At 40.8% G+C, this 144,179-nt stretch overlaps 2 protein-coding genes and 1 long non-coding RNA gene across 4 annotated transcripts; 1 reads left to right on the top strand and 2 right to left on the bottom strand.

Moving 5' to 3' along the window:
- Positions 1-11,649: 11,649 nt before the first annotated feature.
- LOC101788389 (histone H1.8-like) lies at positions 11,650-12,626 on the bottom strand. The gene has a single exon (XM_063227110.1). The coding sequence runs from the start codon at positions 12,624-12,626 to the stop codon at positions 11,745-11,747; it is 882 nt and encodes a 293-aa protein (XP_063083180.1). The 3' UTR covers positions 11,650-11,744.
- Positions 12,627-35,557: 22,931 nt separating this feature from the next.
- Acsl3 (acyl-CoA synthetase long chain family member 3) lies at positions 35,558-92,839 on the bottom strand. 2 transcript variants are annotated; one of them, XM_005001029.4, is made up of 16 exons: positions 92,650-92,799; positions 85,095-85,182; positions 65,291-65,706; positions 56,678-56,855; positions 55,204-55,313; positions 54,107-54,245; positions 52,012-52,162; positions 50,325-50,448; positions 49,831-49,902; positions 48,800-48,939; positions 46,891-47,063; positions 45,133-45,207; positions 43,937-44,128; positions 41,387-41,501; positions 39,807-39,964; positions 35,558-36,290 (listed from the first exon to the last, which is right to left on the bottom strand). In XM_005001029.4, exons 3-16 carry the CDS (start codon positions 65,666-65,668, stop codon positions 36,133-36,135), a joined length of 2,163 nt encoding a protein of 720 aa, XP_005001086.1. In that variant the 5' UTR covers positions 65,669-65,706; positions 85,095-85,182; positions 92,650-92,799; the 3' UTR covers positions 35,558-36,132. The 2 variants fall into 2 exon arrangements, with proteins under 2 accessions (XP_005001086.1, XP_003464034.1); XM_003463986.5 differs by lacking the exon at positions 85,095-85,182 and having other exon boundaries at positions 92,650-92,839.
- A 294-nt stretch (positions 92,840-93,133) lies between these two features.
- Positions 93,134-98,245, top strand: LOC134470824 (uncharacterized). The gene is made up of 2 exons (XR_010039978.1): positions 93,134-93,235; positions 98,017-98,245. It is a non-coding gene; the product is annotated as an uncharacterized LOC134470824 (long non-coding RNA).
- Positions 98,246-144,179: the final 45,934 nt, after the last annotated feature.

Genomic DNA, 144,179 nt, shown 5'->3' with positions numbered 1-144,179 from the left:
GGCCATTTAAAAAACTTGCTGGAAAAGCTTTGAGTCACTACAGAAGGAAACCCGAATGCCACATCCAGGTTGCACTGTCAGAGTTCCCTGGGGACTCACGCACCACGCCCTTCAGAGACACCTACTGATGTTCTCTTGCTGTCTGGAGGTGCAGCGTTCACCACCTCCAGCCAGTCATCTGGGTGAACTTCATGGTTCTATGCCCAAGACAGACAAGAAAAGGGCTGAGCAAAGTGTAAGCAACACTGTCGGACACTGACAACTATGGAAAGACATGTTCCCTTTAGGAAGAATGAGAACCTGACTGGGTTCAGGTTTAATAGTGTGCTGAGTCCATGCTTCAGGAAAGTCTCCAGCACAGGGCTTCTCCAGTGCATCTGGGACACATTGCTTGATAAAAAGCTTCCACTGCCTGCTCTTAACTTCTACAGCACTTCGGTGAAAACTTTTTTTTGCACTGTGCTCATTTTGGGTACTTCTTTACTCCATATTGGGTCATAATCATCCTGAACATCAAACAGCAACACCTGTTGTAGACATGCCCTCTGCAGTGGCTGTACACAGATGGTGCTTACTATCTGCACCAGGTACAGCCTGAAGCCTAGGCTGGAGACTACGCTGAGCCCCTCTTTAGGGTGAAGTCCTCTTGCACCACAGTGCACTGTGTAGTGCTCCAGGCATTCTACTTCTCTGAGAGATATAAAGATAGATTGCTTAACATTCAAGAAGCCATTGTAAAGGAACAGAAACAAGATGAGGAAAGGAGCCCTGTGGCAATAAATTGTGGATAGCACAGGCTGGAGCCTGAGTACCAAAAGAGGAGGGCAAGGTCGCCTCACTCTCAGGCCTCATTAATGGAAATAACCTGTACAGGGAGGTAAGGTTTTTAAACAGATTTAGAAAGTTTCCTGAGCGATCGGGAAAGCACTGGTGGCAGTCTGAGGTTTTCAAAACACACAGAGCAAGCCCTCCGAGAGCAGCTCAGTGACAGTTAGGACAGTGTAGATCATGGAGCTTCTCTCCTCTTTGGCAACCATGAGTCACACGTGCTAATTAAGAAATCAGGCACATGTCAGAAGCTCCATGTTACGGACTAGGCTAGATAGAGCCTTTGGTGGCGGTGACTAATAACGTTGGTGTGTTCCACATTTAATCTTTAGCTTGACTTCTGGGGAGATTAGATGATGAACAGGAAGACAGGTCATTTCATTTTTCGATGATGCTTCCAGACTCGAGCAAGCTTCTTAATCCCTTGGGGCCTCTGTTTTATTCATCTGCATAATGGTGATAGGAGTACCCACCTCATCTGGTTGTTGAGAAAAGTAAATTAGATAAAGCATAAAAGAGGCTCCACGTAGACCAGAAGTAGTACAAATATTCTCATTATTTGTATCAACCTCTGCAAAGGCTAACCATAACTGTGTCAACTTGATTGGCTTGAGACCCACTCAAGGGATTAATGAAGCACATTCCTAGGTGGGTCATGGAGTTTCTTCCTCTTCTTAGACCTGGATGGGTGTCTTGGTTACTTTTCTCTTGTAGTTGAGATAAAGTACCTGCTGCCCAAAATGAAAGAAGGAAAGGTTTATTTAGCTTACAGTTTGGGGAGGTTTCGATCCATATTCTGGGTGGCGTGACTGAGGGGCAGCAGTTCATGGCAGCCACAAGCAACAAGAGCAAATAGGGCAAAAGGGAAAACCTTCTTTCCCTCCCTTGTATTGTATACCGATCCACCCCTTGGTGGGTGCAGCACTCACACTGCCTATTCCAGCGCTAGGCAATGAACCAGTCACAAATGCTAGACTCAGCTGCCTTTGAGAAGCCTACCCCCCTTGACTGCGTCAGCCTTTGGGGGGACATTTAAACAAGCCATACCAGTGGAACTCTTTCATTTCCATTAAAATTGGGCAAATAATTTCCTTATGGCAGTAAGGCATCCAACAAGAGTCAGAATGATCCAGGGAACCAGTGCTGGATGCACTGAGTTTACCGGACATGAACCGACCCACAGTCTGTGTAGGAGGGGCCCGTGGTTTTGAACATCCCTGAGATGGTGATGGGCACCCCAGCTTTGAAAACCCCTGGAATAGGTCATTTCCATACCCATTCTCAGGGTCTGCATCTGCACGTCATGCTTGTTGATGAAGGCTTCTCCTCCTCACTGGCCATTGGGAAGCAAAGTCCAAGAAGACCAAAGGTAGAAGCGGGGGCAGGCGCCATCGTTTCCGCTCAGCCAGGGTTTCTCTGCTCTTCTGCCGCCAAGGCCTCTCCTTCCTTTCAAAGTCTTGGTGTTTCCAGAATAACTCCTCCTCTCAAAGGAGAATCCAGCAAAACCTCTTACTGAGCCCATGGAGCAGCTGCTTAAAAAGTATGCATTTCGACTCTGGAGAACATGGCGGACAGACAACAGCAACTACTGAACGCTCTCTAAAGGCTCGGCTCAGAGGCCAGGAATGATGCGGACTAAGGAGATACGAACCAGTAGAGATATGCTCTGCTGACTCAGGAACGAACTGGGCTGAGAGAATCCAACTTGGAATACAGTCCTGGCGCTAAAATAGGAACAGAAAAATCTCGGTGTGGAGGCTCGACTCCGCGCCATTGGAAACCGCGGCTTGGATTTCCCGCCGCGCGGCGGCTGGCTGCCTCCACAGCGGCTCAGCAAGGAGAGACGCGACCGCCGAGCTCTGGGAACGGGCGTCTGGGAACGGTCTCGGAAACGCGACGGGCAGGAAGGAAGGCTGACTGGTGGCGAGGTGAGCGAGGAACTGACTCCCTACCGCAGTCTGACTCCAGTGGAGGATTTTCTGGGCGCGGGCAGTCCTGTAAGAGCAGGGCGCGGTGGCAACTGCAGCCGCGCATTTCCCTCTCGGACGGGATTGGTGAAAGGTGCCTGGCCGGAGGGACGCTGCTCGCGGACTCCCTAGGCTGGCCTAGCCCAGATCCCAGAGCCTGACGGTGGCCCGGAGGAGCGACCGACTTCCGCGTAGGCTGCCTCCTCCGCAACTCCCTGGGGCGCAGCGGTGAGCTGGAACAACTAGCCAGCGCAATTCGATCAAGCTGTAGCTGACAGGCAGGGAAGCCGGGCCTCCTGTGTAAGATTACATTTTATAAGGAACAGAAAATATGGGGAAGGAAAGCAACAAAAAAGGCTCCTCGACCCCCAATCCTGAGAATCAGGCAATAATGGACACTGTACCAATATACATTAAGCGCCATTTAGAGAGCCTCATAGACCAATTCAGGAATGAAGTTATCAATGACCTGAAGCTAGAAGTATGCAGAATAGTTAGAGAAATGCTAAGCACCACCCAGGAAAAAGCAGATGGTGGAGTGGAAGAACAGAAAAAGAGGGGAGAATTGCTTGATGGAGAAAACAGAGAAAGCATTGAGTATGTGAAGCAGGTGCAAAGGGACTATCAAGAAATCAAGAAGTATACCCAAGACTGGCATAACAGCTTGAAAGAAACTAAGGACAGACTATCTGAATTGGAGGGCAGACTTGAAACATGGGAGAATGAAATGAAAAACTTCTTAAAAATAACAAAGAAACACACAGCAATAATACAAAGACAAGAAGATGATAAGAGGAGCCATAACTTAAGGATTAAGAACATAAAAGAAGAAGTAGGGACACAAACAAGTGAACTACAAAAGCTACTCACAGAAATAATCCAGGAGAATTTTCCTAATTTAGCAAAAGGTAAAGATACTCAAATGTATGAGGCATACAGGACCCCAGCTACCTACAACCCTAACAGAGAAACACCCAGGCATATAATAATAAAAATTCCAGAAATTCAATACAAGAACAGAATATTAAAAGCTGTAAGAGACAAGAAACAGATCACTTACAAGGGAAGACCCATCAAAATTACAGCAGATTTCTCTTCACAAACCATCAAATCACGAAGAGCATGGGGAGAAATAATTCAAGCTTTGAAAGATAATAATCTACAGCCAAGATTGAGATATCCTGCACAACTGTCCCTGGAAATTGATGGAAAAACGAGGTGCTTCCAAGATAAAGAGGAACTGGGGGAATTTGCAACCACCAATCCAACCCTACAGAAAGTATTGCAGGATATTCTAAAAAAAGAAAAATACAAAGAACCCAGAAATAGGGGCGGGGAGGCCACAACGAATAGAGCAGAGACCAAAACGAAGAAGACAAACTGACAGCTACTGACAGAAAAAGAGCTCAACAGAAATGAGACAGAGAAGATTGGATGATAGGAACAGCTTTTTTTGGAGAAAATGACATCTTAATAGGTAATGCTGATTTAGTACCATCTTGTTTTGAAGTCTCATCTAGCTTTTGTTCTTCTGTCTCCAATGGTCTAAACAGGTTGTATCTTATTGGATTTTACTATGTACAATAGTATAAGAAAAAACCTTTTAAAGACAAGGAGATTATACAGAGACCATTGTTCATTTTCTGTTAGTCGATTCTAAATACTCTATAATGCTGTTATTCTCTTAAATGGATTTACATTGTTTTGATATACTTAATGCTACAGTATATGAAGTTGTACTCAAGGACTTCAGGGAGGGAGTCAATATGGTAACTATTTTTGGGTCAGGATTAGCTGGTGGTGAAACACTATTCTGCTTAAATGGTTATGTTTTGATCTGCCCTGTTTCGCTGTTATGCCCTCTTTTTTTCTCAATCTCCACTCCATTATTTACTTTTTTATTTTTACCCATTTAATTACAGGGAAAAATATAGCAGGATATAATATAGTAACCCACTTTGACTTTCTATTATCTCAATTTGAAACCCTGTATTACTCTCACCATCTTGTTTTTGACTGAGGTTCCTATATTCTGTTTTGCTGGATAGTATCAGGTTCGAAAGTTTAGGCATCAGCTGAGAAGATAATGAGATTCATTATAACGCCCATTCTCGTTGACTTTTATCTACTTTTGAAGACCTACAATGTCTCCAATGTTTTGGTTTTGTCGGTCTTATTCTACGGTTTTGTTCAATTGTATTACAACTAATGATATAGGCAATTCTATTAGAAATAGCGGGAGGCATTAGGGTAACCATTGTTGATCACCTTGTATTATGTTTTTATATTATCTATTATGTCCACCCTTTTGACTTGACCGATTCTGTTCTGTTATGTCACATTTGGTTTTACTCTCTTCCAAAAAAGCAACAAGAACCGTGGGAGCAATGAAACCCAAAATGTGTAATAGTCACTGTACAAAAGAGAGGAAAAGAAAGTGCTCTAAACTATATAACTGCATGTATATTTAAAAGTATAAGATAGAAAATGATATCACAGAGTTTTATTGGATCATTGAACAGAACTGTTTGCAGTATCATTGGTGGAATGTCCACTCTACAAGCTTTAATTTTGTGACTTGAACAATTATTTCTAAGATGGCAATATGTAATCCATTAACTAGTGATTTCCTACTGCGCATTTTTTTATTCTGTAAATCTGTATAACTTGTACCCCTTCACTGTTTTTTTTTCTTTCTTTTCTTTTCTCCTTAAATAAAAATTAAAAAAAAAAAGTATGCATTTCAATTGTGTGAGGGTGAGTGTGTGTGTGTGTGTGTGTGTGTGTGTGTTAAAGAGGAAAGGTTTTTTAAAATCAAATTTAAGCAAGGCAATAAATTTTTATATTCCAATAGTGGAAAAACAATCTGACCTTGTATTTAGGAACTAGGAGAAACGTACTTCTCATTTTTCATTTTAGAAAGATGCCAGGGGCCAGGAGGTGGGAGAGGTGAGGAGCACAGGGCACAGTTTTTCATTTTTAATCAGAGATGTTTAGTGGTGTAACTTGCATTGTTATGCCTGAACCTCTGTAAATTATATTTGAAAAAATATAAACCTCCAGTCTTCCTCCAGGAAGAAGAACGTCATGGAAACCATACCTGTGCCTAAAGCAGGAGATCCTGACAATGATAGGGCAGCTCCCTGGCTCCAGAGGGGGACATTGGTCTCCACACAGAGATGTTTATCAAGTGTCACAGACTTTCCTCTGGCAGCCACTGCTTTTCCTCGATATTCGACCCAACTTCAGGGTGTCTGCCTCTGCCCTCTAAAGAAGACAGAGGCCTAGGAGAAGTCCCCCTTCCCCAGAAGGGCAGCAAGCACCTTCTGGGGACATCTTTGGTCATCACAGTCTGGGAGGGAGCTCTCCTGGCATCTGCCGGGCAGAAAGCAAGGAATCACTAAGCCTCCCTCACTGCCCAGGACAGGACAAGAGAGCGAGGCCACAGACATCAGCTGTGCTTAGAAACACGGGCGGGCTGGGCTGGGGGGGAGCTTATGTGATAGCGGAAGGGGAAGGGGACTACACCCCGGGAAGGGGAGGGTGGAGATGATCAAGCATGTGACATGCAGGCCTGAAAATGTCACGAAGAAGCCAATGACTCTCTTCAGTTAGCGTGCTAGTTAGTAATCATGATTTTCAGAAAAGAAAGTTTCCACAAATGCTTCAGCTAGGATGAAAGGGAAGGAGGGAGAGAGAGATGAGAGAGAGGGAACCGCAGCCCAGCGGCCTGGGCGCTGGCCTTTCAGCTGCAGTTGGACATCACTCACCCGTCCTGCTCCCTGGCCTTTTCTTCCAGACGCCACACGTGAGGGCTCAGGCGCTCAGGCGCTCAGCTGGTCCCCTCTCTATCACTTCCGCTGTGGCCTCCTCTGCTGCCCCTGTTGGGGCACACGTTCTGCATCTGGGCCTGAATATCACCTCTTCTCTGCCTGTTCTCACTCCTGACAGCGCCCCTTCATTCCCCGTTGCCCATCTGCATCCCCACATGTGATTTCTGGGTTCAGAGATCCACACTCCCCCACTGGGCCATCTCAAAGGTATCTGTACTATATCTGTACAAATCAAAATTGAGCTCTCAACATTTCCCCCCCAAACCAGCCCCTTCTCCTCATCTCAGACCACTGCAATTCTGTGTGCTAAGCAGCCCCGCAGTCACCCCGACTGGGGCCCAGTCGCCCTCCCAAGCACTCGTTCAGTCTACCATCCAATCTACCGACACAAGCCTGACCATATCGCTCTACTTCCGCCATCATGATCCTGGCCCCGGCCACCCCCTCTCCTGGCACCTGGCTGTCATCTCCCAGCTGGTCCCCTGCTCCTGCCTTCCTGCCTTTCTCAACAAAGAAGCCGGTGACCCTTAAGCGTAAATCAGCTCTTGCCAGGTCTTTCTGGAGAATCCTCAATGGCTTCCACTCATTCCGCAGCAAAAGCCAGTCCTCGCCAACCCCTCCAAGTTTTGTGTGATCCACCTATGACAAACTCCCAGCTCTCCTGGGACAGTACCTCTGGGACACACCTCCTGCTGTCTCCAGGGGCCACACTGGCCTCCTGCTCTTCCCCGGGTCAACCAGGCACGTCCCTACCAAGAGACCTTTGCCCCTGCCATCCCCTTTGCAGAGACTGTCTCCCCCAATCCTCATGGCCCACCCCATCAACTATTCCTGCAGTGCCACTATGCCAGGGAGGTCTCCTGTGACCAGGCTATTTAAAATCACAACTCTCTGACTCCTCTGGCCAATTTATTTTTTTTTTTTTTTTTTTTTTTTTGGTCTTTTTCGTTTTTATCGGTACCAAGGATCGAACTCACGACGGCCTGCTTGCAAGGCAGGCGCTTATGCCGCTGAGCTAAATCCCCAGCCCCTCCTCTGGCCAATTTAAATAGTTCCCCAGTGCTTAGCACCATCTGCCACCATAGTTAGCTCTCCTATCTAATTTGCAGACTGCTTCTCCCAATAGGAGGCAAGCTCTCTAAGGGCTGGGACTGCTTTGTTGACTGCTGTTGTCGTTCATTTTTTTTTACTGAGACCCAGTGTTTGTACATCTGGATGGTGTACACTATAGGAATTCGATGCATGTACTCGGTGTATTATAATCAAATCAGGGTAATAGGCATTTGTATCTCTTCAAACACAGATCATTTTTTCGTGCTGGGAATTCCGTATTCTTCCTGTCACTTTACTACGGGTTTCACAGCGTGCATTTTCGTGCTGTGGAAATGGCCCGTATGATGAACAGCCAACTTCACAGTCAGACTTACGAGTGCTCCAGGATCCTGGGCCCCTCTCCTGCCCTGCACCTGCCCGGGTCTCTGCCCACTGACACTGGGCTCTAGTATGGCCCAGGCAATGCACAGAGAGCTTTGGGAAATATTTATCATTCTATTCAGTTTATTAGGAATTCAGTTGTTAATGGAACATGCAATCAAAAATGTTTAAACTTTTATTCGATTAGTGTATGCTGGCAGCACGGCCCTCGGGAGAGTTAGACCTGCACAGAGCCCCCCACTCCTTTTCATCCCTTCTCCTCCTCTTCCTCCGCCTCTTGGTCCCTTCTTTCCTTTTGCAGAAGAGCCATGTCCCTGTTTGCTGACACCGTATATTATTCTGCTCTAATTTATTGATACTTTGATTTTCTCATATTTGAGGTGATGGTCTGATTTATTTCGCTTCACACTGTGGACTCGAGATGCATCCATTTCAACCAGGATGTTTCCGCGGCGGAGACGCCTTCCCCACCGGCGCCCCAACGTCTTGCTCACTCAGAGCCCCAGGAGCTACGGACGCGCGCGGAGCTTCTGCACCATCTCGTGGACACACCGGGAACTGCAGCCGCTTCTAGGTACCGAGGTCTCCTCTGCCCAGAGTGGTCTGTTTCCTCCTCTTGTCCGTCCTCAACCTCTCAAACGCTCCTGGGCTGCGACTGTTTCAGGTTGGTGACTCTCATAGCTTCGTCATGACACAAACAAAAAGCCTGTCCTGCAGGCCCAGCAGGTCCTGACTCACTCCTCCCACTCTGTCTGTCTGTCTGTCTGTCTGTCTGTGGCTGCCTCAGCCTTGTTTTCATCCAGGCCGGCGCCCAGTGGGGAACCCTGTTGGCGGGCCTGATCTTCAGTACCCAACAGTGCTCCCCACAAGGCAACGTGGGAAGCCAGTCGGCCCCCAGCCTCCGTGCCCAGATGACCATCAGCCTGCAGGCAGGTACTAAGGGCAGGTGAGAGGCCGCCGTCCCCTGGGGCAGGGCGGTAGCCGTGGAGGAGCAGGCCTGTCAGGAAGAAAAGCCAGGGGCTCAAATTTGGCCCTCCAGATTTGCAGATCGCTGCCCACCAGGACTGCATACCCGCTGTGCACCCCACGGATCCTGCCCATTTGGGCTGAAGAGAGGAAAGGATGGGATCTTTTTTCATTTGTAAAAAGTCTATACTGCAAGTTCAGTTAACCTACAAAGTGATTCAGTACCACTAAAGACCCTCAAAGGACATCGCATACAGGCTGCCAGTGCTGCTGGGGACAGACTGGAGACCGAGGAGGAGGCAGTTAGCACGGGGATTGTTTAAAAGGACCAAGCACTTCTGAGATGTGAGAAAACTCTTAACCATGTTAGCCAAGATCGTTTGCTTTTGTAATAACTACTGTAAAACAGAAGAACCAGCGTGCGGTCTTAAGTACATTTAAACTTTAAGCCAGGGTCTGAATTGCCATCCAGAGGGGAAAAGAAGAGTCTAGACATAACAAGAGCTACTTAAGGAAAGCACTATCTTGCCACTTTCCGTACTTGTCTGAACTGAATAAACTCCCTTTGAAGGCCTTGGGCTCACCCTCCTGCCTATCATGTCATTTCCTAGCAATCGGGGTGTTGATCTTGTAGAGAAGAGTTTGGGGGTTCCTCAAAATACTGAGCCCATAATTACCATAGGAACCAACAACTGTAGGCGCACCAGGGTATGGACAGAGGGGACCAGAGCAGGAGCAAGAGCACATGTTCGCGGTGAAGGAAGGGAAGATGTCCCTCAACTTGGGAAACCCTGAAAGTTGCAGAGGAAGCAGCTACTTTCCCTAGGAAACCAAAACAAGCAGCAACTAGAGGGAAGGAATCATAAAATACCCAAGTTATTTATTTATTTTTCTCTGAGAAACAGGGACACATCTTTGAAGAAAAGTTAGAATATGAATCTCTCCATGCACGGTACTTACTGTGTTTTCTTATCTCTTCCAAATCCTGTGCTAATGCCTAGCCAGGACTGAAACTATAAAAGGTCGTGAAAAGAAGATGCAAATGAATCCCCAGGTGGGTGAGTGAGTCTATAAAGAATCATGTTTGTGGAGAGAGAGAAAAATGGGAAACACAGAGAAAATGATGGAGCTTAAATGTGAATGCTAACTCAGTAGATAAATATGCAAAAGTACCTTCCACACAGAAGATAATGGGTGTGAGTTCTCCCCCATTCCACACTGGAATCCAGCTGTGCATTTTGTAAAAGGTAGTCCTTGAAACGCAAAACTATATTGATTTGAAGAGTTAATTCAATAAACAATGTAGAAACCAGGGATTCCAGGTCTGAACGGACAATTGGATCTGTGTATTTAACTCTTCTCCCACCATTAAAATGCCAACAAAAATATTTAAAAAGCGAGACGCCAGCCTTCTCCTGTGGCACCATTTGTGGACTGCAGACTGCGGGGGAGGAGGATAAGAAGTCAATAAGAAGCTAAGATCTCCTGTGAGTTGGAGCCATGTGCAAGTTGAGTGGGAAAGAGCCAGATGCCAGGCCCTTCAGGCACGTGGGCAGGGAGACAAGGAGAGCCAACATCCCCTCCCTCCTCCATTAGTAACCGGCTAGCCCAGAGAAACATAGGTTGTGATAATAGCTAATGAGACAAAATACAGTTTAATACCTGTGGTGTTTAGGGTTTCATTGGCTTTGCAGAGCTAAAGTCAGGAGTCTAATCATATATTAAAAGGATAAAAATACGCAGTGTAGCATCTATGGGGGTCTCCTTCTGAAGGTGGTCGCCATTGTTAACTCCACATTATCTTGTTTTGAAATCCTATATCATTCTCATTGTTTTGCTGGGTTGGGTTTTATTCTGTTTTATCTTACTTAATTAAATCTGATGGCATGGGCAGCTGTTTCAAAAATAACAAAATATATTATGGTAGCCATTTTGGATTTGCTATTATTTTGTTTGGAAGTCGTATATTACATTCATTGTTTTGCTTTTATCGGTTCTATTTTGACCTGTTTTGTTTAATTTTACTATGTCTGAAGGTATGGACAGCTATTTTGAAGACAACAAGAGGCATTATAGTAGCCATTGTTGATTTCCTGTTAGCTGTTTTGAAATCCTGAGTCGTCACTTACAGACTTGCACTGCTCTGTCCCATGACTTCCTCCGAACACCTGGACGCCAGGCATCACCCACCCCTCCTTTCTGTTTAATCTAATCATCATAGGTGTTATGGTTTGTGTCTGGGTGGCCCCCCAAACCTCATGCAGTCATAGAGGCAGTTGAGCTAGCATTTGTGATTGGTGTGTTGTCTGCACAGAGATTGGCAATGTGAGTGCTGCACCCACCAAGAGTGGAGCTGGCACACAGTGGAGGAAGGAAGGAGGTGCGCTTCATTCTTTTGCCTTTTTTGCTGTTGTCACTTGCAGCCACCATGAACAGCTACCCCTCAGCCACACCACTCCGCCTCAGAGCCAGCTGAGTATAGACTGAGATCTCCAAAAACTGTGAGCTAAATAAACCTTTGCTCGCTTCACTTTGGGGTTTTTTTGGGTTTTTTTTTTTTTTTTTGATACATCAGTGTCTTTATTGATAACTAGGTCATGATTTGAGAAATAAGTTAGGGTTAAATAAGTAGTGCAACAATTTGGAGGAATAAAAACTCCAGCCCAGCCACCCACAGTCCCACCAGCCTATAGCTACTGAGCTCTGAGCACAATAACTATGAGCTCTTGACCAGTGGCCTGGGGTTCTTGGGGCCCCCAGCCTTCCTGGCTGGAGATAGAGCCCTGGTCCTGGGGGCCCCAGCCTTGGAAGCAGTGGCGACTTTGGGAGCAGCAGTGGCTTTGGGTCCAGGCCCCGGGGCGGCCTTCACTGCGGGTTTTGTACCCTTCAGGGAGGCAGCACATTTTCCAGCCTTGGAGGCTGCAGTTGAAGTTTTCCCAGGGGCTCCTGTGTCTTCTTGCCTGCTCCTGCTGCCTGGGACCTTGGGCTTCCTGCCAAGCTTGTGGACAGTTGAGGAAGCCCCAGCTGACTTTGGGGAGTCCTTCTTGGCTACAACCTGCTGTGGCCCAGTGCCTTTCGCCTTGCAGCCTCCCTGAGGGGCTGCCTCTAGGGCTTTGGCCTGTTTGCGGGGAGCTCTTGATTCGCATGGTTCTGTAATCTTTTTCTTGCTGGAGCCAGCAGGCCCTGTCCGAGTACTTTTCCTGCTGCACTGCGGCTTCTTCTGACGCTTGGGGACAAGCTTGAAGCTGCCAGTGGCACCCCTGGCCTTGGGGTTGATGGGCCTGGTAAGGAGGCCACGGCGCATGCCTGTGGCAAGGGCCTGCATCAGTAGGTACTTGAAGCGGGTGACATCGACTGTGGGGTACTTGTGCAGGATGTAGAGCTTGATGACTGCCACTGAGGTGCCCCGGCGCTGTTCCCCTGCCTGTAGGGCCTCTAGCACCATGCGCAGCACTGTGGGGTGGTGACGGGTCACCATGACCCTGTTTGAGGTCGGGCCTGGCTTTCCATACTCGGGGGGCTCTGCTGGCCCTGCTGTGGAAGAGGAGGAAGAGGAAGAGGAGGAAGAAGAGTAACTGGTGATGCTCCCAGGAGCCATCTGAAGGACACTTATGAATGACCACCTCCGCTGTTCACATACCGCTTGCTTCACTTTGGGCAGCAGGTATTTTGTCTCAACAATGAGAGAAAAGTAACCAAGACAAGAGGGTTCTCACTGAGACAAATCTAAAGGTCCACTGGAAACATCTCCACCTGCTGGCATTTAGGCTCCCCAAATATCCCAGAGGCAAGGCCATCTAGCCCACCGGTCCTGTCCACGTGTGTGAAGTTTATTGCTTCACACTTCAACCTCACTGGACAACAAGAATGGTCAGTCACTGCAGCCTAGAGACATTTTTTTAAAGTGACTCCAGTCAATATAAAGTAAATAATAGAACTCAAGAAAAGAAATCTCTAATAAGCAATTACACTTTTAAAAAAAAGCAGATGATGCTATACCAAGAGGAAAAATAACAGAGAACAAAAAAGAGGCCATTAGAAATTTTTAAATGACTTCTACTTTATGTTTTCTACTTTAAAGGTAGAAAACTTATTACAAGTGTTAGAAACTAAAATCCAAATGAGCCAAAAAATAGGTGCAGAAAAACAAGAAAGAAAGCAATAAGAGACTGAGAAGACCAGTTCATGGTTCCACCCAGACACAGAAAAAAGAGAAGAGGAAAGGAGAAGAGATGGCAGAAAGGGAAGGCAGGGCAGGGAGGGCAAGACAGGGCAGGGCAAGACAGGACGGGAGAGAGAAACTATAAAAGACACAAAGCAAACCAGAGCTGAGAGGTAGAACAGATTACTGAAGTCTCAGGTCATAAGGAATGTTGGTACAAAGGAGGAGAATCTTTAACCCAGCCTTAAAGGATGTGTGGGATTTTCACAGGGCAAACCTCTCCTGGTACACAGCCCAGCAAACAAGGATTCAGACCAACAAAGGGCATGATTGCCAGTCATGGACGCTGCATGGGCTCAGGTTCAGAAGGCCGGTCTCTGGAGACCCTTACACTGCGCCTCAGGAGTCCTCTCAGCCGTCTCCCAGCTCCCACTTCCAGCTCAGGACCCTCAACCTGGGAGAGAAGAATCGTGATAGCGCATCAAGTGTCCCACAGCAGACGCAGCCAGGGTAGACGTCACATCCACGATGTGCTCCGAGGCTCTCACCTCGCTGAGCCTGAGCCTCCTAGGAGGAAAAAGAAGTCTGTGACTAGAAGGGTAAATTGAGGGTAGAATTTTGGAGGCCTCTGATATTAGGTGAAATTGGACCGACACCTCTGAAATCATGAGCCACAATCAAACTTCCTCTGTCAAATTGTGGATGTCCGGTGTTTTGTCACAGCAGTTGGACCGTGACTAACCGTGGGGATTCTGGGTCTCAGTGGGCAGCAGTGGAAGCCACACATGTTTCAGTGGGGCCCAGGGCAGCACGCAAGAGCTCTTCCATTCTGCTCTTCTAACCATAATACACACCCTAGGAAGGGTAGCTGGGTATCGTCTGGTCTGCCCTTTTGCCGTATTTTGTGTGCCTCCTTCTTGTTCCCTGTACTTTTGATTCTAATGTCCAACACTTGCAGTGCCTCTTCAGAAAATGACTGGGGGCTCCTGGAGGATGTGAGGGGTCGCACCCAGATGCAGGGTACAGAAGGTGTGGTCTCTCTGCTCCCCTGTAATTAGGGGATTACAGGAATCCCCTAATTAGTAGCAGGCTATAGCTACTGCCATGGCTATAGCTTGGGCTTCTTTACAGTAGGACTTAGGCTCCAGGGTCCTCTGCGGCACCCAGTGGAAGTTTCTGTCTGTGGACTTCACCTTCCTCTGCCTCTGCTTCTATCACCATTTCCAGAGACAGCACTCAAGTGACCATATGTCACTCGAGATGACCCACAGCAGCACCTCAAGGCCAACTCCTCGGGACCCCAACCTGACACAGCAGAGAAAGAGACGAGAGCAGGCATGCAGCCCAAGGAAAAAGGAAGAGATGTGATGTGACGCTGCCCCTCCTCCTTAGGGACACTGGCCTCCTCAGGACCTAACCCGTGCTGCAGCCTTCCAGGGAAATTTGAGGTGTGGTCCTGCTCTAGGAAGATCTGGAGGAACCCATCCCCTAAGGGCTCCTCTAGACCAACCTACTTTGAGAGACTTCCTGTCCCAGATTTTAAAAGCTGGAAGAGGGAAGCTTCCAAGTTGGGAACCCAGTTAGACCTTTGCTCCCAGTAAGCTACATTGGTCTCCAAATTTCCTAAAACACTTGAAGGCAAAAGAAAGCTTCTTTTTAAAATTCTCTTGTTGCAGTTAAGGAAGGAGAGGCTCAGCTTACATTACAATCTAATTAAATTAAATCCCTCTGAAGCTGATGCATGCTTCAGACAGGAAGTCGGTGGAGGTGTCCCAAAACCAAGCTACATGCTCCTCACCCTGAGAAATACACATCTTTTTATACTCTAGAGTAATTGAGTTAAGAGGCAGATCCTGGGTTTCCCTGTTTCGTGGGAAACAATATTGTTCTCCCTGGTGAATATATTTTCCAATAAGCCTCATGAGTTCATCCACTGTTCAGAAAGCTCCTCCCACCAGTGACATTCTGCTGAGCTGTTGTCGTGGTCCTTGGGAAGCCTGTGCCATTTTATTGCTCATATCTGTGTCATATATTAGCTGGAGCAACCTTCACCATAGTGGGACTGATTTATATTTCTGTGACGTAAAGATCAGAAACAGGATATTGCTGGAGATTTCAATGTAAAGCTGGGGAAATGCCATTTTCCATCTTTGGCTCAATAAATATTTATGGTGCCTATGACACAAAGGGGAGGCATGAAAACTAAAAATAGACCTGGCCAGTGTGTTAGTTGGAGACCTGTAAAGAACAGAAGCAAGGCTATGAAGAGAGAAATCTATGGTGCAGTTTACTAGGGGAAGTGGCTCACAGGATTATGAGAAGTTTCATGACAGGCGGTCTACAGTTTGGAGACTCCGGGGTGATAATAATGTGATTCGGTCCAAGTTTAAAAGCCTGAGTCTTGGGAAGTGGAGAGCTGGTAAAGGTCCTGGAGTCCAAAGACCAGCAAGGCAGAAGAAACCACTGTGCCCAGCCCCGAGGACAGATAGCGATTCACCTTCTCTGTTCATCCAGGACTCTTGGTCCTTTGAAGGTAGTCTGGAGATCCTGGTCACACTGAGCGCAGGTGACCTCGCCCATGGTGATCCCCCCCCCGGGAACACTCATGCAGACACCCTGGGAGTCCTGCTTTTCCAGGGGTCTACTTACTCCCTAATGCAGTCCAGTTGACACCTAAGAGTAACCAGCATACCTGGGACCATGAGCGAAAGACACTGGGCGAAAAGCAACTTGCAGAATTGTAACTGGTTAGTGCTGTGGGTAGGGAAAGATGCTGAGATTGCGGCAGGAAAAGCAAGAGTCTGATGTCATCAGGGAGCCCAGAGAAGCTTCCCTGAGAAAGTGACAGTTGAGCCGCCGTCTGAAGGAGAAGCAGTTGGTGAAGAAGCTATGGCTGAGAGCTTCCCAGACACACAGATTAGTGAAGACGGCCTGGAAAGAGGCCACTGCAGAAAGTCCTGGAGCACAGACAGGGGACAGACCAGGCAGCGGGGCAGATCAGGAGGCAGCTCAGACAGCAAGAAAAGAGCGACTGGGCTGCGAACATAGCTCAGCGGCACAAGTACCCTCCTGGCAAGTGCGAGGTCCTGAGTTCCATTCCCAGTAGTGACTGAATTCTTCCTATATGCCATTGAAGGTCATAAAAAGTTTGTCAGAGAAGTCAATTAATCATAAAATGGGGAGGTTCTGTTTCTAGCTATGTACTGAAGAGAAATGAAAATGTATCTACACACAAAGATTTATACATGACTGTTTTAGAGGTGCATTGCTCCTAACAGCCAGAAAGAAGTAGCAGCCCAGATGTCTACCAAGTGACAAATGGACAAACAAAATGCGGTCTACTCACACAATGCAATATTTTTCAGCCAATAAAAGAGAACGAGGTGCTAATTAATACATGCCGCAGTGGAACAGACTGGAAACCACAGTGTAAACAGCCAGTCACTGAAGACTGTATATGGATTATATTGGTGTGACATGTCCAGAACAGGCAACTGTACAAAGAGAAAGTAGATTCGTGACCGCTGAGGGCTGGGGAGAGGGGACAGGAATTGAGTGCTAATGGGCACAGGCCTCTCTGAGGGGGTGAAGGAAACAGTCTTAAAATTAGATTGTAGTGTGTTTGCACAACTCTTACTATGCTAAAAGGCATGAATTTTATGCTTTAAATGAGTGAATTATATTTCAAAGAAATTGTTTTTCAAAAAGCATAATTAAATTTGTGTTTTGGAAAGATTGCCCTGGCAGTACTGTGGGAAAAAGAAATAAGAATATAAAAATGAACGCAGAAAGGCCAAAGAGGAGGTGGTTTGGACGATGGCGGTAGCTGATGAGGGATTGGACCACTGAGGTGCTGGGGGAAGTGGAGAAGAGTGCAGAAAATGAGGAGGAGAGAGTAGTGGGCCCCTGGGGACTCTGGGCATCAGGCAGGGGAGGGCCCCATGTGGACCGTCACACACAGCAGGGGGATGGGAGACTGCAGGCGGCACCCTGTGGGGGTGGGGGTGTCATCTCCTGCAAGCAGAGGTGGAGGCTCGGGCGGAACCTGAAGGGCTCGCACCGTTCAGTGCCCACTTCAGGAGGCCCAAATCACACAGGAAAAGCTCAAGAAGGCCGAGAAAGCCACCTCACCAGAGCAAAGTGGCACCTTCAGAAACGCAAGCCCACAGCGTCAAATGCACTGCAAGGTCAGGAAGACAGAGCCCAGCTGGGTGGTGCTCATGCTCACACAGTGCCTTGAGGCCCTGCGGCTCCCTGCCAGGATAGAGCCAGCAGCCACGCTGTCGTGGGCTGCAGAGTGAGTCAGGTTTGCTTTTGTCTCCAGATATGGTGCTTCACACCTGTAATCACAGCAGTCGGAAGGCTGAGGCAGGAGGATCACCTCAAATTAAAGGCCAACATGGTTATATAGTGAGTTCAAGGCCAGCCGGAACTACAGAGCAGGATCCTGTCTCAAAACAACTGTCCTGTTCTTTGGTCATCTACTTACATCCTGTCCATCATCAATAAATATTTATTGAAAGGTTACTGCCCTAGTATAAATCACTGGGCATTATGGCAGTGGTCTAACAGGACAGAAGACCAAAATGATGGCCACTTTCTCCTCCTTCCCCTTCAGCCCTGATTACAACTTCCTCTTTCCTTTCCAAGAGAATTCCAATCAGTTCTCATGGTTGTCAATCCCAACCAAGTTCTGCTTCCGGTGGGTCAGAGGTCATATACCCCCTCAGCCCCCCTCTGCTTCCGGCAGAGGAGAAAAGCCCAACTTCCCCCACAAATCCTCAACAAAGGCGTTCTCTACATCCTCAATAAAGACGTTCTTTTTTCTTTTTGCTTCTTTACTGCACTGAAAAGCCTTAACATTTGTTGATTGATTTCTATGTCTAGGGTGCTGTTTTTCATCCTAGGGCTATGGAGAAATTTAAGATGCCAGTCTCAGACTTTGAGAGATTTTAGACTCAAATGACAGATTATAGGCACCGATTATTCTTGTCTCGTGGCTTGTTCATGAAGTCATATTCAAGTAAATGCAGTCTAAGGGCCAAACGATGGATTAAAACACTGTACATCTTCACTTCTTTAGAAAAGATCATGAATAAAGATGGAAATGCATTTCTATTGCACATAAAAATCACACCAATCTTGCCTCCTCTCTTCTGCTCTCTCTCTACCTTCCATGTGCCTACCACTTGCTTCCTTAAATTCTCTCTCCTCTTCTCCCCAGATTCTCAGTCCAGCACCACCTGGGGGCCTTCCCTTCCTTTCTCTGCTACCTTTAGTGCTGACTCTCTTTTGGCTGCTTGTGCATTTTTAGTTCCTCTGTCTTATCCATTAATTTAATCGCCACCACAAAAACTTTGAGTGGAATGCATGTGTACAATTCCAACTTCAAATTAATAAAACAGAATGTGTTTAAAAAAAAAAAAAAAAAAAAAAAACCTTGGGAACTGGATCATCAACCAAGAGTCCTTCCCCACTGCAACCAAAGTAAGGTGGTGATCTGCTTTGGGCATAACATGAGTGTCCCTCAAAGGCCCTATCAAAAACTTTGTCCCCACAGCGGTGGTTTGGGGGATACTGTGGTCCCTTTAAGAGCTAGCACCTAGTGGGAGGTCTTCATGTCCTTTGGGGTGTGCCCTCAAAGAGAATTGTGGGAGCCCAGTCTCTATCCCAGTTTTTCTCTGTTTCCTAGCTCAGAATACACTCCCTCAAACACTCCTGCCATGATGTGCTACCCTCAGCAGAGGCCCAGACCCATGATATAGTTTACATCTGGATGCCCCCAGCAAAGTCTCATGCACTCATAGGTAGGGCTTTGGGGAGACGATTGGGTCCCGGGGGTATCATTCTCATCAGTGGATTTACAGCTAAGCATGATGACATGATGTTGGGAAGTGGAGCCTGAATGGAGAAGGAGGAACTCGAAGGCATGGCCTGGGAGGGCCTCTCATTCCCCCTCCTCCTTGATCTCTCTCTTTCTACGCCCTGCTGCCCCGTCTTGGAGCCAGCTATGGACTGAAACCTCTATAAACTGTGAGCTAAAGGAACCTTTCCCTCTAGAGTGTGAATGTAGGTATTATGTCTCAACAGTGGGAAAGTAACTAAGATGCTTGGGGATGAACCTATATAAGTACAAGCTGAATAGATCATTTTTCTTTCATAGTTGCCTCTGGTATTTCATGGTAGTCATGCAAAGCTGATTAATAAAAGCAATCATTTAAAAAATTGATCATTGTAAATAACTACATAACAAGTCATTATTATCCTTGCTAGAGATACTAATGAGTTTGAATTGGTGGCAAAGAGGTAAATGTGGCACTCTTTGCCTGGACGCCAGCACTGTGGACACGGTGTCAGGAGTTTCCCACCAGTTTCTTCAGGTCGCCACCTGCCTAGCTGAGGTCTGCCTGCATCTTGCACTCCTGTGAGCTCCAGCATCAGTGTGACCCCAAACAGGACAGCAAACACAAGTTTCTGAGCCCATCCGAGGTAACCTCCACAGTCACGACATCTGCTCTGCCGACCACCACCCCTACCCTACAAACCTGTGAACACCACAAAAGCGGTTTTTCCCATTTTGGAGTCTTGTTAATACTACTTGCTACGCATAAAATGTAAAGAAGCAAGTAAGAGCTACCATTCTGATAATTCCAGTTCATAATTGTAGCATGGTGAGCAACACTGCCGTGGGTTCTGTGCCTACCATACTGCTCCAGTGCCAGCCAATGCAACAGCTAAAACCACAGCTCCACCTTCCCTTCCTTCCACCACAGCTACCCCAGTAGGTACAGCTAATACCACTCTGCCTCCAACTCAGGACCTATGTGGAAATCTACCTTGATACAGCCAGTTTCATTGAGGAACTGTCCTTGTCTTGGGTATACAGGCCGTAGTTTTCTTTCTCTATAAATTCTGCATATCTAAAGAACGAAATTACCATACTCTGTAAATGAACATATTAAGTTAACAAGGACTGACTTCCGGGAGAACATGGCGGACAGATAACAGCAACTACCGGAGGCTCTCTGAAAGACTCGGCTCAGAAGCCAGGAATGGTGCGGACTAAGGAGACATAAGCAGGTGGAGATATGCTCTGCTGACTCAGGAATGAACTGGGCTGAGAGAAACCAACTTGGAATGCAGTCCTGGTGCTAAAACAGGAACAGAAAAGCCTCGGTGTGGAGCTGGACCCCGCGCCACTGTAAGCCGCTATTTGGGTTTCCCGCCGCGCAGCGGCTGGCTGCCTTTACAGTGGCTCAGCAAGGAGAGAGACATGCAGAAGCTCTGAGAACAGCAATCTGCGAACGGCAGGGAGGCGTGCACTGACTTATGGTGAGGTGAGTGAGAGAAACTGACACTCTACCACAGTTTGACTCCAGCAGAGGACTTTCTGGGCCCGAGCAGTCCTGCGGGAGCAGGGCGCGGTGGCGACTCCAGCCACACATCCCCCTCTCGGGCGGGATTGGTGAAAAGTGCCTGGCCTGCGTGACGCTGCCGGCGGACCTGGTAGGCTGTCCCAACCCAGATCCCAGAGCCTGATGGTGGCCGGGAGGGGAGACGCGTAGGCTGCCCGGTCCGTAACTCCCTGGTGCACAGCGGTGAGCGGGAACACCTAACTGGAGCAATTCGATCAGGCTATGGCTGACTGGGAGAGAAGCTGGGCCTCTTGTATAAGCTTGCATATATAAGGAACAGAGAAGAAGAGGCAGCATGGGAAGAGGCAGCAACAAGAAAGGCTCCTCGGCCCCCAATTCTGAGAAACAGGCAATAGCAGACACCGCACCAATATACATAAGGCACCATATAGAGAGCCTCATAGACCAATTCAGGAATGAAGTTATCAACGACCTGAAGCTAGAAGTATGCAGAATAGTTAGAGAAATGCTAAGTACCACCCAAGAAAAAACAGGCGGTGGAATGGAAGAACAGAAAAAAAGGGGAGAATTGTTTGATGGAGAAAACAGAGAAACCATAGAATACGTGAAGCAGGTTCAAAGGGACTACCAAGATACCAAGAAGTCTATAGAAGACTGGCATAACAGCTTGAAAGAAACTAAGGACAGACTATCTGAACTGGAGGGCAGACTTGTAATATGGGAGAATGAAATGAAAAACTTCTTAAAAATAACAAAGAAACAAACAGCAATAATACAAAGACAAGAAGATGATAAGAGGATCCATAACTTAAGGATTAAGAACATAAAAGAAGAAGTAGGGACACAAACAAGTGAACTACAAAAGCTACTCACAGAAATAATCCAGGAGAATTTTCCTAATTTAGCAAAAGGTAAAGATACTCAGATGTATGAGGCATACAGGACCCCAGCTACCTACAACCCAAACAGACCAACACCCAGGCATATAATAATAAAAATTCCAGAAATTCAATACAAGAACAGAATATTAAAAGCTGTCAGAGATAAGAAACAGACCACTTACAAGGGAACACCCATCAGAATTACAGCAGATTTCTCGGCACAAACCATCAAATCACGAAGAGCATGGGGGGAAATAATTCAAGCTTTGAAAGATAATAATCTCCAGCCAAGATTGAGATATCCTGCACAACTGTCCCTGGAAATTGATGGAAAAACAAGGTGCTTCCAGGATAAAGAGGAACTGGGGGAATTTGCAACCACCAATTCAACTCTACAGAGAGTATTGCAGGATATTCTAAAAAAAGAAAAATACAAAGAATCCAGAAATAATGGCGGGGAGGCCACAACGAATGGAGCAGAGAACAAAATGAAGAAGACAAACTGACAGCTACTGACAGAAAAAGAGCTCAACAGAAATGAGGCAGAGAAGATTGGATGATAGGAATAGCTATTTTGGAGAAAATGACATCTTAATAGGTAATACTGATTTAGTATCATCTTGTTTTGAAGTCTCATCTAGCTTTTGTCCTTCTGTCTCCAATGGTCTAAATAGGTTGTATCTTACTGGATTTTATTATGTACGATAGTATAAGCAAAAACCTTGTAAAGACAAGGAGATTATACAGAAACCATTATTCATTTTCTGTTAGTCAATTCTAAATACTCTGTAATGCTGTCATTCTCTTGAATGGTTTTACATCGTTTTGATATACTTAATGCTACAGTATACGAAGTTGTACTCAAGGATTTCAAAAAAAGACAATATAGTAACTACTTTTAGGTTAGAATTATCTGGTGGTGAAACACTATTCTGCTTAAATGGTTATGTTTTGATCTGCGCTGTTTCGTTGTTATGCCCTCTTTTATCTCAATCTCCACTCCATTATTTACTTTTTTATCTTTATCCTTTTAATTAAAGGAAAAAAATAGCAGGATATATTATAGTAACCCACTTTGACTTTTCATTACTTTGATTTAAAGCCCTGTATTACTCTCACCATCTGGTTTTTAACTGATGTTCCCCTATTCTGTTTTGCTGGATAGTATCAGGTTCGAAAGTTTAGGCATCAGCTGTGAAGATAATGAGATTCATTATGACGCCCATTCTTGTTGACTTTTATCTACTTTTGAAGACCTACAATGTCTCCAATGTTTTGGTTTTGTTGGTTTTATTCTTTACTGTTTTGTTCAATTGTATTATAACTAACGATATAGGCAATTCTATTAGAGATAGCGGGAGGCATTATAGTAACCATTGTTGATCACCTTGTATTATGTTTTTACATTATCTATTATGTCCACCCTTTTGACTTGACCGATTCTGTTCTGTTATGTCACATTTGGTTTTACTCTCTTCCAAAAAAGTAATAAGAACCGTGGGAGCAATGAAACCCAAAATGTGTAATAGTCATGGTACAAAAGAGAGGAAAAGAAAGTGCTCCAAACTATATAACTGCATGTATATTTAAGTGTATAAGATAGAAAATGATATCACAGAGTTTTATTGGATCAATGAACAGAACTGTTTGCAGTATCGTTGATGGAATGTCCACTTTACAAGCTTTAATTTTGTGACTTGAACAATTATTTCTAAGATGACAATATGTAATCCATTAACTAGTGATTTCCTACTGTTCATTTTTTTTCTGTAAATCTGTATAACTTGTACCCTTTCCCTGCTTTTTTTTTTCCTTTTCTCCTTAAATAAAATTAAAAAAAAAAAAAAAAAGTTAACAAGGACTGACAACTCATTTGTGTAACTCACTGAAACCAAAATAGTATCTTTCAAGAAGTCCCACATGGAAGATGCTATTCCAGGATCTTTAAACTTACAAAGGATGCATAGGATATTTTGGAGCAATGCCTCTGAATACAAATCAGTTAAACCATTTTGCTCAAAAGAATACTGATAAAATATTCTACATGAAAAAAAGAAGTAATGAGAAAATAAATGACAGTATATTAAATAGTAGGTGAGTTATAGAGACAACTTAAGTATTATATTAATTTAGAAAGGAAAATGAATTCTCAAGAGAAAAGATAAAACTTTTTTCCATTTAAAATTGCTTTTAATTATATGTGTTTTATGGTACAATGTGACAAACCATTGTACATGTACAGTGTGCAGGGATCAAATCAAGGTCATTAGCATTTACATTTCCTTTAATAGTATTTATCACTTTTTTGTACTGGGAATCTTAAACTCTTCTGGTTCCTTATAAAATATTTAACAAACTGTGGTGATGGGCTGTTGTTCTGTGACAGTACTCTGCTCCTACCTAGGTATATTTTGGTATCATTTTTCAACATGCAAGAAAAAGAAACTTAAGTTGTCCTTTTTCAAGATGACATGGTTACCTTTGAGTGGAAAAATACTAGCAGTTAAAGTTACCTAACAGCCTGATAAAGGTCAAGCACTTAGAGAATCACTATTCTAATGAGACCTTGGGGGAGAATAAACTAGTAAGAAAAATGTAGGCATGAGAGCTAAGGCTCAGTAGAATCATAGTAATCTCAAGGTCACGTGGAATCTCTAAGCAGAAACATCTGTGTCTCAAAGCCCCCAGAAGAAAGAACAGACATTATTGTAAAGAAATCCAAACGCAAACAAGGCTTGGACCAAGGAACTGTCTTTTACAAGTAAAGGAAAACTTAGGCATTGTCCAGAGAAGACTGTGTCCTCTGTAGTACTCAACCAACGAGTAACTAGAGGCAGCCTGCGTGCTGGGGGACAAACTGCCACCACTCTGGGTCTGCACAGCAGACACCAGCTTTGATTAAAACCTTGCTTTCACTGCAATTCTTGCCTCTTGTATCACTGTGGTGATTAAAAATTTTTAAAAATGCAGAGAGCTGAGTGAATCATATCCTTCAGTTGGTGATATGCTTTTGTTTGTATTACATTCATACTTATCAGCAATGCTTCTGAAATTCCTCCCTTTCTCTGCAATCCCTTCTGGTGTGTAAGTGCTCTTACAACATACTTCATTCTGTGGGTACATGCCTGTTACACAGTTGGAGCTGCTCCCGACTGCCCATTCATCATGTGCTTAAGCTACGCTAAGTCTATGGCTTTTACTTGCTACAGATATTTTTAAATAGATGAATTTAATAACTACTGATATTCCACTATAATTCAGTACCACCATTTTAATCTATTTCCCCGTGTTAGAAAGTGGGTCATGGATGGTTTCTTCCTTCTTTTTCCCAAAGGAAGACTCAACTTAGTTTATGGGTATCTGTGCTAAGTGACCATTGTCAGGTTTTCTTAATTGTCTCTCAGAGCTTCAATTTTCCTCAGCCTCAGAGCTGAACAGATTTTTACATTCATATGTAAAAGGAAGGAGGGACCTCTGTGGGGAAAGCACAGGGTGACAACAAAAACATTGTATGCTGTTGGCTCAAGTCCAAGGAGTGCCCTGGTTCCTGGTGTGAGGATCTAAAGTTTACATGAGCAGATCTGTTTGGACATTTTCTGCAGCTCTCCCAACAGCATAAGATGGGTTGGAAGAGGGGTCTGGGGAGCTTAGAACATGTCTCGCTGTCCCCACACATGTCTCCTAGGTGAGTTGAGGTAAAGTGAGTAGCAGGCGGGACTTGGGGGATAAAAGATCCCAATCATAAGGTAAAGTGAGGTAAGGTTGGGGGAAGTGCATTCACCCCAGAGCACTAGAATTGGCTGCCAGTGGTAGCTAAAGACACACCAGCTCACTTTCTCTTTTCTCCCCCAGAAATCTTCCCAAAACAATTCAAGAGACCCAAAGATAAGATGAAGTACTTCACAAAGCAATGCCTTTTTCATAGGAATGGGTTCTTACTCACATGCTGCTGGATTAGTTGCTGTGGGAACATATCATGATAAGGCGAGGCTCACCCCCACCTGCCCTTCCACCTTTCCACCGTGTCATGGTGCTGCAGCAGGGAGACCCTTGCCAGCTCCAGTTACCAGCAGATCATGGACTCCTGGCATCTAGAACCATAAGCTAAATATAGCTCTTTCCTTCATAAATGACCCAGTCTCAGGCATACTATCACAGCAAAAGAAAAGGCACTAAGACACAGGGTTTGGAGTTAGTCAAGAAGACCAGGGGATACAGCTCAGTGGTGTAAGTGCCTGCTTGGAGCTAATCAAGAAGTCAGAACTAACAGGACGGCTTGAGAAAGCTCCACAGCATTTGACAGGGCAGCAAGAGGCTGGGGGGTCAGATGATCGAGGTAGTTTGCAGCCAGCTTCCCATTTCCCAGGTTCCAGCCTGGCTCTGTCACTTGCTCACTGGGCCTCTGTGAACTCCAGCTGCACCATCGGTAAAGCAGGGTGAACATGGACACACTTGATTGGTGATAGCTGGCATCAAGTTCTTGGGAAATTCTCAGTGCTGTTATAATGACTTTGGTGAGATTCACAAGCATGAGGATTGTTTTATGCAGTGCTTTCTCTTTCTTTAAAGCAAGATGAAAGAGGAAGGAGGAGGAGAAGGAAAAGCACAAGGACAAGAAGAAGGAGAGAAAAAAGGAGGAGAAGCAGAAGTAGAAGAAGCAGTAGCAGGCGGGACTTGGGGGATAAAAGATCCCAATCATAAGTCAAGCCTTGTTACCAATACAGGAAAAGCCATCCTCTTTCTGCTTACTTGCAGTCAGATCTGTCAGTGTCGACCTCAAAGACATCTTGGTTACTAGTGATCATGGATGTGTATCACAGAGATGAACCTGCATTGTTCATCCTCTCTACCTGAGCTCAGAGAGTCTGTAGCAACACATGCCCTGTACTGCACGTAAGAAAAACTATAGATCTGTGCCTTTGTGGGAAGACTGGAGCTAGGGATGAGGAGCATCAGTCACCAAAAGGAAGGTGGGCAGGCTGGTGATTCACAGGAGGTGCCTGTGGCAGTGGTCACTGAGGGCCCATCAGTTATCCCCACACAGTCCTGATACAGTCTAGGAATGCTGTGAAGGAGGAGGAAAGGTAAGATACACAGGCACAAGACTGCCTTCAGGATTAATAGCAAATTCCTGTGTTAAGTTCCTGCTTAATAAATGACATCATATCCATTTTTATTTTACTCCTGATTACTGTTTTCCTAAAAAGGGGAGAAACAAAACAATTTCTCAAATGACTGAAAAAGCACATAAAATCACTACATTATCTATAACTAGGGTGGGAAGGAGAGGAAGAATGGAGAGAGGGAGGGAGGGAGGAACGGAGGGAGGGAGGGAGGGTGAGACATGAGGAACAAGCCTAATGCAGGGTCCACAGAAACCAGAAGGGCAGGACCCACCTGGACCACAGCAGGAATCATCTCTCCCCTTGATTTTTAGTCAGGACTAAAGCTAACTGATAAAAAGAACACTATAGCAACCCTTATTTATTAATCTCTGCACTCATGAGGACATAGGTTCATTAGTGATTCCTTGGATTTCCCAAGCCTAGTGCCGTATTTTATATCTGTCTGATATATATATATATATATATATATATATATATATATATACACTTTGTGTGCGTGCACACATACAAGATATAATTGAAAAATACATGGGACATAACACAGGGTCCAATATATCCCTCCCTTTTCTACTGTAAATCTGTACTTGAGTGTAATAACCAGCTGTGCATCTTACTATCTTTCCCTGAGGGATACAAGAAGCAATCTATGTGTTTATTCACTTACTATGAGACTCACCAAGTTATGTGCATATATGCAAAAGTGGCAAAATGGGATTTTTACCCATGTTATGCTCCATTTAACTCATTTTTCATATGTTTCCCTGAGCATCACAGAGGGTGCAATAGACCCAAACCACTCCAGAATTATTTTAAGAAAAAGTTTTCTTTTGATTCTTCTGGTAAAAGTAGTCCATCTCAGTCCAATGGCACATAAAAAGCCAGATTTTTAAGTTTTGGAGGAAGTTAAAAGTGAGTCATCAGATTATTCATTGATGGATGATGATCTATTATGTTCAAATGCATGCTTTCATAACAGAAGAGTGATGTGGGGGTATGATGATGACGACATTGATGTTGGCCATGTGAGGTAAAGTGCCAGTGAAAATGAAGTGGAACAAGAATTGACTGATACAGACACAGGGAATGCAGACTTCCTTGATCTAGATGGCAAAGAAAATAGCAATGTGAGTACATACTTGACTAGTAGGAATGGTACAAAATTGTCATGCAACCAATGGAATGATGTAATGTTAGAAGAACTAAGTCCAAAAATATAGTGAGGGTCTTGGCAGAGGTTAAGCATTGGACAGAATACATCACTGCCATTGAGTGCTGGAAATTATAACAGATGAAGTGTAATAAGATATTGTGAAACACACAAAGGTTGAAATGCATGTAAAATGTTCTGTATGCCCCAATAGCCATATTCAAAACTGTATTTATTATGACTCCTCACTAACTGAACTGAAAGCATTCATAAGTTTGGTGTACTTAGCAGGGATTTCTCATAGTGATCACAGGAATGTAAAAAACTTATGGAAAAGTGATGGGTCAAAATATGGCATAAAAGTATATGATGCTGTAGATGCAAAGACTTACTTGTTTTCAATTTGGACATTCATCCTAAAACTCAGCCATTAGTCCTTATTCACACAGTAATAAACTAAATGATGTTGTGAACAGACTTTTTGCTCCATGTCTCAAACTAATCAGAAGGTGGCATTTGACAATGGGTTTACCATTTCCAATCAATGCTACATTTGCTAGCAGACCACAAGATGATTAACACAGGAAGTATACACAGGAACAAAGCAGAAATTCCAAGTGAGATGTTGTAATTCAAAGCAGAGAATTGCACAGCACAATGTTTGTATTTTAGAAAGATATAACACTGGCCTTGTACATGGCAAGATAAACTTCTGTTGCTGATATCAACATTTCACCACGATGAGGAAATATTAATGGGAAGACCTTGATAAAACAGAAGCCTGAAATGGAAACTTTCTACAACAAAACCGAAGGAGATGTTGCTTTTGAGTCATACAGCAACTATGATGTCACTTCAAACACAAAGCATTGGCCAATGATTGTGTTTTACTTGACCCTAAAGATATGTGGAATAGTTTGATAGTTTACAAAGAAAATAACAAGTGCAAAATACCAAGGAGAAATTTTCTTAGTGGACTAGGACTGGAGTTCATAAGAGATCATTTAAAACAAAAGAGAAAAACAAAATGTTTCTGCCCAGGGAACTACACACACAAAAAAATTGTGAGACACACATGAACTAACAGATACACAGTCAGGTACAGCATCACAAAGACCTACTACAACCACAGGAAAACAAAAAAGATTCCAACCGTGACCTACAGGAAATGACAGGGAAACCAAACATACATGCTATCAGTGTAAATGATACTTGTGTATGGAACATGCAGCTGTCATGTGTGAAGATTCCTTTGGGTGTGGCGGATGAAGCAAAGATTTTTTCTGTGTAGATTTTTGTGTTTACCTTGAGGCAATACATACTAAGAGTTTAATATTTTATTGGTTTTTATGTCCCTGTTAACCACACACTGTATAAGACCCTCTTCACAAAACAGCACTGTGATGTCAAGGGTGTCCTACAAAAACACCAGGAAAGCAGAACATGTGAGGCTAGTGTTAAGTGCCAAAAACGTGTGGAATGTGCTGTTCTCATGTGTGCAGACTGCCTTAGGTGCAGGTGTGGTAAATGAAGTAAAGATTATTGTTCTTTGAAGAATGTCAGTGGTATTTTCATTGTAGTTTACAAAAGAATTTGTGTTGTTGTTTTAGGCTTTGTACACCAAAAAAGTCAATGTTGAAAATGTTGATGCTTTTTATAAACAATAAATATTAAAGGTTCAATACTTCTATGATTTTTCCTATTAAGTACTCATTGTTTCATGTAATAACTCATAAAATTAAAATCAATAATTTATCAATAGAAATTTTTTAAAGAATATAAATGAGTCTGATCAACACATTTCTGTGCCTTTATGACAAAATTAGGTGTTGTGCTCCAAGGCTACATTTTAAAAGTTTAGCCAACCATATGGGTGCGTGCCTGCACCCCAGCCCTTGCGAGGCTGACTGCCACAAGCTCGAGGCTGGCCTAGGCTACGTAGTGAGTTCGAGGTTAGCCTGAACTACTTAGCAAGACCCTGTCTCAAAAATGAATAAATAAATAAAGTCACATTGACATGACTTCCCTTCGAAATATTTTCCCTTTAAACACATGCCATCGATCTGGTCCCTTCTGATGCCGTCTGCTTCCTCAGTGTCTTTAGTTGCACAGTTGTGACTCCACAGTCACGTACTGAATGGACTCAAAATACGATGGCGTTTACACCTTGGAGAAGAGCCAGCAGTCACCTGCACCAGACCCGGTGAGCAGGGTGAACGAGGGCTCCCCGCAGTGTTTTCCCCAGTCTGTGTTCTGCATGGCAGCAGCATTCACAGCATTGCCATCACACCTTGTAAAGACACTCATGAAAAACGACTTTCAGAACTTGGTTCAGAAAATGGCAAGAACCACAGGATAAGTGTATTCAAGGTAAGGAGGTGTATTTTGAGGAGGGTTAATGACAATGTATGCTATGTAATAATTTTTAAAAATACAAACATTCCCAGTATATTTTGATCAAATCACACACATGCATGTTCGTGCGCACACACACACACACACACACACACACACAAACACACACACACAGAGTATGCTGGATACATCGTATAACTGAAATTTGACCTGTTCATTACACTATGAGGAAACTATCCTTAGATGAGCTTCCATTTATACAAAAAAAGATAAACCAGGTATGGTGGCACATGACTGTATCCCAGCACTCAGGAAGTTGAGGCAGGAGAATGGCCAGGAGTTAGAGGTCAGCTTGGGCTGCACAATGAGTCCAAGACCAGCCTGAACTACATAGTGAGACCCTGTCTCGGAAAATCAGACAACAACAAAATTGAAAATAAAAAAAATTAATAAAGGTTTTGTGTCCTGCAATAAAGAATTAAGGTAACACTATGTGGCCATTAAATAGACCAATTTATGCACAAGAAACTGCTCAACACATACTCAATGAAAACTTCAAGTTGCAGAATATCTAATATGATCTAATTATATTCTGTGTTTGTTTGCTTGGGTCACTGTAACAAATGCTACCGACTCAGCTGCTGAAGCAGCAGAATTTTGCTTTTTTAGTTCTGAAGGCTGGAGGACAGCAGTCATGTTGGGTTAGAACCCACCCTAATGACCTTACTCTCACTCTGTTAGGCAAAGACATTAGCAGAACTTCGGTTTCTCTTCAGCAGGGAGGATGGGTGGAGGGCACAGTTCAGCTCGTATGTTCTGTAAAACCGTGTGGTATATGGAGAACTTTCATTTTCAGTCTGTATTTCTAAACTACTAGAAATTTTACGACGAGCTTAAATTCAAGTAATTCTGTAAAACACTGTGTTTGCAACTTTCTTACAACTGAAATTAGTTCCAAATACAAATGTCTCTCAATGGCGTGTCACCCATATGGGAGGCTGAAGCAGGAGCATCACCATGAGTTCAAGGCCAGCGTGGACTATATAGTAAGTTCAAGGTCGGGCTGAACTACTGTCACAGCCTGTCTCAAAAAACAAAAACAAAGCAAAATACTTGCAGGGTTTCACTTCATAATTGAGGCTGGCCTCGAACTCAAATCCTCCTGCATCAGCTTCCCAAATGCTGGGATTACAGGTGTACACCACTGCACCTGTTTAAAAATAGACTGGAGATACATGGCTCAACGCAAAGGTGCAATTCCTAGCACCACAAAACATAAAAACAAGAGCTTTCAATAACTTGGTTCAGAGCATTACAAGGGTCCTAAGACCAAAAAGCTTTGAGAACCACTGCCTTACTCATGTGAAAAAACGTATTCTGCAACTGAAACTGTAAAGCATTGATAAAGTATTATTTCTAATACTACCTTGCCCTTGTTCAGTAAGTGTTTTCAAAAACATCTATGAGTGTGATGAATCTCCAGTCATAATGCATCTTTGGCAAATAGAGTCCATCCTGGAGAAACTCCACAAACCAGGCCAGTTTCTGTCTCCCCGTGAACCAGCCCTTGATGAAACACACAGGAACTCTGGCTGGGGGGAACCCCCGAAGGAGGCTCAAGAGGAAGCCTGCAGCCCTGCGGCACAGGAAAACATACAGCAGCGAAAAGCCCCCACCGCACAGAAACTGCTTCCATGGAAGCCAAGATCTTATTTTATTGGGTAACACAATCCCACACAGGAGAACTACCTTTCCCCTCCTCACAAGGAACTGAGGACTAGATAAAAAGGAATCACCAAACAGAAGCTGCTTCAGAGTCTCACCAAAGTCCTACAAATCACTAAAAAGACGTTAGTGGGGAAGGAGAGGGTTGCTGAAAAGTGCTTCAAAAAAGTCTGAACTGGCCTAGAAAAAGGCACATTAACAGCAAAAAAGGAGTCATGCACACTGTCACAATTTTGCTAATATTTTCAATCACCTAACAATTTGCAGCACCTACCCTAGGGGTCATGAATCACATTAAAGAACTGAGTTGACCCAGGCAATTGTGAAAAGGATGGGCCTTTGCAAACCACGTGCTTGGACGTGGACTCTTCGAAGTGAATTAAGCTACATGTGTTTCTGTATCAGACTGAATATTACAGCCTGCCGTGTCACATACAGCACTGTGGGAGCTGGGGCCTGTGGCCGGAAGTCCTCCCAGTGTGAGTAGCTCTCACTTCCGCCATGAGGCTCTGCCTCACAACAGGTCCAATAACAGGGCTAAGTGACCACGGGCTAAAAACTTCTAGCGAGTCAGTCTTCCTCCTTACAGGCTGCCTTTTCTCAGCTCTTGTCAGGGCAACTGAAAGCCAGCATGGAATCTTCTGATCATACACACCTGCTGTATCCTAGAATCATACACTATATGCAGCGGGGGTGGTAGAATATTGTCAAGCATCTTGATATTTTAAAAGAATAATCTCAGCAAAGTTAATTAACAGAAATGAAACACAAAATCAAAACATGCAAAAAACACTGAAGCTTCCAGATGCGTATATAGAAATACCCAAACTGAGTTTCCTACAGGACTACATAACGTCATGCTTCTACAAGAGTATGTTACTGTCAGGTCACACCTAATCAGTTTTGCCAGAAACAAACACTGAGGCAGAGAGGGGTGAGCTTCTGAGAGATCAGTATGAGAACTCTCCTGACAATCACAGGATGAAACATCAGTGCACTGCTTCCATCCCACAAACCTCAATTCTGGGTTTATTTACAATCTCTATTTTTGTCAGCACTGACTTTAAAATGCTGACAGTGCAGCTTTGCAGTCGAAACCCAAAGGGAGGAATGGAAAGGAGAAACTCCAAGACTATGGCAAGATTACAACACAAGAACGAGCAACAATAAAATTAACAGTGGATCTGTTACAGCTCAACATTCCTCTCCAAATGGATGGCTGGGCTGCAAACAAAGCTCCCCAAACTTCTTTTTCAACAAATATTTCAGGAATATCAATTGAAGTTGGGGGAGGGTGGCTTTTTTCTTTAGGAAAAAATACTTAAAAGTCTTATCAGAAACTTTCACTTTTGTGTATTTACTGTTCAAGCTTCATGACGTTACAAATAAACTGTCAGTACCATGTAGCTGTGGATGGGTCTTCCGTATGGCATACACTTCCTCAGAACACAGCAAAAATGAGCTGAAATACACTCATGGTAAATGACAAGTACCAAAAGGACACCACACTGCAGCGTGGTCTGACATGTTCATGGTTTAAAGTGGGCCTGCCTTGGAAACATCACCGGCTGTACGTAACTTTCTTATAAAACAAGAACTCAACACACTTTTTCCAAAGAAGTTTAAAATTGTACTACAGGGATTGCTTGAAAGCTGTGAAAGTATGTAACAGCAAACAAAAAGTTTTCCCTGGTTAACTAATGTTGCTGAAAAGTTGTCAACTTCTGAGAACCTCAGGGGTATCAACTCTAGTGTAAACAAGGCAGTATTTGAAGTAGACTTTGTTCTACTGCCAGTAAAAATGTTTTAATTTGCTCAGCTATAACTATGGGGTTGGGGGATAGGGGATGGCCAGCAGTCTATGAGCTCTGAACTGCTGCCCTTTCTGTGATGTGACATGCTTAAGGATTCTCCAAAATTTATTTCCAGAAAATAGTACTGAAGAGCTGTTTTAGTGCTCATACTTATTTTCATATATGCATGTTACATTTACAAACCATCAAATAAAGTCTTCCTGAAGTGCTACCTCATTAATGCAGTCTTTTCTTATAAAACACGGTTGTCACATGCTTCTCCTTTTGGTGGGGAACAGCGGGCAGTAGTGGGCACTGCATTAAAGCCTCTTGCAAGCTAAGCAAGTGCTCTACACCCAACCCTTTTTGGGATGAGGCCCAACTTGCCCAAGCAGGCCTCAATTTGTGATCCTCCTGTCTCAGCCTCCAGAGTAGCTGGGACTGGTAACAGGTGACTGCCACCTGTAGCACTTGCTAACTGAGCAATTCTTCTTGAAAGGGGAGTAACGATCTGATTGTTTTAGTCTCTATAGGTGGTTTGGATTAAGAACTGATTTCAAATGAAAGGTAACTTATGTTTTAGTGTTGTGCTGCCCTCCCACAGCTAACATTTTAGGACAGAAAGGAATTATGAAACTTAATGAGAAAACAAATTAACAATAAAATTAAATCAGCATCATTAGACATCTTCCTCTGGATCTGCGATCAGCCACCAAGTTCATCTGACATTTTATCACAATCACCAGTTTATCTCCTTTAAAGCTCTAGAGCATTTGTTCTAAATACCATGTTTTACTCATCTGAACACAATTATTCTAAAGACAAAACACCAGAAACAAGTTCCCCCCACCTCCTCTCAGTGTTCTGATGTAACGTAGTGCCCCTTGCTTTCTTCCGTATTTTACTTATGGCAGTTTTCCCTCAAACCTCAAAATCTGAACTATGACAAAGAGGAAAACTTCTACAACACATACAAATACACAAGGATACAAGAAGAGAGATGAAAACAAACACCAGTACTAGTGTCTCCAGACATGCCGTGGTCTGACAAGGTTCCAACTCCTCACCCTCTGCCATTACACATCTGTGATCACGTTTTGTATTTCCTTTACTTTTCTGCCTTTTGATGCCTGAAGTAACAAGAACCAGGAAAAATATGGTGTCTATGACTTAAGTCCTAATTTTATCTTAGTTCATGCAAAACTGCTTTTATGATTGAGAAATAACAAAAGACAATACAAATGAAAATTATTTATCAAGCAAGTAATGTTTTTTAAGTCATGAGTAACTTTTTAACATGAAAATCTACAAATTGAATCTTACCTCGCCTCATTATAAAGCTCAATTGTTTTGTATCTTAGAATGCTATCACCAGAGCACTCTAAAGTACTTCACTTTCTATAAATAGAAAGATTAGGATATAAAGAGTTTTTAATAAGCTACTACCATTTAGTATCTTTTTCACACAAACACCAGTGCAAACTACTTAAAAAATACTAATTCTGAAATGAGATTATATAATTAAATCTCTCCATTAAAAGTAGACTAGAAGCAACTAGGATATATTCTGTATATGTGGTCGATGAAATCAAACACAACTTTCTATCCTTTGTTTTTTTAAACTTTTACTTTCAGAATTGCTCCCATTTGATCTTAGCTAGTTTCTGAACACATTCTGATCGTAAGCTATCGGAGACTAGCGCTACATCCACTGTGTCCTGTATCTCCTTTATTATTACACCACGGCCCCCTTCTTCTCCTACTTTGCTTCAGGCAGCACCAAATAAACTTGTATTTTTTCCTAATAAAAAAATACACAGGAGCTGGGGATTTAGCTTAGTGGCATAAGCGCCTACCTTGCAAGCAGGCAGTCGTGAGTTCAATCCCTGGTACCGATAAAAAACAAGAAAGACACACACACACAAAAAAATACACAAAAGAAAACACTATCGGGCATATAGTCATAAGATTTCAATTTCTTCAAACATACGTATGAGTATATTTATTTCTCTCAAATGCATACAAGACAATAATTACACAACAACAAATCTTTTGTCCAACAATGATTTGATTCATAAGCATTTGAAATTTACATAATTTCACATCAAGACCCCTATATTTTTAAATACATTAAGTAAAAAAGCTCCCAAATACCCAATTTTTATATTCTTATTTATCCCTCTATACATCCAAACTTTAAAAAGTTACAAACTGAACATTATACAGAACATATAAATCATGTTTAAAAACTTGAGGTTTTAAAATCACTGCTCCTCCAATGTGATCCGGAAAATTTCTCCTAACTGACAAGCACAGTCATAGGTGGTAAAGTAAACCACAGGAGGAAAAAGAAAGAAGAGACAGACACAAGTTTGCTGTCTTAGTATTTTACTAAGCCTGTCAGTTAAAAACGGTGACTTCATGAGAAATAACAGTTTAACATGAAGAATAAAGTTTGCCTCAGTTTGAGACATGCATTTCAAGTATTTTCCTATTTGATCTGAGCTCACTGCAGCAAACTGATTCCAAAAGCGAATAATTATTTTCTTCCATACATTCGCTCAATGTCCGCCTGGTAATGTGTTTTAAGCTCTTTGCGTTTCAACTTGAAGGCATCTGTCACCAGACCAGTTTCAGGGGTCCACGGTTCAGGGCTCAAACGAATTTTTACTGGAATTTCAAACTTTTCTAGACTTGCTGAGATGATTTAAAAAAAAAGAAAAGCAAAAGGCATTAAAAATGTGCAATTAAAGTTCTTAACAAATAGTACAACCTCCATATTAGAACAGACACCAAAATGCACAGTTAATGAAGCCTATGAATCTCAATTCTAAGAAATATATATATCCCTCAAAACTACTAGTATAAATTTAAAAGGAAAAATAAAGCACAAGAACTAGATTAGCAAAAAAAAAAAAAAAAAAAAACCTACTATCAACAGGAAAAATGAGTAAAATAAATTACAGTACAGTCATAAATGGATATAGCTATCATTAATAATGACCCATATTTACATGGGTATCCAATCTATCAACAGGTGAAGAAAAAGGCAAGCTGCAGCACATTACTGGTTATTAACACATCTAGAAATAATACTCACCAAGCATAAACCATGCACCTCTAGGACTGGGATCAGGAGAAAGGAAAGGGAGGGTTTCACTTTACAAAGAACAATTCTTTTAGAAATTAAAAAATAATAAAAGCTTGAAGAGAACTTTGGTATTGAGCCAGGAGAGCCACTGTGGAGACACAAAGCTCTCCCCGACTGTCCTCTTAACACGCTCTCTCAGAGCTATCAGCTTTGTAACACAAGACAAGTGAGAGAGGGAGAAAGAGAGATATCAGAGGAAGGTTAAGAGGGAGATGCAGTTTTGAAGAACCATGTATGTCACTAAGATTGACATATTTTTGAAGTATCACTCAACATGCATTTACCAAAAAAACAATGACAGACGAGTTCTATTTAACAGTCTTAGAAAAGCCAAAGAAAGAGACTAGTTTCCACTCTGAAGTGGCAAGCACTGCAACAAACGGAAAAAGGTAAACACCCATAATTACATACAAATGAAATACAAATAAAATGTGCTACTGGGGAGCAACATAAGACAATGATAGAATAGGAAAGACCAGTTCCTACTCTTCCACCAGTTCCTACTCTTCCACTGAAGACACGGGTTTAACAATAATCGATAATCCATGTATTGTCTATGTGAGAAATCCAGAAACCAGCCAAGAGGTCCTTGCACTCCACACAAGCATAGCACCACACACTTCAAAGTCTAGTCTAAGAAACGGGTGAGTAGAAAGGGCAGGGAGTGTCCACTTGGCAGAACTCTTCAGTACAGCACAGAAGAGGGATGCTCCTTTCAGCATGTGACACAAAGAGCTGGCTTCTCTTTACCTGAATCAAAGCACTAACAGAAACAAGGCACCAAGCTGGGCCTGTCAAGAAAAGTGATCAGCATTCACAGAGTCACATCACACCCCAGGGAGAGCTCCTAGGCAAAACCAGCAACCCTCTTCCACCAGACTCTTAAATCCAGAAGATGCACTCCTAGGAGAAGCATAGATGGCTCTGAAATGCTCAGCAGTGCTGACTACAGAAAAGTCTTCCCAGCACAGAACCAGACTGTGGACATTAAGAAAAGCAGCTGATTTTTCAGATACCAACATCTCAACAATAAGTGATTCAAAGAAACAGCAAAATGTGGTCTATTTAGCCTACAAGACCAAATTAAGTCCCTACAACCCACCCCCAAAGAAACAAACATGTATATTTACTGGATAAAGAACTTAACTGTCATAAAAAATGTTCAGTGAATTAAAGGTAAGCACAAATAAAAAACAAAATGAAAATCAAGAGAGAGAAAAGAAAAGAAATCATAAGATTTCTTAGCAGAAAAGCTTGCAAGTTAGAAAAGAATGGGCTAACATAGCCAAATCACTTAGAATTAAGGAAGAGGAGAAAGAGGAACCAATGACAAGGACAACAGCCAACAAAGAATAATGCACCTGGCAAACCTACACTTCAGAACTGGAGGAATATGCAAGACTTTCTGGATAAAAATGTAAAACTTTTGCCCTTCAAAAAATATCATGAAGAAAGCAAAAAGTGCACAAAATGGGAGAATATATTTGCAAATCATAACCTGATCACAAATTTATGTGTAAAATATATTTAGAACACATACAAATCAGTAAGAAGACAAAAATATTCAAGGGCCAGTTAGTACATTAAAAAAGATTATATATCAGAGAAAGGCCAATCAAACCACAAGATAAAACTTAGGCTAGAATCAAAAGCCCAAAGAGTAACAAGTTCTCCTAACACCAGTGGCCAGAATGTAAAACAGGGCTAACGTTCTGGAAAATCATTTGGCAACACTGGGGAAACAAATCTTTCAGAAGCCAGTCTGGCTATTCTTCAAAGGGCTAATGTACAGTTAACTTGTATCGCTTTAATTCTGCTTATTAGGAATCCATCCGAGAGCAAATAAACCCATGTCCACACAAAAGCCCCCACATGAATATTCATAGCAGTACTACTCATAACCACCAACAGTAAAAACGAAATGTCCACTGTCTAATGCATAGAGAAACAAAATGTGGCAGATGTCAGGGTGGGGTACTCCTTGGCAATAAAGGGGAATGAGGTATTGTAATACGTACAACATGGATGAACTCTAAAAACACTTATGCTATGTGAAAGAAGCCAGTCACAAAGTCATATATTATATGATTCCACATATCTAAGATCTCCAGAACAGGCAAACTTACAAAAACAGAAAATCACTCAGTAGCTTTTAAGAGAAAAAGGATTTGGAGGATAAAGGAGAATGACTGATAAACCTGCTGTGGAGTCCGTTTCTGGGAGGCTGACAATATTGTAACAGTGATAGAGTCTGATGAATGCAGTATACTAAAAGCTATGGAACTGTACATACTAAATGAGTACAATGAATGCATTCAATTATATCTCAATAAAGCTATAAAGTATGAGAAAAGCAAAATCCATATTATGCTTAGTTTTCAAAGTTTCAATACTATATCTTAGAAATTATGCAGGTTTTTAGAGAATATTTACTAATTTATTAAATTTAGCAACCAAGATTTCAGGGTACCTAAAAATATCAGGAACAAAATCACAGTTGGAATAAAAGGCCAGAATAATATTTGCATTTGATTAAATGGAAATTTACATTTTTCATAATCTATATCCAAGTAGAATAAAACCATATGTTTGTATTATACTTAATGATGAACTAAAAAAAAGTACCATTTATTTTTATTAAGCCAACTGCAGTGTTGAACACACACACACACACACACACACACACACACACACAGAAGAAGCAATAGGACGTAAGAGTACAGCACATTACCAGCAAAGTAACAATATATAAAATTCCAGAGAGACACCCGGACCTTTCGCTGAGGGGTAATGTGGCCAGAAGTGCTAAGTGGAGAAAGGGCTAGCTCAGAAAGCAGGCTGCAAAGGTTGCAAGGACATTCCAGACACGCACACAGGTTTGAACCACGGGAACGGAGGGTCCGTGTGCCCCCGGGGACTTGAATGGAGGTGACTGAGGGTGATGACGGCAGAAACGGTCTCTGACAGGAAATGTCGCATCCCAAGCCTTGTAACAGGCTACACAGAGGTCAGGTACTGTCTCACTATCCCACTTCTCAGAATCGGTTTCACAGGATACTCACCTGAGACAGCAGCTTCAGAAAGCACTTTAAGGACCTCGTTTTCCATTTCACTACTGTTGCACAGCTCCTCCCAAGTACCTTCAAGCCCTTTCTTTCGAGCTAGTTCTGTTAGTTCTTTTTGATTTGGCACAACAAATCCAATGACGTAAGAATGATAACTGAAATACATAAAGAATAACTTAGCCAAGGAACAGAACACTACATCCCCTTAAAAAGTCACTGATTATCCTGACATTCAGTAAGGAACTACCACTTTTTTAAAAAAGGCATGTGTCATACTTGGTCCTGAAATACTTATTTCATGCAACATCCAGTTTTACTTGATTATAACACAGCCCAGAGCTTTGGCAGAATTCAATGGTGACAAAATAAATTTCCGTATGACCATGACAAATTTCAAGTATGTGTAACAATTGTAAATACCACCGTGTATCTATTTTTAAAAGAAATTTACAAATATTTAGAGTCACTGGAAAAAAATCAAAAAGTCACAGATGGTAATAGGTTAAGAAAAAATAAAATTAATTTAAATCAAGTAGTGTTATCTACAGAAAAATGGTAGCAGATCAAAATAATATGCTGTATCCTTTGTCTTTGGTTATTGTGAGACTCTGTATTGACCCAGGACCTCTGAGTGTGCCCAGAGGCAGACATTTTCCTGAAAATCATAAAATTTTAATTGGAGAAATGACTGCAGCAGTGGCTAATTACTTTGAAAGTAAAATCCAGATCTGTAGCACCATCAAAGGAAACACAATGGCTTTTTAAAGAGCAGAATCTTTTATAAATCAATGCACATATGTATGCAAAGATTTCAAAATGTAAAAAGTTCTGATATCTAAAACATGTCTATAAGGGGTTTAACCTGAAGTTCATCTTTAACTTGGGCTATACCTCAAAGTCTGATTCTAAATTGTTTTCTTCATACTTATATATCTTCACATAATAAGTATCAACTGTGTAGAGACTCCTGCACTTACCAGTAATATATCCAATTATTATCACTGAAGTAGAATTAGTTAGAGCAATACTGTTATGGAAAATGTTATCCGGAGTTGTAACACATTTCCCAAAACTGGAGGTCTAGGATTTTAGCTCTGAGTTCCCTTTTCCAGCTGCCTACATCATCAGGAGCTGTGGTATCATGGGATGTAGCCGCAACTTAGTATCAGTTCAGGTGGGGTGCTCCAGTCCTTCCCCCAGGCCCAGCAGGTAAAGACTGAAGGCAAGGCAGTAGGTGCTGACAGCAAGGTAGCCGGCCCTGAATGGCAAACAGCTCCCTGGGGCTTCTTTAGTCTACTGTTTTGTGAACCTGCCTCGCACAGGAAAGTTAGCTATGAAGAGAGATTTAATTTCCTGTTCTCTACCACAACAGATATATAAAGAGAGATGTAATAAAGCAGTAAACAGACACAGAAAATGACAGAAGTATCCAGTAAAAGAATCGCCTATTGGCTATAGAGGAAGAGGCTATTCCCAGACATCACAGAAAAGGAAGCACTTTTAGATTATTTACGGAGGCCCACACAAGGTGGAACCCAATGTGAAAAGCACAGATAGCATGAACTCCACTTTCTTACCTGTTTGCATATGCACAAATGTTATCTACCAGCGGGAGATTCTTCAACGCGGCCTCTACTTTCCCAAGAGAAACATACTCTCCCGCCTGCAGTTTCACAAGGTCCTTCTTCCGATCTGCGCAAAATAAAGGCAGGGAGGCGGAAACACTGAGAATATTAACAACACCCCAGTACATGCAAACACTGGTGATTTACTAAGTGACTTAAACCTTTGATAATTACTCGTGAACTGCTACATTAGAATTAAAAATACATAATAAAATTAAGCCCTGAGTTTTGCTTCGGATATATTCTGCTCCCCAGGTAGGTTTATGGTATCTATCCATTAACACCAGGCAGGTGAAGATGTGCAACAGATTACTTCACCCCGCACGCAGCACTGTGTAGTGAGATTCTCCAACTCGTGGCTCAGAACAATCCTGTAGGTGAGCCCTAAGCTGAGCCTTAAGGAGGAGTGAGAGGCCCCGAGAGGGCTGGCACCAGCAAAGGCCAGCTCACAGCCTGCTCAAAGGACGAGGAGAAAAGTGAAGTAAGTGAGGGAGTGGCGTGATGGTCTTGTAACAAAGGCTCTTGGAGCCATGAACCACTGAATAGTGTGCCCTACCCGGGCAGGGTATTACGTACTATCTCCAGCATCGGCTGGGCAGGTGGCGTTTTGAGCAGTCAGCTCTTGTTTGCATGACACATACTCATAGAATTTGCTTTACAGTCACTATTTTTTGTATACTTTTTAAATTTAAAATTGTGTATTGCCTTTGATGTTTGTTTCTAGTGAAATCTATTAAGTTTTGTTTACATTCTTTTATTAATTCATGTTTATGAAAAATAAACTGTAATTTTGTGCTACAATCTCTAAAAATTCCTATCACAAATGCATTAAATACAATGTTTATACTTCTCCAAACTCAGTGATTTTTTTTTACAATACAAAATGGACACATTTGGGTGCAAGACTGAGCAGGAAGGAAGTGCCAAAAGATTCGCAAAAGAAAAACCTGAAAAAGGGACAAATGTCAGTGTATCAGGGCGGACATGTCTGTGTTATGCAATGGAAAGACAAAAAAAAAGACGTCGCCTTATTGTCAACTACTCTTACTACAGAGATGACAGAACTGAAAAGAAACTAAAAACTTTCCACAGATTCAATGATTATAATAATTTTTGAGTGGTGTCGACAAAATTGAAAACCTAACAAGCTAACCTGTAATCAAAAAGGAAAAATATATTAGTATAAAATGTTTACAAACTTCTGGACTTATCAATATGAACTTGTTATTTACTCAAAACAAGGGATTCAAAAGGTCATTTTTAGCTCACGAGGTCCAACAGACCAATAATTGAGAAATATGGGCGAGTGAAACACCAACCAGGACGTCCATCAACATCTTCTCCATTACATTTAGTGAGGAAACATTTTATTGAAATTCTAAAAAAGGAAAGGACAATACAACAGTGTAAAGTGTACTGATCTGAAAGAAAATAATGCAAAAGAATCTGGAAAGAGACTGGATACTACTACCCAGATCAGAACGCTGCCGAGCTTATAGTCAGTGTTTTAAGACATGCCATACATGGAAAATAACTGAATGAAGCTGATAAAATTGTCATTTTGATGTTTCTTACTATATTAGCTTATAAAAATTAATGAAAAAATATGCAATTCTTGGTCATTCTATGTTTAAGTAATTGGACTGGTAAGGGATTAAAAAGTATTCAGCAACAAAGCCATCTGGCAAGGTCAGTGGTTAATATCACATAGCAGTGGTGAGAAAGGTTAGGGAAACATGGTAACAGGACTTTCTTTTTTTTTTTGGGGGGGGGATAAGTGGGGATCAAACTCATGACCTAGCATTTGCCAGGCCAGTACTTAAAGGCTGAGCTAAATCTCTGACCCAACAGGACTTTCTTTGCAACAGTGTGGCTGAGGTGCAGGTCTAACCTACAAACATAAAGAGGCCAGAGCAAGAAAGAACATGACTTTAAGGCCTACCTCATAAGCTAAATCAATGGGACACAGGACAGATTTGGAAGCTGATTCTAGGCAAGAGTATTACATATCCTCCGAGGTGTTCAGTTAGCATGGTGGGATACAGATGCTATTAACTGCAAAGAGGCCTTCAGAAGAGAAGCCATGGAAGGTTATATGGTTATTTCTTTGCCCCTATGGGTTATAACATTTGAGTTGCCAGGTTTTTCTTTGTTTGCTTAGGCAAGGCAAAGGGTGAAATTCAGACAGGAGAGCCCCGCATAATAACTTATGTCAAGCAATTCAAAACATAGCCATTCCCTGCCTGAGCAGGGAACAAGGATAAAGTGATTTAACAGTAATTAAAAATAACACTGTTGCTGAGTACCTGTTAATGTCTCATAATATGTCAGGCCTCATAAATTCCTTATTAAAAGTTTCTGTGTTCCAGCAAAGACAGAAGAGACATCAAAATTACACAAAGACAGAATCTTACACTATTACGCAGCTTCTCTAAAGACTTAGTATCTCTAGTGCAAAGTCATCTGAGGGTCATTTCCTTAAAAAAAGATTCAGTGACTCACCAATAATCTTCAAACAGCCATCAGGGTCAAACTCCCCAATATCTCCAGTACAGAGCCACCTCTGCCCATTTTCATCTTCAAAAAAGTCAGCTTTTGTCTTTGCTTCATTTTTGTAGTATCCCATGGTCACATTTTGGCCACCAATGAGAATTTCTCCCCTAGGGTGTGGCTTATCAGTATTAAAGTATCCACCTAATAAACACAATAATTTGCAAAATTTTAATTACTTAACCACAAGTATTTATCTTTTTCAGCTGCTATTTTATCTACTATGGAAAATTATTACAAGTACTACACAGGCAAATTTTTTTAAAGTTTCTGTAGTCTTAAATATTATGCTCATAAAATGATAAAGTATTAAGTTAAGCAGTATATAACAGAACCAATCTGTATAAAATCAAATTACCACACATGTAGAAGATTTACATTTACAACTTTAGACTGACTCCAAGTTTCAATTTATTGGACATTTTCATTAACTGTGGTTAAAAACAGCTGAACTATTTTATTTTGGGGGGTGGGTACCAGGAATTAGACTGATGACCTCATGCTTGCCAGGCAGACAACTTATTCTACTGAGCTAAATCCCCACCCCTAAAAACAGTTGAAAATTACTTTGGAGACTTAGAATCTTTAATTTGTATATTGGAAAAGCACACCCCATTAAATCACAGATAATCTATATACTTTATTACGCTTATATTTTTAAAAAGTAATTTACATTTCATATCGCCATAAGCCACAAATCTTTATGAAACTACAGTAAAAATTTCCTCCTGATAATTCTAGGTTGAAACCCTCAGAGAAAGAAAATAAAAAAAAAAAAAAAAGAAAGAAAGAAAAGGAAAGAAAGAAAATAGGTAAAAATCCTCATGGAAAAAAATTATGATTGTGCTTTTACAAAATCAAGTTACCATTCTTAATTTATTAATGCTATGTATGCAAGTATATTTATTAAGCTTCTGCCTAATTCTTACTTATATTTATATAATAAGAAAAGCAATTAATTCTTCAGAACAATTTTTGAAACACAATATAAATGCATCCATATAGCTCTAGATAAAAAATACATTTCATAAAGAACAAAATCAGCACATGACCAATTTTATATCCTAAAATAAGAAAAATAAAGTATATTTCTAATTTTAAAGTCTAATCTTATATAAAAATACTCTGCGGCTGACATAGATTCTCACCTTCCTCCCAGTTCTTTAACTTGATTTCACAGCAAACTAATGGTGCTCCGACTCTGCCAGTGTTATAGTCCCACACTAAGATGCAAAGGGGGAAATACATACTTGAGAACAGTAGTTAAGAAGTCGCTTCATTTTTCTAAATTATTAAAAATGATGATTTACCCATGCTTAGATGACTCCATAGAATCCTTAAAAGCACAAGTCACAAACTGATAAAACGGGCCACATGATCTGCACAAGTACACTGTTCATCCTACGGAGTTTTTTCTTTTTTTAAACGTGAATTAGTTACTACCATTTTATAAAAATCAAGAAATGTTTAACATAAGTATAAAATCTACTGCAAAAAGAGGCCCACATTTCAGGCATAGCAAAAACTGACAGCCTTGGGCGATGGGGCCTGCCTGCTCCTGGCCCCCTCCTCCGGACCCTCACCCATCACACATCCCCACAGCAGAGCCTCGCTCGTCTGCCGAAGTAGCAGCTGGTTTGTGAGCTTGTATCCCACCTTAAAGAATGAGCAGCACAACAGTTTATACCTATTCCACTTTCTACAGGCCTCAGAGCCCTGAAGAACCATCCTTCCATCCACTCCCATCTATCAGCATTCCAGAGTGAGACACTGCAGCCTCCCTCACACCAGCTTAGGGTATCACGGCCCACTTAAAATTTACATAGAACAGCACAGGCAAGCTGAAGAAGAGACAGACAGCTGCCAAGGATGGGGAGACAGACTCCCACGACTAGAATTACAAGATCATCTTTCCAAGATCATTCGAATGTAAAAGAGAAAAAGCTGATACTTAATACTGTAAAAACTGCCAATTATAACAAACTGTTACTAACCACACGGTCAGTTTGATTCTTAAAAATAGAAGAAATCAAGGTTATGCAAAAGAAACTACTTATGTGTGTCCTTGTGATTGCTTATTTCCTGCAAATAAAATAAATAATTTCCAAAACTATATAGAGACATAACTGAAAAGCAGGAAGATAATAAAATAACACAAGATAAATCTGGCTGCGCATGGTAGCACACACCTAGCTTGAATTACATAGTAAGACCATGTCTCAAAAAACCAAAAACAAAACAAAAAATAAATAAATTTTTAAAAAACAAAATAAATCTGATCTAAGAATAGTATAAAGAGGCACTCAAAATAAATAGGAGAGAGTCCTCACTATTTAAATGCTCAGTATTTATCTGTTACCATCTAGAAAATACAAAGAGGCATAGTTTTTTCTGCTGTAGTACTGGGAAGCAAAGTAACTGTCTTCGGTGAAAGGAACACATAGGACATTAACTTGAGAACCACTGACCAGCAGTAGACCCCTACTCAATCAGGATGCAAGATGAACTCTGGTCATTACACAGTTAAGATCTAGTTTTTTTCTATACTTACAGAACAGCCAATAAATATTTCTAAATCTAAGCCTTAGATTGAAGGGAAAACAACTTTTCTACATAAAAAGAAATTTAATAATTGATGTAAGAAAGTGAATATATATTAACACAAGGCTTCTTTTCCAGAACACTGATTGTTAATATTATACAACATAAAGTCTAACATGAAAACTTTTAGATACATCTAACAGATTCTAAAAATTGGAATTAATAATCGTAGCTCCTGGAGTTTACCACCACTCTGCTACACAAAAACCTAAACTACTCTTCTCCAACATGTTTTTAGAACACAACTCAGAGCCAAGACTACGCCAGAAGCTACAGCCCGCGGACCCTCCAAATCGGGCACTAACCTTCTGTGATTGTTCCGGCCCCTGTGGATTCAGTGAGTCCGTACCCCTGACCCACGGGGCAGCAAAAACAGATGTTCATGAACCTCTGTGTGGTCGCAGAGAGCGGAGCGCCACCACACAGCAGAAGGCGAATGTTCCCCCCTAGCAAGCTTCGCACTTTCCGGAAAACAAAGCTAAAAACATAAAATTCAGAGAATCACAGGATTTTAAAGCTGATGTTCCAAATCTTTCAACGAATCTCAATTTTGTCAGAAAAATTTGTGATTCAGTAACCCACCGAAGGCCACACTGCAAACTCATTGAGCTTCTCTAGGCTCCCTGTTTAGCAGTTTAACCATGTGAACAACATGGTTTCCCTCACTTTTTATTTGTGTAGTGTTGAAAAGGATCCTGGGAATCCTTGTGCCTTGTGCCTGTTAGGCAAGTGCTCCACCACTGAGCTACACCCAAGCCCTCCGAGTCTGGGACTTGCCAAAAGTTCCCCAGGTGGCCCTTGAACTTGCGATTCTCTTGCTTCAGCCTCTCAAGCTAAGATTGAGGGAATAAGTGGCGTACTATAGTAGCTAAGATTACACGTGTGCATCACAACACCTAAGTGGCTTATTTTTAAAAACTTCTAATATTTGAATTCAACATTGATTCAAAATTAATATCTGAACCCAGTATTGCCAGATTTAGTTTTGTATAGTAATGGAAATCCCTTGTTTGTGGTCACCAATTCATTTTACATCATTATATATATAGAGATACAAGTACTATAAATCATTATACATAGTACAAAATTATATTAATACTGAACGGTCTTGTATCTTTAGAAAATTTATTTAAGGCAAATTAATTTTTATTTAATCACTTCATTAACATATGTGTGCAATGATTTGCAGTCAACAATCTGACTTTAAAATTTCAGTAATTTAAGTTTTGAAGCGTTTATAGTTTTTAAAAAAAAAAAACTCTAGCAAATTACCTGGCAGGAATTTTTAAAAAGAAAACAATTCAAACATCTAGTTGATATATTCCTAACAACATACCAATCAAAAAATTTCTTACTATCTCAACCAAAAAAGGGAAGAGGGGCGTAGCCCAATGGTAGAGCACTTCCCTACAAACAAATCTTTGAAAAGGTGAAGACTAAGTGGCAATCATTGTTAAAACTTACATTGACAGACTTTCCATAGCACCTTCTGTATCCTGCTAAAGACAGATGAGGCAGGAAACTTACAGAAGTTCCAGGTAGTATGAAACATCTGAAAACTATCTTTAATTCCCATACAAATAATCTGAGGGCCATGCTTTCATTTTCTAGTTCTAAATTATTTTGTAACAAATTCACAATTCTACTTACTCTACTAACATTATATAAATACAAGCTGGGATAAATTAGTCACAACTTTAAGCATAACATATTTAGTCATGCATGTTACTTTACATTCATGTTGAAGTAATTTTAAAAAAGAAAGCTTTCTGCAAAAAATGGTAAAATCATCCAATTCTTAGAAGACATAGTGTAATACTATAAAATTAGAAGTGAAAATTTTCAAATCCCTATGCAGGATGGATTTTTAACTTGTCCTCACTAGCTTAAACCACTGACGAAACATGCAAGATTGTCCCCATGGTATTTTGTACCACTAGAGTATATGAACAGATGTATACTGGTCTTTTTACTAATAAAATTGGTAAAAAGGCTCCTGATGGGACAGTCATGCACGTACCATGGATGGCTCAAACCATCAGGCAGCAAGATGTACAGCCCCATTGCGAATGTGTAGAGTCCCTTCGACATTGAAAATGTATTTGTTCCATGTAACCATCTCTCACTTTATTTGGCTGCCAATGTTAGCTAAGTCATCCAGTAATCAAAGGGAGGGGGCAGAGAAAAGGCTGGCACACACACGCCGTTACTTACCGATCACACAGTGGGGTTCTACGGCCTTTTGAAATCTGTTCCATTTTATAATTATAGGCCAGAATAAACAAATTCCTTTGAAAACTACTCATTTCACTCACTTTACTCATGACATTTTTATAGATCCGATCCATGATTTCCTAGATGTATAAAAATGAGTCATTGTAATTAATAACCACCTTAAGCACTTAAATCTTAATATCCAATTAACATTTGTGTCACTATTAAGGCATTTAAAAAGATATAATTGACCGGGACCACTTTATCAATAGAGCCACGATCACTGTGATTTAAAAATGGAACTGCTGTAAAAAATAATTTTAAAAGCAGAAACATATCTAGGTACACACAAAAAGCTATCTAGGTACACAAGTAAAAGAAATATAGAAATGCTTATGACAGGAATATACCATTATGATTATTTATACTGCTTTATTTACCTTACTGACTCTGAACTAGAGTCAGTTTATTTTCACAAAATAAATCAACTATTTGAAATGCTTTTTAAAAAAATCTCCTAAAGATCCATGTGAGCATTCTGGTACCTGACCCAACAGTCACTCTCACTCCTCCCTTGCTGTCCCACTGCTGTTATGTCATTTCCACACCCTCTTGTCTCAGGTTAGGGTGCCAGTCATTCTCAGGGGATTCAGTGTTGCAAAAGTCTCCAGTCACCCACTGTGGTGAGCCCTGAGAACTCAGGCAGTAACTTTGTAATCTGTGTAGAAGAAGCTGTCTCAAACCTTCCTCTTATCTCCTGCTGGGCTTCAAGTTTCTTCTCATCAGCAAACAATTACTGCATCATGAAAATGATTTTAACAAGAAGCTGTTTAGACAAAGGAGCTAACACTATATGAAAGTTAAAGCTCAGTTGAGTGTTAATAAAAAGACAAAGCAAGAATGAATAAACCCTATAAAGCTTAAGGTGGTGTCAATAATCAATATTGGATAGATCCTCTAGAGATTGCCTTGACAAGTGTGGTTACTGACACCTCCTTAGTACTCAGTCTTAAATAATGATCGTTTCTCACCGGAACAGCTGCCATCAGTGTTGGTTTCAACATGGATGTATCCCCTTTGCTTCCTTTTTTTATTTTTGAAGACTGTAAAATAGAAAAAATGATCCACATAAAATTTGAAGTTGTTTTTTTCTTTTGTAGTACTGGGGACTGAAACAGGGCCTTGTACTGAGCTACAACCTCAGTTCTGATTTTTTATTTTGACACAGCATCCTAAGTTGCCCAAGCTAGTCTCAAATCTGCAATCTTCCTACCTCAACCTCCTGAGTGGCTATAATTACAGCATGCGCCAAGGCACTAATGTGACCTTTATTTTTAAAATCCAATGGAATTCTTAGAAAGAGCACATTATAAATTTATCATTTAATGTAGTTGTAGTACAACAATCACTTAAAAGAGCTGATTTTTAAATTAACTGTTATCCTTAAAATACTGTCCACTGACAGAAAAAGATAAAGTGTTCACGATAGTTTCTTTAATATTTTAAGTCACAGACGTTTATGTACCTGATCTGCTAAAGTCTGCGGTGAAGAGTAGCCGATGCGGCATCCATGAGAAAGACAGACAAGCTCAGCACTTAATTCTAAAACATGAGCCAGGGGCAAATACCCAATGTAGACATCTTCCTCTCTAAAAAAAAAAAAGAGTGATACGAGAAGCAAAGGTCAGCTAAGTTCCCTACCAAAATGACTGTTACCTGGAACAAATTTGGTGACACATGAAGGGTCCCTCAAGACACCGACCAGGCTCCCTCTTGGCCAGGAGAGAAAAAGAGACAGAGAGATCCTGGGGATATCAGCAGGAACTACAGCTCAATCCAACACTGAGATGATGAGTATTCTGGGAAACAGTACTTTCAAAATGCAAAAGAAATCATTTAAGAGGGCTGGGGATTTAGCTCAGGAGCATAAGTGCCTTCTTGCAAGTGTGCGGTCATGAGTTCGATCCCCGGTACCAAACAAAAAAATAAATCATTTAAGGAGAATTTCTCAGTTTCTCTAGTTGCTGAGAAAAAAATACCTGACACATGAAGTTCTTAAAAGGACAAAGGTGATTTAGCTCAGTTTGCAGTTCATAATCAGTTGACTGCAAGGAAGGGTGGTATGGCAGACAGGCGTTGCAGAGGAGAAACAGTTCATGGAAGGTAGAAGATAGCAAAGCAACAGGGGCAAGACAAGCCCCTCTTTGTCTTTTATATTGTATCCAGGCTATAGGGACCAGGGTGGTGCCAAGTCAATTAGAGGACTGACTTAGTAATCATCCGCCCTTAATCCTAGCATTGCACCATGCGTCAATCACACAGTCTAGATTTGGTCACCTTTGAAAAAGCTCCAGTGACAACTGCATGAGACTGCGAGGGACACACAGACACAAGTCATAACAGAGACATAGTCTTTAGAACTAAGGGGTCACCAACCAGAAAAACTCAGAACCCACAAGTTCTAGAACCTGCCAGAAACTTTACTTGAGAGAAGCCTGCTTTGGGAGTTGGCTGAATTATGGTATCTTAATATGTAAGTTATGTATGTGTGCACATTTTAAGAACCACTTTATCCCTAAAATATGAAGGACAACTGTGGCAAAACCAGAAGATAACTAAGTACTCTTAGCATTTTTCTAAGCATATGGTATGCATATATAAGAGAAGTTTCTTTCTCTATCCCCAAATTCAATCTACAACTGTGTTTGTGCACGTATCTAATTTCTGTAAGTAAAACATCAAAAATATCTACCCACTGTACCAGATCAGTTATCCTTTATGATCCCTTACATTTCTATCTGCTGATCTCCAGCAGTCTCTTTCTACTCCATTATACCCTCCCTGACACCACTGGAATCTGCCTGAAAAACAATCAAGAGAGTAGAAATACAGAAGGCTCAATAAAAGATTTGTGAGATAGATTGTTATTGTTCACCTGATCTGTATTTAGCCATAAAAACAACTACACATGTAAGACAATTCCAACTGATTAAAATAATTTAAGGAATTCTGCAAGAATTTGCGCTTTTAAAAAGGTAAATGTAACTTGCAACTATTCTGTAATTAACTTTAATGTCCTTTTTAAAGAAAGTGTCTAATACAAACAGACTCTGAAGGAATAACAACCATAAACCATGGAAACGACACAATTGTTCACGTCATAACAGTGGATAACTAAACTGCTCAGTGTTATTTTACTAAGGCATACATACCCCAGTTTTGGAATCCTTCTCGCCATCCCAGTTATTCCAGCAATGATGTTACTGTGCGAGATCATGACTCCTTTGGGAATTCCCGTGGACCCACTTGTGTACATGATTACAGCAATATCTGAGGGCAATGGTTTGCTCTGAGGTTCATTTTCTGTATTAAAGAACAAAAAAAGTTTCTGAATAATTTAGCCATGTCACCAATATGTTTATATTCGTTTATGTGTAAAGTCAACAAAATTATTCAAAAGTAGTCAACACATAAGGGATCCACATTCTTCTGGGACAGACAGTGAAGACCATGACAGAATACAAACCACGAAGAAAAATAAAAACAAGGTGAGAAGATGATAGAGGTGTTATGTAGACGGAAAAGACTATCTATGGAGTTATATTTGCAAAGACGGGAATAAAGTGAAAGAGAAAACCATGAAAAGCAGGGATCAGGCAGAAAGTATTCCTTGTGTAAGAGAAAGTATGAAGGCCCTCAGCTAGGAATGGGTGTGGCATACGTGTGGCTTATGTGAAGACCAGCAAGGACAGAGGTAGGAGTGAGCAGGCAAGAAAAGAATGACAGTAGATGAGGGTGGCGGAACACACAGGACCACACGCAGGGTTCCGGACTGGGAAAAAACACTGTTCGCCTTGAACAGAACACATCCTCGTCTATGACGAGGAGAACTGGCTGCTGTGTGGCAATATAAGAACTACAGACAAAAGGCTCTCCTAGAAATTCAACTAAGAAATAAAAGAGGCTCAGCCTAGGGTTTCTGGATGGCTGCTACAAAGTGCTGCTTCACAGTGGTTAAGTTCATGTGATACCCTCAGGGCCCAATCAAAGGATGCTGTCACCTACTTGCAGTCCTAAGACTAAAGCTTCGTGGACAGTAGGCAATGTGCTAAAGAGGTGGCGCAGCAGAAAGACAAAGACTCTCGCTGAATCACAGAACTACCCTACATGTGAACTTGGTCGAAAAGTTCTTTAAACATGCTTCCAAGAAAATGTACCCTTTCTCTCTGACCTGTTCGGGCAGAATTCTTGTGAACTGTTTTCATTCAAGTCCTTACTTCTGAATCTGTATTCATTCCTTTAACCTGGAGCACCCTTCCCACCAGTTCTAGAACACTGCCCTTTCTAGGATGACATCTGCTAAGTACGGTGGTCCTTTACAAACTGTCATTTGACCTTTTCATACACCCAGTCCTGCCCATGACTCACCCAGGTCCCCTCATCCTGACTTCCATTAATCACACATGGCATGTTTTCTTCCTTCTACTGTGACCAGTCACTGGTGGCTTGAGGCCACCAGTGATCTCACTTCCAGTTGTAACAAAACCTGTTTCTAGCTGCCAAGTCTCTTAACTCCAAACTTAATTCTAGAGTACTAGGTTTGTACATGCTGCTGCTCACAAGCTATCAATCTTTCAGTGCGCCACCAGCACGGAGAGTTCAACGTAACCAAAATTAACATGACGCCAGTTACACCAGCAAAGTCAGCACAACTTTGGCTCTCAATAAAATGAGTGTCTACATCCATTAACCACCATTAACCCCCAAGATTCCAGCTACAGAGGAAATACACTCCCAGCATCCCAGCCACTTCTGCAGTATCTCCAAGCATCTATATACTCTAATGCTTACGTGACAGTCCTAATTTCCAGGGTCATCATTCCTAGGTGTGCTAACTGGAGGATAAAAAGGTGTCTCCCCTGGAACAGCTAATGGTTGGAACAGGAAGGAAAAGAAGGGCTCAAGATCCAGGTAATATTACCTGATAATACTTCTAGTAATTCTCGTGGGTAATTTTAGTGGCATCATTTATAAAACTAAACTATCCAAAAATATTATAAACAATGAAACAGAACAAAATATTATTAAAGAAAAAAGAATTTTAAGTTACTTTTAAATAAATAATATACTTTTAACACATTAATAAGTTAATGCTGGTATTTTTCCTTAAGTTCTTTTCTGAAAGGTTGGATAAAAGTAATCCTAGAATCACTTCCCCAACTGAGTCTAGACAACTGACAATTTCAGGGTCAAATCACTGGAGCCATACAGGGGGTGTTCGTAAGCGACAAGGGAGATGTGACATACCCGTGCTGGCCTTGGTTCCCAGGGCCTGCACTGTAGCCATGGTGTGCACTACAACGCCCTTGGGGAACTCGGACCAGGTTGGTGGCTTCCCATCCACAGTGATGATGTGACGCAAGCGTGGGACCAACGAAACTATATCCTGGAAAAACAAGTATTATCACATTTCTTATTCATCAAATGATTTGGTGAATAGTTTGGCATTCACTTCATCATACATCGACTTTTAATTTCTTCACTCAAAATGGCAAGAGCGAAGGATACACTGATGTAAAGATCATTTTCACTAGATGTAGAAATTTTGGTCTGATTTTTAACTTAATCTTTCACAGCATTCATCTGCTGTATATCCTTATTCTGTCATAACATCCTAATCAAAAAATTACTGATTTATAAAGTGGGCATGAAGGTTAGACTCCCTAAACCACTCTCATGTTTTCAGGAAGCAAGAACACAGAGGAGTGAATTCACTGAAGACGTTAAGAAACAGAAAAAATCCCACATATTACTGCTTTCAGAGAGAGTTGCTTAGAAAAAAAAATTTATGTAAAATAAACTAGAAAATAGATGAGTAAAATAAAAGCAAAAGAACCCTTCAGTTTAGATGCTGGCATATTAACAATCTGTAAATCTATCAGGTGTAGTGCCAGGTGTAGTGGCACACACCTGATTCTCACAATCTGTAAATCTATCAGGTGTGTTACCAGGTGTAGTGGCACACACCTGAATCTCAGGTGTTTGGGAAGCTCAGGAAGGAGGATGGCAAACTCCAGGGCAGCTTATGCAACTGAGTAAATCTTTATTTCAAAATTTTAAAATGTGTTGGGCATGATGATGCATGTCTGCTATCCCAGCATTTGGGAGGATGAGGCAGGAAAGCTGCTAGGACTTTGAGGTCAGCCTGGACTAGCCAGCAAGACTCAAAAAAACAAGAATTACTTAATTAATTTTTAAAAATGTTAAAATTAATTCTCGTTTGTCTGAATATGAATATATGTGAAACATTAATATAAATGAAATATATGTCAAAACTATCAGTAATGAAGTTCATCACAGTAAAAACTCTCAGGTATCAGACAGCTATGAATTATAGTCCTTACCTTTAACTTTGTTTGTAGAAGTTCTTTACTGGTGATAATATTAGTCACCTCTGTTTCATTTAATCCATGAACAATGGCTGGTCCTCCTAGGGTAGCATATAATGTAACAACTGCACGGAAAAGAAACTCAAGTCAGATACTGAAACACTTCACGGGCTATCAAAAGTAATTAATACCTCTACAAGTGGGTATAGATCATAAAGAAATATTCTGAACTTTAAACTGTTAATTCAAAGTTCATGAGAGTGTAGTTTTCTAAAATTAGTTTAATACATTAATTATAATACACATTCTCCCCAAATTTTCCCAGGATTTCTAGTATTTTAAGGTGAAGATACTTAAATGTTTATTTGTTAACCTCAGATGTTACTCTGGGACTAACACAATGCGAAGGAACTGTAACTGATTTCTACAATTTCAAAATCTTAACTGTTGGTTACTTATACTAAAATATGAAGGACAAACACCAGCAAGACGGCGCACTGAAGGTCAGTCTTAGGTGCACTGCTTATTCTAAAGTAGAAAAAAAATCTAAAAGAAAACATTTTTTAAAATGTTGAAATTATACAAAATAAAAAAACATGAATTTTTATTTACTTTCTGCCTCAGTAGAAAAAAAGTATCAAGTGACTTTGAAAACCATAATAATTATTTTATAAATTTTCTCAAAGAACCAATGTAAACTCAAACCTGGGAGGGAAAAATAAAAAGGCAGTGCTTCATTAAAAAGAAACATGGAGGGCTGGAGATTTAGCTCAGTGGCATAAGTGCCTGCCTTGCAAGGGAGCAGTCCTGAGTACCAAAATAAAAAAGGAAGAAACATGGGAAGAAATGACAGCAAGAAATCTGGTGCAAGTGCTCTTCTTTTCCATCCACAGAAGACAACATCCCCATTTACTGTCCCATTTTGGCACCAAAGCCTCCGAACTAAACTTTCAGGATTGCATTACAGACAGACTGCAAAATGCTGGGGGCATGCCTGCAATCTCAGCACTCGAGAGCCAGGGCAGGGGGTCACTCTGAGCTCTAGGCTGGCAGGGACTACATAGCGGACTTGTTTCACATCACTACAACAGTCAGATTCGCAATCATGTAACCTACAACTCTGAAGTCCACCATGTTCTAGAGGTCCACTGCTGCTACTCACAGAAGTGCCATTAACTTCAAAAGGAGACTCAAGAGAGATGGTAGCAGGGCAATAACCCCTAAATGTACGTCTGACCCCAGAAAATCCTCTCCTACAGATTCAAGCTCCCTCACTACATCTGACTCATACGACTTGTTCCACAACTGGTACCTTTTCTAAGAGATGGCAGACCAAAAATTCCAAGCCCTAACAATTCTCTACCAACTAGATGCAAGATGACAACTAAAATCAAATTTTAAACAATTACAAGGAATATTACTTGTAAAAGTACAATTTCTCCCCCAATGATAGAATCCCACTCTTGCAGAAGATAAGAAAGCTACTTACGCTGGAAATTATACATGAAACACGCCTGGGCAGCAATCATCCACTCGGCCCTGGTCTCACAGAAGATGGCGATGTTGGTCTTAGGCTTCTGACCCAACATCTGTAAGCCATTTCCAAAATTAGAGGCTTGCACAAAGACATCCTCATAGGAAAGCCAATTATAGTGTCCAAGAATAACCTGACAGAATCCAAAAAGCACAAACAGCTCTTAATATAAGCAAAATATAGAAAATCAAAATATGTCCCTAATTTTATGATAAAGTTACATTTACATAAAACTTTTTGCTCAAACAGCTATAAACTGTTTCAAGTAAAAAAAAACTTTTTAATTAATTTGTGATGTCTTCTATGACAACTCAAACTATGCTAAATCTAAATCCTTATTTTTGGTTTTCAAAAACATTGTTTGACAAGCTCTTAAAGGTCAACTTCCTCGTTAAATGGTCATATACTAATAATTCACTTAGAGATTTCCTGTATTTAAATAATTTAGGTACCAATTTAAACTTTGCCTTGCACAACCATTACTGTAACATTTCACTTCCCTTCTACTTAGAAAATTTTGGATTTCAACCCCAAATGGTACAATACAGTTCATAAAGAGAAACTAAACTGGCCCTGCTACCAACCTAAAAGTAGTGACTATGACCATTCAATTAAAACTGTTATATGTGAATCCAGATAAGAAAGTAGCCGAGGATCAGCTCACCGGCAAAGTACCTGACTGGCAAGCTCAAGGCAGGAGGATTCTTGGTACCAAGAAAAAAAAGAAAGTAGACAAGTAATTGTACAACCCAAGGGACTAGTTATATTATTCAGAGTCCCTCTGGTTTAATCCTTAAATATTCATGGTAGCTGTGGGCTTTTAACATTTGGTCTAAATTTATAAGAAGTTCAGGTAGCATCACATTTCTGTTAGTAGTAACCTTTTAAAGCTGTTTTTTGGGTTGAGTGGGGGGCTTTGGCAATTTTATTCAATTTACATGAGGCCACAAACCCTGTATTACACACAGCCTGGATAAGAAGCAAACTCTGAAAAACCACACAGTTACAAACATGGCTGCGCTGTTAAACATGTTTCAAACACTAAAACCTAGCCATATTCATTTTTAACAATGCAAGCACAACACTCAAGAGATTTCTAGAAGAGGCTGGATGAAGATAAAATAGAAAGATGAATGCTGCCCTCTACTGTCCTAGTTGGTGACAGATTTTTTTTTTATTATTTTTTTTTTACTTAAAGAGAAAAAAAAAAAAAACAAAACAGTAAAAGGGTACAAGTACAGAATTTCAAAAAAATAAACAGTAAAAAACTACTAGCTAATAGATTACATGTTGTCATCTTAAAAATAGTTGTTCAAGTTACAAAATTAAAGCATACAAAGTGGACATTCAAACAGTGAGACTGCAAACAGTTCTGTTCAGTGATCCAACAAAAACTCAATTAATATGATTATCTATCTTATACACTTAAATATACATGCAGTTAGAGCACTTCTTTTCCTCTCTTTTTTAAAATAACAATTACACATTTTGAGTTTTATTATTCCCACAGTTCTTATTACTTTTCTTTGAAGAGAATAAAACCAAATGTGACAAAACAAAGTCAGTTAAAACAAAAGGATGAACATAGTACATGATGTAAAAACAGAATACAAGGTGATCAACAATGGTTATGATAATGCCTCTTGCTATCTTAAAAAGAGTTGCCTATATCATCAGGTATAATAAAACTGAACAAAACAGTACAGAACAAAACCAATAAAACCTAAACATTGGAGACTTTACAGGACTTCAAAAGAAGATAATAATCAAACCAGAATGGGCATCATAGTGAATCTTATTGCCTTCAAAGTAGTTGTCTATACCCTCAAACTTGACACTATCAAACAAAACACAATAGAATAAAATCAGTCAAAACAAGGTGGTGAGAGCAATACAGGGCTTCAAATCAAGTTAACAGGAAATCAAAGTGGATTACTATAATATATCCTGCTATTTTAAAATTTATTTTTCCCTTAAAAAATAATTTAAAAAATTAATTTTTAAAAAAAGGAGAGATTGAGATAAAAGCGGACATAACAACATAACAACACAGGTCAGAACAGAACAATTTAAGTAACATAGTGTTTTACCACCAGATAACCTGACATAATAGTAGTTACCATAGTGTCTCTTTCCTTGAAATATTTGAGTATAACTTCGTATACTATAGCATCAAATATATTAAGACAGTGTGACAGGTTTAAGAAATAAATTCTTTGATAAACAAAGCACTTGTACTTAGGATAATATTTAACTATAATGGTCCCAAACTCTCACTTTGCTCTGCACCCCCATGAAATGCTCAGCTGGAGGAGCTCCAAGACTTCAAAAGGAGCTCTGTGGGGGTGAGAAGACAGAAGAGAACTGGGCCAAAGTGCACAGGAACTGCATTACAATTAGTAAAAATTGCACACTCCAAATACAAGAATGAGTGCCTTCCAGATGCTAAAAGCTAAATGATGGCTTATAAACGTCGGAGAATATGTACGTTCTAAAAAGGGATTAGAGACACAATCCAAATATGCAAACTAATGCAATGAGGCCACCATGTGGCAAAGAAATCACACATAAACTCAATCCAAGTGTTAAGATCTCCTCATGTTATATAAAAATAAAATGTAAGGTAAAATCTGAGTTTTACTCATATTTAAAGCACTGATTACCTTTTCATAAAAATTTACATTTAAAAGATCGTGTTTGCTCTGTAATTTTAGTTGGGCTTGTGTTGTAGTTTCTAGTCCAAACTTTGTCACTTTGTACCTGTAGTTACCCCAATCAGTATTAAACTCAAATTTCAGTTTATACTGTTAAACACTGCTGTATAAAAATACCTAACCCTATTAAACCTGGTACCAAAGGTAAACCTATTCTACAATCTCACTACATTTCCCTAGGATATTCACCTTCTCACACTGGGATGTAGCTTGGAAATCTTATCTCCCTTTTGTCCTTCCAGGTGATCAGATGACCCCAAACTTCAAAATAGGAGGAACTCCCCATGACATTCACTGTCACAACTTACTTCTAAATCCATTCACAAGTTCATCAACTATATCTATAAAATTGACCTCAATCCAGCCATTTCTTCTACCTCCACTCCTTTCATCCTGGTCTATCTTACCCTAACTCATACAAGTGCCAGACATCCCTTTCCAGGGACCAGTCCACCTCTCCATGGCCGGGTGAGCTCTGAGGAAGCTAAAGCATTAAATCTCGGTAAAACCCTCTCCCCTGACTCAGTCACTAGAAACATAACTTTACTCTTTTGCAGTTCAGACAGGCTGAGCTAGAGTAAGACAGGTACCTTCTTCAATTACCACTTAAATATCTCAACTGAGTTCATGCCTGTCCTACTCTCCTGCAACATATCATAACCCAGACATTTCTTTATCCACATCTCCAAAAAGCTAGTTCTTTCTTTTTGTCTAGGCCTCAATTTAACTGCAATTTACTCCACAGGCTTTCCTTGATCACCAATTCGCTTTATTTCTTCACATTATCTAATCTGTTAACATCTTTATTATCTCTCAAGAATAACCAACCTGTCTTGTTCCTTGACTCTTAAAGACACTCAGGGAGATCCTTTGCTAAACACTTGGAATGGAAAATTTACCACTTCAATTCACTCTAAGCCCAAAGGAGGCTCCTCTCTCTCCCCCTCTAGCAGTCTCATCTTTCAAAACACTTGTTTAAAAAAAGATAAAAGTCATGTGCTTCTGAATACTTAACCATCCTAACTTCTTTTGTTCTGATCACCAGTAAATCACTTATGTCCTTGGTCTTCCATCTCTTACCTATTCTCACCTGAGCCCTAAGCATGACTTCAAATAGGTTTGACTTTCCTGGCAGCTGACTTACGTAAATTAAAGTCCAGAATCTTTAAGCAGTTCCCTCACTGTAAACTTAGAAGGGATTAATCCTCAGCACATAAGACTATTTTTTTATTACCAAGGAGTATTTAGAATATTTCTATTGATGAATTATTAATTTTAATTTTGAGATTTATTAAACAGTGAGTTCTTAACAGGGAAAAAAGCATGAAAATAAAATACTGAGTTTTCAATATTTATTGTTTATAAAAAGCATTAAGATTTTCAATATCAACTGCTTTTTGGTATACAGAGAATAAAAAGGAACATCAAAAACAAACTGCCATAAGAATTACAATGAAAATATCAACAACACTCCACAAACAATAATCTTTATTCCAGTTACCACACCTACACCTGAGGCAGTCTGCACACATGACAAGCGCATGCTCCACACACACACATCACTTATACTAACAGCATATGTGTTCTGCTTTCCTGGCCTTTCTGTAGGACATACTTGACAGCTCAGTGGTCTTGCTGTATTGTCAAGAGGTCCTTACTGCATTATATGGTGTGTAGCTAACAGGAATACAAAATGTCAATAAAATAAATTATTCAGTTCTTAGTATGTATTGTCATTTAGAATAAACATCAGCATTTTCACATCCACTGTGTACTTCCTTACAAAACCTAAAAAAATAACACAAGGAATAAATTCCTACATGAAATACAATAAAAATTCCAATAGAACTCACCCACAAAAACAAGTTTTGCCTCAACTGCCACACCCAAGGCAGTCTTCACACGACAACTGCATGTTCCACGCATGCGTCTTGTTCACTGATAGCACATGTGGTTAGTTAGCTTCCTTTCCTATTTGGCAGTCTTGTCAACTCTCTTTTCTTCCTGCTTTGTCTACAATGTGTCTACAATGTGTTTCAGGTGACATCATATTGCTGCATAACTCTGCAATAATATCTCCATCTCAGGCTTCCACTTTGTCCAGGTTTCCCCATCAATATTTCTCCATCATGGCGAAAAGTTGACATCAGCAGTCTAAGTTTTCTTTGCCATATATAAGGCCAGCATTATATCCTTCTGAAATCCAAAGATTGTACTATACAATTCTCTTTCATGTGCATTTCTGCTTTGTTCCTGCACACAGTTCCTCTACTCCAAATGTAACATCATTTAAAAACTGGTAAACCAACTGTCACATGTCATTCTGTATACTTTGGGAGATGGGAGCACCATCATTTGGTTATTACTGTATACGATAAGGGCCTGATGACTCAGTTTCAAGATAAATGTCCAAACTGAAAGCAAATGTCTTCACAACTACAAGGTCATATATTTTTATGTCATATTTTGACCCATCACTTTTCTGTAGTTTTTTACATTCCTGTGATCATTATGAGAAATCCTTGCTAAGTACAGCAAACCTATGAACACTTTCAGTTCAGTTAGTGAGGTGTCATAATAGATTTAAATGTGACTACTGAAGCATACAGAATATTTTACTTGCATTTCAGCCTTTGTGTATTTCATAACACCTTCTAGCATTCTGTCTGTTACAATTTCCAACACAAATGGCACTGCTGGCATTCTGTCCAATATGTTTCACTGCTGCCAAGACTCTTGCTGTATTTTTGGACTTAGCTCTAAAATTGGATTATGCCACTTGGTTCCATTTTGCTACATTTCAACTAGTCAAACATGCACTCACATTGCTGTTTTGTCATCTGAATCATTCCCTCTGTTGATATCAGTCAATTCTGGCTCCATTTACTGTCACAGGAACCTAGGCTCACATGGCCTAATCAAAATCATCATCACCATCAGCTGCATCATCATTACCTTCCCACCCACTGTTCCGTTATGAAACATGTATTCTACCATAATGGATCATCTTCATCATCCATGCATGAGTAAGCTGATGACTCACTTCTGACATCTAAAAACATGCAAATCTGGTTTTTCGTATGTCATTGTACTGAACTACTTCTGCCAGATACTGATTTTTAACTTTAAAAAACAAATCCTGGAATGGTGTGAATTTACAGGATCCTCTTTGATGTTTGGATAACACGCAAAAGCAGTTAGATGGTACATAAAGGTGAGTCCAAAGCCCATTTTGCCACTTTTGCACATGTGCACATTTCTGGCAAACCAAGTAGTGAAACCCATACATTGCTTCCTGCATCCCTCAAGGAAAGGAATTGAGATGCACAGCCAGTTACTATAATGCTAAAGTACAAATTTATAGTAGAAAAATAAGTAAGGGGCCCGCTGGACCCAGTTTTATGCCCTGAGGGTTAAGATGACTCTCAGATCATTCCTCTCTGACACTTAGTTGGCTATACGTTCATTATCTGGTATGTGTAACACACACATGAATACCAGTGTTATGACTCAGCATGACTGCCTGACTCATAATTTATAGTTTTTTTCAGGATCTCTTACCTAAAAAAAAAAAAAACAATAAAACACTGATAGTAACACTGATACAGAACATTACAAAATAAAAGCACACAAATACTTAACCATTCAAGACTGTATGATGATGGTTTAATTAAGATCAAATTTTCAGGTAGCTGAATCAAACCTCTTCAAATGCCTTTTATGTTTCACGATTTGGAATAGAACTATCTCAAAATTATACATTGTCCTGTCTTTTTCAACAAAGACACCTAGCTTCATTCAACTTTTCTCTCTGCACTTTACTGTAAGTAAATAAATAGACATCTTAACTTTCTGGCTTGAGCAACTGGTACGTTGTTGGGGACCACAAATTCACAATGGCTAATTCTGCATATTCCCCTAAGGGATAAAATAGAGGCTTGGGATTATTGGTACACCTATTTGAGATTTTCCATTAACTCTAGGGATGGAGTTATTCTCATTCTCTCCAAAACTACTAAATTTAAAAAGCACTCCACGGCAAGATCCTATTTAGCATAAGATCATCTCTGTCCTCTTGAGTCATCCCAAGATTACACTTGCCCACTGAGTCTTAAGCCAACTTTGAATCTTTTGCTAGCCTCACCTACAAGTATACACCCAATAAATAGTAGTTCTCTTGAAGTGTTGCTCTCTTGGCCCATTAGGAGACATGGTCTTCCCAGTCACTCATCATGTATTACTAAATTTGGCTCTGCTTCTTATTTGCCTCTTGTTTCCTGTACCCTTAACACAGGCAATCAGGACTCTTGGCCAGGTTCCTGATAGTATACGATGTATCTTTTACAAATAGGATAGAAGGGAGAGGAACAAGTTTGGAAGAAAAACCCACAGGAGAGGTATACATTAACCAAACCACATATCCAGCTTAGATATCTAAAATTTTTATATAAATTATATCACTACCAACTTAACTGAATTGAAAAAATTCATTTTTTTTCTAAGAAAAAAAGAAAATATTCCCAAAAAAGCAAAGTAACTACATAACTCTATTCAAATCAGAGTTGTTTGGGTACTATTAACATCAGAACAACTGGCATAAATGAAGGCAATTCCAAGCAAAACAAGATATAAGGTCAATCTATACAAAAATGAGGAAATGTAGTGATTATGTTGGTGAATTATAATGTTCTTTACTTTACATAAATTACTCACATCTACTTATTTGTCCTCTCCTTTATGTTTAGAAAAAAATGGCAAATTGTACAGAAAATAGAAAAATTAATGAGCCATTAATGATGTTAAGCAACACCCTCCTCCTTGACTTTCTACTAACAAGGCGCGCTTAGTTTTTCATTCCATAGTTGTGATTATTTCAAGTTTTTCAAGCATCCCTCAAGGAAAGAAATTGAGATGCACAGTCAGTTACTATAATGCTAAAGTACAAATTTACAGTAGAAAAATAAGGAGTTAGATAAGAGGAAAACAATTTTGCCAAATAAACCTATAACCTAAGGAAATTATTAACCAGCTACAGATCACTATAATGCTTCTACATTTACTTCATCTTTTACCTACCAGAGATTCAAAAACTAGTCATAAGAAACTCACACATGTAAGTTCATAATTACTTTTCTTGCCATTCTTACACTTAACTACTCGTTATAGTACAACACTACTCCATTGATATTATTACTGAACAATGTTGTCAAATACCTTAGATAATAGTAACACTATAGTAAAAGCCAAAGCATTTACATTAGGCATCACAAGTAGTTGTAAGAAGATTATGCACAGGTACCCTTGCATATACATACAGACACACACACCCACATCCAAACATCACAAGAACTCTACAAGCTCTGATTATAGTTAAAGACTATGAGTTCTAGAGCCAGAGCCCTGGTTTTGTCTCAGTTCACAAGTTGGAAGCTGAAGTATTTTGGGGTAATTACCTAACCCCTCAATGCTGTACTCCTTAATTAAACATTAACTCATGGAATTACTTCAAGTCTTAAAAAGGACACAAAAATCAGAAGCAGCAGACTACACCTTCAAACTTGGAGCCATCTCAAGCATCAAGATGCTTCTGGGAATTAAAATTACCCTAGATGTTGTACTGCAAGCCGAGAGACATTCAAATTCAGAAAAGCTCCACACTAGGGGGTATTTTGCGTTATCCTTCTGACACTGCATGGGTGCTGCTGTTTCCAAAGGGTATTGTCCAGCATCCTTCAGGTTTGTCTTCTGCAACATCGGCAAACTCCAGCCAATGAAGGCTGTGCATGTCCCTTATCACCAATGATAAGAGCACATTTACTGAGGGAATTCGAAGCCAATGAAAAGATCATCTTACCTTTTTAAAAATTTTTCCATTTGGTTGTACTTCATCTTCCTCGTTTAAAATTTCACGTGTTCCCAAGAGTCTTTTGTCTTTGAATTTGTTTTTTGCGTACATAAAAACTTTATCTAGTGTATCACATCCAGGGTACAATACTGACGCCAAACCATCCAAACTATTAATAGATCTGTATGCAGAATCAGGTTTTGAGTTCACAGGCTTTGCTTTAATTTGGTTTGATTTCTCTTGTCTTGACTCAGACAAAAAATAAAATGGAATATACGTTAAAATAGTGTAAAGTGATATAATAAAATGTATGAAATATAAAAGAATAGGGTTGATGGTCTGTTTTAGCTTCATGGTAGATGGTTTGGAAAATGCGTGGTTATTCATAACTTCAAAATGTAGTATTAACAGATTTCAACAAGAATCTAAAAAAAAAGAAAAAGAAAGATATTAATTCAAAATCATCTAAAAATAATTTTAACGAAAAATTCTTCATGTTAAGCAAATGAACTATTTTCTCAATCAGGTGGGAGTTTGAATACTGGTCTCTGTGAAGTTCTAATGGCTTTTAAAGAACTCATTTTACCATATTTATTATCAGTGGAATTACTCTGAAAAGATTCCACATCTTACTGTAAACAGGCAGTCTTTCCACCCAACCCTAAATATCCACAAACACTTCAGTAGTCAAGGAGGGAGCAAGGCAGGAAGAAAGGGAATAAAATCACGGAGACCAAAAATGTACCCATTTTCTATTCTTCTGCATCCCACTGTACTAAAAATGCCAAGTACTTTGAAAATACACCACATTCTCCCCTCTTGTGATCCAGCAGCTGTCACTGCCAAACACCCTCTACTCTCACCAGTGAGCCCATTCACACTCTACGTGGTCACAAGAAATTGGAGTCCAAAAACACATAAATTTCATGTTCCACAGGGTTCACAATATTTGTTGAATTACACAAATCAAACTGCAAAGCAATGTTGGGCATGGTGGTTGTAATCTCAATAGTTGGGAGGCTGAAAATGCCGTGAGTTCAAGGCCAGCCTGAACTACATAATGAAACTGTCTTAAAAAAAAAAAAAAAAAAGTGTGAAGAAAGAGCTCAGCAGTAGGAATACAGTAACTTGTCTGGTCCAAGTCCTAATTTGGAAATATGATTTTGTCCCAGAAAGGGCAAGGAGCAAGCATTTTTCATGTACTACCCCTCAGTTTTGAAAATTCTATTCCAGGCAAGTATGCCCCAGAAATCTGAAGAACGCTTTCTTTCACTTATTCCCACTCAGCAGCAAGAGCTCTACACCAGGCACAGATGGCCAAGACCAACGGGCACAGATCACCTTTGCTTCAGGTCACTTTTGAAGCAGATATTTTACCCAGGCAAAAAAAAAATCTCAACAAAGATCAGCAGTTACATCTAGTTGCATGCCTAGCATACAAATCATAGAACATACAACTAAACTACATTGTCCCTGGCCCCTCTCTATGGCAGGGAGGTTCTACACAGCCCAGAGCGACAAGTTACAAACAAGTTCTATGAGTGACTTTATTTGAAACAGAAAATGGAGAAGTCTATGCCTAATGGACTGTTGAAAACTACAGACAAGGGTGAGGAGCACTTAACATGACACAGATGGCCCCCTGATAGTATGAAACAGAAATAAACAAACCAGTCAGAAATTTAACAGAAAAGCAGGAAAATGATACTGAAGAACAATGCCCTAGACTCATGACAGATCTATAGGACAGGCCCTTGGTACAGCCCCTATGAAAGGGTCTCTTCTACCTGTATCGCACCATGGAACACTTTGAGGGCCGTAGCTTTGTCCAAAGTCATAATCACCTGGGTAATTAGTGAAGAGTAACTGCTGGTGTAAAGCAGGTACAAACTTGACCAGGGAAGAAGGGAAAGAAACAGAGTAGACCCTACCAATCTGTGGTCCAGCTTTAAGGACAGCAATACATGCCCAGGGATACACCTTCTGAGAAACAAGGTCAGAGACTGCCCTGTGAGAAGAAATACACTTACTAAAATAATCCAGCTCGAACACTCATCATAATATAAGAACCCATGGAAAAAGGATGTAATTTTGAGTTGCTATTAAATTTCATCTAAAAGGTCCAGTCAACAACACAAAATTATGAGGCATGCAAATAATCAGTGAAGTCTAACACATATCAAAATAAGTAGACAGTAGCAACTGTCCTGGTGACAATCTCGCTGTTAGCCTTAATAAACAAGACACCAAAGCAGCTATTGTATATATGTTCAAAGAAACTAAATCTACAAGAAACCAAAGTTAAAGCTCCAGCTCTCTTACAAGAAATAGCTCCGTATTTGCTCATGCTCAGCTGATAAGAAGTCAGGATTCAACCCTGGCTTTGTTCACCTTGATAGGATTTGTTCTTTAAAAAATATGTTATGTAATATTCTGAAGAGCAATACAGAGGATATGAACTTTTGTCATAAAAGTCATCAAGAGCCACTCAAAGTTTTTGTACAAAAAACTGGTATTTTCAAAACAAATAATCTTGCTACATCTATGAAATCAGAATTGTAAACAATAGATGTATCTTACCTCAGGAGAATGATGTTGATCTATTCTCTCTATTCTCTATCACAGAATGGTAGCACATATCTGTAATCCCAGCACTGAGAGGCTGAGGCAGGAGAACTGCCACAGTTGAAGGCCAGCCTGGGCTACGTATAAGTTAAAGACCAGCCTGAACTGTATAGCAAGACCCTATCTAAAACAAACAAACAAAAAAATCATTTTTGCATACTTATATTTTGACCTTCACAAAACCATATTCACAGAAAATAGAATCATGTACACAGAAAAATCATAAGTAAATAATCACAAAACTATCAGACCTAATCCACAGTTCAACAAGACTGCAGGATGCATGACTGCATTACACAGTGTTGCCTCAGTTCATCAACTTAAAAGAAGGCCATGTTCGTGCTGTTGAGGGAATGACAGGCATGGTTGTTTTCAATATCCCATGCAGAGTTCACAAATAAGAACAAAATTCTGTCAGTCTCTTCTGTTTTTGAACCAAACTGTTAACAAACAAAAGCATCTGTTACCCAAGGTACTTCTGTAATATGATGTACAATGATATATTTGCACTTTATGCTTGGTTCCAGGCACAAAGCTCCTAATATCCTTGGAACTCTGAGTGATAGGATGATACCAGAGTCCTTTATTATTCATAATAAGCTCCTTTCAACCACGCCGGAAGTGAGACTTGGAGGACAGAGGCTGGATGCTAAAAGAACTGTCTACATCATGTAGAAAACTGAAATTTTTAGCCCTACTTCTTGACCTCTGAGAAGGGAAAGACACAGACTTAGCTAATCACTAATGGCCAATGATTTAACCAACTCTGTCACAGAACTTCCATTAAAGCCCTAAACAACACGCCAGACAGAGTGGCGCATCCCCACTCCACAGGAACAAAAACTCCTATAATAGAAAGCAACCCAGTCCTCAACTCATGTATCCTTCATTTGGCTGTTCATCTGCATCATTTATAATAAACTGACAACTGTGAATTAAATGATTCCTTAAGTTAATTACACCAAATTGTCAAGCTAAAAGAGATCCATATGGGAAAACCCTATTTGTTGTCACTTCAGAGAGATATATGAACCAACTGGGGACCAATTTCTCGTGATTAGCATCCAAAGGTATGAGGGGTCAGTCTTGTGGTAATGAGTCCTTCACCTGCTGAATAGGCACCAACTCTGGCAGTTGCTGCCAGAACTAAACTAGCATCCAGTCAGTAACCAGAAAATTGAAAAACTGCTTGATGTAGAAAATTCATAGCCGGGTGTAGTGGCACATGCCTATAATCCCAGCATTTGGGAGGCTGAGGCAGGAGAATCCTTGCAAGTCCAAGGCCAGCCTGGGCTACAAAGTGAGTACAAGGCCAGCCTCAACTGCATAGTGAAACCTTGTCTCAAAAAGACAAATAAAGAAAAATTCACAAACTTCCAGGAAGATGATGTAGCGGTGAACAAGCAGAGAAACAGGCTCTGCAAGATTTGGTGTCCACACACTGCAATTTGGCAACATGAAGAAGAGAAGCAGAAAGTAGAACCCTGGTGTAGAGGACAATTTGCACGGCTCTCCTTAAGTGCAAAACAACTGCTTTAACACTAGACAAATGAAGTCTTGTTTCCATGCACTAATTAATGTGTCCAAAGCTAGCTGGTATTTCCTTCTCCTTTCAATTGGCCACAGGCAATGCAAATAAGGCTAACAGAGGCACTGAGGCACTCATATATAATCTTTAAGGCCAACCGATGCTTTCATGTTTCCTCGCATTGTGTTTCCCATTAAATGGCTGAATACAACAGGGCCACTCAACTCCAGGAAGGTCAGCTGAGTAGGAGCCTCAAATTAAGAAGCTATGACTCCCAAGGGCACAAAAATTTACATTTCAGAACCAAAGTGACAGCCTCCTAAAACTATTCAAATGTTATACAAATTGAATTATGCAGACTGGTCCTTGCATATTGCAAAGATGTTTTTCTTTTTCTCCCTACCTGACTAGCCAACTCAGGTTACTTAGATAATTCCCAACATCCTCACTATCACTCAACTTTGAACTATAGCCCCCCTTCTTCACAAAATAATACATTCTGCAAGAGGCCTTGGACCAAGGTCTTTGTCCGAATATCCTCACATGGATCAAACTTAGCACCCCTTGGCTGGCTGCCCATAACTTTGAATATGTCTTAGTATCTTTACTCTCACCATGGCTTGCACTGGAAGTGGCAGATTGGAATTAACTGGCTGGAATAGTAATGTCGTTTCTATGGGATTACAAATACAACTTTCCAGATTATGAGGTGGTCTGGAAGAAGGATTACAATAATTAGATTACAGTGTATAATATTTCAACTACAACATCCCAAGGAACTACCATTGGGATTATAATATTGGGACTCAGCAAAGATCTGAAGTGAGAGCAGACGCTCACAGCAAGAGTGAAGAAATAAAACTGTAGGAGGATGTAGCGAGTGGCACTTTCTCCTTAAGTCCTGACTCATGCGTCAGAGGGCAGCTGCTCAAACATGCAGGTGCGTGGTGACTACTGGTGACCCAAGGCCACCAAGGAAAAGCACACCAGTGGAATGTAGTACATTGCAGAGAGGACTGCAGTAGTGGTGCATTATTTGATTTCAGATGACCCCTTGGAGAGGGAGATTGGCCAGTAGCCACTTTGGAGAGAGGCCAACCGAGCCTGGAACTTAGGGCAGCTGAGAGCTGGTTCCATCTAGCGGGTCCCAGTATCTGGATGAGATGGAATACAGTTCAAGTCTGTAGGAGGACAAAGAGGTAAATTTAAGCTGGCAGGAGGCACAAAGGTATTTCAGGCTGAACAAATCAGGTTCCAACGTCACAGCCAGAAACTAGCTTACACCTCACTGGAACTGAGGCACAGGCTTGCTAGGATTACCCACGGCCCATAAGAAGCCTACAAAACGGCTGGTTGGGATTAATTAACACTGGTATGGGCTCCATGTATCCATTCTATCAGTGTCAGCAGAGACATGACTAGACTTGTTTTTTTCTTTTCTGGGGGGCTTTTTCCTTGATCGGGTTTTTGTTTTTATATAAGTGTGAACACTGTTTATGCCTCTGTTGTTATTGAGCTCTGTCATTGTTTTTATTTCTTCCTCCTCTTTCCCTCTTTTCAGTTTCCCAAAGTTCCCATAATCTTTTTCTAACTTCCACCCTTGCTTTCAATCTCTTATTCTATTTCTGTTTTTCCCCCAGCCCCTTTTCCATTTCTCCCTGGGTAGCACAGCTACTTGGACTTTGAAATGGTAACAGCACAAATACCAGAAGAATGAGGCTCTAGAAAAAATGAAATCAGAAATGATTTCTCAGATAACTGCACAGATGGTAATCACAATGAAAAACATGGTTAGTAATTCTTGAGCAGATACAGATTTTTAAAAAACAGAGAAGCTGGGAAAATGATGGAAACTATGATTGCCCAACATAGTAAAGAAATGGAATCCATGAAACAAGATTCAAACTGGTATCCAGGAGATTAAATTTCCCATGGAAAGAACACACAGCAGAATGAGCAAACCTGAGGGCAGAATATCAGACATAGAAGACAGGATTGCAGTCAGCAATCATGAAAAGAAAGATCTATTATAAATAGCGAAGGACCATGAAAAATCAGTATGACAGCAGCTAGTTGATACAAAGAGTAACATAAGATTGATCTGAGTCAATGAAAATACAGAAGATAGCACAAACAACAACAGCCACCAAAAAAACCCTAGTCACACAAAAAATGGCAGAAAACTTCTCAATCAAGAAGAAAGAATTTGACTTAAGGATAAGTAACGCATACAGAATCCCAGTTTTGGTACTGACAAAGAAATAGATCCAAGGATCAGTGGAACAAGACCAGATGATGCAGAAACTCCAGACATACTCAGCCACCTTATCTTTGACAAAAGGGTCAAAACACATTCACTGGAAGAAAGCCTCTTTCATAAATGGTACTGGAAAAACTGGCTTTCCACATGCCAAACATTAAACTAGACCCGGATTATTCACCACGCACCAAACTAAAATAAAAAGTGGATCAAAGATGAAAATATTAAAACAGAAACATTAAATCTGCAGGAACACTGAATATGCACAACTGTTGAAAACATTTGGTATAGGCAAAGACTTTATGAACAAAATACCAATCTCACAGAAACTACCACAAAGAATCAACAACTGGTATCTCATCTTATTAAAAAGCTTTTGCACACCAGGAGAAACCACCAATAGAGTGAAGAAACAATGCACTGTGTGGGAAAAAATTTTTGCTAGGGGTTCCTCAGACAAAGGACTACCATCTAGAACTTACAAATAATTTGAAAAAAAAAAACCAAGCCCCCCACCAATTTAAAGACCCAATCCAAGGGTGGGAATCTCAGACTAACAGACATTTCTCAGATGAAGAAGTAGAAATAGCAAAAAAATATACTTTGAAATGTTCAAGATCATTGATCATTCAAGAAATGCAAATTAAAAAACACTGAGACTCCATCTTACCCTAGAAAGACATCAACCAATAACAAATGCTGGCAGGCTGTGAGGGAAAAAGAACCCTACCCACACTGTTGGTGGCAGTGCAGACTGGTGCCACCGCTGTGGGAAGCAGTGTGGAGATTCCTCAAAAAACTAGAACTAGAGGTTCCATATAATCACACCATCCCACTTCTTGGTATCTTCCTGAAGAATTAAAAGCATCATTCATACCACCATGATATATGCATACTCATGTTTACAGCAGCACAGTTTGTAAGAGCTAAATCTTGGAAACAGCCCAAATGCCCACCAACCAATAAGTGGACAAAGAAAATGTTGGGTTTTTTTTTAATACAACAGAGTATTATTCTACCATAGAGAAGGATAAGCTGGAGCTATTTCTAACTAAATGAATGACCTTTTAGATCATACTCTTAAGTGAAATAAACCAGACACATCTGTGTAAATATATTATTTCTCTGGTGTGAGACTCAAAAATGTATAATAGATACCGTGAAATAGGAAGTAAATGTTCAAATGTGACAGGGAAGGGGGGGGGGACACATGAGAAAAGAAGAAAAAAATAGAAACACAGCTTCTGTAAATAAGGAGGAGAAGAGGGATTGAAAGGAGGGTAGGGAAATGGAAAATAGTCAAGCTGTGTGGTGTACAAGTACAATTCCCTATGATGAATGTGAAACGTTATATATCCTTAAAATTACCAACTAACATATTTTTTAAAAAGGATTATACATAGTGATAGTCTGTTTATAAAAACACTTCTTTGTATTACCTCAATTCAATCACCTAAATGCAAATAAGTTAAGCATCACAAATGTAGTCATTTTGAAAAAATGTTTAACAATAACTCAAATTCTTGTTTTTCTCATTCCCTGTAAGGAAGCCAGATATAGGGGGAAAGGAGGAAAAAATGTCTTAAATACCAGATGTCTAGATTCTTTAAATATCTTGCTATTTCTTATTAGCTATATTTTTTAAAATAAAGTGAGAGGGTACCTTCTAAATCTCTTTGTTAATTTCTTGTGTCAGTTCCTCATATATAACGAAAACAGTATTATATATAAGCAATTCCTACCCACACTTGTAGATTTCTACAAACAAAAAGTTGGTAACAGAGCAGTATTAACGAAGATCCACATGTCTATTAACATGAAAAAATAGCCAACCCACTAATTACCAAGAAAGTACTCATTAAAACAGTATCATTTCTGCCATCAGGTTTTTTCAATGAAAAACTCCCCAGTATTGGCAAGGACACAGGAAACCGGACAGTAGGAAGTGCAGCCAGGCTGGAAGGCACTTTGGCAGTACCTAGCAGAAGTTGAACTGTGAATTCCTATGACTTAGCAAATCCCATTTAAGAAATTTGCCCTGGAGAAAGTTTGGCACATGTGTGTATTTACTATCGCCTTCTTTGTTTTGTTAGTCAAATGGTCTATGGTAACAAGCCTAAGCATTTAACCGGCCCTCAATAAATGTTAAGAAATCTTTTCAACCAATACTAAGCCAAGAGCTCGCAATCTGATGCTTCCCATTCTGAGTACCATACGTACTCAGTAAGTTCCTCATCCAGTGCAAATAAAGGCTAACAAGACAAGGAGTTTTATCATGGGAATTCTCTCATACTCTTAGATATGTGCAAAAATGGTGTTATAAGCACAGACAAATGCATTCCTCACTAGATAAGGAGAAAGAGAAGGCTGAGGAAAATCACCAGAAGCAGAGTGGGTACATGTCATTTTTGTCTAAGTAGAACACAAACTGCAAGCAGTAACAGTAGAATCTGCAAAAGCGTGGGTACAAACAAAAGGGAAATTACAGAAAACTAAGCATATATCATAGGCTAACTAACCTCAAAGGTATCAGGCTCTAATCTCTGGAACCTCCAAGTGTTACCTTATTTAAAGGATCTTTGCAGATGTGATTAAGGACTGTGTGACAGGAAGATGATCCTGGATTATTCAATGAGCTCTAAATACCATCACACAAGTATCCTTATAAGGGAGTGACAGAGGGAGATTTGACACACACAGAGGAGATAATGTGAGGATGGAATAGAGAGATGTGAAGTCGCCTCTCTATGACTGAACTGGTACACAGATACTGGCAGGCACTAGAAACTAGAAAAGCCAAGACAGGATCTTTCCCTACATCCTCTGGGGGAACAAGACTCTACTGAACCTAGATTTCAACCCAGTAACGCTGCTTCAAAATTCTGGCCCACAAGTACTACAAGAGAAGCTGCAAATTCCCCATGGTGGTTTAGTGGAACAGCCTGAGAAGAAAAAGCTGTTCCTCACAGCCACTGCACAGGTTCACTGTGCTAAGTGGCTGAGACATCTTCAAGGTATTTGAAAAGTCTACCTTAAGTTTCACAATGTGAAACCTGGTGGCAACAGTGACAACGGGTGGAAAAGGGAATTAGGACAGGGAAACCCACTTCACAACTAACAATCCAGATAAAAGCTCAGAGCTCTGCATAACCAGATAGTTGAGAATAACCATCCCTACCTACAAATACACAGGCAGGGAAGGAACCTCAATGAAAATAAAAGTAGGAAATAGGGAGGAATTTTAAATATATACAAGTAGTTAACATTTGCAATGAAAAAGAGGATCTAAACTGAGCATCTGGCTCACTGTGTGAGGCGTTCAGCCCGCCTGGCAGGCAAGTGGGAGGTCACCGGTTCCATCCCTGTGTTCCCTTTGGACTTGTGAAAAAGAGGCTCTAACAGCCAAGAATTAAGATCTAAATGCTCTATAAAAGGAAGATAAGAGAAAATTCTTGGAAATTATGAAGACCATTTTAAAATTTAAAGGTCAATTCAGATACCACAAAATGTGATTTAAAAAATTTCTCAGAAAGGCAAAAAGAGGTAGAGATTACAGTCAAAGAATGACTCTCACTTTTAAACATAAGGCGGCAAATTAATCCAAATGCCTCTATGAGAGGCTCTAACAAAAAAAGAGAATAAAGAGACAAAAATAACAGAAGCATGCTGCCAAATATCCTAGAGATGACAGCCACTACTCTTCAGACTTAGGATAAGTAACTTCAATACAGCCTACTCAGAGCTCAAAATCCAAAAATTTCCTAAAAGCTGCACACAAAAAGCAGGTCAACTACAAACCAAGAAGGCTGGTTTGTGTACATTCATAATCCCAGCACCATGGGAGGCTGATACAGGAGAATCACAAGTTTGGGCCCAGCCCAGGGCAACTCGGCAAGACCTTGTCACTTACAAATAATATTCTGTAACCGATCAACAAACAAGGATACTGCTCAGAATAAAAGAAGATACTATTAATAAAAGGTGTAATTTTAAAACCAGGATGTATGGTCACCACTCCTGGAGAGCAGTGAGAATCACACTGGCGTCAGATGTCTCAGCAATACAGGAAGCTAAGCAGCTAACAATACCTTAAAGTTCTGAGGGAAATTCATTCCAACTTACAATTCTATTCCTCATTGAATTCCCAATCAAGTGCAAAAAGAAATTTTCAGGTATACAAGGACTCAGAAAACTTACATTCCACAGACACACACTGCTAAGAAACTGCTCTAAAAGCCCTTTGATAAAATTTCTCAAAATTGTACAAAAGAAAGGAATAGAAAGTGCTCTAAAGAATATAACTGCATATGTATTTAAGTGTATAAGATAGTTAACCATATTACTGAGTTTTGTTGGATCATTAAACAAAACTGTTTCCAGTCTCACTGTTTGAAAGTCCATTTTATATGCTTTAATTTTGTAACTTGAACAACTATTTCTAAGATAACAATATGTAATCTATTAACTAGTGATTTCCTATTGTTTTTTTTCTGAAATTCTGTATAACTTGTACCCTTTTTGTTTTTCTTTCTTTTTCTCCTTAAATTTAAAAAAAAAAAAAAAACTTCTCAAAACAATTTTGTTTAAGACAGAACTGAGGTTTTTGTCATCTATTTTACAATGAGTATGATTCCAAAACAGGATATACCACACTGAATACCCTCAAGTGAATATAAGAAGAAAAAAAAAAAGAAAAAGAAAAAAAGTACCCCAATATATTAGTCCATTGCATGCAGTAGAGTTAAGAAAAATATATCACATTTGGGATGTTTTTTCCAAGTACAAAGCTGCTTCGCCATAAGAACTCCATTATCCTCCAGAAACATAAATATCAATGAACTTTAAAAGAAACTATTAGAAAGAACAAATGAAAGAAAGTTAGTTTCCTCAGCTTTTAACACATGCCCGCCAGTTTCAACCACCAGTACCTGACTACCCACAGGACAGCTTGCACCACTGGTGGTACGAATATATGTAATCACTTTTATTGGCCTTTTTACTAATAAAATTAACCCAAAAACCCTATAAATGGACCAAATATAGTTGCCTGAATCTGAACTACTGTCCAAATATAAAAATTAATTCAACAAATTTATTTCATTAAATAAGAGCTAGCCAGCAGTGAGACATACAAACTATGGCCCCATCGTGAACATGTTTAAAAAACAATGCATTTCTCAGAAACCAACAGGAATCATCATATCCTAGAACAATTTCCACTGAAGAGAAAAATAAGATCCAGGCCTACTATGACTGCAGCTACATACACTGTTAAGAAGCCTGCGTCAGGGATGGTGATGCACATTTATAATCCTAGCACTCTAGTAGGCTGAGGCGGGATTGCCAAGTTCAAGCCCCATCCAGGTAGCTTTGGGGGACCCCCACCTCAAAACAGAGTAACTGAAAAAGGCTGACAATGTAATTACGTGTGAAGTCCTGAGGTCCAATCCCAGTACTGGGGAAAAAGACAAGTAGCCACACGCTGTCCAGTGCAGTAGCCACCAGCCAGGGTGCCACTGAGTACCTGAACACTGCCTGTCCAAACTGAGACACGGGTCCAAAGACTTAGTATGAAAAGAAGAATTTAAAATCTTTAGTAATTTTTATATTCGTTATAAATTGAAAACAGTATGTTGTGCTATACTGAAATTAATTGTACCTCTTTCTTTTTACTCCATTTACAATGCCAACTAGAAATTTAAAATCACATGTGACTCACATTTAATGGCTCTCACTGCACTTATTCTGAATAATCCTGCAGGTGTGGTCAATGTAATGATAAGAAAAGTAAACAGCAAGAATACTAAAGAGGCAAAAATCATTACTAGGTGCAGATAAGACAAAATTCCAAATAATCATCTGAAAACTGTCCAAATATAGGGAGAATTCACTAATGCATATAGGTACTAGATAAATAATAAAAATTGATAATTGTTTTCCTAGATAGTATGAATAGTCAGTTAGAAAACGGAATGAGAAAAGCTCTTAGTCACAATAAACCAACTTTAAAATACCTCATGTAATACAATACCCATATTCAGCTGGCTAAGAAGGCACTTGCCTAGCATGTATGCTACGACACACATTACAGACATATACACACACAAAATACTACTGTGCTACATGCTAGGAAATATGAATATTTAGACATATATGTTCCTGAATGGCAAGAACAAATGTAATTCTGCCAAAATTAACCTACAAACTATATACAATCCCAACTAAAATCCTAGTAGAATGTTTTGTATGGTTACTTAAAATATTAATTCTGGTGGGGATTTAGCTCAGCGGCATAAGCGCCTGTCTGGCAAGTGACAGGTCATGAGTTCAATCCCCAGTACCACAAAAAAAAAAAAAAAAAAAAATTTACAAAAAAAAAAAAATAAAATATTAATTCTGAAGTTTGTGTGAGAATAGTTTAAAATTAGCAAATACCACTTGAAAGAGTATTTAGTTTGTATTTGTCCTATTAGATATTGAAACAAATACTAATTATTCTAGTACACAATTTTAAAACCAGAAATATGCATGGAACTTTTGTATTCAACAATAGTGGCATTCTAGGTCAATGGTAAAAAATATTACTTGTTAGATTACACCATGTCAAAGGAAAATCAGAACTGAGCTAATGGCTGTATTAAGCCCTGTAAACATAACAGATTCTAAAGGGAACAACCAGTCTGGTAATTCTCTTCATGGCCTCAGGTCCCAAAAGACAAAAAGGGACGTCTTATTTGATTTTATTTTTGGATTTTCAAAGAACCCCCAGTTGGAGCAAAAGCACGAGTCCTGCGTGCAGTTTATGTGAGGTCACATAGCTCCCATTCCCACCCCAGCACACCATGCCAAAGGGGGACAGCCACAGGTACTTACTAAAGTCCACAGCAAAAATAAGAACGTGGGGGGCTTGTCTACTCTTCGCTCCAGAACCTGGAATTAGTCTATGGAATTGGAGTAAGATAAAGCAGCTAAGAGGAATGCCAGAGTAAACTCACCCCTCAAGCTCAGTTTAAGCCCCTGTGCAGTCCTCTTTGGACCCACAAACAGAGCTAAATCAGTTTTCTGTACTGATTCCTCCTTCCACTCCTGCCAAACACAGACACATGAAGGAACACAAAGAACCACTAGCAGCCTGAGACAGCTAGAACACAGCCAATAAGGAAAGAGTTAGAAATGAAAATGCTAGCTGGGCATGGTGGCCCATCCCTGTAATCCTAGGACTCGGGAAGCTGAGGCAGGACTGTTGCAAATCTGAGACCAGCCTGGGCTACAAAGTGAACTCAAGGCCAGCCTGAACTGCACAGAGACCCTGTCTGAAAATTAAAAAAGAAAGAAAAAAAGAAAGAGAAAATGTTGGTCATACAATGAGACAGGTCTTTGTTTTTGTTCTTGCAATGCTGAAGATCCAACTTAGATCCAAAACCAAACTATAACCCTAACTACACATTTTCCCAAGTGCTCTACTCCTGACTTACAATTCTTTAAGTCAGCACAGAAAACAGACTGGATAGAGTCCAGGTAGGTGGTCATGGCCACAGCCCCAGTGAAGAATGAAGACATTCAGAATTTAGTACAGTAGAAAATAAATAGAACTAACCACAGAGATTTTCCAGGGCCAACTGAACAGGACATGCCCGATATGAAGATTAAGAGCTCTGAAGACTAACGTCAGCGTTGCTAGTAAGGAGGATCTGTGGCTTATGACAGAAGCAGGGAGTGAGTTCAGGAGAAGGATAGTTAAGCATGCATGTGAAGATGCATGAGTCCAGGGCTGGATATCAACTTGGCGGAGACATGCAGTACATTTCCAGAAATACAGATGCTAAAATAAAGAGCATATGTACATGTAAATGTTCTATTTTTCTAGCATACTGTAAACATTATTAATCACTCACAAACTAGACAAAGTTAAAAGAAAAACTTTGTATCATTTTCTTCTAGTGACCCACAGGCTGGACCACTATATACCTGCCAAGAATATCACTCCTACCATAAAGCAAAGAAAGCTGAGGGGTTAAGTAATTCCCTTTGGTCACAAAAACAGGGTAGGTAATGTGGTCAGATTTGCGGTCCAAGTCACACTGAGATTCCCAACGCTCATCTCATCACCTCCGTCTACCACTCCAGCCTCATACCTGGAGTACAGAACTCTCCCTTTGCTGAGCTCTCATCTCATCCCACCAGCTAAGCCCTTCACAATTCCCAACTCACCTATTCAAAGGTACTGCTAGGTAGAACAGTTTTCTTTTTATGTCTTAGAAAGTAATATACAAACTAAACATTTCTAATCTCTAAGCAAAGTACTTGCTGGCAGCTAAGCAGGCATCAGTCAACATGTTAAATCTGGTTTCAAAGTTAATGATAAGGACAAGCTCTTGGGCTCTAACAGCAGCAATGCAAACAGCTATAATACAATAAGAAAAGGCCTTCAGGAAACATTACCAGTGATCATGTAGAAAATAATGACTCTGTGTATTATGGTCCATGTGGTATAATTTGGAGTAAATTAAATGCTTACAATAAGATTAATTCATTTGGTTCAGTGTGGTTTTCTATGGAATTAAAATTCCTGAATGCATCTTGGAAAGTACTCTACTACTCCCTCCTATCTTAAGCAGCAGGTATGAAGTCCAGAGATTGGGTCAGCCTCCAACAGGAAAAGAAAGAATTGCTAGTGGTTTAGTATTACAGTAAGACAACCAGTATTGAGGTAGTTTCATCTAGCTAAAAGTAAAAGTAAAAATAAATTCTTGTGAATGAAAAAGGAACATTTCATATTTTAACCAAAATAATTCTAAGTATCGTACAACCCAGAAACATTATATCTATCATTATAGAACTAAAATAATATTTAAAGGTTAAGAAGTGTCTACATAGCAGTTAGTACACTTAGATCCCAATAAACAAATGCAATACAGACTTTTCTCATCAAAGATGACTATACAGGCATTCAAGTATGCTTTGCTTTTTAATCCCAATACCAGTAACTTCCAGGTTACATAAAAACACACTGAGTACTCAACAGACCTTGCATGCGTGACACTTCCCACCTCGACTGTCACCTGCTTAACTGTCCTGCCTTCCAAGAAAAACTAAAAACCTGACTTTTAAAACACAACAATTAAACGGTCTTACGTAACAATCTTTTAAATAACACTTCAAAACCAAACTATAACCCTAACTAGTCCTCTTCCATGTGTTCTTTCACTCAGTCAAGATGCTCCATGCCATCTTCCTCCGAGCCCTCTTATTACCACCACAGGCCAGCCCCTCTCCTCTCAACACCCCCAAGGCTGACCACACGTTCCTTCCACTGGTGTCTTTGGGGCCCTGCAGTCTGCCTCGTGTGTTTCTTATGCAACTGGCCGTCCAATCCAGTCACACACCCCTCAGTGAACTCCTCTCCCATACTCTCCTCCCAATGGCTTCTACCCTATCTCTTACTACCCAGTCCTTTGGGAAGGTGAATCTTCATGATTTTATACCACTCTTACTTTAAAAGTAGCCCAAGTTACACCTCTCTTGCATTCACCAATGTCAATCTCCCCCCAAGAGCTACCATATCTACTATTTTATTTTCAGTAATTTATGTAGAAGAGCTGGGTAGGTGGCACATATCTATATCTAGCGCACTCCAGAGGCCAAGCGGTTCAAGGCCAGTCTAGGTTACATAGGAAGTTCAAGGCCAGAGTAAACTACATAGCAAGACTGTTTTGAAAAAAAGATAGAAGAGAAAAATTTAAATAAGTACAGAAGGGAAAATTTTTTTGAGAGTGCCTCATTACGTAGTTCAGGCTGGCCTTGAACTTACTATGTAGTTCAGCCTGACCTCAAACTCATAGTGATCCTCCTGCTTCAGCCTCTAAAGTGCTGGGATTACAGGCACCACCACACCACACCTAGGAAAAATATTTTAAAGGTATACAGTAACAACTAGCTCTGAGTATTTGTGTAGCTCAGTGGTAGAGCACATGTGAGGCCTGAGGTTCGATATTCAGCACCACAAAAACTAATATTCCAATGAAGGAGGCTACTCCACGTAAGGGTAAGAATGGGCCAGGGCACCAGAAACCAGAAATCAGATCTACTAATACAACTTACAAATTCTACCCTAAAGCTCTGCCCTCATTCATTAGTCCCAGTACTTTTACACAAGCCAAACTCAAATTTGAGCTCAAATAATCACCTCTCTTATGAAGTCTTACAACATCTACTTGCATTCGTTCTTCCCTAAGAACCCAAAACACATTGAATATACTTCTACATTACTACTTTTCCATAAGGGTTATATGTGTATGGTTTACTACCTAAGCTAATAGGCAGACATTCTAATAATTCATCTCTTAAAAAAGCTATCCCAAGAAATGTTCCTAGAAAATAGTAACTTACGTATGTTCAATACATTTTTATTGATTTGATAAATTTTTAAAAGGGAAAAACAAGGAACAACAAGGATTGGTCTGTGCCTCTGGAAGTAAACTGGACACCACACCCCAAGTAGGTGTTGGCAGGCAACTGGGATAGGAAAGCCAGTCTCTGAATCAGCTCATTCAAAAACCAGTCAGCAGTTAAAGGAGCAGCAATTGCTGAGGTCATCTTGATCCCCAGATGTGACCATTCCTATGCTATACTGTGGTATGATTAATCTCCTTCAGTACCACAGAAACTCATTTCTAAAATTGCCACATGAAAGTTAAACACAGCCGGGCATGGTGGCTCATGCATAAAATCCCAGCACTCGGGAGGCTGAGGCAGGAGGATTGTTGCGAGTTCGAGACCAGCCTGGGCTACAAAGTGAGCTCAAGACCAACCTGAACTGCATAAGGAGACCTTGTCTCAAAAAAAAAAAAAAAAAAAAAAAAAAAAGAAGAAGAAAAAATAAAGTTAAACACAGTTAGGGTACTTGGGGACCAGGAATTTTAAGTAGATGTATTATGTCCTAGGCTCTTCTTGTCCTGCCTGCTTCATGGGCTCCGAGGAAATCACCTTCCTCTTGGTCAATGAAATTAGTACCTGGGTATGGGGATAGATCTTGGTTGGTTCCCTTTATGATGTTAAACTTGCCCATTCTACCCCTGCCTCTATGCTGTTCCAGAGAAGAACCCTACCCCCTCCCCTACATTGGCTGACATAAGGCTAGCTGGCTGTAGATCAGGGACATTTGCTCCTACAGAACCACTGGTGATCCTAGAGACCTGCTATGCACCCCTCTACTTTGTCTCTAGCTCTTTCTTTCCTTTCCCACCATGCACCATAATCCAGGCAGGAGACTGGAATCCAGTGCAGGGGTCTCCAATAACTGGCACCATGGGAAGGGTGACTAATAGATGCAGTTAGAGAAATTCTGCCCATCATTTCCCAAAAACTACAAGTAAATGAATCTAATATAGAGAATAAATCAAGCAGTGAGAAACCAACCTACAATTTACTAAAAATTTAGATCTCTGCCCATACTACACAGATCAACTCACTATTCTCTGATCTGAATCATGACTACCAGATGTAAGAGGATTCTCCTCACCCCTGTCCACCACTGAACAAGATTTCTTACATTCAAGAGAAAATTCCATTCCTTCTAGGTTTTCCACAACCCTCTTGATAGTACTACCAACACAAGCAACAAGAACATGAAGCGATACATTATCTGAGCTAATGCTCAAAAGCTGAAAGAAAAATTTTGAGGATAGTAACAGGTACATTTATGGAGAATTTAACATGTGCCATACACTGTTCTAATCACTTTGCATGTATTATCTTAAACAATAACATGTTGTGCATTAAGATTTCCATTAGTTACTTGTAGCAAGGGGGTAAGGGAAATAAGCAAACTCTCATAACTAGAAAATAATCACACATATATAACACATACTTACACTGAACTATACAGCTACTAAAAATATCCTCAAAGAACATTTACCATGGGAACTGCTAATGATAAACGAAGCAAAGTAGGTTCAATGTTAAATGTACACAATACAATTTCATTTTTCTTAACATATACACAAATATAAGTCAAAACTAAAAAGCACCAAAATGTCGGCAGAATGTAGGTTTAGAGGTAATGCTTTCCTTTATGTATCTTTCAAACTTTTTCATTTAACACTTATTTTTATAATTAAGAAGTACTTTAGGTTAACACATAAATGCTTTATGTCTATAAATTTATACAAAAATAATGCTCAAATCCTTAAACACCAAGTCAGCTTATGATTAAGAAACTAAACAGAACCTAGAGAATGTCACTGTATTTCTGTTCAAAACATACAACTTTAGATAATTATAAAATATTGTATATGTATTGTCATAAGGGGTTATAGAAGCTTTAATACTGCTGAAGATAATTTTGGTTTAATTGTGATATTTCTAACCAAGTGATTCAAACCACAAGGAAAAACAGTTGTTTCCATAATTTTTAGTAACGCTCAACTTAGCAGGATAACTGAGCACCAAAGCCGTGCGCTAACTTGATGCAGACACTGTTAGCTATTTGGCACAGCACAGCCCCAGCTCCACTCTACCATTATAGCCTTTAAGAAAGACAGAGCTTTGTTTTTATTCCTGTCTTATGCATACTGTGTCTTGGTTAGCTTTGTGTCCAGTTTTATCTGGGCCTCACCACAAACTCTTGCCCCTCTGGTTTTCATAATGCCAAGTCTACACCTAAGCTGTCCGCTTACCCCTATCTCCACACCACTCGGCCCCTTCACCAGCATGTGTTCACGCCACTTCCTCAGAGAAGCCTCCCAAGATGACCTAATCTAGTACCCCCACTCTCAGCACCCTAAAATTTGTCATCAAAATTTTGTTTATGGAACTGCTTAATGCCCACCTTCCCAGGGCCCTCTCTCAAAGAACAGCATCTGTCTTATTCGGCAGGCCACCCCACGTGTCTGCCTGCATAGCACCTGGCAGGAGCGTTCATCACACACATGCACAGATGCAAGTGTGCACGCATGCAGAGACAGACGAATTACAGATGTTAACAATCGTGACTACAGTTAGCAATTCTCCCCAAGATGTTTTAATCTGCCTTCCATAAAAAATACACATCTTTCTTAGTACTTTTATATATTTTATAAACTTAGGAATAACTTTAAGCATAAATTTTGAACTTTCCCCCTGTTGAGCATCTGCCCTACTTAAATTTTCCATGGAACTTATATATTTATGGTAAGCATTACATTCACCAAAGAGAGAAAATGCCACAAGAGCTACGGCATTACTCTACTGAACAAATGATCCAAACTGAACAGGAGACCAGAGATGCAAAGCAGCAGTATTCCACATCTATGAAAACATGATTCCTAAAAGGGGAAAAAAAAAAAAAGATTCCTATCTCAGAGGCCTTACAGTCAACAGCCAACGTAGGAATGGCTCCACAGTAGCCCGCGTCCCCTCACCCATTAGACGTGGTCTCTCATTTTAGACACCTTCTGACCTCACATGCCCAAGGGTGCCGGTCCAGGGACCAGTGTCTCAGAGATAATCCTGTAAGTTAAGAATTAAAATCTTTGTTAGAGAAGTTGACATTGAAGGTGGACAAAGGTGAAGTAACCACCTCAAACTTACACAGCAAGTTTTACACACGACGGCAGTTCCTTCTTAAATCTGCAACACCAAGTTGGAGACAAAGGAAAACACGTTTAGAAATGCCACTCGAACTATTAGGGTCATCATTACAAAAGGCACTGACAACTGACAAAAACAGACAACTGAGTGCATGCTGTCAACCTACTATCAATATGTTATGTATATATATTCTAAGAAAATTAAACCCAAGATAAATCCTAATTTTTTAAAAAAGTAATTAGCAGAGAAAAATTATCTAAAATAAAGCACACTTGTGAATCGCTCCTACTATCTTATGAAATTAGAAGAAAAATATATCAGATGTGTATAAATGTAAATTATTAAGGACAAAATAAGAAACAAAACCAAGAATAAAACAAACATTAACCAAAATAAAAGTTCTAAGAAGAGCATTAAGAGGAAAAGTGACCAGTGAGGAAAACCAAAAATACCAAACCAGATTGGGAGAATCTAACATTTGTACTTGAACATGAATATGTCAGGGTATATTCCTCTTTTTTGTCTTTTCTTGTTTTTGTTTTTTGAAGCTAAACTGTCTTTATTGGGCTCAGATCAGAAGTCTATCTCGAGTACCTCAGAGAACCTGTGACTTTTTCCCTCCACATTCTTTTGTGCCTGTTTCTTTCTTTCCGTTTTTCTTTTTTTGTACCAGGAATCGAACTCATGACCTCACACTTGCCAAGCAGGTGCTGTGGCACTGAGCTTATCCCCAGCCCCTGTGCCTGTTTCTATAGTTAATAGTTTGTGGTTTCTTTCAGCAGTGGATCTTGGCCTTCTTTCTCTCCTTTTCCACAGTGGCTGTCACTGTGACTGTCCTCATGAGCCAGGTGCCCCAAGTAAGTGAGCTTCTGGATGAACTTCAGGCACAACCTTGAAGGATCAGGAACTCCTGCTTCTTGTCATGGGGTGGTAGGATTCTGTCAGACACCTTGAGGTGGTCTGGGGCTGCTTGGCTTTGCCTGGTCTGCCTGAAGGTATGGATGGAGACTGGGAAGTAGCAGGGGCCACAGGATTGCATGGTGTCCTTCTGCTTATGGATGAAGGCCAAGTACTTCAGCTTCTGTCTACAGAAATTGATAGCAGTGCTGATGCCCTCAGCACACAATCACCACCTTCTGGCTCAGGCAGTACCTGCTTGGCCACAGTGGCCAGCAGGTGGCCCAGGAGATAATCTTAACCATGCAGTGCCAGGACCTGGCTCTCTGTCATCTTCAAAGCTGCCTGGAGAAGGGCACATTCCACTTTCCATCAAAGGATTGGTTATGGTATTTTTTTTTTTTTTTGTGATACTGAGACTTAAAACCAGGGCTTATTTAAGCCAGACAAATAAGCTACCAATGATATGCATCCTCAGCCTTTTGGACTTATTTTAGGGTCAAGAATAGGAAGGAATTTGAGGTACTAAATCTAATAACTTCATTTTTTACCCTTTTAAATAAACTATACACATTCTTTCTATATGTCTAAAAAGTTATTTTATAATACTGTATTCAAGTAAGGAAACCCATTACCTTTCCCCAAATCTTCCAGTTAATGTCTACCATTTAGTATTTTATTGTTCCGGTGTGTTTTCCCATGGTTTTACTATACAAATGTATTATCTAGTTAGTGTATGGTATTGTTTTGTGTATTTTTAAACATGTGGTGTTTTATGTATTCTTGAGCAACTCTGCCTCCCTCGTGTCACTTATCTGTATGGTTTCCTCAATTAGATTGCATGTTAGATCAGTTGTTTGTGTTGTGACACGGGGGCTCTACCACATTTAAGGACTTTACCATATATTTCCCCTACCTCTGTTGGTAGATCTTTAGGTGGTGGTTCCCATTTTTTAGGAACTATGAATAATGCTAGTTTTTTTGTTTGTTTGTTTGGTTTTGTTTTGTTTTTTTTTTTTTGGTCTTTTTGAGGCAGGGTCTTGTTGTGCACTTCAGGTTGGCCTTGAGCTCACTTTGTAGCCTACGCTGGTCTTGGACTCTCTCCTCCTTGTCGGGGTCGCTCCTGGCCGGCAGGAAAGACACACGACAAAGTCTGGCGGTGTGCAACCTTGCCTTTATTTATCTCCGCGTGGGCCCCGCGAGGCCTCCACTCTGCCACCAGCCCTTTCTCGCCGGTGGACTTTTTCTATCTCTCTCTGTGCTTCCTCTGTGCTTTTCTCTTGTGGCGGGAGAGGCATTTACTTTTATAGGGTAACAGTGGCCAATCAGTTCAAAGCGCGCGATGCGGGCTGATTGGCTAACATCAGTTGTTGCTAGGCAGACTATCTTACAGAGCGGGTTGTTTAAGTCGCCAGCGCAATCAGGGGGCAGGAAGCAGGCGCCAACTTGACTCACTCGATGGGAGGGGCAATCTAGCTCAGGCTCCGCTCCCACCCACAGGCCCTACGTCCGCCAAGTAAGGCGACCGGTGTTGGCCGCGGCTCCCAACACCTCCTGTCTCAGCCTCTGGAGTGCTGGGATTACAGGCATGCACCACCATGTACCACCACGCATGGCTTACTGTAGGTTTTCTTGAACAGTTTTCATCTAATTCAATTTTTGACACTACAGTTACCCTGAACTTCTTTTTCTTTGCTCTTCACTTTCTTTTCTTAGCCCTTCTCTAACCTTTTATTTGACTTGAGGTAACTCGAGTCAAATAAACCTCACTGAGGTTTTATCTGGAGCAATTAACTATGTACAATTAAAACAGATAAAAAATAAACATTGCTCCTGTCATCACAGCTCCTCTCCAGATGCAATCATGTCTTCAGGAGATATGAATTTCAAGCCAGGGGTCATTGTAGGAAGTGTAGTAGCACCTGGGTTACAACCATAAACTCTGAGGAGGCTCAGGCAGGAGGATGCAAGTTCAAGACTACTAGCTTGAGCAACTCGCTAAGATCACGTCTCAAAATAAAAAATAAAAAAAAGGGGTGGAGATGTAGCTCTACGGTAGAGTAACCCTGGGCTCGAGCCCCCAGCAAACAGGGGGAAATCAACAAACAAAAAAATGGACTCTGAAACCAAACTATGTGGGCAAAAACCTCCCACAATTAAGGCAAGCCACTTAGGCTCCCCTGCTGCCCCAGTTTCATCTGTAAAATAGGAATGATAAAACATTACCTCTCATAAGACTGAGAAGAGAGTTAAAGTAACAGCTGGCTAACACACTTAATACTGTAAATGTGTTATTTACCATTCTTATCCCCAAAGCTATTCATTCAGAAAAAGATAACCAGGCCTTGTAACCCAAGTAATACATTTCTAAATCAACAGGGCACAGAAAAGCCAGAATGAATACATCAGTGAACTGATGATCCTACTTTCTATTACAGCAACTTCCTTCACAAACAAGTAGGTATCTATTCTTTGAGGTGAGATTTTGAAAAAGGTTTAAGTATTTTGAATTCTAAATAAATAACAGATCAAGAAAATACACTTATTCATCCTTCAAAATGTGAAACATTGGTAGTATGTAAGTAAACACATTCCAGTAATAAAAGATGTTAAAATTTTTTTTTAAATGAAAGCATTTAACATGTCAGAAAAACAAGTATTTTGAAACTTTTTTTCTTATGAAACCAAAAATAAGCTATGGGAAAGGTATAAGTTTAGCATTTATAGCTCTTTTTTCAAGAAACTATAAAAACTTGAAGAAATTACATACCCTATTGAGGTGGATGAAATCTAGACTAAACCACATGTTTAATCAGTAACACATATGCCTGTGGTATGGCTTTCTAAAACAATGGGTCATGAGTCAGCTGCACGGGGCTAGCTTTTAGAAATTTAAGTTTTTATCCATTTTACAGAATGGCTGAGGGCTCCACTGTAAAGCATGACCAATTAGGGCTGTGGTGAGCTGATGCAGTGAGTTACAATGCTGTCGTCTGTCACTGTGTAACAGTGATGTGAGCCTTGTAGAGTTTTCAGTGACAGCCGTCTGCCCCAGCACACATGCCAGAGGTTACCACCTCTGCAACGGAAGAGGTATGCCTCCCCCAGCTAAGTCACAGGCCTCACCTGTGCTTTATACCTCATCCCATCCTCTCAGGAACCATGAACAAGAGTGAATCCTTCTGACTACAGTCAACCTTCCCATCAGCACTTAAACCATGTTGAAATCAGAATTCTTATAGTTTCCTATACAGAGCACTTGGCAGTTTCCATTCCCCTTACTTCCCACTCTCACTACCAAATCAGAGCTCTTAAGTAAGTCACCAACAACCACTAGGGCACTAAATCCCACAGATGATTCTTATAAGAGCCCAGGGTCCTGTCGTAAGAGCCCAGGACTCACCACATGCCTTTACAAGAATATCTGTGATGGGTGTCCACTCACTTTCCAGCCACTCCTGTTCCCTTATAAACCCAGGTGCCATCCCTTCACAGGCAAGCTCTCTCATGCCCTGGGTTTCCACTGTCATCTCTACCTAAAAGCTCCACAATGGCAGCTTCCAAATTCTGAGCACTAAAATAGTGAGTCAACCCAAGTCACAAAGACACCTCCAACTGAAGGCTTCCAGAACTAAAGTCATGGCCACCCTACAGCCAAAACCTAGTTCTCCTCAGTAAGTCCCCCATCAGCGGACACCACAGACACTGAGTCTGAAACCTGCCCTCACTGGACATCTCATTCTTCCATCAGATACACTATCACCATACCCAAAGAGTTTACATCTAACATCTCTACTTTCTCAACATTTCAGATCAAAGGAGCTAACATATTATAGTTATTTGAAAACAGAAAAAACCTTAAACATCTGTATTCATTAAGTTGGAATTTGGGCCTCGTGGATGTGTCAAGTTCACCTTTGTATGGATTCCACATGGCACTCAGTAAATGCATGCAATAAATTCTACTGGCTTTCTACATGTCCAGCTGAAACATTTATAAACGTTTATGAATTATATTTCCCAATTTTTATCAACTCCTGCCCCCTCAAAGCTGAGAATTTTAAATTAAATCTCTCTATAGACCAAAACTTTTGATGATTATGATGCTGCTTGTTTAACACTAGGAAAGCCTGTCACCTTTGCCTAGCAGTCCTGAAGGAAAGTATGAATTTCATCTTTAAATTCAAATCTTACATAAAATTCTCACTGCTCAACTTCCTTGGGGGAAAACAATCTAAGTATTACAGGTAAACTTAAGCTTTAGGCTTCCTAAAGGCAGACAATTACAAAGTGGTCTATCTCATTTACTTATCTTTCAATGGAGCTGGAATGACAGAAGAAGACTCTGATATTTTAAGAAGACTATCTTTGGACAGGACATAATGGTGCACACCTGTAATCCAGGAGTTCAGATGGGGAGGCCAACACTGAAGGATCACCAGGAGTTCAAGGCCAACCTGGGCAGCTACATAGTGAGTTCAAAGACAGTCTGAACTGCCTATTGGGACCCTGACCCTGTAACAAGTAAAAAAAAATTTTTAAGAACTATCTTTGGTCGACTCTTTAGTTAGCTACATTTAATTTCAGAAAGCAAGACTAATAAAATTTTACCCTATCAATTACAAAAAAATCTTCCTAGATTTCTATCTAAATCATAATCCACTATATTAACCTTCACCAACTCCATACTTTCCTTCACTCCATGTACCTTAACTGGCATTATATATCCATAGGATTTTTTGCTTGGAGAGTGTTTCCTGCCTTAAGGGCACCAGGCAGATCACTTCTGCTCACTGCTATATTCCTAGCACTTAACAAGGTGCTTGACAGTAAGTTAAAAACCTGTAGCTGAGCAATCAATTAATGGAAAGAACGAACTAGTCATTTAACTAGAACCAAACACCAAGGTGGTATATAAGCAAATCAAACAGACTTTAAGGCCTTAAGATCTGAGTTCACCTTCATTGCCAAACCAGAAGATCTTCTCTTTTTTTCATCTGTTCACCCTTTGCTCCTTTCTTCCTTCAAAGAGGGTATCTTAGATTGATGGAACACTTGAGCTTTAAGCCATTCAATCCAAACACCTTACAAATCCAGTAACTGAGCCCTAAAGACAGACTACTTGTCATCCTTAACTCTCAGATCCAGGAGGTTACCCAGTCCTACTCCTGGTAACACTGCTATCCCACAGAAGCAACATAATTGGAGGAACAGAAAACCCAAGGAATGCTTCGAGAGCAAATGCATGCTAGAGCGACCAGAGAGCCTGCCTCTTCTCTGCGTGTAAGATCTGTGCAGCTGACAGTCATATGCTAACCCTTCTTGCCTACCAATCCTTCTAACACTTTTAGGAGCATCTCAGCAGTGCTGAGCAATTCTTCAGAATCAATCAGGGCATACAAAATAGGCCACAATGGTGATGATGGGGCATCATCAAACTACAGGTCTCCAGGCCATCCAGAACACCATCTTCTGTGGAAACTATTCTGCCAGCCACCAAAGAGAGGCAGCACACTGCAGCACTCAGATGTAAGAGCTCTAGACTTAAGACTGGCCTGTCTGAATCCCGGCTTCTCCTATTACTGGCTACATTTGGGGCAAACTAACATATCCACATGGCAGTTTCTCCCGCTGTAAAATGGGAATCACCACCACCCTACGGGTGTTAACAGGGTACAAATACTGCGCATAAAGCTCTTAGCATACAGCGCGTGGCATGTCATAAAGGCTCAATAAATGTCAGCTATTTGTCTTTATTCAGCTATAACCGCTTTCACAAAGCCTGTTTATTTCCTCTCTAGCTCCCACATAATTTTCCTGACGTAACTGCACTTTATTCCGATGGGACCTTATATACAATAGCTTGGAGCACATTTTCTAGAATGAAAACTGGGCAAGCTAGTTCGAGCTGCGCTTCGGGGTCTTCCTCTGGGAAACCGGCCTGATAAGCCCTGTCCCTCCAGGTTGCCTAGGTACACGCATCCTGCGACACACCACAGTGTCATGAAAACGCACTTTGGAAAAGTGATCCTACAACTCTCGACCCCACGCCACGGTCTCGATCGCACTGCCACCGCCACTAGGAGCGTCCCGAACAAACAGTCCAGGTACACCCAGCCCACACACCCAATTGGTTCCCGCACCCCGCGGCGACACAGATTTCCGCGCCTCCAGCCCGGGTTTTCCGCAGACGCCGGGCTCCGCTTCCTCCCATTAACACCGCAGCACGCGCGGGACCCGCCGCCGCCGTACCCGAGGGACCCGGGCCCCCGCTCTCTGCCGCGCGGCGCAGACCTCGCGGCAGCCTCTGCCTGCCCCGCACGACGCCCCCACCTGCCCGCCGCTTCGCCCCTGCGCCACAGGCCGCCCACGTCGGGATCCCAGCACCTACGCCAGCCAGCCGCGACCCCGCGCCAGGCCCACCCGGGTCTCACACAAGACCCCGCGCCCACCCGGCCGCGCCGCCCCCATCACAGGCGCCGCGCTCACCACAACGCCGGAGCTACGGCTCCTCTGGCCCGCATGGGCCTGGCGGCGCCCCAAAACATTCACGCCAGGCGTCGCGTCCTGGGACCCTGGCGCAGCCGCCTCGGCCACGGGCGAGGAAGACGTACGCTACCCGAGCCGCGGACTCCTGGTCCAGCCCGGCCGCGGTGACAACGGCTGCGTCGCTCCCTAGCGCCGGCGGAGCAGCTTCTGTTGCGCGGAGCCCGGGATGCGCACCCCCGGCGGCGCTCGTTGTATATGCAAAGAGGCCGCCGCCAATTGGCCCGCGGGCGGTGGCGCGTGCAGGGCCGGGCCTATCGCAGGCCGGCCGGGAGAGCGGCGCTGATGGCCCGGGGCGGGGCGGGGTTACTATGGGTCATTCTGCGGAGCCGCCGCCGTCAGGACCCAGCCGCAGCCGCCGCGGGGCGGGACGGGGTGGGCGGGGAGGGCCGGGCTGCGGCATAGTGGGGTGCGGGGGATAGGGGGAGCTGGGGGAGGGCCCTCTCCTGCGGAATAGAGGGACGCCCCCCAGGGAAGCACAAATGCACTTTTATTACTGCAGCGTGTCTCTCAGTATGGATCATGAGAGGTCAGCATATTCTTGTTCTTTCTAACCTGGACGGGGTTCTTTTTCTCATTTTGCACTATTTTCTGTCAAATCTTGCAAAATGAAACAGCAAAAGAGGCTCAAAAGCTCAAAGCGTGTCTGTTATTATTTCTGTAATGTGGGTTTGGGATAATCCATTTTTGTCTAAACGTTCCCCCGAAATGTGTCCACTGTGGTGCAGATTTCCTATTTATTTTCAAGTGATAAATTTTACTCCAAATGACTGAGCCAGGCGTTAATCCCAGCAGTCGGGAGGTTGAGGCAGGTTTACCACCGCCAGTTCAAGTACAGTCTGAGCTACATGGGGTGGGGGTGGGGGTTAGGACGGGGAGAAAGAGAGAGAAAGGAAAGAAGAAAAAACGCACAAATGATAGTTTTTGAACAATCTTAGAAATCTAGAAAAGTGTGTGTTTATTTTTAGGGTTGCCATTATGTTCCTTTTGGGGAGCTGCATGAGGAAAAATGGCACCTACAGGGCAAAACAAAAACACTGCGGTAAGAAAGCTCGTTAACCGAGGAATAGAATTGGGGCCTCCTCTTCCTCATTTTCCTCCTCTGTCGCCCCCTCCTTCACCAGGCAACTGATGGTTTAGTTGGTCTGGGAACTTTTTCCAAAGTAGGTTAAAGGTTGCGCTTTTTAGCCCCACCTCAGGCTAAAGCAAGGATTTATTTCCCAAGAGAAGCTCAACCTCAGGAAGCTGCCGGAACTTGAACTAGGTGGGGCTCAGATGAACCTGGTTACCAGAAAAAAAGAAGTTAATCTCGGCCCCCCGGGGCATTTTCCGTGTCCAAGGGCTGGATGCCCTAGTCCTGCAACCTGTCCTCCCACTAGAAAACACGGGATCCCGTTGCTTGTTCAGCGGTCCAAATTGCTGTCACCACAAACACTGTGCCGAGAAATGAATGCAGAATTTAAATCCCTAGAAAAACCAAGTAACTTCCCTGAGAGGAAAACTAGAATCAAACCTCCCCCCACACACACCCAACAGTAAGGAAAGAGAAAATGATTAAAGTAGCTATCTGCCTGTTTGAATCTGTACAGTAAGACTAAGTATAGGCCAGGTGTTGTGGCCCTGACCTCTGTAATCCCAGTACCTGACAGGCTGAAGCAGGAAGATTGCTGAGAGTTCAAGGCCAGCCCAAACTACATAGTGAAAGATCTTAATAATAAGCTTAAAGCATGTTGGAACCCGGGGTTCATCCTCAGTACCACAAGCAGAAAAAAAAGCAGAAAGCAGATAAGTAGAATTTCAGCAAAATCCTGCTTCACTCTTTCTTCTTGTGGAATATATACTACACATTGTGTCATGTATTGTACTTAAAATACTAAATTCTTGTTTGATGTTTTACAGGCTAAACAGAAATATAGTATTTCTGTGAGATTTTTGTTAACTATAAAAAAAGATTGCTTGTCCTGTAGAAAGCTTTTCGATGTATTTTTATTTAGGGCTTCTGCGAGTTATGAAATTTGGCCACCTCATCCTTTTTATTTAAAAAATTCAGTTCAAGATGATCTTGGCCAAGAGAATGAAAACATCTATAGAAATAAGGCCATTGCTTTTCTCATTTTATTTGTCCAAACAGGACATTAGGGAACAGCGTCTTTGTAATTCACATGAATGCCTAATGTTCTGTTCTGGTGAAGGGTCCCAGAAATAGTCCCTGAGTGTTTCATACAATACTCTGTAAAGTACTAGCATTTTTCACTATAATACCAGGACCGGCTGATAGTTATAATTTTAATGAGAACTTTCCTGTTGTTTTACTTTCAGTCAGTCTAGGAAAGAGGGTTTAAATGGTGTCTGATCCCATATGTTTGAATTGAGATGACTCTAGTTTCAAGGAGCAGAACAGTCAAGAAAAACCAACTGACATTTGTTGCCTGGTGTTGTGGTACACACCTGTAATTGCAGCACTCAGGAGGCTGAGGCAAGAGGATCACTGTGAGTTTGAGGCCAACTTGGGCTAAAGAGTGAGTTCAAGACCAGCCGGAACTACATAGTGAGACCCTGTCTCAAAAATAAAGGAAGGCATTTGTTAACTCCTGGAAAGGGCCTGGTACACTATGCAAGTCCAAGATTAGCCCTAGGCCCCTGGGTGTCCTCAGGCCTGGAACCTTTCCCATTTTTCACTTGGTCAGTCACGGCATGTTGGCCATCAGTCACAGTGTCATGTCACGTGAAGACAGTAGCGTCTAGCCAAGGAATAGAGGTGTGTTTCCCAAATGCTACTTTCTTTAACGGAGGTGCCCGCTTACTAGATGGCTCTCAGCAGAGAACTCTGCAAATTCCATTGATCACCATTGACACCGTGTCCTGATTGTGAGGGAGGTTGGAAACGAAGTGGCATTGTTCGCCTCTCTAATGGAAGGAAGGATCAACAGTAAAGAGGAAGCCAGGGGAAGGAATCAATGCGAGCAGGCCTATCCAGCAGGGTCTGCCACAGACTGCACCTCAGATGACCCATTGCTGACTAACAGTGACTTAGACAAATCTATTCATCATCTTAGCAAAATGTCCAGAGGAATGCAATACGAGGGCTGCTTCAAAGGTTCAATAGTATGATCAAGTCCCAGCTCCTCTCATCTCCTTACCTTTCTCAGTGTTCAAACAGCCACTCCCTTCATGGTTATAAAATGAATGTAACTACTCCAGGCACGATCTTTACCCGACAGACACATCCTAAAACTACCTAAAATTTAGTAGTCTCATGCCAGTGTAGCAACTCCATGAAACTGAGAAGACAAGATACATGTCACTTTCTGCTGTGTCATTCTCAGCAAGTGGTTTTCATCCTTGAAGTCATGAAATGAAGTACAAACCATTACACCCGCATTCCAGCCTTGAGGAAGAAAGGAAAATGCGGAAGGATGCAACTCCTGTTGTTACCAGGTAGCTTGCATCTAAAAGTGGCTTCTCACCAACTAAACTGGGTTCAGAGCTGTTCATCTGTCCCTCTGGAGTTAGATTCTAGGTCCCTCTCATCTTGAACAAAGAATTTAACCAAGCAAGCACAAAGCAGTGACAAAGTTTATTCAAGAAAGCAAGTGTGAAGAGTGAGGTAGAAACTGGCTCTGCAGAGCAAGCTTGGACAGAGTAAAGAGAAAAAGCGGGGGGAGGGTAAAGATGAAAGCATACGCTGTGCCTGCTGTACAGTGTGGGCTACCATGGAAAGTTAAGCCAGCAAGCCCTTCATAGCGTCTCATAGCTCAGTTCTCATTTTATGCCATCCAAATCTCAAAGAAACCTGCAAGAACCTCTAGTACAGGTCCCTAGAGGCAGGACTGGGAACCTATATCTTGGGGTATCTAGTCCATCTATTGAAAACCTGCTCCAGCCCTTGGAGAAGTCCACATGTAAGACTTCAGGGACTGTTCTGTGCATGTGTCTGGGATTTTATAATTAACAGGTCACGCCTACTTCCCCAGCCAGCTTTGCCATGTCCTAATCTCCTATCTCACTAGTAATTCCTTTAAGGAGTTTTTCTCCACACAGCACCTCACTTTACATCTCACGGACCAGAATGTCATTGCTTACTAATGAATCTGAAATGTACAATTTCTTAGAAGCACATATTAACATCGCACATAAAGTCAGAATTTTGTCCATAGCCACGAAACAGGAAATGTTCATTGGGTAAGAAAACAACAGTTTCTACTCTCTCAGTGATATGGAGAGAGAATAAAGTAGATTGAATTCTGAAATACTTGCCTTAACCTTTAATATTTAAGTTCTTCCCTAGGATTGTGAAAGTGCTCTTGTTGGTTTCTTTTGATTTTGAAGTCTGTGACAATAGGAGCACCTTTTCTATATTTCTCTAATAAAGAGCTATAGTGGATTGGTAACCGGTGGTCAACTTAACACCAGCCGAACTGAATCAGCATGGTGCCAAGCATGGATGGCCCACCTGAGGACTGCTGCCAGCATAAAAAGGAAATCTGGAGAGGAACAGTAGCATTGTGGGTTCTTAAGTATCCTTGTTGTTGGAGCGGTTAGTTCTAGAGAAGCTTGTGGAGCTTCTTCCTTGATGTGAACTGGACTGTTCTATCATCAGAGGAGCTTGGGACCTTGTTGCTAAAAATGGCTGCAGTTCACTTTGGGGGAGCTTTGGTCCTAACTTTGAGCATTGCTTCCTGGCTCTGGAGGAGAAGATGTGTGCTATTTAATCTCCAGAAGTTTGTCATGCTGGCTTCCTGTTATGAACTCAGCTGTTTGCATCTTTAAAGGAGCATGGGACCTCATTGTTGCTGAGGATGGCTGTGGTACTTTTCAGGGAGCCTTGGTCCTTATTTTGGTATTGCCCTAGGCTCTCATACAGAACCCTCAGCCTGCTGGCACAGATCCTTCACCCCACTGCCATAGCGTTTTTAGCTTCCACTACTAACCTTTGGGACTTCCCTGCAGATGTCCATGAAATAGACTTGCGTGAGTCATTGTTGTGGACTCTAGGTTTTCAGCTGAACTCATGCAGGTTATTACCATGGGATCCAGGCCCTCGGCTGAATTTCTAGGTCTTTAGTGTTGTGGGCACATTTCCTGTACTTTCTTTGTATTTGACTTGTTGGGTGATGATTATAAGTAATATTATAAATTACATGTCCTGGATGTAATTGTTCTCCTTGCAACCCTTGACTATAAAAAGAGCCTTTATGTAAGTATGAAATGAATTCATCCTTGTGCATTTTCCACAATCATCTGTATCCATTCCTTTTGGAGTTCATACTTGCACTTACTTCTCACCCCTTTCCTCCTTCTTTCCTCTAGATCTACAAGAATTTCTCTAGGACTGAAGACATTTGGAAGCCAAGCCTGGATTCAAGACTTTAAATCACTGAACATTAAGAAATACTTAAGGGCCACTAAGTGACGAGGGCAGTGCTAGCACTGCAGATACTGCATTTAAGACTGAAAGGTTTCTGATCCTTAGGAAGGTTACATTCTAAAATAAGATTCTTATAATAAATAAACAAGAATAAAGATGAGTACAGCTGGATGTGGTGGCACATACCTGTGATCTCAGCATTTGAGAGGCTGAGGCAGGAAGATTGTGGTGACTTCAAGGCCAGCCTGTGCTACATAGTGGGTTCGGGGCCAGCGGAAACTATGTAGCAAGACTCTGTCTAAAAAAAAATAAAATTATATATACATTTATATATATACACACGTACATATATATGGTACAGAATCAAAGTGTTCTTCAAACATTAAAACAGGAGAGAAGTGTTACAATTCTGGATGGGAGATTGAGAAAAATAACTTTGAAAAGTGATACGCTTTATTAAGAAGCTGGCTGCTGTTTAGAATAGAAAAAAAGAAAAGAATATTCCTTCAGCTTTAGAAGTCTCTCAGAAACTAGAATATACTCTTGTGTCCTCTGGACTGGACCTGGCATCTTTAAACTTGTGGTGATCCTCCTGTCTTGGCCTCCTCAGTGCTGAGAGTACAAGTGGTGGTCACTGTACACAGCTCATCCTTTGAAGGTATGCCTTTAACTCAAATGCCAAGTGCTTCTGAAAGCTAGCAAAATGACTTTCCTGCTCTCTGGTTTGGTTGGTGCTCGTGGCTTATCTGTTCAGGTATCTTTAGGGTACAGGGAATAAAAATGCAAATTGACCTTAAAGATAAAAATAGAACTTGTTGACTTCTACAATTACGGTAAAGAGCCCTGGAGTATAACTGCCTTTGGGGCAGCTGACTAAGGTGCCCAAGCAAATCAGAATGTTAGGCATCTGCATTCACAGGTGGGCTTCCTTGGCATCCACTTTTGCTGGTTCTTATGGCAGCAAGATGCCAAGAGGCCCTTTCAGACACCTGTCCTGCTAGAAATCACAACTCTCCTCCCAGATAGTTGATGTCCTCTTGCAGGGTTCTGTGTCCCTCCTCCCTCAGTTTCTGCATCCAGAACACTCTGCAGTCTGACCAGGCCTGCTATTGCCATACTTTGACTGCTAGGATAGTGTATAACGATCTATGCTCCCAACACTGAAGGGCTATGTGTGTGTGTTGGGGGCGGGAGGAGTTCCAAGTTCCTTCAGGGAACTGGAAAAACAGTTATTAGTAGAAACCTGGAAGGCAGCTAGATAACATCAGAAGACACACCCAGCAGCTTGATGTCTTTGTGCTGTGTCACAGCCCATTTTTCTTCTTTCTCTAATTCTATCTTGAGCTGTTGGAAGACAAGGAGTGTGTTGACGTCACATTTCTATGTCTGAGGATGACCCAATATGCTGGTGAACACAAGCTCTTTACCAAGGTGGTTCAATGCATATTTATTGAATTCAACTATGAATCCTGTCCATACATGCACATGTTTATATACCAATCTTGTCACTGATAGCACATTTAAGTCAAACTGTAAAAATTTAACTGGGAGACTATCCTCATATAGCGAGAGCAAACACTAACTTCATTTCTCTTTCCATAATGTATTTCTGTACATTTCTTAATCATATATTTCAATTCATATTTACTTGGTAATGTCTTATGTTCTCTAGTTCCTTGGTTCTCAAAACGTGCTCCTCATAGAGCATGTTTACTATTGCCTGGGAACCAAAGAAGTGCAGACTCCCAGGCCTCCTCTGCAAGACTATTTCAACCCGATCCACATTTTAACAAGAGAGTCAGGGTTTAGGAATCATAGATACACAAAAGTTTGAAGAGTGGTGGCCAAAATGCTGGAGATTAGCATCATTCACAGGAGATAGATATTATAGAAGCCAAATATATAATGTGAAATTTTTCTGATAGCCATATTAAAAAACTAAAAAGCTGGGCATGGTGGCACATGCCTGTAATCCCAGCACTGAGGAAGTTGAAGCAAGGGATCACCCTGAGTTCCAGGCCAGCCTGGCTCCCTGCTTTAGTAGCTCACAATAGACTCCAAATAGAAAAGAACAGTCTGTCTGTCTTTCTATTTCTCTGCTTGCCTGCCTGCCTGATTCTGGTAAGATCCTAAGGGTACCCTAGTTAGTCTGTCAGTCCTACTGAGCAAGAGCAGAAAGGGAGTCTGATCAACTCTCATTAGTCAGGACCACCATGGCAGGAAAGAGGTTGGAATGTTTTAACCTCTGATTTCCTCTTGAATGAATGTGTGACAGCATAAGCAATAGGCTACTCTGTCTGTGCACCAAGGCTAGGGAGCACCCCCTACACAGATGCTAAGTACACCTTGTTTAGGGATAGAAGTACCTCTGTTAGTAGTAGGATTTGAAAAGTTAGATATACTGTGGTCATCTTGGACAAAACTATTTTGGCCAAAGGTCTCCTGGTACTGCTTCCTGCTGCTGTTTGTAACCCTGTCATCAATATTATGAAATAATCCAGGCCAGAGGTCTAAGCCCCCTGAAATATTAATCCCAACCAGAAACACTTCACCCAATATTCCTGGAAGTTCAGAGCCGCTGTTTGTTCTATAAGCTCACAATGCAGTGCTGGCACCCAATCCCTGTAGTCAGTATCTGTGTCACTAGTCCTGACCTCTTGTATTCTGGTGGAGTAGATAGATTATACAGAAATAAAACAAAAACTACATATAGCTTGTAATCAGTTAAAGGACAAGATATATCTATATCTACAGACATTCATGCACATACATATAACCCAGATACATATTAACTACCTCTACAAGTTTCAGAAATGCAGCCTTAGATCTGCTGAAAAATTTACCTGAACAGCTCTTCAGGGGCTCATCTAAAGGGGCAGTGGACTCAAAACCTTGCTCTTTGCACTTTGGATGCTGACAGGTCAACTGACAGCTAGAGCTTGGAGGACAATGTTCACAAGATTCCAAGTGTGATTTACCCAGCCCCTTCCATAGGTACTTGATATGGTGCTGTCCAACTTGGTTCTTGCTGCCTGTCCTCTTGCGGGTTGTAACCTTTGCCCTGGCCTTGTGCACAGTTGCCCCAGAAGGATGGAAGATAATCAGTAAGGCTCTTTTCCCTACTCTGTACATAGTTGTGTTGATTGAACGTGCTGTTTTAAACTGTCTTTCTCATTTAGGAAAAGTCTAGAGTTATTAATTATAACTAGAAAATGTTTGATGTTAGTAATGCACCTGTGTTTAACACTGAGGTTTGGATTTTGGTTCTGTTCAGTTTAACTGAGGAAAATCAAATAGGCTGTCTGCTGACGTTGTCCTCCAGAATAGGAGGGGCTTACACTTAGCCTTTCTACAACAAGAAGTTTCTAATGCCCTAGGAGAAACCTGCTGTTTCTGTGCTAGTAAGTCTGGAATAATCTGAGGAGGTCTGCAGCAACTGCAAGAGAGATTAGATAACCTGGCCAAAGAACGAAATCAGAAGCAGGGATGGTTCCAAGGTCTGTCTGACTTGAAACCATGGCTCGGGCCCCTTTTGGGCCACTGACAGCCCTTATGTTAATCCTCCTGATAGGGCCCTGCCTGGTTAATTGGATTCAGAGCAGATCAACAGCATAAGCTTCCCAATGGCCTCCAGAGCTACACCTTCTTGGGCAGCTTTAGAGAGAAATAACTCTGAAAAAGATTTTCCTGAGTAATTAACAAGAGGAAGAAATGAAAAGGAAAACTGTACTAGAAAAAATTATTCTTTCTAAACCTTTGTTTTCTTTGAAGCTGCCTAGCTCTGTAACTATTTCATGACTCCATAATTGCTTTCGTGGCCCCTGTAACCACGAGAGCATAACCAAACATACAGGAAGCCTGATGGTACCCAGCTTTGTGGTCATTAATCTATTCTTGTAACTGATGGTCATTCATCTAGCCCTGTAATTGATGATTTAAAAATGCGGGCTCACACTCACTGCCTGGCTGTTGTTGGAAATTATTCCAACCAGAAGCAATGATGTAAAATAAAGCTGCTCCTGGCCTCCTTTGGGTGTTGTTCCTTTCCCATGCTTAGTTTTGCCACACAATCACAAGGGTTTGGGAAGTCTCACACTATTTTTAGGGAGTCTCTAGCAATGGATTTGGCTCTAGACAGTCATTTCTGTGTCTCTTCCAGCTTTATCACAGACCCCTGAGGGGGGAAAAATGAGGCTTCAAAACTAAAATGTCTAACAGCTGAAATACACCTCTCCTACCTGTAAGCCATTTCAAGACCTCCCAGCTGCTAATGCTGCCACGATTGCCCTCCGTATGTGTTGCCTCAGTCTCTGCCACCCACAGCCTGCTGTAAACCTGCCTGGACCACTCCAGGAATTCCTTGGAGCTGCTGGCTTCTATAAACACTGGATGCTTGAGTTCACAAAAACACTGATGCTTACTCTGTCAGCCCCTGGGTGTGTCCAGTGGCCTGTCTGGTCACTAGGGGCTGCCTCCCCACTTTGCCTCTATATTCTAACAGCCACTGTCATGATCAAGAAAGCTGACATGCTTACCCTGGGCTGAGACCTAACTGTCCAGGTGCCACATGGTGTACTGAGATGAACTGTTCTAAAAAATGGACCCCTTGGCAGGTGCTGAATATGCTCTGTTGATGGGTAGAAGCAGCTTGATTGGGAATAGAGTCCAACAGGCTAGTGTTCTACTGCAGGTCTTACCATTATAGAGTTTTTAATATAGAAATTTTTCATGAAGTAAGATCACACCATAACACGATATTTTTTATTCTTTCTTTGAAACAAGATCTTTCTATGTAGTGCAGGCTGGCCTTGAACGTGTGGTGATCCTCCTGCCTCAGCCTCTTGAGTGTTGGGATCACAGGTGTGTTTCACCATATGTGGCAACACACAAATTTTAAAAGGTAGACTACTTGTAAAAGCTGTTTACGTGAATGTTGCAAGTAATTTATTCCTGTTTATACTGAATCCCTAACGACCTTGACAACATTTCTAGGATCCATATATAAATATAAAAACATTGTGTTTGTTCTATGTGACCAGTATGATATTTTTATGTGATCTCCAATTCACTACACTGTAGTATATATTCTTTACAGTATTCTTCATACCTTGCTTAAGAGTATATCATTCAGTCTTGCACAAACTAGGAAAGTCAAATCACTCATTAAACATTCAGTAGGAGTACCTAACTTATCTTACTGAGGTACAAGACCCTTTAAAAGAAAACTTAGAAGGGGTTGGGGATTTAGCTCAGCAGTATAAACACCTGCCGGGCAAGCGCAAGGTCATGGATTCGATCCCCAACACCAAAAAGAAAATAGAAAAGAAAACTTAGAAACACCTGTAACTTTATTGCCATGTTACCTAAGATGAGTTTCCAGACCTCTGCCTAGAGCTGCTGGGGAGCAATCTGCACATGAACAAGGTAATTTGCATGCAGTTAATGCTTGTGAACGTTCACTTAAACTTCCTGATAAAGTTGCCACCAAACATAAATGCGTCCCCAGGCAGTGGGGACGACTGGCCCTAAGACGGGCAGAGTGGCTGATTCCTAGTACCTTGGCATCCTGGACAAGGTGTGATGGAGCTTCCCATAGGTGGGGAAAAGCTGCAGCAAGGGCAGTAAGAGTGAGATAGGGGGTTGGGCTGAGGCAGAGCTGTCTGGGACAGTAGGGAGTGACCCATTAATTATAAGATGCTGGACGCAAATGCACAACAGTTCCCAAAGTCTTGCACACAGACTCCTCTCTGGAACTGGTGCAGCTTTTCAATAGGATAACCTGGACCTAAGGCCAGCCTGAAACAAGGAATCCCTGCACTGCCTCTCAGGACACATGTGTTGAAATTCTAGTGGGTTTCGTCAAGATGCAGATAGCATAAACACACACCCCAAGAAGAGCTTGCTGTCATGGCTTTTCTCACAGTATCCTGCCCTCTGTCCTCCAAGACATGCTTTTATGTCACTTTTTCTCTTTTACTCGATCCAAGCTCACTCTGTAGAGGCAATTTTTCCCTCATTTCTCACATCTGTGTTTTCTTTTCTTTTCTTTTTTTTTCCATTTTAAAGAGAACAGAACAGAACAAAACCAAACAAAGCAATGCAAGCAACACAGGATTTCAAAACTAGACAACAGGAAATCAACTGTGACTCCCACAAGATCTCCTGGTTCTCCCCGAAATGGTTGTTCATATCTTCACACACAGTGAATTCAAACAAAACAAAGCAGTATAAAACTGATCAAAAGAATGAAAGCATTACCAGCCTTCAAAGCCACAATAGGAAAATCAAACAATAGCTACCATAATGTCTCTTGTTCTCTTCAAAATAGCTGTCCATACCTTCACAAATATTGAAATCAAATAATAGAAAACAGACTAAAACCAACCAAAACAAAGAATAAAAGCATTGCTGGACTTCAAAACAAGACAACAGAGAACACATCTGCATTTTCAAATAAACTTTTTTTATCATTTTTTGCTCATTTCATCCAATTCTCTGTTCAAGTTGAGAAAAACCTAGAGTCCAACTCCAGAAAATGAAGAGAAATCCATAAAACTGGTAACATTTATTTGCTGAGCCACTGTTAGAAGTAGACTGTCCGGTAACAAGAGGACAAACTGGAGTTTATCTTAGTTGTTCACTACTAATCCAAAAAAGCAAGAACTCCTGCCATTCCTTCCATATCTGAGCTCAATCATTATGTTTTAACAAAATGCTAAAAAACAAACAAACAAACAAAAACAACTAAGCTTCCCCACAAATACTGCTTGAGGTCTTTTTTCTTCACTATCCTACCCCTCAATACAGTGATGCCAGTGAGAACCACAAGATTAGAACCTGCCTCCCAGTCTCATTCTATACCAGTGGTGTTAATTAAAGAAAGCCAAAGTAATTTGCCACATATAGCTTTAACTACAGAAGTCACAAATTCTCATCTTTCTACTTTTTCATCAGCTACTTTTAGCAAGTATGGAAAGAAAAACCTATCAAATGGATCAGCAGTCAGAGTTTCTCTTACCACTGTTAAAATTGCTTTGAAAAACAATCATTACGCTCTCAAAATTTAGGATGTTTTCTCAAAGTCATGATGTGACAAATACGCCCTCAGTGGGGATAATGAACATAAAATTCATAAAATTTCAAAGTTCTCACTGGGGATAAAGGACAGAAAATACATAACATCTCAAAGTTCTACTGTAACCCATACACTGCATTCAGGATGGAAGATTATTTATAAAATTATCTCTAGCACACACATCTGTTAGATTATCCAGCAAACCTTCCCCTTCTTTTTCTTTTCAAAGCCATCTCTTCCCTTTGGTGAACCACCCCTTCCCATCCTGTGTATTTCTGGAGGAACTACTGGTTACCCAATCTTGCCCACACTGGCCACAAAAATGAGTACTGGACGCACTCTACCAATCAGAACCTCCCTGCCTCTCTTGCCACAGATATTGAGTCAACAAATGGTCACATAATCTAGAGACACGGAAACAGCCCTGGCATTTTATGTTTGTATTTAAGAGATAGATTTGGAACCACCTAATCCTGCGTGCATAGCAACCATCTCTCACAAGCACACACACAGAGAAACCAAGGCAGAGATGGGATGCAGATCTTCAAATCTAATAGTGCCAGGGACCAGCACCTGTCCCTATTCTTAACAGAAAATTCGTCAATACATTTCTGTATGTCTGTGTTCACTTAAGCTGGCTAGACTCATTTACAATTCAAACTTCCTGACATAAGAGCAGGAAAATGGAAACAGGATTTAAAAGGAAATTCACTGAAACTTAGGAAGGTAGCTTGTTACTTCTGTTAAAGGATAACTGTCTTAGCTACTCAAACATTTTGCTAGGTGCAAGGCTAGCTCCTGAGTGTTCTGCCTGTATTCTGTCCTCGTAAAGCAGGAGTCATATTTCCAAGGCTCCTTTTTCTTCCTATACTAGGTCAGACAAGCTCAGGTTTCCAAATGAACACAACAAAAGAGACTCAAGAAGGAATGTTTTCCTTTAGATAGATCTCACTGATTTGCTCTTCTTTTCTGACCTGGTTGACTCAGTGCGAGGTATGAAATCACCATCAAACTATTCTCTTAATCAGAGGACTAGCATGGGAAAATGGCATGCAGTCACAGAAGCAGTGTTAAATAGGCATGATTTTGTTTAATTTGATAACTACCCCCGTGAAGTATTTCCATGTTTTACAGAAGAAAACACTGAAATCTTATTAGGCACCTTTTTGAGATCCTGAAATTAGTGGGTGATAAGGCCTAGGGATGAATCCAAACCTGCCTGATTACCAAGAAATCATGATTTCTTTTTCCTGTAGTGCTCCATGGCTTTCCAAAGAATGAGGCAGTACCTCCAGTCATCCTGGCAGCACATCTTGTAGCACACTAAAGTTGAAGTGTGCTACACTCAATGAGCCTCTGCGAAAATGGCGAGTTAGGTAAGGAACCAGAATAGTGAGCGTCAGCATGGAGACGAATGCATTTCCTGCTCACCCCATATCCTCAGAGACTTACTAGGATAGAGAAAAACTAAGGAAGGGACAGACAAGGAAGAAGAAATGTTTGTCAAATAAAAAGAACTCAAAGCAAGAATCGTTCTTTAAAAACTGTTTGTCTTAAGTTATGGAATGAGCACACAGGGAAGATAAAAGATATCTACCTTGATTATCTGACAAAAAAGACGTATTGTGATTTAGAAAATAATGAATTTAAATAACAATTAGTAATAGAAAAAATTAGAGTCCCTTTACAGCTACTCACCAGACCATCATACCAGCCTTGGGATTTGTGAAGCAGGACTAGAAACATTAGAAGCTCAATGAGATTGACTTCTGAAGTGGTTTCATTGAATGCCACACCCATAAAAAATGCTCAACACCCCACCCTGCCCAGCCCTCCTTATTTGGCCTGTGTACAGCAATCATCAATTTCTCTCTGTCTCTCTTTCCCTCTCTCTCTCCTTTTTCCTTACCCTCCCCTTCTCTCTTCCTTACTCTCTCCCTCTCGCTTCATCTCCTCATTTTTTTGAGACAGGGTTTCACTATACAGTGCAGGATGACCTTGAACTCACTTTGTAGTCCAGGCTGGCATCAAACTCACAGTGGTTCTCCTACCTCAGCCTCCCAAGAGCTGGTATTATGTTGGGCGCAGGCGCTCAACATACCATACCCCACCCGGGACTAAGGACCACGCCAGCTTCCGCAATGCGCTACGTCCCTCTTTAAATTAGCCAACCCGTGCGCACTTCGTGCTCACTCCGTACTCTGTGGCAACTCCTGATTGGCCACAGCTGGATATAGTAGCCAGAGCCTGCGTCCCATTCCCGCCCTGCTTCCTCGTGGCAGCCTGTGATTGGTCACGGCCAAATATATAAACCAGAGCCCGCGTAAATAAACCAGCAGTTAACTGTCGCCCACAAGAGCGTCTCCTGTCTCATTGGGGAGCTGCGCTGGTCAGTATTATAGATGTCCACACCTGGCTGGACACCAATTTCTTTCTTTCTTTCTTTCTTTCTTTCTTTCTTTCTTTCTTTCTTTCTTCCTTCCTTCCTTCCTTCCTTCCTTCCTTCCTTTCTTTCTTTTCTTTCTTTTGTATTTCTGACACAGGGTCTTACTATATAGTTCAGGTTGGATTTGAACTCAGTTTATATCCTAGGTTGACCTCAAACTCATATTGATCCTCCTTCTGCCTCATCTTCTTGATTGCTGGGATTACAGGCATGCACCTCCACACTTGGATGTACATTTATTTCTTCTCTGCGTCCTTTAAAACTTGCTCATCCTATGTCTCATACTCTCTATTTTTTATCACTTTATCTTTTAATCTTATATTGCTGACATGGAAGCATGTCTAAAATATATTGCTGCAGAGATAATCAGTATATGGTGAATGATTGAATCTTATAAATTACAGTAAAGACACATTGCCCCTCTTGCAAGGAGATACTCCCTCCCGCTTTAAAGGTTTTCGTCCTATCATTCTTGACACTTTCTGAAGAAGTTCTGGAAATCCTCTTTCACTGATGTCTTAATGAGCTGTGAGCATAAAACTGTGAATGCTGCTGCTGAGCGCCATTAGGCAGAAAGGCAGGCTTATAAAATCTCTGTGGTGGGTCTTCAGCCAGTTTACTCACCAGTCTGGCACTATAAGACTTCTGAGTCTTCCTCAAAGTCAAAATGACCATGAAAGGTGTCTTGAATAAATGCAAGACATCAAGGCAGTCAGGGCAGTGCAACTAAGGACACTGATGAGACCACACTTTCGGGACAACTTCAGAAAGTAGCAAGAATAACAGGATAAATGTGTTCCAAGCAAGGAGATTAGTTTAAAGGGAATCAATGACAATGTGCTTTTACCATAGGAGACTTTTAGTACTCAAACATGCACTGAATTTTTGTATCATGCTCCATATGTAAACAAAAATACATCACAAAAGAACTGGAAATATCTTCCACCTAATAAAAAAGGAGGGCATGATAAAGTGAAATGATAACAGTTTTCACCTTTCTTCCATGAATTTCTTTCTTTCTTTACCTTTTAAAAAATTAATACATTTTAGATATACATGATGATCACATTCCTCACAGGAAATGGCTCGCTTTTCCTTTCTGTCCCATCCCGTCCCACTCCCTTCAACCCCTCTTCCTCTCCTTATTTACTTAAGCTTTGTTCCTATTTCTTTCCCTCTATTCTTTTTTCCTGTCCCTTTCTTCCTTTCCCTCCCCCCTCTCCCCATTCCTTTTCTCTCTTGAACATTTTCTTCTCATTTTACAATATCTGTTATACATTTGATCCCTACACTTTCGGGTTCTCACACCACAGAAACAATGCGATATTTTAAAATGTGTATTCAATTTATTTCACTTAAAAGTACGGTCTCAAGGTGCATCCATTTAACTAGAAATGTCTCAAGTGTCTCCTTCTTTATGCCATCATAGTACTTCTTTGTGTACTTAAAAAAAGCAAATCTTCTTTATCTATTCATCAGTTGACGGGCATTTGGGCTGTTTCCAAGATTTAGCTACTGCAGATTGTTTGACCAAGGACATGAAAGTGCATGAATCTCTTTGGTATGATGCTTGCAATACTTTCAGAAAGATGCCAAGAAGGGGAATATCTGTGTCACACAGAAACTTTCATTTTACTTTTTGAGGAATCTCCACATTTATTTCCACAGCGATTGCACCAGTCTACTCTCCCACCAACACTCGATAAGGATTCCTTTTCTCCCATAGCCCCGCCAACATTCGTTATTGGTTGATTTCTTGATGATAGTTTTTTTTTTTTTTCTGGAGTGACGTGGAATCTCAGCATTGTTTTTATTTGCAGTCTGGAATGACTGGTGATGTTGAACATTTTTTCATATATTTATTTGCCACTTGTACTTCTTCATCTGAGAAGTATGTATTCTTTTCAGATGCTCATCTTTGGGTTGGCATTTTAAATTTGAGGGGTCTGATTTTCTTGAATACTTTATGTGTACTAGTTAAGTTCTTTGTCTGAGGAACAGCTGTGAAAATTTTTTCCTGAAACTGTGGATTGTTTCCTCTATTGGTGATTTCTCTTTCCATGCAAAAGCTTTTTAATAAGATGAAATCCCAGTTAATTCTTTGTGATATTTCCTGTATGATCAGGGTTCTGTTCATGAATCTTTGCTTCACCAATGTGTTCAAGAGTTCTACCTATTCTGTCTTCCAGCAGAGTTAATGTTTCTGTGTTAATATTTATATCTTTAATCCATTTTCATGTTATTTTAGTGTATAGTATATTCACCATGGGTCTAATTTTACTCTTTGGCATATGGAAAGCTAATTTTTCTAGCACCATTTATTAAAGAAGCTATCTTTCTCCTAGTGTGTTTGGCCTCTTTGTCAAAGACAAGGTGGCCAACTATGTCTGGAGTTGCTTCTGCGTCTTCTGTTCCATTAATTTTTTGAGCTGATTTTTTTGTTTTGTTTTTGTCAGTATTATGCTGTTTTTAGCACAGAAGCTTTATAGTTTCAAGTCAGGGTTTATGATGCCCCTTACCTTGCCTTTGTTGCCCAGATCTACCTTAGCTATTCCAGGTCTTTTCTGGTTCCAAATGAATTTTAGGATTGTTTTATCTAATTCTGTGAGGTATACTGTTGGAATTTTGATACAAATTGCATTAAAACTGAATATAAATTTTGGAAATACAGCCATTTTCATTGTATTGGTTCTTCCCACCCAAAACAAGTGATATCTTTTCACTTTCTGAGTATCCACTTAATCTTTTTTTTTCGGAGTAGTATACTTTTCAGTGTAGAGGTCTTTTTCTTTCTTTCTTTTTTTTTTTTTTTTTTTGGTCTTTTTTTCCTTTCCTTTTTATCGGTACCGGGGATAGAACTCACGACTGCCTGCTTGCAAGGCAGGCACTTATGCCACTGAGCTAAACCTCCAGCCCCTCTTTTTCTTTCTTTGTTAGATTGATTCCTAGGTATTTCACTGTTTTGGATGCTATTATGAAAGATGTTATTTCTCTTATTTCTTTCTCAGTGAGTGTACAGGAAGCCTATTGATTTTTGAGTGTTGACTTTGTATCAAGTTATGCTACTGAATTTGGTTATTAAATCTAGAAGTCTTTGGGAGTTTTGGGGGGTCTTCTATATAGAGTATAATATCATCTGCAAATAATGGTAATTTAAATTCTTCCTTTCCTATCTTTATTCCTCGTATGTCTTTCTTTTTTCTAATTGCTCTGGCTAACATTTGCAGAACTATATTGAATAAGAATGATGAAAGTAGGCATCCTTGTCTTGTTCTTGATTTTAGAATGAAAGCTTTCCATTTTTGTGTATATGGCATGATACTGGCTGTTAATTTTTTTTTTAGATGGCTTTTATCAGATTGAGATAAAGACCATCTATCTCAATTTTCTGTAGGGATTTTCTTCACGAATGTGTGCTGAATTGTGTAAAAAACTTGTTTGTGCATCTAGTGAGATGATCATCTGGTTTTTGTCCTTTACTCTGTCAATATGATGTATTGTATTTATTGATTTGCATGTATTGAACCATCCCAGTACCCCTGGGATGAATCTTTCTTAGTCATGTATTATAATCTTGATGATTTGCTGCATTCTGTATGCCAGTATCTTACTGAGGATTTTCGCATCTATTTTCAGTAGGAAGACTGGCCTGTAGTTCTTTTTTTTTTTTGGTTGGATTCTTTGCTTTTGGCGTTAGGATGATGCTTGCTTCCAGTAATAAGTTTGGGACTATTGTTTCTCTTTAAATTTCAGTAAAGAGTTAGAGAAGTAGTAGCGTTAGGCTTTCTCTACATTTCTTGTAGAATTCAGAAGTGAATCTATCAGGGCCTGGGTTTTTCTTTGTTGGTAGGTTTTTGACTGCATCTTCAATTTCATTGACTGATATTGATTTATTTAGAATTTTTGTCTTTTTTGATTCAGTTTTGGTAGGTTATATGATTCTAGGATTTGTCCTTTTCTTCATTTTCCATCTTATTAAATATAAGTCCTCAAAGTACATATTGAGGGTCTTCTGGATTTCTGCAGGATCTGTTGTAATTTCACCCTTTTCATTCCTAATTCCATGAATTTGTGTCTTGTTTTTTTTTTTTTTTTTGGTACCAGGGATCGAACTCATGACCTTGTGCTTGCTAGGCAGGCACTTACACCCCTGAGCTAAATCCCCGGCATGAATTTGAGTCTGTTCTTTCCTTTTTTTGATAAGTTCTGCTAAGAGTTTATCAATTTTATTTAATCTTTCAAAGAAGCAAACTCCTTGATTCATTTATTAATTGTGTGATCTACTTACTTTAATTGCATTAATTTCTGCTCTAATCTTTATACTTTTCTCTCTTGTTTGAGCATTGGATTTAACTTGCTCTTATTGTCCTCTACAATTACAGTTTCAATGTCACCTTGATTACCTGAGCTCACTGTGTTTTCCTGACATGTATGTTCACTGCTATAAATATCTATCACAGAACTGCTTTTATTGTGTCCCAGAAGTTTCTCTATGTTGTGTCTGCATTATTGTTTAATTTTAGAAACTGTCTAATTTGTTAGTTAATTTTACTTTTGACTTTTGGGTTTTTTAGGAGGGTGTTATTTAATTTCATGTGTTAATGAAATTCTTGATTTCCAATTTCATTGCACTATGGCCTGGTAATATGCATGCGATAATTTCAATCCCTTTCCATTTACTTAAGCAATTTCTATGTGCCAGTATGTGGTGTGTTTTGGAAAACACCTCATGTGCAGCTGAGAAGAATGTGTTGTGGGGTAGAACACTCTGTAGACATCTATTAAGTCCATTTGTTCAAAAATTTGTTTCAGTTCTGATACTCTGTTGCTGATTTTTTTTTTTTTTGCCTAGTTTATCTATTTGTGACAGTGTCCTATTGAGGACCCCAATTACAATTGTACGAGTGTTCGTTTGATTTTTGTTGTTGGTTAATATTTGTTTTATTAACTAACAGATATTTGCTGCACATATGCTTATTCTCTCTTCCTCTCGGATTGTTCCCTTTACAAGGATGTAGTGACCTTTGTCTCTCTTAATCAGTCTTGACTTGAAATTCACTTCATCAGCAAATAGAATAGCCATATCTACTTTTTTTCTGGGTTCTTGTAGCATGGACTATTGCTTTCTGTCCTTTGACTTTTGGTCTATGAATTTCATTTTGAAGCAAATATGTTTCTTATATCGAGTGTATTATTGGGTCTTGCTTCTCAATCCATTTTGCCAATCTGCTTCTTTTGATTGGTGAATTGAGACCATTAGTGCTGGTCTCAGTCTCAGATCTGGCTACTCCTCATCTATATTGATATATTCTTGTCAAGCTATTTTCTTGTCATTGGGTCCCTTTTGTTCTCCCTCTGTTTAATTACTGCCTTGCCTGATGGATTCATTCTGTTGGGGTTCATGGAATTGTAGTCCTTGTTATGTCTTTCTAGAATGCTCTTCAGAACATTTTGGAGTGTTGGAATGTCTGAGTGTGCATTCTAACGTGCATTGGAGTGTCATGAATTGCTTCATGTGTTTTTTGTCATGGAAATACTTTATTTCTCCATCAGTTTTGAAAGATAGTTTGTGGAGTATATCAACTGGGTTGGAGGTTTTTTCTTTTAGTGCTTGTAATACTTCAACCCAAGCTTTCCTTGACTTGAAGGTTTGAGTTGAGAAGTCTGAAATGATTCTAATGGGCTTTCCTTTACAGGTGATTTGTTTCTTTGCTCCAACAATTTTCAATATTCAGTTCTTGTGTTGAATTTCTGGAATCTTGACTATTATATGCCTTGCTGTAGATTTTGTAGATCATGGCCAGATGGAGTTTATATGCCTCACTTATTTGTATATCAAAATCTTTTTTCCTGCTTGGGAAATTTTCTGCCATTACTTCTGTGAACAGTTTTTTTTTTTTATGTCATCCATGCTATCTTTTGCTTTTGCATTGATTCCAATAAATTTTATATTATTCTGGTTGTATCATCTAGCAACTGTTTAATTTTTTGTGATTCTTGCCTATTTTTAAGAAATATCTCTTTTCATGATTGCTAACTGCAAACCTGTTTTCTATATCCGATATTCTGCCCTCACATTTTCTCATCCTGCCATGTATCTCTTCAAAGGAATTTTTAATCTGGCTATGTTTTAATGTGTTTCATGGGTTGTGTTTCTTTCCTATGTTGGGTGTTGGGTTTTGCCATTTTGCTAATCTCCTTTTCTTTCTTTTTTTTTCTGAGACAGGATCACAATATGTAGCTTAGGCTGGTCTTGAACTCACTACATAGTCCAGGCTACCCTTAAATTCACAAAGATACTCTTATCTCAGTCCCCTGAGTGTTGGAATTATAGGCATGCACTACCATCCCAGGCACTCCTTTATGTTTTTAGTCTGTATCTGCTCCAGAGTCACTAACCATATCCTTTCTATGGTCACTATTGCTCTAGTTATCCAAATAATTATTTGTGATTTGAGTTTTTCTAGAGCCTCATTCACTGACCTTGTTACTTCCACTGTTCCCACTGCAGAGAGTCCAGGTGGGTAGCTTTCAAGTTGTTCCACTTTATGCCTCCAGGGTTTACCTTCAGTGAGCTGGAAGTCTGGGTCGTATTTTGCTTAAGTGTCTTCTCATTTCCTTTTTTTCTTTCTTTTCTTAGTTTAATTACTGAGTTGATGCCCATAACTTGCTTATGACAAGTGGCTTCATATTGATCATATTTACAACCTTTAGGAAATGACTTTCTCAGAGATGTCGTCAAAGTATATCTAGCATTTTGGTCTTTGAGTGTCTTAGAAGATCCTACTTCTTCAGTTTATTAGGCATGAGAAGTTGCTGCCTGTTTGCCCTAGCCCCTGGTTCCTTGGCACCGGCCCATAGTGTTGTTTGTGATCCTTGGGCAATCTCAGTCTTGGCACAGCAGGAAAAACTACTGATTGGAGCAATAAAGTCACCTTAGCTACTGGAGTACAATGAGCAGTACCTACAGCATCAAAGAGCCTAGAAAATAACAAACTATGTTAACTATCTGCCACCTTTAACCTTATGAATCATATTTGTGGTTACACAACAAAATAAAAAAAACAAACCAGAAAATTGCATACAGTGAATTTCCATTCAACATGGTGATTCTACCTTCAAGGGAGAAAATTTAAAAGGGTTCTGAGGAAAGGTAGAGAGATAAAAGAGGAGATTAGAAGCAAGTTTGGAGGACACAGGAATATTATGCAAACTTCGTGAAACTAGTAAAGACAGGAGGCAAAGAGAGTAGAAAGAAATAAAAACAAGAACAGAAGAGAACAAAAAATAAAAAGAAACAGTGTTCACACCTGTAAAGGCAAGAATGATCAAGAAAAAAATAAAAGACAAAAACAAAAAAAGTGGGAAATAAAATGTCTACTTCAGGGCATGTCTCTGCTATCACTGGTAGACACAGTGGGCAGGCAGAGACCAGATCCACATTGGTTAATCCCAGCAAGTCAGCTGTAGAGTTTTGGCAGAGTAGTGGATAATCCCAGCAAACTCTACCTTCCATTCCAATGAAGTTTAGATTGGCTTCTGGCTATGAAGCTCTAGTCTCCTGCAGACTTGAATTTAGCACTGCTTCACCATGACACTGGGAGGCACTGGATGATAGCAGCCCCCAGCATCTCTGATGAATTATGAGCTTGGTTGGCCTCTCTTCAAGATGGTACCAGCCAATCACCTTCTCCAGGGGGGTGTCTGAATCTGAATAATTCACAGCTACTGCAATCCACTGCATCCACAGGTACCAGCTCCTGGTGTATTTCTCTGTGGAGGCCTCTAGGGTCTCCAGCAGTCTCTGTGCATCTGCAGGTGTGAGCCTCCTTTCTGATGTGTGAGTCAGGGCTCAGGGAGAAAGCACCACTTGGCATTTCCTTCTTCTGTGTTGAGATCTCTCTCTTCACTGATCCTTGCTGGGTCCTACCTTTTCCTCTTTTCCATCTTTTTCTTTTTCTCATATTGCTTTCTCTTTCTCATCTTGCTGTATTCCAGTGTCTGCACACCAAATCTGAGAGAGGCTATTTGTCTCCTATTAATCATTCTATCATCTTGTTCCATTTATTTCTGTATTTTTAAAATCTGATACATTAAACACATGCTCATATGTTTTTAGGAAAGTTTTTAATGAGTGAAAAAAGTAAGAAAAAAATACAGATTTGTTCATCTTCCTCTTCCCAGGAAACCTTCTTACGAAGATTCCTTAGTACCTAGAAGGGCTTAAAGAGTCAGTGTCAGACCTCTTTGAGTTCAGGTGATCAAGTGAGAGGGGAGATGTTTTCTTGGTGTGGGACTTTTTAATGCCACTCTCCTTTTAGTGTAGATGTAGATAGAATCCGTATGACCACAGCTATCATCCCTCCATAGCCACCACTTGAACACAAACTTCTGTTGTGTTCCTATGTGTACTTATATTGAGTTATAAAGTATTAAAGAAATAGCTAAAGACAGAGTAATCCCTGGGAAGGGTCAAGGAAGTATGAAATTGTATTTCTATTTATATAAGCCACTTGTGTTTTGCTTCATAATTAAAGTAAATGTAAAGCAAAATAAAATTGGAAAAAAATTTGTAGCGAGAAAGTGAAATGGGACATAGTTTGCTCCATTAAGTGGGCCATAGTTAAAGGGGTTTGGGTTGGGAATGGTGGGACATACCTATAATCCCAGCTATTTGAGAGGCTGAGGTAAGAGGATCACAATTTTGAGGTCATGTTGGGCAATTTAGCAAGGCCATGTCTCAAAATGCAATTAAAAAAAAAAAGCTAGAGCATCTATATCCAGTACTATTCCATCAAAAGAAAGAAAGGGAGAAAGGAAGGGAGGAAGGAAGGAAGAAGGCAAGAATAGAATAAGAATGAGAAAAGAGGAGCTTGGGACCTGCCACTTACTCCAAGGAACTATTTCCTGTTTTACTAGGCAATGATCATAGATCCAGACGGTCACTTGGTGAAGTGACTTGGATGGAAAGAAACAAGTTCTAATTCTATAACCATAGAACATTTATATTCACATTTTGTCTCTAGATTCGTTGACCACTCTGATTTCTATATTAATTTACAAATGCTAGAAATCCAAACTGAGTTTGCCTATTTGAACAAAAGAATTGATTTTATCATTCAATGAGAAAGTTAAAACAAAACTACTTTGGCATAGTTGCAAATTGGACTGGGTACTCAAACACTATCATCAACAATGTGTTTTTCTGCCCCTGAGCTCTTCTTTTGCGTGGGTTTCATTCTCAAGTTCTCCTCTTCCATATGGAGACAGAAGTAGCAAGCTAGTTACTGCAGGCTTCTGATTCTGCTGTGTCTCCACCAAGCAACCATTAGAACAAGAACGTCTCTCTCTTTAAGTAGCTTCAGAGAACATCTTTGTGTTTGTGACACTGATCTAGCTTCGGTCATGAACTTATATCCAAGCTAGGTGCTGAGGGGAAGGGAATGCATTGTTCTGGTTAGGCAGACCTTGGTCATGTGCTTGCCATTGGAGTGGGAGTCTAGGACCAGCCACAGCTAAGCCACACAAATTTGTTTGGAATTCCAAAGTCAAAATTGAGATAGAAAAACAAAGGTTGGCTACCAATTTCCAAGAGGTGTAGTCACATCAGATAATCCAGGTTGTCCTTTTTTAATGGTCTATAACATCTATTTAAACTGTCTGACTCAATTTATTAGTCTTTCCTTTTTAAGGTAGAGTGGCAGGGGTCTCAAGGATCCCTTAGGGCTGCCAGTAGCCACCTATAATAATTAGCCTTGTGAGGACACTCTGCAAATCAACTTTAAGACAGTGTGATAAGGAGTTAGGGTAGAGCTCTACAAAGCCTGATAAAAAGGGAATAAATGTGGAAGCCTTCAAGTCAGCCCACGCTGGACAGGACATACTTCTAAGAGGCACTGTTTGAGCCAAGTCCTTAAAGATAGGTAGGACTTGCACAGAGAGGTGGAAGACAAGAGAGTGGGGAGAACATTCTAGGTGGAGAGAACAATATGCACTGAAGCACACAGTCAGGGCGGGCCATGACACATACAGGAAATTGCAAGTAGTACAGGGAAACTGTTGTGTGTAGGAAAATGGCCTGAGAACGTGTAGGAAGAAATGTGAATGGACTTGATTGCCAGTCAAGTCTGGTTGAGGTTTGGAATTTATCTTCTAACTTAGCATTAGCCAGTGAATGCTTCTGAGTAGGAGACAAATAGAGAAACGTACCCAGAAGTGGTATTGTTTGTTTGTTTAATCATTTCCTGGAGAACACACTGCAGAAGACTCAGCCCCGAGTCAAACACAGTTTATTGCAGCTATACTGGAAGGTTTGCAAAAGAGGAATGGAACAAAGCACATGAGAGGAAAAAGAGGATCTGAATGAGGAATACACAGGAAATAAAATTGGTGGCACAGGAAAAGTAAAGACAGTGAAGGAAAAGAAGCCATAGTAGAAAAGTGGAAGCCAGAGATGGTTCCCAGTTTTCCGGCTTAGATGACTTAGTTTCGGAAGATGAGACACAAGGTTGGGGCCTCCAGTTGGAGATATGTAATCTAGGTGCCAGGTCCAAGTTTAGGGCTACAGGTCTAGATGGTGTGAGGGATCAGGGCAGTGAGAGTCATGTGTGTGAGTTCTCAGGGTGGGGTTAGTCAAGACGATCAGTCGACAAAATAGAAAAGTGGAAAGGATAGAACTCTGTGGATCACCACCTTTTGAGACAGTAAAATGCAAGTTCAAACTCAGCATGGGCAACTTAGCAATTTAGGAAGACCCTTTCTCAAAACAAAAATACAAATAAGACTGAGGCTGTATCTCAGTGTGAAGAACCTGGGTTCCATCCCCAGCATAAGAAGGAAGGACAAAAAAAAAAAAAAAAAAAAAGAGTAAAGGAAGGGAGAGAGCCCTAAAAGCCTCAAAGGGTACACAGAGGTAGACATGCCATCCCAGGCAAGGCAGGGTCCCTTCTTCATAATCATTTGCAGTTCCTTTTGAAAAACTGCTTAATCCCCTCCCTGCTCTGGAACCTCTGACAAGAAGAACAGTTTTGTGCAAAAGTATGTGAAAAACACCGCAACCCCAGCAGACTAGCCGGCCTGGTGCTTTAACCTAATTTTACTTCTTTCTGTTCTTTTATGCATCATTAGCAGATGATTTTTACTCACTTCTGCATGCTTGCTTATCTTCCAGATAACGGAGGTCATAGAACAGAGGCAGCTTTATGATGGCGCTTTCCAGGAAAACTGATCTTTACACATGATGAGCTGGATGTCCTGAGATGAATGTTCAGAACTAGGAAATTCTTTCATGGAGCCCTTTTGCCCTGTTAGTGTAAAGGAGCAGACACGCACCCACATGCGCACACACGTGCATGAGCGCGCACACACACACAAACACACACGCATACATCAGGGCAATCTTGCTAGATCACAGAGAAGAGCACACCACGTAGTGCTGGGGAAAGACACTCTGTACCCATTAAGCAGTTAACTTACCTTTGCCCTCACTTCTGGCCGCTGGTACCCACTAATGTACTCCATCTCTGAATTTGCCTGTTTCAGCGTTCTATGAAGCAAAGTCCTACGTATGCGTCCTTTAATATCTAGTTTATTTCATTTAGCCTATCATTGTGAGGCTTATTCATTTAGAGCATGTGTCATCCCCTCCTGCGGCTGATACACCCATTCTGTGGATCTACCAAGGGTGTTTATCCATTCACCTGTCTCTGGGTACTTGGTCTGTTTCCTTCTATGGGCTGTTGTGAATGATGCAGAATGAATGCTGGCACGTAAGTGTCTGCTTTAGTCCCTGTTTTTAGTTCTTTAAGGTGTATACCTGGAGAATTGCCAGGTCGCATGGGAATTCTATGTAAGATTTTTAAGAAAGCAATAAACTGTGATTACTACTTACATTTTCTCCCACAATGCAGTTTCAGTTTTTTCACATCCTCACCAACTTTGGCCGTTTTCCAATGTTTTGATTGTAGCTGTTCCAGCAGGAGTGAAGTGCTATTTCATCATGGTTTAATTGGTTTTTAGTTATCTCTACCAATGCAAGAAAACAGTTGAGATAATAAATGTATGCAATAGTCCAAAGTCAATCCATGTTTACTTTTTTAATATTTAATTCTCCTGGTCTTAAAATGCATTTAAATAACAAAGTGCTGAGCATACAGCCTGCTCAAAATAGGCTAGAAGCTGGTCCTTGTTGGGTGATTTCTTGAGCCTGATTCACATTGCTAACTAATATGTAACATCACCAGACTAATATTAACTGTTGCTTTTCGACAAAAGCTGGATCTTGCTCCAAGGTTGTCTCAGGCTCATAACTTCCTACATAAAGAAAATGAATTGTTTAGTTTCAGGAGACTGAATGGCCACAGTGACTGAGAACTGGTCAGAAGAAAAGACAGCAGTATCATTAGCTCGACAGTGAGAGACAGATGACGTGATCAGAACTTGAAGCTCTAAGGGGTAAAAATCACAAAGATCTGGAGGCTGTGAATCTCTTGGAAGTGCCCAGAAAGGAAGGATCTGATTGATTTTAGCTCTTTTTGTGTACAAAGGCTTCATAGTGAGAGCTATTAATGTTCTTATTTTACATTTGAGAGAACAGGTTGGAGAAATTAAGTAGCCTGACCAAATAAATGACCACGCCACCACTGAGTATGTTTGGTTTCTAAGCCCCTTTGCGGAAGGCTGACCTGTGAGACTGAGCAGAAGGTGTTATGACCATAGCTATATCTGTTTTCTGGGGACACTGTCATGAAGTTACCAACGCTGGGTAGCTTAAACTGTAAAGCTTAATGTCACCCAGAAGCTGGGTTCCGATGCACAGAGGAACTGGACCCTCTCTTCCTTGATTCTCAGTTCTTTGTCCCTTTGATGAAAGAATTGAATGATGACACAGGCTGTGCAGAATATTAAGTGGATTTTATTGTAAAATAGAGAGTTACATCTTCAAGCGGGGAGGCAGGCAGTGCTATAAAGGCATCTGACTGAGCCTCCATTTGGATACATTTTTATGTACCCTTGAGTCTGGGGAACGGGAGTTTTTAATGATAGTCTTCACCGTTGTACATAGAAGTTACTTAGAAACTGCAAAAATGTCTTTTTTTAGATGGTCAGTGTTTCCTCAGGGGCTTTGATTGTATAAGGAACTTGTGAAATAGGTTTGTTTTTTTTTTAAATTTAAACCAAGTCCCAGCCTAAGCCAAAAGATCATAAAGACCTTTCCCTTCCTGGTCTCTTTGGGCTGTAGGCTTGGGAAGTCAGGAAAGTTGCACACCTAGTTCCTGAATTCAGTGGCCGAGTGGCAGGATGTCATAAGCCAGGTGCACAGCATGTCACCTTAAGAATGTCACTGTACTGTGGGATCACTTAGAACCTGAGACCTAACAAACGAACCTAAATGGATTCCACATGGAGATCTTTCTTCACTTAACTGACAACATACTATTTTGTCCCTCTGGCTTGCTCATCTGACTACCTACCTGACATTATTTTCTCAGCCCTGGAGACCACCATTTCAAAGTAAGATGACACCAGGGTTGGTTCCTTTTGAGGAGTATAAGGGAGAATCTATTTTGTGTGTTTTCTCCCAGGATCTGGAAGCCTCGGGTGTCTCTTGGCTTGTACATGGCTTTGTCCCTACAGCCTCACATCATCTCCCTTCTGTACCTGTTTCTGTGTCCAAATTCCCATGGATATTTTTGTTTTGTTTTTTTCTGAGACAAGGTCTTGCCCTGTAGTTCAGGCTGGCTTTGAACTTACTTTGTAGCATAGGTTTGCCTGGAAATTGTGGCAATTTTCCTGCCTCAGCCTTTTCCTGATGCTGGATTTACAGGTGTGCACCACCATGACTGGCCACATTCCCACATGTAAAGGATACCAGTCACATTGGATTAGAGCTTGAACTTGATTGGCTCTGTGATGACCCTGTTTCCAAATAGGATCATGTCCTGCAGTAACAAGTATTAAAGGTCTGACAAACCTTTTGGGGGGAAGTGGTTTGTGGGGGACATAATTCAGCTCATAATAGTGACTTCTTGAGATGTTCATATCTCCAAATGGGCTACCACCCTGTCTTCACATGGAGTCACAAAAGCCCTCTGAAGGACCTTAAAAAGTGAAAGGCTTTTGGCCCAGGCCTGACACTGTAACCAGAACCAGGAAGCCCCTATCTCCCCCGCCCCTAGGAATTTACCTGTGATGCCATCTTCCCCACCTCTGAGAATTTGCCTATGGCGCCAAACCTAGGACCAATGGGCTACCCATGCATCCCTGATGCCCCCCTAGGTTCCACCCCAAACCGAGGCTACTTACATACCCCCCACGCAACATGTCCGCTAGAGAGATCGCAGAACTCCAGCAGTGGGGGGTGCCGGTCATCTCTCTCCATTTTCTCAGAATAAAGGCCTCTTTTTGTTTTATACTTCTCATCTTTTGGAAATACTTTTCATCTTTTGGAAATAGTCCTATCATTTGGTGCTGTGACTCGATCGGCAGGCAATTGACTCCTGGGACACACCCAGTTGAGTCCCCAGCCGATTCATGAACCGGATAACATCCTGGATTAATTCCACACTTTTTCTTCTCTCGAGACGTTTGACTTGTTGCCAGCCGCCTGCACTCACCATCGGCCAGATTGATTTCAGGTGAGCACTCTCTGGGGAACTCTTGGCACTGGGCAGCCCCAGTCAACTGTTCTCCCCATTTGTGTGGGTCTGTGGCATTTTCACGTCCTTAGGACAGCCCAGGGCAGGGTTCTTTCTGGGCAAACTTGTGTCAAAACTCTAAAATATCTCACATTCTTTGGGTCTGATAGCCCAAAGCAGAGATTTTTGGACTGCCCACACTGAAAGACCCTCACTTCCCTTAAAGCCTCGCGCTTTCACGGGCAAAACTGTTACTGACCCCACATGGACTCCACTTGTAAATCTCTCAGTGACGACTGGAATACACCAGTTTTTGGAACCGTAGCCACTGTGTGGTGCCACAAACAAGTGACAGCTTGTTCTCTGGACCATGGCTTATTTCTTGCCTGAATCAGTCATGGGAAACATGTTTTCTAACTCCCAAAAGACACCTTTACAATGCCTAATTTCCAATTTACATACGCTTAAGATTAAAAGTACCATAAAGACTAAACAATTAACTTCTTACTGCCGGGAGGTCTGGCCAACCTATCCACTTAGTGGCAATCATTGGCCCAAGGAAGGAACATCTGACCCCTGCATTCTCAGAAACTTGTATGATTTCTGTCAGTCCAGCAACAAGTTATTAGAACTCCCTTATATTCAGGCCTTTCTTATTCTGAGAACATGCTCGTCTTTCATTAAGTCTTGTGCTCCTGCTCAGATACTTTTAGCTAACTCTATTGCGCTGCAAACTTTTCCATCCTGCCCTCAGGATTCGCTTGACGATGTTCCTCCGGTGTTTTCCCGTCTGCCACCTCCCTACCCCCAAAATGGTTCCTCGCCATTATCTCCCACTGTCTTCCCCTCCATCTCCCAGGACCCCTAATTCTCCCAGCAGCTCTAGTCCCTCTGTGTCACAGTTATTTCCCACTGTGTGATTGTCTTCCCCTCCGTCTCCTGGGATCCATAACTCTCCCAGCGGTTCTAATCCCTTTGTTAGCACTTCCTCGCAGTCTCCGAAACTTCTTATTCTCCTGAGAATTCTCTATCTCCTACATCATTCTCACCACCCACCCACCATAGTATGTCTCGGTCATTATGTCCTTCCAGCAGCAGCGTGATTGTTCCAGCTTGTGCCAGGAACAGTCGCCATGTTGCAACCCTCTGCCATGTGACAGGGCACTGCCATATTCAGACGGGTCACATGGCGACAGGGCGCCACCATGTTCGGATGGGTCACATGGTCAATTGGCGCCCCTTTGTGGCTCCTCTTGTGAACAGCAACAGCCGCCCTGTTGCGGTCCAATCCTCTCGCTGCAAGTGAGACGCCATCTGCCAGTGTTTCCTTGTCCCAGGGTGAGCGGTAGCCACTTTGTAGCCACTCTTCAGATAATTCCTCACACCCATCTACTGGACGGATGGCTGCTCAGTGGCCTTCTACTCCTCATTCTTCTCCTCAGGCTCTGCTGCCACTTCGGGAACAAGCTGGCCCTGAGGGACTTGTTAATATACATGTACCTTTTCCCCTTTCTGACCTATCTCAGATTACTCATAAATTAGGTAGCTTCCCTGTTGACCCACAGAATTATATCAGGCAATTTGAATTTATTACTAATTGTTATGATTTACATTTTAAAGATGTTTATGTGATTTTAAATACCACCCTTAGTTCACAAGAGCAAAATCAGCTGTGGCAGGTAGCTCAAGAAGAAGCTGATCGCAGGCATAGGGCAAACACCACTGAAAATGACCCTGGGCCTGTAGCTGTGCCAGACCAAGATCCTAACTGGAACTATCAGAATGGACAAGGTTCAAAAAAATTACATAAGATGATTGAGTGTCTGATTGTGGGCCTTAATAATGTTGCTCACAAGCGTACTAACTACAACAAGCTTTTAGAACAGGTCCAGGAGGCTAACGAAAACCCAGCTGTGTTTTTAAATTGGCTTCAGGAAACCTTAAGTATACTAATGTGAACCCAGACTCTCATGAAGGGATGATTGTTGTTAAGTCTTGTTTTATTTCGCAGTTATTTTATTTGCTCCTGATATTCATGCAAAATTACAAAAGGTTGAACATGGCCCTTAAACTCCGCAAGGGGATCTTCTTAAATTAGCTTTCTGTGTCTTCAACAATAGAGATAAGGTTCAAAAAGAGGAAAAGCAAGCTCAAAAATTAAAGTTTGCTAAATATCAGTCTGACCTCTTAGCAGGGGCACTCAGAGCTCCCAAGACAAGAAATCCACAATAAGGTGTGGCTGCCTGAGTCCCACCTGGACCATGCTTCAAATGCAGCAAACAACACTGGGTGAAAGATTGCCCTAACCCTGGCATTCCTCTAGAACCATGTCCATACTGCAACGTTAAAGGATATTGGAAGAGCGATTGTCCTGGCTGCCAGCGAGTGGCTAGGCCATCCTCTAATCCTTCGCCCTCACAGGAGACTTCATCAATGCCAGATTTGTCACTGACTGACCTGCTCGGACTTGTTGCGGAAGATTGCCAGGGCTCGGGGCTCACAGCCCCCACTCTGGTAACCTTGTCAGAGCCCCGAGTCTCACTGGAGGTCTCAGGTAAGATAATATCTCTGCTTGTGAATATGGGGGGTGACTTATAGTGTACTTCCTGAATTTTCCGGGCCTTGTAGTAAGTCTCTGATTTCTGTAGTGGGCGTTGATGGCCAGCCAAATCAACCTTTGCAGACTGGGCCTGTCCCATGTAGATTCCAGACTCTTTTCTTTACCCATAGCTTCCTAGTAATCCCAACATGTCCCACACCCCTTTTAGGTAGAGATCTTCTTCAAAAGCTTAATTTTTCCTTTACTTTCTCTCTCCCCACAGCTCTAATCCTTCAAACAGCCTCACAACATCAACCTTGGCCTCAACTTTTGCCCTTAGCCTTAGCCAAGCTTAGGGCACTTCCCCGGGCTCCTACTTTCTTAAGTCTTTTTGAACTTATGTACAGCAGGCCATTCTTACTCCACAATCTTCCTAAACTCCTCAAAATCTCCCTCCCCTGGCTACTATGCCCAGTCCTCTCCTTCCTCTGACACCTGTTGTGACAACACGCTGATCTCTGCCTTCCACAACCCTCTGGAGAAAACAAACCAGATCCTCCCATATCCCCAGGAGATCTAATTTATCTGAAATGTTCTAAATCCACAGGACTACAACCAAGGTGGAGTGGCCCCCATCTGGTCTACTTGGCTACAGCAGTCAAAGTTGCTGGACTTTCATCCTGGTTTCACATCACTCAGGCTAAGAGGTGCCCTCCCAGCCCTAAATCTATCATTCTGAGTGGTCATCTCATCTTCTGTCGCCCACCCGTCTCCATCTCACAAAGGCCTCACAGCCACAGTTAACAGGCTAAGTCATGTTTTGTTATCCACTTTGGTTCCTAATTCCTTACATTCTATTAATGATCATTTTTACAGCAGGACTCTTGACAGTCTTTCCTAAAGACTCCCACATCATGCGTAAAATAATCTTCATAATGTTCTATATGATAACAGTCACAGTTCTTTCTACCCTCAGCTGTCTGGTTAAACGTGACATCCCTGAAATCCTAAGCCCTTACCTTCCCTATACTGATACAGCCACCACCTTCTGTGCTCCCCCTATTTTTTCCAGTTCAACTCCTGGACCGGAGACAAGTTTTATGCTTTCAAATGGGGGAGTAATCACCTCTCATAACTTCACTCCTCCTAACCCCACATTTAATTTTCAGAATTCTGCCTTACCAAGGAAATGTTCCTACCTCAATGTCATCCTGATATAATGACATGTCTAAATCAAAGGCACCTTTCCTTCTACCTCACCTGGGTCCTTAAATATGACAGTGCCATGTCTCCTCATAACATCTTGTCTCTTTGTTTTTCCCTCTAACATACATGCATTCACCAGTGAAGTTGTCCTGGCTAAAACATCTGGCACTAGCTTCTACCTGGGCACCAACTGTCATCCCGTTGACTCCCCTAGGCTCCAGTACAGCGCCCTTTGCCAGCAGGAAGTAGTTAAAGAGAGAAATCTTCACCCCTTTTCATAATAATAATCATAAGATGGGATATGAAAGGCTTTTGGCCCAGGCTGGACACTGTAACCTGAACCAGGAAGCCGCTATCTCCCCCACCCTTAGGAATTTACCTGTGATGCCATCTTCCCCGCCCCTGGGAATTTGCCTATGACACCAAACCTAGGACCAATGGGCTACCCATGCATCCCTGATGCCCCCCTAGGTTCCACCCCAAACTGAGGCTACTTACATACCCCCCACGCCACATGTCTGCTAGAAAGATTGCTGGATTTCAGCGGTGGGGGTGCCGGTCATCTCTCTCTGTGTTCTCAGAATAAAGGCCTCTTTTTGTTTTATACTTCTCATCTTTTGGAAATACTTTTCATCTTTTGGAAATAATCCTATCAGAAAGTACTTTAAAAAAGAATTTCTAAGTTTCTAACTGGAAGCTTGCTCGGTATTCCCTCGGCTTCTTGAAAATCCTGCCACATTCCCTAGGACATCTGTTATTTCAATCTTTTCAAATTCTGAAGAAGTCTTACAAAGTTTCCCAGTGCCTGTGGGTCTGCTTAACTTTTAACATTGGTTCAAAAAGGAAGGTCTTCTTTATTTTCAAATCGCTTTAAGGTTTATTTTTGAAATAAAGTTTCCATTTCCTTATAAATTCACAGTTTAGTGTAACTGGAAAAGAATGTTTTAGGCTTCCAAAATAGTTTTGGGAACACAGATATTCATTTACAGAAAAAAAATTTGATGTCTCAACTTTTTGGAAGCAAACAGGACTACCTTGGGCCACAGTATTTTGTGTGTATTTTTTTTTTTTTTTGTGCCACACTTTTAGTAAGTTTTTCTTTTTTAAGATGTTGCTGCACCTTTGATATGTACATGTAATATGAAATGTAATAATATGTATATTTATACATGTTTTTTAATCCTGAAGAAATCTAGAACAAGGATTTAGAGACTGAATGGCCAGAAACTGAAGAGTGGACCCATTGAGGGAGGAACTTGTGGGTGACAGGCTTCCCAGATTCCTCTGCTTCCCTTAGGGCTGAAGGATCCATTTCACTCTGCTACTGGGAATGGTTGTCAACAAGCTTAGGATGCCAGCCGGGTTCAGGAATTCCTAGACTGTTCACTCTGCCACACCCAAGGCCATTCTTCTCTCCCAAAGCAGTCTGCGAACAAAGACCATTTCACAGGGAGATAAGCCAGGCGGAATGATTTGCCCCAGCATGGGCAACTCTGAGGAGCCATTCCAGCCTTGGGCTGTGTGTGGTGCTGAGCAGCTAGTTGGACCTTAGTAAACTTGAGGAACAAAGAGTTGTCCAAAATAGTAAGCTTGGCCAGTTATAGTTAAACAAAGACACAAAGATCTCAGTGTGTAGTACACTGATAATCATTTGTTAGATCTCAGACCCAGAACAACCCCACGGAGAACAATGACTTTGTAAGATTATGCAATACACACACTGGTTCCTGGCTACCTGGCAGCTTGTGTTTAAAACAAGGCACACGGTGTTCCTGGTGAATTCACACAGGTTGGTGATAGCAGCAAAGTGGGTGTTCTTCAAGGACTCTCTCTCTGAGATGGAAGAGAGGCACCTAACCGTGTAGGCTGGAGCAAGGCATGGCTTGGACAGTGGCTGTATCCCCCCACAAAAAACTAGGACAATGAGTGTCCATGTTCCCCCTAGTTATCTGGAAGCCACTTTGCTCCAGTCCACACGGTGCCCCTCCCCTGCTCCCTCCACTTTCGAAGGGCTACTGCCTCTTTGAGGAAGAGGAGACCGCACCAGGATGTGGCTAAGATTGGGGAGGGAGGGAATTTGGGCCCATTGTTAATGTCACTCACCTCACAGCTAGACTTCCAGAAAATTCCCTGGTTTTAGCCCTGCCCTCTCTCTGTCCCACAGCCACGATGGCTGCTGTTGTCCTGGAGCCCTGCATCCACTTGGGCAAAACACGAGCCTGGTGCTTGCACCAATGACAGGCCTGCAGCTGCTACACAAATAAGCAGCATTCTCAATCACACTTCCCACGTTGGTCTGGAAGAGCTTTCTTCAGTGTGCTGACTTTCCTGGGCCATAGTACACAGGCTCTGTCAAGATAGACTGCCTTTAAAAGTGCTTGTGTAAACCTGTTCATGATTTGGTAATGTGGGCTCCAAAACTTTGGTAAATCATGAGTAATGTGGACAGAATAGTCATCTTGAAAGAAAAAACAACAAAACTAGGGGCCACTGGCACTGAAGGCCTCAGAGACCTGCGGCCAGTGAAGACAGCTGCAGAGACCCGTGCCTGGCAGGAGACCTACGGCATCAATACATGAATTTTTGCTTTTAAATCAAGCAAAAAGAACTCTCAACTGATTGGCGCATCCCCTTGGGCTGAAACATGATTTGGAATCAAATTTTTCTTCAGTAGTACTGGGGACTGAATCCAGGGCCGTCACACTGATCCACTCCTCCTTTTCTGGGGGAGGCTGGCGTGGGGGTATAGGGTTTTGCTGAATCACTAAGACGCTGCCCAAGCTGGACTCAAATTTGTGATCCTCCTAGGATTATAGGCATGTGCCGCTATGACTAACTAGAACATTTGCCTCTTATAAATTTCTTTCCTAGGTTTCTTACATGATTAAGGCTCCTGAGGGACCTGATTATCTGAGTAGAACCAGGATGACAGTTTTGAGATATCAACATTCCAAAGCAACCTCTAAGCAAAGTGTTGCTATAATCTTGCAAATAAAGCTACGAAAATCATCACAGTTCCCCCAATCCCAGGAATGACTCTTCTGTACATAAAAAGATATCTAAACTAGTACTTGGCGCAGATGCCTTTGTGGCAAGCCTGCTCCACTGCCTTGAAGATGTAAATCTCTTGATGTCTACTCTATAATAAATCTCACCTAAGCTTTTGAATGGCCGTCTGTGTCTTGATTGAATTCTTTCATCAAAGGCACAGAGAATTGAGAAGGGCAAGGGTTTTGTTGTTCCTATGTCATCGTGACTCAGTAACAGTAGGATGTGTCCTTCTTGTTCCTCCATCCGCCCGATTCTGCTTCCAATATCCCCCACACTGATATTAATGACATTTCTGAGAATCTTATTGAACAGTAATCATCATGTAAGCTTCTGGAGTGCCAAACTTGTGCCGGGATCACAGATATGACAATGTTAAAACAAATCTTAAAAGGATAAAAAAAGATTCCAAGCTGTGGGTAGAGTGAGACAACAGGAGAGACTAGAAGGGAAGCTCCTTCAGCCAGCACCCTAAGGAGGCCGGTCCTCCGAAAAGCCCAAAGGGTACTTGCTACCAATAACTTGAGCAAAATAGTGAAGAGGAAGGGTAACCTAGGAAATATTTAAATGTCAGAGTCCATAAACAAAGAAAAACCAATTGTCTAAGATAGGAAAGGGATACAGGAAGTGTCAGAACATATTTTATAGTTGGAAGTTGGGAAAGTAGACAGAGGAATTGTGCCTGTAATCCAGTTCAAATGTGACCTTGACATTTTCTGACACTGATAAAAGAGGTTGATCTGTACTTGAACTAATTGCTTGGTTTTAATGAACCGGACGAATAAAGCTAGACAAACCTAGTCCTAGGAAAAGGCTAGCATCCAGGCCTATGCTCTTGATAGAGAGATGGTCTTGCATTTTATTTTACCTTTAGATGATAAGAGCTAAGTCTGAACACAGGGAATGATAAGTGTGCGGATGTGTGTATTGGAATAGGCTGGAATAGGATGTCTATCGTGCAGGTATGTATGTATGGTCCACTCTTCCTAGATAAATTACGTCCTCTTTTGCCACTGGTTTAGTTTGGGTGTCTTCTTAAAAGCAGAGCCAGGATTTGAGTGCAGGTAGTTTCACTGGGAAGTGTTCCTAGTGGCAGAGATAATAAACAAACAAGGAGACAAAGAGGAGATGCCAATACAATGGTGTTGCCACCTGGCATAGACCCTTGCTTTGGTGGTAATGGTTATTAAAGCTAAGTGATAGTACAGATTTACAGGTAAAAGCTCTAACCAGAAAGTAAGAGAAAAATTAAGAGAAGGACTCTAGCTTGGGTGATAGATGGAGGGGGCACACTCTGATGAACAGGACCAGATGGGCCCACCTGCAAAAGCGGGAGCCCAGTTTTTAAGGATTTGCAGAGATGAGCTCTGGCCCCGTGATTATCGTCTCAGTCCTGGTTTTGTAACTCTGGAAGAACCCTGATGCTTTGAAGGGCAGCTCCACTCCGGTGAAACCCGCCTGTGCTCCAGTGGTTCTAGCCCTGCAATGCTGTACTTTTCCTGGGACCCAGGTGACTACAGTTTAGGACAAAGGTTGGAAACTTTTACATGTGGCTCCAGGAGTCAAGGCCTGGAGCTAGAGGTTAGAAAAGCCGGTAGTCAAATGTCCCAGTGAATCTTTACACTTTCTTTAGTAACTCTTATCTTGCTGTCCTCTATTTGGAAAGAAGACAAAATGGGCTAAGTAAATTTCAGACCAAAAAACTATTCTGCTGACTTTTAAAAAATGAGTAATGTGCCTATATCCAAAGTTTTAAGACCATAAAGCATACAAAAATGAAGGTCAGGGTTGTACTCTTAGTTACCTGGTGGGCATCTGGAGGGTCAACCAAGAATCACAGATTTTAGCAAAAGCCAGTTTTAGGTGCCTGACTGCCTCAGAAGAAAATACAAGTCATGCTTTTAATGAGAATTAGGTTAAGCGTTCAGGAATTTGTGTGTCCTTTGTCTCTATGGTGGTCTCTGACTATTGGAGGTATATTGACCACTTTCCAGGCAGAGAGGATTGGTTCCACTGGGTCCTCCAAAAGGACAGCAGCCTGCAGCCTTTACCCCCTGCTGCTCTTGTTAATTGCTGAGGGCTGGCCCTGTGGGCACGGCTGCCCCCTCAGTTCCCTCTGTTCCAAGGTGTGCCTGCTGGCTGGGTGAGCAGCCTCCCACGGCCTGGGCTGAAACAGTGCAGGTATCTGCTGGAGGTAGGTTAATCTGAGTTCACCTCAGCTGGGGCTGGAATCAGGAGAGGGCGGAAAGCCATGCTGGAAAGCTTTGCCACAGCCATAAACTACCACAGGCCCTGGGAAAATGCAGTCATGTGTTTTAAAAAGGTACATCTTGGTGAATCATTGCTGAGCAATCTCACTGCAAATTAAAATAGTAATGAAGAAATGCTATTTTCGATTCCTTTGACTCAGTACGGAGCCATGATATTTATTTGATTTTAAATAAAGTGAAATGCTTTAGAGTTGAGGATTTTCAAAAAGAAGTCCCTCTTTCCTCCTCTGCAGACTTCTGAAACAAGTGTGATATAAGAGCCATGGAATTGACAGCTGGAGATAAATGTGGGAGCGGATGGAGATCGTGGATTTACACCTGTGGCCCAAAGGGAGGACTGGCTAACACTCTAAGTCGGAATGCTCAGGCCTGCTCAGCAGCCATACTTACCAGGAATCACTTCCTTGCACTAGCCTGCTGCTCTGGCAGAGAAGGAAAGAATGATAGTTGCAGCCTTGCTGCTTTTAAAGAGATTAATTTTACCCAGTGAAGAAACAGGCACCATTAGAGTGGGATCCTCACCATCCACCAATCACATAACTTACTTCTGAGGCTGGCTCATCACTCTAGCAGGAGCTCCTCCATGTGGAAAAATGAGGCACGGTGAAAAAGATTTCTCCCAGCTGCTGGGAAAGGGAAGAAAGCCCAGGAGTAACTATGCTGAGTCCCTCCTGCTGCCCTGCTGATAACATTCTGCTGCTTTTGCAGAAGCTGCTTTGACAACTAAGGGTAGTGTTGTCTTCTGTAACAATGCTTCCCCAGCTAGACTGTACCTTAGGGATGGGTCTGTGTCTGCTTCCTTTCATGGGATCCAAAAACACCAGATTTGGGTTAGAAAAGCTAAATTTTTCACCTAGTTCCCAATGAAATTCAATTCTGTTTGCATGGGCTTTTAGGTTAATTCCAAGTCTAAAGATTAACTTCAGAATTACTTATTAAATTGAATTGAATAGACGTTAATGTGATAGATGAGTTTAAGCATTACATAACAATTATAATCATATTTGATGTTTAGGTACATTGTTCTGTGCTTCTGGGGGAGGGAGAGGCCAATGAAACCAACACTGGCCTTGGCATTAGACAGATCCAAGTGTCCTGGTTTAAATTCTGGTTCTGTCACTTTCTACCTTGAGAAATTTTTCTCTATGCCCTTATTTCATTGTTGGTAAAATCATAATGCCTTACAGGCTTGTTGTAAAGAATTAATAACATGGGGCTGGGGATTTAGCTCAGCGGCATAAGCGCCTGCCTTGCAAGCAGGCAGCCATGAGTTTGATCCCTGGTACCAATGAAAAGGAAAAAGAAAAAAAAAAAGAATTAATAACATAATGTAAATCAAGTGAATAATGTAGTGCCTAGAAAGGCATTAAAAAATGGTAATGACTAACTTTGTGAACTGAGGACAGAATTTCCAACACTATTAAAAGATACTTGCTTTGAAAATAGGTTAGATTTGACTAGTTAATTAACAACCTTGAAAAATCCTTAGACCTTTCTAGATAAGAGTGGGTGGATTTAGCAACATGCACATAAAGTAAAGCAGGGCTGCCTATTAGCCAGCAAATTACTCAGATTGTCCCTTCTGCTCCCAACAACTCTGAGCATATTAGCTTTTCTTGGGTTTAGCTCCTTCAACAGGATCTGGAAAATTCATACAGTGCTGATACAAGAGATGAGAAGAAAAACCCAACACCAAGCACGTAGATACATGCTAAATGAACCAATTCATGAATGAAATAATATAAAACGATAGCTGAGTGAATTACATCAACAGAGGAGTACAGACTTGCCCTGCTCTACGGAGATGGCCAGAGACAGATCTGAAAGCAGTTAAATAGGCTACCAGTTCTACGTGGCTATTTCTTTCATTCTCCCATCTCCCCCCAGTAGGAGCCAATGGAGGAAGAAAAGAGTGTGCAGAGGGGGAGGTGGTGTGTGCCCACTCCATATCCATTATCCAACCTCCTGCCAACAGCAAGGGCTTCATCCCTGCCCAAGGATTCAATCTTATTTCTAGAAAGGGAGTTGAGATGTTGGTCTAAGATCATTGACATGCTTCATCCCCTTGAAACCACAGAGGCTGGTCCAGGGATGGACAACTGAAACAATTTTGATCAAAGAGACAGTGACTCCCAAGGCTTGTGAAGGAGCTGGCTCCCAGACATGTGATGTGAAGAAATGCAGGCCCAGAATGCTGCTGCCATCTGGCCATCCACAGGTGCAAAGGAGCTGTGGAGAGGGTCTACATGGACAGAAGAATCAGAAGATGTCAGAAGATGGGGTCTTTTCTTGGTGATGTGGCTTGAATTATAAGCACAGACTTTGTCTGAAGACTATTTGGAACGTTTAATTTTGTGAGTCAATAAATCTCCCTTGTTGTCTGAAGTATAGTGGAGGCATTTTTCTCATTTACAAAAATCCTAATTAATACAATGAACCTTCTTTCCTCTGTGCTGGACGGCATGTTGCCAACTTGCTGACTGGGCAATAAACTCCAACTGAAGTCAGTGTCTGAGACATCCACAGATGTGAGATTGTGATCTTGAAAATGAATTTTTAAAACATTTGGAAAGACCTCATTTCAAATAGATCTTAGTTACCAGTGGCACAGTTCTGCTCTGAGTGCTTTTCCATAAAATCCTATAGAATTATTTTAGAGTGGTTGATTGCTTAAAAAATACTGCTTGGTAAACCACTTTATATAAAGTATTCAAAACTGCTCACGTGATGTGATTCACAGGCTTTTATCATCAAAGTCAAGAGACTGAGAAATTAAAAAGATGCACACTTCAAATAACACTTGGAATCGAAAAGAAAACTCCATAAGTGACCAGAAATAAAAGGTTTTTGTTTCCATAAATAATATTTTATTTTATTTTATTATTGGTACCAGGGATCTAACTCATGACCACGTGCTTGCAAGGGAGGTATTATGCCACTAAACTAAGTCCCCAACTCCCATAGATAATATTTTAAGTTAAGAGGTAGAGAAGATACTATCAACTCTGTAGATTAAAGAATATAACCATGAATATTAAGAAAAGAATAAAAACCAGATAAGCTTTAAAAAATAATATAAATTCTTGCTATGAAGATGCAAATATAAAAAATATATTCAAAAGTTGTTGAAAAGATAACTAAAGAGATTCTCTGGTTTGTTTGACTTCACATGATTCAGACATTAAATCTACATCTGATCACAGTCAAACTGCTACGTTTAGCCAGCATGAGACACGTAATCAAATTGTGACACCTCAGCAGCAAAATTATATTATTTGTTACTATATTTTAGTCAAGTAGCATATTTGACTCACAGTTTTCTTCCAATAAAAGAATCTTTGAAGTTGAATAAATATTTTTTTAAAATGTACAAGAAGTTAAATTACATGAAACAAAATTAAGAGCTATTTCTTGGTTGTATGTGCCATGAAATATGTTTTTAGAGCTGGTAGAGAGCCTCACTTTTCATCACCATGCTATGGAGTAATGCTAAAATAAAAGCTTCTTCATCCAGCAATATTGGCCCACATAACTGGCAAGAAGTAGGTTCATGCAAGAAGAGATTGAGAAATAAACTGGCTGTTGGCTGTGATGTGCTTTGAATATTGTTTTACTGCTGAAATTAAATTTACCTGGAAAGATTTCCATTTAAATAATGCTGGTGGCTGCAGTACACAGATGTGAATTGTGTTTCCTTGGTTTAGGAAAGTACTGCTTTTTCTTTTGTCTTTTAATTTTCAGCTATTAGTTGCTTTGCAGTTGACTTACCAAAGTACGTATGCTCCTTCCCATGCTCCATGGTATGCAGGAATGGTGTGTTTTGGGGACACTATGGGCAGATTTGCACAGGAAACTCAATCTTTTGGGAAACAAAAACACTTAAAATTCCCATCCATTGAGGATTTGGATTCTCTTATGGGGGCTGAACTGATTTGCAACAAGAATCAGGGTAAGGAGGCAAAGGCAAACTAGTTAGACTCTCCTAGGCCCTGTACCAAGTTCTAGAAGATTCCTGAGAGCTGATTCCCAGAATGCATTGCTTATTCTGACAAGGAACACTGGGAATGCTGGGAATGCTTGGAAACAATGGTTAAATGAAAAGAAAACCTAAGGCCTTCACAAAAGTGCAGCCTCAGAAAACACAAGATCCTTCAGTGAGACTAATCAGATTCTCTAGGCTGTCTTGGCAAGGTGTTTGCAAACAGGACTGGCTCAACTGTACTGCATGAAAGTTTTGTGCCCTTGGGGGAGACATTGGAGGGACAAAGCAAATTTCATGCACATCTGGGCAAGTAGAGTCACAGTAATTAATTTGGCATTAAAGGAAGATCTGATCTTATTTGAACCTTGAACATGACAGAGCAGGTCATATTAGTTAAAATAATATTATGCTCTGACCTCAGCAGGTGTTGGCTATCCTACAGCCATCATTACTCTAGATCCATAAGTGGCCAGTGGGGTATACTTGTATTAATACAGCTGTCCCTCTACGTTCACGGCCAGGTTACAATGGAATACGCTTAGCCTGTAACTGCCTATGGACTTGGTTTCATACACCTTACATTTGTTTCTTTTTAATCCAGAAAAAAAAAAAGGCTTTGTATATATTGTCTCTCTATTATTTCTTATACCTTAAATGTTTTTCTCCTTTAGCCATAAGCTTAAGGTTTTTGATCAGGTGAAATAAACGTAAAAAATAAAAGCAATTCATGTTTTACTTCTTTCAGTTGATCTACAATGTAGTTAACCTTTCTCATCTGCTTAATTTAGGATTAAGCAAATGAGATTCTCTCCTTGGATAGAAACTTCTAGAAATTTCTCTTTGCAATATAAAAGTACATTTGAATTAGAAAAATAAGTAGTACTAATGTATTTTTAATCATAGTGAGTAAAAAACTGGCAAAAGAATTTATCAAATTTCATTAACGTAATATAGTAATAGAAAACTTGGTGAAACTAATATTTTAGCAACTTAATTATTAATTTAAAGTCAGTTTATTTTATAATTTTAATCAATTTTTTCACTGATCCCCAAAAGTATACCTCTGTAAGACGTTATAGTGCTATTATTTTGGGTAGGAGCACTGTTTTTAGAAATGTAGACATTCTTATTGAATGATTATATTCAATTAATATTTCAGGTGAATTTGCTTCTCACAATTTTTATTTGTCCTCAACTATAAATATTTTATAAAAATGATACTTCACTCAATTTCACTAGATAACCTTTGTGACAAATTTTACTTTGAATGTTATTTGGGCTTTTTTTGGTTAATATTTAAGACTTTTTTCTCATAACTGATACTGGTCAAAATGTTATATTTCTTGAAATGATTAAATCACAAATTTGATCCTGTTGTTCTATACAGAGACAGCAATATAGCTGAACTCACTCAAAAGCATGATATATAATATCAGTTCATAAAAGTCATAACCAATCAAAGGAAAGAACACCTGAGATGAGGGAAGGAGAAAAGAAGGGAGAAGAGTATATGTATACAGGTATAAATAAATATATATATATATATATGCATGTATGTATATATGTACAAGATAGATAACTATACTACTAATCTCGGTTCATCAAAAAGAACAGTTTGTGTTTTCACTGATTGATCATTTTTTATGCGTAAATCTTATAACTTCAGCAACTACTTCTATGATAAGAACATACAATACATTAGTGTTAATTTCCTATTTTTAAAAAAATTCTATATTATTTGTATCCTTTTTTTGTTTTGCTTTTTGAAATAAAAAAGTCATAGCCAATTAGTTATCTAAGAGGCTGCATGATGGAGCTTATACTGTTTTGTTTTATTTTTGCAGAGAATAATAATGTTTGTTAGAAAGCTGTTGAAACAAGTAATAAAAAGATGTAATTCCTGCAGTAAAATAGAAAGTCATAATTAGGACTTCCGGTGTCATGGCTGCCCTGACCACAACGTAGTGCTGAGAATTTCTGTCCCGGCTAGACTGCTTACTGAGACTTCTACGGCCTACAGGCCTCATGGAAGGACTCTTACAGACCGGAAAGACACACAGTGATCTTTTAATATATTATGGAGGATGTCAAAGATGTAAGATCTAGCCAATTGCTCAGTACACACAATTAAGTTGCCATTTGACTCTTCCGGGAGAACATGGCGGACAGATAACAGCAACTACCGGAGGCTCTCTGAAAGACTCGGCTCAGAAGCCAGGAATGGTGCGGACTAAGGAGACATAAGCAGGTGGAGATATGCTCTGCTGACTCAGGAACGAACTGGGCTGAGAGAAGCCAACTTGGAATGCAGTCCTGGTGCTAAAACAGGAACAGAAAAGACTCGGTGTGGAGGCTGGAACCGCGCCATTGTAAGCCGCGATTTGGGTTTCCCGCCGCGCAGCGGCTGGCTGCCTCTACAGCGGCTCGGCAAGGGGAGAGACGTGCAGAAGCTCTGAGAACAGCAATCTGCGAACGGCAGGGAGGCGTGCACTGACTTATGGTGAGGTGAGTGAGAGAAACTGACACTCTACCACAGTTTGACTCCAGCAGAGGACTTTCTGGGCCCGAGCAGTCCTGCGGGAGCAGGGCGCGGTGGCGACTCCAGCCACACATCCCCCTCTCGGGCGGGATTGGTGAAAAGTGCCTGGCCTGCGTGACGCTGCCGGCGGACCTGGTAGACTGTCCCAACCCAGATCCCAGAGCCTGACAGTGGCCGGGAGGGGAGACGCGTAGGCTGCCTGGTCTGTAACTCCCTGGTGCGCAGCGGTGAGCGGGAACACCTAACTGGCGCAATTCGATCAGGCTGTGGCTGACTGGGAGAGAAGCTGGGCCTCTTATATAAGCTTGCATATATAAGGAACAGAGAAGAAGAGGCAGCATGGGAAGAGGCAGCAACAAGAAAGTCTCCTCGGCCCCCAATTCTGAGAAACAGGCAATAGCAGACACCGCACCAATACACATAAGGCACCATATAGAGAGCCTCATAGACCAATTCAGGAATGAAGTTATCAACGACCTGAAGCTAGAAGTATGCAGAATAGTTAGAGAAATGCTAAGCACCATCCAAGAGAGAACAGATGGTGGAATAGAAGAGCAGAAAAAGAGGGGAGAATTGTTTGATGGAGAAAATAGAGAAAGTATAGAATACGTGAAGCAGGTTCAAAGGGACTACCAGGAAACTAAAAACTCTATCGAAAACTGGCATAACAGCTTGAAAGAAACTAAGGACAGACTATCTGAACTGGAGGGCAGACTTGTAATATGGGAGAATGAAATGAAAAACTTCTTAAAAATAACAAAGAAACAAACAGCAATAATACAAAGACAAGAAGATGATAAGAGGATCCATAACTTAAGGATTAAGAACATAAAAGAAGAAGTAGGGATGCAAACAAGTGAACTACAAAAGCTACTCACAGAAATAATCCAGGAGAATTTTCCTAATTTAGCAAAAGGTAAAGATACTCAGATGTATGAGGCATACAGGACCCCAGCTACCTACAACCCAAACAGAGCAACACCCAGGCATATAATAATAAAAATTCCAGAAATTCAATACAAGAACAGAATATTAAAAGCTGTCAGAGATAAGAAACAGACCACTTACAAGGGAACACCCATCAGAATTACAGCAGATTTCTCTGCACAAACCATCAAATCACGAAGAGCGTGGGGGGAAATAATTCAAGCATTGAAAGATAATAATCTCCAGCCAAGATTGAGATATCCTGCACAACTGTCCCTGGAAATTGATGGAAAAACAAGGTGCTTCCAGGATAAAGAGGAACTGGGGGAATTTGCAACCACCAATTCAACTCTACAGAAAGTATTGCAGGATATTCTAAAAAAAGAAAAATACAAAGAATCCAGAAATAGTGGCGGGGAGGCCACAACAAATGGAGCAGAGAACAAAATGAAGAAGACAAACTGACAGCTACTGACAGAAAAAGAGCTTAACAGAAATGAGGCAGAGAAGATTGGATGATAGGAACAGCTATTTTGGAGAAAATGACATCTTAATAGGTAATACTGATTTAGTATCATCTTGTTTTGAAGTCTCATCTAGCTTTTGTCCTTCTGTCTCCAATGGTCTAAATAGGCTGTATCTTATTGGATTTTATTATGTACGATAGTATAAGCAAAAACCTTTTAAAGACAAGGAGATTATACAGAAACCATTGTTCATTTTCTGTTAGTCGATTCTAAATACTCTGTAATGCTGTCATTCTCTTGAATGGTTTTACATTGTTTTGATATACTTAATGCTACAGTATACGAAGTTGTACTCAAGGATTTCAAAGAAAGAAACAATATGGTAACTACTTTTAGGTTAGGATTATCTGGTGGTGAAACACTATTCTGCTTAAATGGTTATGTTTTGATCTGCGCTGTTTCGTTGTTATGCCCTCTTTTATCTCAATCTCCACTCCATTATTTACTTTTTTATCTTTATCCTTTTAATTAAAGGAAAAAAATAGCAGGATATATTATAGTAACCCATTTTGACTTTTCATTACCTTGATTTAAAGCCCTGTATTACTCTCACCATCTGGTTTTTAACTGATGTTCCCCTATTCTGTTTTGCTGGATAGTATCAGGTTCGAAAGTTTAGGCATCAGCTGTGAAGATAATGAGATTCATTATGACGCCCATTCTTGTTGACTTTTAGCTACTTTTGAAGACCTACAATGTCTCCAATGTTTTGGTTTTGTCGGTTTTATTCTTTACTGTTTTGTTCAATTGTATTATAACTAATGATATAGGCAATTCTATTAGAGATAGCGGGAGACATTATGGTAACCATTGTTGATCACCTGTATTATGTTTTTACATTATCTATTATGTCCACCCTTTTGACTTGACCGATTCTGTTCTGTTATGTCACATTTGGTTTTACTCTCTTCCAAAAAAGTAATAAGAACCGTGGGAGCAATGAAACCCAAAATGTGTAATAGTCATGGTACAAAAGAGAGGAAAAGAAAGTACTCTAAACTATATAACTGCATGTATATTTAAGTGTATAAGATAGAAAATGATATCACAGAGTTTTATTGGATCAATGAACAGAACTGTTTGCAGTATCATTGATGGAATGTCCACTTTACAAGCTTTAATTTTGTGACTTGAACAATTATTTCTAAGATGACAATATGTAATCCATTAACTAGTGATTTCCTACTGTTCATTTTTTTTCTGTAAATCTGTATAACTTGTACCCTTTCCCTGCTTTTTTTTTTCTTTTCTCCTTAAATAAAATTAAAAAAAAAAAAAGAAAGTCATAATTAGCACGTTTTCAGACAAGCTTGAAGTGGGAACGAATGAATGAGAAAGAGAACTGAAATCAGGCAAGATACATGTTCGTTTATTTAGTTTTGTGGTGCTGGGGATTGAACCTTCACCCTGAGGTATATCCCTGCCTTTGTTACATTTTTTATTTTGAGATCAGAATCTCATTTATTTGTTAAATTGCCCCAATGGAGTTCAAACTTGTGATCCACCTGCGTCAGCCTCCCAAAGTGCATCACCACACTTGGTTATGTAAGGTGAGATTTAAAGGAAAACTATTTTACCATGTGACTGGAAATTTCATTCCCCAACAACTGAGACTGGAGTCCCACAAAGCCGGTGAGAACCTCACTTAGTACATGCAATTCACTCATTCAGCAAACATCTAAGGATTCCTGCTGTGCACCAGGTACGCTATGTTTCCTTTGTTTCATTCTTCTCTGTGCTGAGGCTTGAACCCTCGGTGGTGTGTGTGGGAGGCAAGTCCTCTCTCACTGAGCTCCGTGTCCCACTGTGTAATTTCTTGGCAGCTTCACTTGTGAAGCAAACAGATCCCTCACAAATACCTATCTTCAGACCGTAAGATGTAGCAAGGAATCAATCACCTGACTGTAGAAAGAAGAATAAAGGTAAAGGGTAGAAGGTTAAGAATGCATCTAGACTGGAGGGCCAAGGAAGCTGCCTGGAGGAGATGACCTTTACACCGAGATAGAAAGGAAACGATAAGCACACACACAGAGCATGGATATCAAACTCAGAGCCCTGTGCATGCTAGACTATCTCTGAGCTGCATCCCCAATCCTCTTTATTTTATTTTTCGTTTTGAGACAAGATCTCATTAAACTGCCCAGGCTGACCTCGAGCTTATAATTCTCCTGCGTAACCAGGATTATAAGCATGTAAAACTGCACCCCTCTTGGGACAGCTCTTAAAATGAGATAATAAATCAGACAAATGAATATAGGCATTCCCAAGAAGACCACACACTTTGTCTTGGCTATCTGTGGCTCAAATGATCATTTGGAAGATGCATTGAATTAATAGAATGGAAAAACTGAGAGGATCAAAATGTGGCAGATTTTCCCCCAGTTTCACCAGGAAGGGATAAAATGAACAGAAAAGGCGGAGGAGTTCATGGCGGTGTGATGGGGCAGGAGAGTTTCTCACTGATAGTTTGTTTTCTCCTGATCTTATATTCATTGTAGAAGTTTAGACAATTATGGAGAGTACAGAGGAAAAAAAATGTGATCCATAAATTATTTTTTATTGTCAAAATAAACATTTTGTCTGAAAAAAAAAAAAAAAGCCAGCTAACATTCTCAGCACAAGGAGATTGAATTCCAGAAAATCAAGGAGGCAGACAACACGTGTGTCTCTTTGCCTTTCTTAGTATCTTCTTTTCAAGCTTCTGCTGGTAACCTGCCCCTCTATCCTTTATTCCCTTTAGCTCCACAAAAAAAAACAAAAAAAAAAAAAAAAAAACAAAAAGAAAAACGAATTACGTGCATAAAATGACTCACAACTTTTAGCTAGAAGGGAATGAGGTTAAGAATCTCTGTGAATTCCATTCAGCCTTCAAAAGGAAGGCTGTTATGTAAGGCTACGGTGAAAAGCGAAAAGCAGGACCCAGTTCCTCTGTCCTGGCAGAATAAACGAAGTCAGCAGCCTGTAAATTCATCGTGTAACGAGCCTGCTGCTGCTGCTGCAGGGATTTCTCCACGGTTTCTCTGGTCACCTTCTCGTCTCCTACTCTTGGCTGCAGACACTCATCTTTCACTGGCTTTGAAACAGAGGGAGTTCTGTGCCGAGGTGGATGGAGGAAGTTTTCAGTTGCCAATCAATCTCATCATTCCATTAAAGGGAAAGTTCTCTCATTAATACAAAGATTTTGTCTGCATCCGAGCCGGTATGTATTTTTAGCAGGGCTCTGGTTTTTCTTCAACTGTCAACCTACAAGCCTGTTTCACACTCGTGCTAGACTAAGACATAGATTGTGATTTGTACAACTAATGTAAGAAACAAAGAGACTGCAGAAATACAAAGATAAGGCCACAACCCCATTTCAAGGCAAGTGAACTTGCAAGTGTCAGGCATTCTGACCCTGCTTCATTTAGTGTTTGTTTACTGCTATCGGAGGGTAGAAGGAAAGCCTGGTAAAGACTTCACTGAAGTAACTGCCTGCTCAAAAAGCACTGGGGAAAGTCCAACGACCCTAATTATGAAAACCAGGTCTGTGAGTAAAGAAAATGTAGGAAGACTTGGAATCTATGACTTTACTTGGTCACGTAAAAATTAGCCAGAAAATTCCAGGTAGCTATAGATAAAGAATGAGCAATGGTCAGGTCTTATCATTAATGACACAAGTAATTCCATAAGATCATTTCTCACACCTAGCACTTCTCCATATCGCTTTTCCTGGAAAAAGGAAAAAAAAAAAAAAAACGTAAATATATTGCTTTACCAAAATGAGAGGATTACTAACAAAATAATGTTTATCACTTTACGAAAGGTAGTGATTTAAGATATGAAAGGTTAGCATTCTATCTTTAAGATAAATTCAAAAGTTGGGAAAGATGTGATAGTTTGTGTCCTTGGCGCAGACTTTCAGCCTTACCCTATCAGTAATAAATTAATGTAGATTTGTAAACAAGAGTGTCCTCAGAGGACCAGAAAAATGTCAACATGATGGATTAAAAGCCAGGCAGAAATAAAGCTCACTGTTGGGAGCAGTGCCTGGATTAGGAGCTCTGGTATTTGGTGTTTTATTACATACTTTTAAATTGTTTTCTAATTGTGCAGTGAATGTGCTTCTTACCTCCAAATGCATATGAATTCAGTTTGAGAAATGTGGTCTTCTTGAGAAACCTTAGCAGAAAGAAGCTTGCACATCCCCCAAAATATTTAGTTCCTTAGACACAGGATATGTTTTTGCACCCTGGCTTCTGTTAGTCCTCGGGTACCCAGAGTTCAAATTTAGAGAACCCTGATACAGTCACTTCCCTATGACCTCTCTAGGTTCTTTCCTCTGCTGGACAGATGTTCTGGTTTCATTCTTTATACCTATTAGATTTTGAATTACAAATGACTTTTTCCTTTGTTTGTTTGTTTCTTTCTTTCTTTCACACCCCCCCCCCCCATTGAACACAGGACCTTTGCATTGAGCTACATCTGCAGCCCTTTCAAACTATTGTACTTCTGAGGCAGAGTCTAGATAAGTCACAAATTGCCCACAGTGGATTTAAACTTGTGAACCTTCTGCCTCATACTCCCACAGTGCTAGAATTACAGGCATATAGCATACAGGAGTTATAGCATGGGCCATCATGCCCCGCTATAAATGACTTTTTATAAATTGTATGAATTGTATGTGTCCCCTTAATATTAATATGTTGACATCCTGCCTCCAAAATGATTGTCTTTGGAGGTGAGGCCTTTGGGACTTAGAAGAGATCACAAGGGTGGGATTCCTCCATGACAGGTTAGTGCCCTTATAGGAAGCACAGGACAGAACTGGTTCTCTCGCCACTCTGTGAGGGTATATTAAGCAGGTGAGCAGTTAGGAGGCGAACACTCACTAGAACCCAGTCATGTTTTCACTCTGATCTCCAGCTTCCAAC

The sequence above is a fragment of the Cavia porcellus genome, unplaced genomic scaffold (genome assembly GCF_034190915.1).
Source record: "Cavia porcellus strain 051 isolate PalLab524CR breed Dunkin Hartley unplaced genomic scaffold, mCavPor4.1 scaffold_1, whole genome shotgun sequence".
Taxonomy (NCBI): domain Eukaryota; kingdom Metazoa; phylum Chordata; class Mammalia; order Rodentia; family Caviidae; genus Cavia; species Cavia porcellus.
The sequence above is the reverse complement of the archived record's forward strand: the minus strand, read 5'-3'. Positions and strand labels throughout refer to the sequence as shown.

Bases quoted from the DNA above. Each gene is read 5' to 3' on its own strand.
- LOC101788389 (XM_063227110.1), bottom strand. From the start codon at position 12,626: ATGGCTCCTGGGAGCATCACCAGTTACTCTTCTTCCTCCTCTTCCTCT.
- Acsl3 (XM_003463986.5), bottom strand. From the start codon at position 65,668: ATGAATAACCACGCATTTTCCAAACCATCTACCATGAAGCTAAAACAG. The intron at 52,163-54,106 runs GTATGTCACATC...TCTTTAATACAG, and splicing joins GGGAACCAAGGCCAGCACGG to AAAATGAACCTCAGAGCAAA. The intron at 50,449-52,011 runs GTATGTATGCCT...TTTTTTTTTTAG, and splicing joins AGAAGGATTCCAAAACTGGG to AGAGGAAGATGTCTACATTG.